Raw genomic sequence first — 142,514 nt, 5'->3', positions numbered from 1 at the left:
TAGGAAAGATGTTGAGATGCTGGAAGGTGTCCAGAGAAGGGCAACAAAGCTGGGGAGGGGTCTGGAGCACAGCCCTGTGAGGACAGATCAGGCAGCTGAGTAAAATTGATTTTAGTATTGAAATAGGCCTCAGAGATCATCCAGTCCAACCTATCACCCAACACCATCTCATCAACTAAACCATGGCACCAAGTGCCTCAGCCAGGCTATTCTTAAACACCTCCAGGGATGGTGACTCCACCACCTCCCTGGGCAGCACATTCCAATGGCCAATCTCCCTTTCTAGGAAGAATTTCTTCCTAACATCCAGCCCTAAACCTCCCTCTGCACAGCTTGAGACTGTGTCCTCATGTTCTGGGGCTGCTTGCCTGGGAGAAGAGACCAACCCCCACCTGGCTACAACCTCCCTTCAGGGAGTTGTAGAGAGCAAGAAGGTCTCCCCTGAGCCTCCTCTTCTCCAGGCTAAGCAACCCCAGCTCCCTCAGCCTCTCCTCACAGGGCTGTGCTCCAGACCCCTCCCCAGCTTTGTTGCCCTTCTCTGGACACCTTCCAGCATCTCAACATCTTTCCTAATCTGAGGGGCCCAGATCATTGACTCAAGCTGGCTGTCTTTTGGCACATACAGCTGCTGGCACACAGAATCAAGCAAGCCCCAGCTTGTCATCTGTTTTCCCCATCAGGGAGTACAATTTCTCTGTAAACAGAGTGAGATGATGGCTCTAAATGGAACTAATGATTTGATTTTATATGTTGTTAGTCCTTGCACTCTTGTTACACATTAAGGGATGGCATTCAACAAATCCAAGTGCCGGGTGCTGCACTTTGGCCACAGTAACCCCATGCAGAGCTAGAGGCTGGGGTCAGAATGGCTGAGAGCAGCCAAACAGAGAGGGACCTGGGGGTGCTGGTTGACAGCCGCCTAAACATGAGCCAGCAGTGTGCCCAGGTGGCCAAGAAGGCCAATGGCATCCTGGCCTGCATTAGGAACAGTGTGGCCAGCAGGAGCAGAGAAGTCATTGTGCCCCTGTACTCTGCATTGGTTAGGCCACACCTTGAGTCCTGTGTCCAGTTCTGGGCCCCTCAGTTTAGGAAGGACATTGAGACACTTGAACATGTCCAGAGGAGGGCTACAAGGCTGGGGAGGGGTCTGGAGCACAGCCCTGTGAGGAGAGGCTGAGGGAGCTGGGGTTGCTTAGCCTGGAGAAGAGGAGGCTCAGGGGTGACCTCATTGCCCTCTACAACTACCTGAAAGGTGGTTGTAGCCAGGAGGGGATTGGTCTCTTCTGCCAGGCAACCAGCACCAGAACAAGGAGACACAGTCTCAAGCTGTGCCAGGGGAAGTAAAGCTGGAAGTTCAGGCTGGAGGTGAGGAGAAAGTTCTTCCCAGAGAGAGTCATTCGTCATTGGAACGTGTTGCCCAGGGAGGTGGTGGAGTCACCATCCCTGGAGGTGTTCAAGCGGGGATTGGATGTGGCACTTGGTGCCATGGTCTAGTCATGGGTCTGTGGTGACAGGTTGGACTTGATGATCTTTGAGGTCTCTTCCAACCTTAGTGATACTGTGAGACTGTGAAGAGTTGCTTCCAACTGAAACCCACCCAGCTTGCTGTCTGTCTCCTGTCTGTTTTCTTTGCCAAGAGTTTTCCTGAAAATCCATCTCAAGGAGCTTTAAAGCCTCCCCTTAAAAGCCTTCATAATTTATGCTCAACATAAATACCTGAAGAGCAAGGCTGTACTTCTAGGAATGGGAGCAAAATCTGACTTCCCCAACACAAATGCATTCTCTGGTTGGATCCTCAAAGGGTGTCAGATTTTCCAGGGCATTTCTAATGATCAGGGAATGCAAACGAAGGGTGAAATGAATTAATGGTGCCCTAAGTGCTGAATGATACCAAGAACTGAGGGAGCAATCAGCCCTTCTTGTTCCACAGAGACATCTTTTAAACTAGAAGGAGAAAAATACAGCAATCATAGCATACAATACAGTGATGGAAGGTGCCGTGTGGGGAATACACCATTAAAGTTCATTTTTTGGGGGGGCTGCAGATCGACAAGCTCAACAACAGCCCTGAAATCAGCTCTTTACAAACAGTTACTGTTTCAGCTGTCATTACCTTTGCATTGCTTGCCATCAAGGAATCTTATCAGGCAGCAGATCTGGTCCTTAATTTAGCTGTGCTCCACTGATGCAGCAAGGTATTCTTAGAAAGGAAGTGCTGCAAGATGATTTAATAAGCGCTGAGGTAAACGTGGGGAGGAGGTAAAGGAAATAAGAACAGCCCCGTGCACTGACTTGCAAACAGGGAAGGGTTGCTCTTGGCCAGCAGAGCTACCTGAAAAGAGAGACTCAGAGCAATGGGTGTGCTTCATGGCCAGTGGGTGGCACACAATTAAGATTCCAAATCACAGAAGCACAGGATGTTAGGGACTGGAAGGGACCTCGAAAGATCATCCAGTCCAACCCCCCTGCCAGAGCAGGGGCACCTAGAGCAGATCACACAGGAACACATCCAGGTGGGGTTTGAGTATCTCCAGAGAGGGAGACTCCATAACCCCCCTGGGCAGCCTGCTCCAGGGCTCTGTCACCCTCACAGGGAAAATATTTTTCCTCCTGTTTCCATGGAACTTCCTCTGCCTCAGCTTCCACCGCTGCCCCTTGTGCTGGCATTGGGCATCCCCCAGCAGAGCCTGGCTCCAGCCTCTGGGCACTCAACCTCTATATCTTGATCAACGTGAATGAGGTCACCTCTCAGGCTCCTCCTCTCCAAGCTACAGAGCCCTCAGCTCCCTCAGGCTCTGCTCATGAGGAAGATGTTCCACTCCCTTAAAAATGTTTGTGGCTCTGTGCTGTACTCTTTCAAGCAATTCCCTGAGGTCCTTCCTGAGCTGAGGGGACCAGAACTGGACAAAATATTCCAGATGTGGCCTCACCAGGGCAGAGTAGGGAGGGAGGAGAACCTTTCTTGACCTATTAACCACAGCCCTTCTGATCCACCCCAGAATGGCCTTGGCCTTCTTGGCCACAAGAGCACATTGCTGGCTCATGGTCATCCTTCCATCCACTGCGACCTCCAGGTCCTTTTGCCCTTCACTGCTCTCCAGCAGCTCAGTCCTCAGCCTGCACTGCTGCCTGTGAGGCTGAGGCACGTGGTGTGCCAGTTCTGGCAGTTTTGCCCATAAAAAAAAATTATCCTGTGGTTCCAATAATAAAACCAATTTTACTCAGCTGCCTGATCTTAGTTCTTATCCCTTCAAACCAAACCCAAGGAGCTGATGGCACAGAAGATAGGGGAGTTAGATATCACATCAGTGCAGAATGATCTAATTTGCTTTGATGCCCAAGTCCTGGAGAAAGATGCTACTGAGGCAATGCAATCAGCCAGGGTTTATTCTTTTGCTGTTGTAGTTTGGGGAGAAAAAAAAACCAACTCAAAAAAGATGTGAAAACTCAAGCTGTGCCTTCCAGAGAGTTACCTTATCACAACATCAGTCACTAATGGAATGCAGAAATCTTCTCAGGGGAAACAACTCTTGAATCCATCCTGGTGCTGTTATCTTCGGTTTGGAGATTCATTGGAGTCATAGAGTCAGCCAGGTTGGAAAACATCTCAGAGATCATCAAGCCCAACCTGTTACCTAACACCTAACACCTCCTGACAACTAAACCATGGCTCCAAGTGCCACATCCAAGCCTTTTTTGAACACCTCCAGGGATGGGGACTCCATGAGGCTGGTGAGAGGCCTTGAGCACAGCCCTATGAGGAGAGGCTGAGGGAGCTGGGGTTGTTTAGCCTGGAGAAGAGGAGGCTCAGGGGAGACCTCATTGCTCTCTACAACTACCTGAAAGGTGATTGTAGCCAGGAAGGAATTGGTCTCTTCTCTCTAGCAACCAGCACCAGAACAAGGGGACACAGTCCCAAGCTGTGCCAGGGGAAGTTTAGGCTCAAAATGAGGAGAAAGTTCTTCACTGAGAGAGTCGTTCACCATTGGAATGTGCTGCCCAGGGAGGTGGTGGAGTCACCATCCCTGGAGGTGTTCAAGAGGGGATTGGATGTGGCACTTGGTGCCATGGACTAGTCATGAGGTCTGTGGTGACAGGTTGGACTTGATGATCTTTGAGGTCTCTTCCAATCTTAGTGATACTCAAAAAAAAAGAAAGGAAGAAGTCTGTAATTTTCACTTTGATTTCATCCATGACTTACAGCAATAGCTCCCAAGCTGAGCCTGTCCTCTCTAATGGTGGTGAGCAGACCTATGCCTAAAGAACTATGTCAAAGCAATCTTGCTAACATAAATAAAGTGTACCAGAATGTTGTTTGAGTTCATTTGGCCAAAGGCAAAGGTACTGAAGTGTGATGTCTCTTTCTGCTACTAATAATACAGCCAAGTATGAAGAGCTAGAAGGCTGAGTGTGCTCACTGCTGGCCATGGCCTCCAAGGGAGCAATTTGAATCCAAAGTCAGTCACTGAATTCTCTTGCCACATTTGCTCTAAGTGAATTGGTCTCAGAGTTCCTGGTAAACAGGTGCTGCATAACATGCAAAATCACAGAATGTTAGGGGTTGGAATGGACTTCAAAAGCTCATCCAGTCCAACCCACCTGCCAGAGCAGGATCAACTAGTGCAGATCACACAGGAACACATCCAGATGGGTTCTGAATATCTCCAGAGAGGGAGACTCCACAACCCCCCTGGGCAGCCTCTTCCAGGGCTCTGTCACCCTCACAGGGAAAACATTTCCCTCCTGTTTCCATGGAACTTCCTCTGCCTCAGCTTCCACCATTGCCCCCTGTGCTGGCTTTGGGCACCAGGGAGAAGAGCCTGACCCCATCCTCATGGCCCTCACCCTGCACATATTGTTAAACATTAATGATGTCTCACCCTCTAAATCCTGAGAGAAAGAAATAATATAGACTGGAGCAGACAGAACTCTCTCTCACTCTGTGGGTTGTTCCCTCTTGGGCAACAGATTTTTGTGGAGGAAGCTGGCCAGGCAGAGGAAAAGAAGAAAGCTTGTAACACTTCCTACCTACAGCTTTTATTCTCATCCTTATGCTTAACCAAACTTAGTTTTGTTTCAGTATTCTTCATGAACATTGGAAAGGCCTTTTCAGATCTCCACAGGAGCAGTAAATCACAGCACACACAAAAAAGAAAGAAAATAAAATGGCAACAGCTAAGGAAATTAAAGCAGAATCAGAGAATTGTCAGGGTTGGAAGGGACCTCAAGGAGCATCCAGTTCCAAGCCCCCTGACATGGGCAGGGACTCCTTACACTAGATCAGGTTACTCACAGCCACATCCAGCCTGGCCTTAAAAACCTCCAGGGATGAGGCTTCCACCACCTCCCTGGGCAACCTGTGCCAGTCTCTCACCACCCTCATGGGGAACAACTTCTTCCAAACATCCAATCTGAATCTATCCTTTTCATAAAAAGGCTGGGGAGGGACTGCTCAGGATCTCAGGTAGTGATAGGACTAGGGGGAATGGAATGAACCTGGAGGTGGGGAGATTCAGGCTGGATGTGAGGAGGAAGTTCTTCTCCTTGAGAGTGGTGAAGCCCTGGAATGGGTTGTCCAGGGAGGTGGTTGGGGCCCCAGCCCTGAAGGTGTTTAAGGCCAGGCTGGCTGAGGCTCTGTCCAGCCTTATCTAGTGTGGGGTGTCCCTGCCCATGGCAGGGGGGTTGGAACTAGATGATCCTTTTGGTCCCTTCCAACCCTGAATGATTCTATGATTCTATGATTTCTAGCTTGGATCCATTCCCCCCAGTCCTATCACTGCCTGACACCCTCAAAAGTCCCTCCCCAGCTTTCTTGTAGCCCCCTTCAGATACTGGAAGGCCACAATGAGGTCACCTCAGAGCCTTCTCTTCTCCAGACTGAACAGCCCCAACTCCTTCAGTCTGTCCTCACAGCAGAGCAGCTCCAGCCCTCTGCCCATCCTCGTGGCCCTTCTCTGGACACCTTCCAGCAACTCCAGATCCTTCCTGTAACATTGGCTCCAAAACTGAATGCAGTACTCCAGGTGGGGTCTTACCAGAGTGGAGTAGAGGAGGAGAATCACGTCCCTTGCCCTGCAAGATTGGATGTGGCACCTGGTGGCACGGCCTGGTCGGTGTGGCGGTGTTAGGTCATAGGCTGGGCTTGATGATCTCAAAGGTCTATTCCAGCCTCCAGGATTCTGTGAAAAACCCATCCCTCTTCCAAAGGTATTTACTAAAGGAAACCTCAGCCAATAGAGTGTTCCAGGATTAATTAAAGAGTTTGTCTGCCAGACATTCCTTAAGTCTACTCCCTCTCATTTTATTTTTCCTTCCTGGCATGCAGTGGCATTTCCACACTTATTAAATCCTCACTGGTAATCACAGGCAAAAGAGCAATTAGCAGCAGACAATTCAGTGGCAAAGGATTTAGAATTTGAACTGCTTACCATTCAGAGATGACTGAAAGTGATGGCAACTTCTTTCCAGCCCATTGTGCTGCTCAGCTGTGAGAGTTATGGCACCCTATGAACTGATGCAAAGCTGCATCAAACTGAACCTCTTGTCAGTGATATTGTTCCAGTGGAGCTTCCTGCTGAGGTGGTCACTTTTTCTCCAGCCTCTCTGTGTATTGATCATGAAGCCATACATCTAGAGCTGCGCCAGGGGAGGTTCAGGCTGGAGGTCAGGAAGAAGTTCTATACAGAGAGAGTGATTGCCCATTGGAATGGGCTGCCTGGGGAGGTGGTGGAGTCACCAGCACTGGAGGTGTTCAGGAGGAGACTTGGTGGGGTGCTTGGTGCCATGGGTTAGTTGGTTGGGTGGTGTTTCATGATAGGTTGGACACGATGATCTTGAAGGTCTCTTCCAACCTGGTCTATTCTATTCTATTCTATTCTATTCTATTCTATTCTATTCTATTCTATTCTATTCTATTCCATTCCATTCCATTCCATTCCATTCCATTCCATTCCATTCCATTCCATAGTAGACAGATACCTAAATGGCATGTGTTTCATACAATCATAGAATCAATAAGGTTGGAAAAGACCTCAGAGATCATCAAGTCCAGCCTGTCACCCAACACCTCCTTACAACTAAACCATGGCTTCAAGTGCCACATCTTGAGCACCACCTCCACCACCTCCCTGGGCAGCACATTCCAATGACAAATGACTCTCTCTATGAAGAACTTTCTCCTCACCTCCAGCCTAAACTTCCCCTGGCACAGCTTGAGACTGTGTCCTCTTGTTCTGGTGCTGGTTGCCTGGGAGAAGAGACGAACCCCTACCTGGCTACAGCCTCCCTTCAGGGAGTTGCAGACAGCAAGAAGGTCTCCCCTGAGCCTCCTCTTCTCCAGGCCAAACATGGCTAAGCTCCCTCAGCCTCTCCTCCCAGGGCTGTGCTCCAGACCCCTCCCCAGATTTGTTGCCCTTCTCTGGGCACCTTCCAGCATCTCAACATTTTTTCCTAAACTGAGGGGCCCAGAATGGTACTCAAGATGTGGCCTGACCAGTGCTGAGCCCAGGGCAGAATGAGCTCCCTGCTCCTGCTGGCCACACTATTTCTGATGCAGGCCAGGATGCCTCAAATCCAATCCAAATTTCCCTGCTCACCACTGTATTTTCAGTGACCTGTCCACATGCTGCCTCCTGTTCTTGCCAGAGGATTAATCCAAGTGTCATGAGTTAGCCCAGGTTATATTTCTTAGTGAGAGAAAGCCCCTGGTGACAGATCTGTGGAGGTTTTCTGGGCTTGTTGTCTGTACTCATTTTAGTACCAACTTTAATTACCTGTCTGCAGTGATAGAGTTTCTGTGGTCCAAAAATAACATTGCCACAATCCCTAGGCCAGCCAAGGCTGTGCTGTGCTTTAGGTCTATTTGCATGCGTAAGTGCCTTCCCCATCTTGACTGACATAACAGGAAACTCTTGTTTGCTTTACAGTTTAAGTGTAATGAAAAGCATCCTCCAGCATCTATGATGAATACACTCAACTGTGGCTCCATAAGGAGCTCTCAAGTCAAAATCAGGGCACCTGGGAAAGCTTTTGTATGGCTGCAATTGTGGCATCAAAGTCCTATAGATCATGGCCTACCTTGTGCTTACCAGCAGTTGGAGCCCCCTCCCACCCCAGCTGTGGCCACTTGGCCCTCCCCACCCACTCCCCTTTTTAATCCCTGCCAGGAGAGGCAGCAGCCCCAAGCTAAGCCCTTCTGGGCTGAGGATCCTCCTCTGAGCTCTGGTGAGTGCCCCTGGTGCACACTGGGTGATGGTGGTGGTGACAACAAAGGCCAGGGGGCCTGGTGGCCCCCTGGTTAGGTAGGGATGTTGTTGATGACCTCTCCACGGGTGCTGGCTGGGGCTGAGCTCCTCTGTGTGGTATCTTGGCTGCTTGAATATCTTATTTCTGGCTCTGGGGTGGGTGCAGGAGCTGTTTAGGCAGGGTGGAGAATGGTGTAGAGGGGGCAGGAGCTGTTGAGGCAGGGCGCAGGATGGTGCAGAGGGAGCAGGAGCTGTTGACGAGTTTGTTTTAAAGAGAGAGTGTCTTGCTCATCAAATAGTAAGAGACAATGGGGCAATAATGCAGTTAAAACTAAACAGAGCTGGACAAGCCAGAGAGGTGTGCCCAGGTGAACTTCCTGAGGCTCAGCAAGAGCAAGTGCAGGGTTCTGCTTCTGGGAAAGAACAATCCTCACTATCAATACAGGCTGGGGGAGGAGGTGATAGAAAGCAGCCCTCTGGGAAAGGACCTGGGGGTGCTGATGGACAAGAAGCTGGACCAATAGCATCCTGGCCTGCATCAAAAGATGTGTGGTCAGCAGATCCAGAGAGGTGATTCTGACACTTTGCTTTGGTGAGACCTCAGCTGGAGTACTGTGTGCAGCTCTGAAGTCCTCAATATAGGAAGGACATGGACCTGATGGAGAGGGTCCAGAGGAGGGCCATGAGTATGATCAGGGGGTTGGGGCACCTCTGCTGTGAGGGCAGGCTGAGGGAGCTGGGGGTGCTCAGCATAGAGACCAGAAGGCTCCAGGGAGACCTAATAGCAGCCTGGCAGTACCTGAAGGGGGCTACAAGAAGGGTGGAGAGAGACTGTCTGCAAAGGCCTGCAGGGACAGGACCAGGGGCAATGGCTTCAAACTAGAGAAGGGCAGATTTAGATTAGATGTTAGGAAGAAGTTCTTTACCATGAGGGTAGTGGAGCACTGGAACAGGTTGCCCAGGGAGGTGGTTGAGTCTCCTTCCCTGGAGGCTTGATGAGGCCCTGGGCAGCCTGATCTAGCTGGGCATGTCCTTGTCCAGACCATTCTGGTTTACACCTACACGAAGGCTCAAAAGCATAGTTATCCAGGCAATATTACTCATGTTGTAACAGAGCCTGCTGCCCTCCTCAATGGAGGATCCTAGCTGGAGGAGACCCCTAACTCAAAAAAACAAGCTCCAAATTCAATCTGTGTGTACAAAACAAAGGCACAAAACTTCTCAAAGTGAAAAGGAATCATTCAGGCTTTGAGATGCCAAAACTAGGCACAGAAACAATTCAGTGATTGATACCAGCTTATGCTAAGCAGCTTCTCTCCTTCTTGCCGATAAACATGGCTGTTCCCATAGATTATAGTGTCTCAGAGCACTCGCTCCCCCCACCCCAGCCTGCCTTAGATGTCCTTTAGCTGCTTCTTTGTGATGGTAATGAAACAAAACAGTCTTTCAAAGCAGGCTTTGATTAGCATCATAATTCCCTGCTGGTCATCAAGCCACTACACCGTTATTTAGCCTTCCAGCACCACCTGCTCGGAGGAGGAGGAGTTATACAACCTGTTAAAATAGATCCATGCATGTGTGTGTATTTTCATTCACATAATATCCACAGGCTCACAGGATGTTAGGGGTTGGAAGGGACCCCTGAAGCTCTTCCAGTCCAACCCCCCTGCCAGAGCAGGAGCATAGAATCCAGCACAGGTCACACAGGAACACATCATAGAATCAATAAGGTTGTACAAGACCTCAAAGATCGAGTCCAACCTGTCACACAAGACCTCATGACTACTAAACCATGGCACCAAGTGCCACATCCCATCCCCTCTTGAACACCTCCAGGGATGGTGACTCCACCACCTCCCTGGGCAGCACATGCCAATGGCTAACAACTGTCTCTGGGAAGAACTTTCTCCTCACCTCCAGACTAAACCTCCCCTGGCACAGCTTGAGACTGTGTCCTCTTGTTCTGGTGCTGGTTGCCTGGGAGCAGAGACCAACCCCCACCTGGCTACAACCTCCCTTCAGGGAGTTGCAGACAGCAAGAAGGTTTCCCCTGAGCCTCCTGTTCTCCACGCTAAACATGGCTAAGCTCCCTCAGCCTCTCCTCCCAGGGCTGTGCTCCAGACCCCTCCCCAGCTTTGTTGCCCTTCTCCAGACACATTCAAGTGTCTCCATGTCCTTCTTAAATTGAGGAGCCCAGAACTGCCCAGGGAGGTGGTGGAGTCCCCATCCCTGGAGGTGTTCAAGAGGGGATTGGATGTGGCACTTGGTGCCATGGTCTAGTCATGAGGTCTGTGGTGACAGGTTGGACTCGATGATCATTGAGGTACCTTCCAACCTTGGTGATACTGTGACTCAAGGTGTGGCATAACCAGTGCTGAGTACAGGGGCCATCCAGACAGGGCTGGAAAGGCTCCAGAGAAGGAGACTCCACAACCTCTCTGGGCAGCCTGTTCCAGTGCTCTGGGACCCTCACAGTGAAGAAATTCCTCTTCCTGTTGAGGTGGAACCTCCTGTGCTGCGGTTTCCATCCATTGCTCCTTGTCCTATCCCGGGGCACAAGTGAGCAGAGGCTGTGCCTTCCCTCTTGACCCCCAGCCCTCAGATATTGATAGACATTGATCAGATCCCCTCTCAGTCTTCTCTCCAGAGCAAACAGCCCCAGGGCTCTCATCCTTTCTTTGTAAGGCATTGCTCCAATCCCTTCATCATTAATTACCCTTGTAGCTGGACAGGTGTAATTCAGGTATCAGTTAAACCCTAACCAGCTCAATTCTTCCATCTTCTTGGTTGGAAGAGTGATTTCTCGAGGCATAAGCTAATGGCACCACTTTGCCTGGGCAGTGCATATGCATTTCAATAGGGAACAGGAGGTGGGACTGCAGCAGGGCTCAGTGATTGCTCCTTTTGTAGGGCATCATCACGTGCTGCTAGGCAAGCCCCTGGGCGTTGCTGGAGAGGGGACATCTGGAAGTGACAACATCAATAGCTGAGGGGAGAGCAGCTGATGTCGTTTACCTGGGCCTGAGCAAAGCCTTCCACACTGTCCTGCACCACATCCTGGTCTCCAGGCTGGTGACACCTTGGTGTGATGGGTGACCACTAGATGGATAAGGAACTGGCTTGATGGCTGCACCCAAAGAGTGGCTGTCAATGGCTTCATGGCCCAGTGGAGGCCAGTGACAAGCAGAGTCCCTCAGGGATCAGTCCTGGGACCAGGCTTGTTCAACATATTTGTGGGTGCCATGGACAGTGGCACTGAGTGCACCCTCAGCAAGTTTGCTGATGACACCAAGCTGTGTGGTGCAGCAGACAGCTGGAGGGAAGGGAGGCCATCCAGAGGGACCTGGACAGGCTGGAGAGGTGGGCACAAGCCAACCTCATGAGGATCAACAAGACCAAGTGCAGGGTCCTGCATCTGGGTGGAGGCAATCCCAGGCACAAATCCAGGCTGGGCAGTAACTGGCTGGAAAGCAGCCCTGAGGAGAGAGCCTTGGGGGTGCTGGGGGAGGAGAAGCTCACCAGGAGCTCTCAGTGTGCACTTGCAGCCCAGAAAGCCAATCAGATCCTGGGCTGCATCAGGAGAAGTGTGGCCAGCAGGGCAAGGGAGGTGATTCTCCCCCTCTGCTCAGCTCTGCTGAGACCCCACCTGGAGTACTGCCTCCAGCTCTGGAGCCCCTAGTACAAGAGGGATCTGGAGGTGCTGGAAGGTATCCAGAGAAGGGCCATGAGGATGATCAGAGGGCTGGAGCTCCTCTCCTATGAGGACAGACTGAGGGAGTTGGGGTTGTTCAGTCTGGAGAAGAGAAGGCTCTGAGGTGACCTCATTGTGGCCTTCCAGGATCTGAAGGAGGCTACAGGAAGGCTGGGGAGGGACTGCTCAGGATCTCAGGTAGTGATAGGACTAGGGGGAATGGAATGAAGCTGGAGGTGGGGAGATTCAGGCTGGAGGGGAGGAGGAAGTTCTTCCCCATGAGAGTGGTGAAGCCCTGGAATGGGTTGTCCAGGGAGGTGGTTGGGACACCATCCCTGGAGGTGTTTAAGCCCAGGCTGGCTGAGGCTGTGGCCAGGCTGATGTAGTGTGGGGTGTCCCTGCCCATGGCAGGGGGGTTGGAACTAGCTGATCCTTGTGGTCCCTTCCAACCCTGAATGATACTGTGATACTAAGTGGCATACAGCAGGAGGGCTGCAGAGAACTCAGTGTCTCCAGGGCTGTGTTAACACTGTCAGCATGCACACCGAGGGCTGAGGCTGAAATGCCTTGGCACCACAAACAGAGTTTTCCTTCTCAGATCATTTAGGGCAATACCATTAGCTGCAAGAAAAAAAAAAAGTTGCAGAGTTGCATCTCTCTGAAAATCATGGGAGATGCCTGAGTGGATGCTGAAAGCATGCTCCTTTCTCCCTCATGATATTGTCTCCTTTCATCTGAAAAGAAAAAATAAATGCCAGACAAAAGCTTATTTCTGGCCCCCTGTTACCTGGCTTGGGGTATGGGTTTAAGAGGTTTTAACCACACAGTGTGATGGGTTGAGCAGTAGCCCACTGGCTCTTTTCACAGTGCTTAGACTGCATGGTACTTGACTGACTCCTACTTTCACCTCACTTTTAGTTTCAATTTTAATCATCCCTTCTTTAATTGTTTGGAACATGAACATCAAAATGTTCCTTAAATAACACTTCTTCTGGACTTCTCTGTCCTGGTGGACAGCAAGTTCTGCATGGGACAGCAATGTGCCCTTGGGGCTAAGAGGGACAGTGAGATCCTGGGGTGCAGCAAGAAAAGTGTGGCCAGCAGGGCTAGGGAGGTTCTTCTCCTCTGCTCTGCCCTGCTGAGACCACAGCTGCAATCCTGTGTCCAGTTTGGGGCTCCCCAGGTCAAGAGAGACAGAGACCTGCTGCAAAGAGTCCAAGGGAGAGCCAGGAGGATGCTTAGGGGACTTGAGCATCTCCCCTGTGAAGAGAGACTGAGAGGCCTGGGGCTGTTGAGTCTGGAGAAGAGAAGGGCAAGAGGGGATCTGATCAATGCCTATCAATAGCTGAGGGCTGGGGGTCAAGTGGAGGGGGCCAAGCTCTTTTGGGTGGTGCAGAGGAATAAGCCAAGGAGCAATGGAGACAAACTTGAACAGAGAAGGTTTCAGCTCAAGATGAGGAGAAACTTCTTTGCAGTGAGGGTGCCAGAGCCCTGGAGCAGGCTGCCCAGAGAGGTTGTGGAGTCTCCTTCTCTGGAGCCTTTCCACCCCCACTGGATGCATTCCTGTGCAGACTACCCTGGGTGATGTTGCTCTGGCAGGGGGCTTGGACTGGATGATCTCTGGAGGTCCCTTCCAACCTCTAAGGTTCTGTGATTCTTTCTATAATGTTGGTACATATTTTAGCAGCCCTTCAAGATGCTGCATGTTAAGCACAGGTCTGATAAATGACACCTCAGTAATGTGCAAATGCTGAAATGCCAGAGCTTCATGCCCTCTCTGTTAGCAGCCTGTGTATCTGCAGCCCAAGGAGAAAGCAGGAGATGAGCATTCACAGAGGCAGCACCAGGTTAATTCAGCAGCCTCATGGAGCTGATCACTATGATAAAAAGCAGAGTGTCATCTCTGTAAATGTGCTCAGAACTGGGAGCTGTGGTTACCACAGCATACCAAACAGCCTTACCAAGAGGTTTATTGGGAGGTTGGACTGGATGATCTTTTGAGGTCCCTTCCAGCCCTTCACATTCTCTGATTCTGTGATCAGCTTTCTCTCTAGAAATATCAAGAGCACAAATCTAATACCCATTTTGCATGGGTTTTTTTATTGGTTACTATTTATTTCCTGGGCAACCTGCTGTAGTGTGAGGTGTCCCTGCCCCATGGCAGGGGGGTTGGAACTAGATGATCCTTGAGGTCCCTTCCAGCCCTGACAGTTCTGTGATTCTGAGAATGAGGTTGCACATCAGGAGGAAGTTCTGCACAATGAGGGGAGTAAAATACTGGAGCAGGTTGTCCAAAGAGGTGGTTGAGACCCCATCCATTGGAGGCTCAGCCTTGGTGTGGCCCTGGGCAGCCTGATCTAGTTGGAGTTGTCCCTGCTGAATGCAGGGGGGGTTGGACAAGATGGCCTTTGAGGGGTCTCTTCCAACCCAGTGCAATCTGACTCAGTGACTGTTTGTACTACATTCAGTAACCAGAAGGCTGGGGAGGGACTGCTCAGGATCTCAGGTAGTGATAGGACTAGGGGGAATGGAATGAAGCTGGAGGTGGGGAGATTCAGGCTGGAGGTGAGGAGTAAGTTCTTCCCCATGAGAGTGGTGAAGCCCTGGAATGGGTTGTCCAGGGAGGTGGTTGAGGCCCCGTCCCTGGAGGTGTTTAAGCCCAGGCTGGCTGAGGCTCTGGCCAGGCTGATCTAGTGTGGGGTGTCCCTGCCCATGGCAGGGGGGTTGGAACTAGATGATCCTTGTGGTCCCTTCCAACCCTGACTGATACTGTGGTAACAAATAGAAGGGCAGGTGTGTGGGGAAACCCAGTCTTGTTTTCACAAGTGGAGCAGTGGGAGTGTCTAACTCAGTGGTAAGGTCTAGGGGCTCTAACATATGTGATTTTAGGTATTTATTAGCTAAATACTCAAAACAAGCCAACATGTAGAAGGGTGTATTTGGAATAGAGCAGAAAATGGAGCAGCTTGATGCCACTGTGTGAAGTGTGGATGTGGAGAGCCCTGGGTGAGCAACTGGATGGGGATGGAGGTGAGGAGACTGAGTGTCTGGGGAGCAGCTCTGTGGGAAGGGGCTGGAGCTTCCATCTGGCAAGAGGCTAAAACATGAGCTAACCACACTCCAAGAGCATGTACAGCTGTGTCAATAGGAGCACCACAGCCAAGAGATTCCCCCCCTTCACTCAGAGCACAGCTGGAATGCTCCATCCAGGTTTTGGCCTTACAGCTCAAGAAAGGCATTGACAAACTGCAGTGAGTTCAGCAGAGGGCCACCATAATGGTCAGAGCTGGGGACCTTGCCCAGCTCTGCCTGGGGTCCAGGGCATTTTCAGCCTGGGAAAGGGATGGCTCTGGGGGAACCTAACAGCAGTACCTACTAAGTAGTACCTCCAACCAGTACCAGTGCCTACTTGTTGGAGGTTACTGAGAAGCCAGAGCCAGGCTCTTCCTGGCAGTGCGTGCCAGGAGAACAAAGGACAATGGCTGTGAGGTGATGCAGAGTTCAAGCAGCAGATGTGACTGGGTCTAAAGCAGAACACTTTCCTGATGAGGTTAATGAAATGTTGGAAGGAGATTGTGCAGTTTCTGCCCATGGGGGTTTTCAATCCCCATCTGGATAAAGCCCTAAGGAACCCAACTTTATAACTGACCCTGCTTTGAGCAAGAGGTTCGGTTACAGACCTCCGGAGGTCCATCCCAGCATGAGTTATCCCCTGAACTTGTTTCACAATGCATACCTGAGCTGCACAACTCCACTGCAGGATGCTGTAGGTCAATGTAGGTTTGAGAAGCTGGATTGGATCACAAAAGGGAAATGCCCTGATGTGTTGAGTCTGAACCACAAACACTTGGAGGCTGGGAAATGTTAACAGCAAATATGGCTACAGGTTGGCTATAATCACAGCATTGCCAGGGTTGGAAGGGACCTCAAGGATCAGCCAGTTCCAGCCCCCCTGCCATGGGCAGGGACACCTCACACTACAGCAGGTTGCTCACAGCCACATCCAGCCTGGCCTTCAAAACCTCCAGGGATGAGGCTTCCACCACCTCCCTGGGCAACCTGTGCCAGTCTCTCACCACCCTCATGGGGAAGAACTTTTTCCTAACATCCAATCTGGATCTCTCCACTTCTAGTTTTGCTCCATTCCCCCCAGTCCTGACACCCTCAAAGGTCCCTCCCCAGCTGTCTTGTAGCCCCCTTCAGATACTGGAAGGCCACAATTAGGTCTCCTCAGAGCCTTCTCTTCTCCAGACTGAACAGCCCCAACTCCCTCAGTCTGTCCTCACAGCAGAGCAGCTCCAGCCCTCTTCTCATCCTCATGGCCCTTCTCTGGACACCTTCCAGCACCTCCAGATCCTTCCTGTAATAGAGGCTTCAGAACTGGACACAGTGCTCCAGGTGGGGTCTCAGCAGAGCAGAGGAGGACAATCACCTCCCTTGCCCTGCTGGCTCTGCTTTTCTTGCTGCAGCCCAGGCTCTGGTTGGCTCTCTGGGCTGCAAGTGCTCACTGCTGGCTCATGTTGAGCTTCTCATCCCCCAGCACCTCCCGAGTCCTTTTCTTCAGGGCTGCTCTCAAGCCAGTCCCTGCTCAGCCTCTGTCAGTGCTGGTATTTCCCCAACACAGATGCAGGCCCCATGGCCATCAGAGGATGGCCACTGTCAGAAGCAGCTTGCTGACACAGATGTACTGGCTGCCCATCTCCCAGATCATTACAGCTCTCTTTTATGTTCTGATTGCTGTCTACCACTCCATCAGCCTGAGCTACTCTTTCAAACCTCAAATTGTGGGCAGCTTTTAATTATGGGGGGAGTGCAGTGTGGAGGACATCATCCCTGCCCTTGAAAGGAATGGTTAAACCATGAGGCCTTTCAGATGAGTTTTTTTCATTCAATTTGGCTAATGACAATATTTGGGGGAGTGGGGGTGAGGGGTGGAATTGAAGATTCTAGCTTGTTCCCAGAAAGTAGCAGAACTGTTGCAGAGAGCTTTATGCTCCTTGGGTTTGGGTGGGTTTTTTCCCCACTGTTTGAAAAGTTCAGGAAGTTCATTGCAGTCTGCCTTTCAAGGTCATCCCTCTGCATCAATGATCTTCTTAGCCCCACCAGTTCTGATTTTATTTTTTTGATCAAAGTTGTAATTACCAGCCTTTGCAGCACCAGCTGTTCTATTGAAACATGATGCTGGTGGTGTGCTCGGTCCTGCTGGAAAAATATCGCTGAGCTGCTCTTCACTGAAGCCTCTGAGCTGATTGCAAGATGGATCTGTGGTCACAGAATTAAAGGGGCCACAACCAGCTCCTTGATGGAAGCAGCTGCCTCTCTCCTTCCCAAGCTGCCCCTGTTCAAACATGCCAATGTTAACAGGAGGAGCTTCAACAAGGCCAAATGCCAGGTCCTGCCCCTGGATCACAACAACCCCAAGCAAGGCTACAGGCTTGGGGCAGTGTGGCTGGAGAGCTGTCTGGCAGAAAGGGACCTGGGGGTGCTATTGGACAAGCAGCTGAATAGGAGCCAGCAGTGTGCCCAGGTGGCCAAGAAAGCCAAAGGTATCCTGGCTGGGATCAGCAATGCTGTGTCCAGCAGGAGCAGGGAGGGAATTGTCCCCTGGGACTCAGCTCTGGGGAGGCCACACCTCGAGTGCTGTGTCCAGGTTTGGGCAGCTCAAGACAAGAGCTGGAGCCAGGGCAGAGGAGGGCAAGGAAGCTGGGAAGGGCCTGGAGAAGAAATTTGATGAAGAGCAACTGAAGGAGCTGGGGATGGTTAGTGTGAAAGAGAGGAGGCTGAGGGGAGACCTCCTGGCTCTCTACAGCTACCTGCAAGGAGGTTGTGGAGAGGTTGGTCCTGGTCTCTTCTCCCAGGTCATTAGTGACAGAACAAGAGGGAATGGCCTCAAACTACCACTGGGGAGGTTCAGACTGGACATTAGGAAAGCTTTTTTCAGGGCAAGAGTGGTCAAGGATTGGAATGTGCTGCCCAGGGAGGTGGTGGAGTCCCCAAGCCTGGCTGTGTTTGCAGGTGGTTTGGCTGTGGTGCTTGGGGCTGTGGTTTAGGGGTGAGCCTTGCAGAGTAGGGTTCTGGGTTGGCCTTGGTGATCCTGAGGCTCTTTTCCAACCTGAACGTTCCTGTGATATCAATGCACAGAAGCAGAAATCCTTAGAAGTGTTTCTCACTATTTAGCAGCACCCAGTATTAGAATAGAATTATCTAGCAGTGTGCACCCTCTTTACCAGCAGGAGACCAAGTTCAACCTTTAGCATTGCAATCTAAGTACAGTAGGATGCAGTGCTAGAGAAGAAATCGGTGTGGAAAAGAGAAGCTGAGGAAATGCACTTCTAGAAGGATTTGCAGGGCAACTGGGTGGCTGATTGGCACAGGAAGCAGCTTGGGAAAATAAAAGCAAGAGGTAGAATTTGTCTTGGCAGGAAAGTGATGTTCTACTATTAGAAATGCCTGCAGGCCAAAAAAGGAGGAGGAAAAAAATCCTGTGCTGGGATTTAACATAGATTTTCCCAGCTGCTTTGAAGCTCAGACCTTACCCTGAGTATCTTCCTGAAGCACACACAGCTTTAGCTGGACAGAAGTTTTCTGTCATGTTCAGAGTAACCACAGACCAGTGCTGCTTTGTTCTCTCAGCCTGGGGTTGTGGCAGTGTCTGGTTGCAGATGGGCAAGAGGAGAAGGGCAGTGGGGCACTGGGGGGCATCTGCCAAATGCTGCAGCCCTGCCTCCCCTCCTTTCCCTTGGAAGAGTCTTTTCCCTTTACTTATTGTCCCGATCTGGTTGGTGACATCCCTGCTTCCTGCAGGGGGGGGTTGGTCCAGGTGACCTCTAGGGGTCCCTTCCATCCCACTGCATTTGATTCGATGGTTCTATATTATGGTGGGTTGTTTTTTCCACCCCCTCCATGTTTCCTCCTTGTCTGTAAGAAATGAGGACAGTGGTAGTTTAGCAACACATCTGAGCAGCAGCTCCTGCCAGGTCAATGTGCTACCAGAGGGCACTCAAGCCTGAGGATGCAGGGGAGGGAACTTGCAGTGTCAGCCCCGAAATGTGAAGCACTGCAGTAGTGTTGGCTGATTAGGCACTGCTGTATTTCCCCCTGTTAATTACGTGGCCTTTCCTCTCCCCAAAGCCAGGGAAATGTCCACACTGTCAGAAGCCTTTATGTGCAAGGACACTCATCCCTCTGCAGTGTGCTATCAGGAATCAGTGTCTGGCAAGTCCTTGCTCTCTATAAATCTTTCCCTTACACAACAGACCTTAAGCACTGTTCCTGTACTCAGTGCTCTTGCCAGTCAGGGAATTAACTCCTCAGGTTCCAGTTCAAGAGGACCTTATGCACAGAATGATATCTCCTGTTCTCATGATTACAAGCTATAAAAGCAATCATTTATCACTAAGCCTGGCCTGAAGTATTTCTTCCTGAGTCAGAGATGAGTGAATACCTGGAGTGCAAAGACAATACAGAACAGTGAAAGAATGAAAGATTATCAATTTTCTTCCTTCTTATTGCACAGAAATCAGTACAGACAAAGAGAGAAGTGTCTTGCAGGTGCCAATAGTAGTGCAATTAAATGGAGGCAGGGAGATGATTCCTTTTGTGCCACCTCTGGGAGACTGCAGACAGGCTGATTGCAGATATTTGTAGATATTTGATTGCAGATACTTTGATTGCAGGGATGCTGCTTCTGTATGCAGCACCCTTGGGCACACTGGCTCTTGATCTGAGGCAGGGTCTCTAGGCACTCCTGTAGGACAGGCAATGGTAAAGAGGAACAAGTGGGGAGGGTTGCTGTTGGCTATCATGAAGGTATTTCTGAAAAGCAATGAGGGAAAAATTCAGACTAACTACACAAACTGGTATCCTGGGGTGCAGCAAGAAAAGTGTGGCCAGCAGGGCTGGGGAGGCTGTGACAGAAAGAAACCTTTCATTCCATTAAATCCCTGGGGAAACAGAGCTCTTGGCTCCAGGAGGAAAACCCTGCTGAAAAGGGAGGTGTGAGAGCATATCTTCCTAGACTCACTAACCACTTCCAGAACACGCAGAATTAACCAGGTTGGAAAAGACCTTTGAGATCATCAAGTCCAACCCAACACCATCTAATCAATTAAACCATGGCACCAAGTGCCTCATCCTTTACTCCATTCTTCCTCTCAGTTTCTCCCCCTTCCAGAATCATTTTCATTTTTACCCCTCCTCCTATGCAAAGAGCTGGCAGAACATTGAGAGTGGATCCACCTTTGGTTATGGACATATGACTGCAGGAATGATCTTTGCTGCTGCCAAAGGGATGGCATTCCAGGCCAGAGCATCCCTCTCTGCCCTTCGCTTTTCAGTGCCAATCAGATTCAGCACAACACAACATGGGCTGGTGGAGCTTGGAAAACAGCTGAGGTTTTCTTTGTGATCACAATGGGAGGAGGCTTCAGAGCATCTTCTGGGAATGCTACATACAATTATATTACATTTTTCAGAGCTGTCTAGCTAATGTGCCTTCTAAATCACATGAAAAGTTGTTCTCCTCCTCTACTCTGCCCTCCTGAGACCACACCTGCAATCCTGTGTACAGTTTTGGGCTCCCCAGTTCAAGAGAGACAGAGACCTGCTGGAGAGAGGCCAAGGGAGAGCCATGAGGATGCTTAGGGGACTTGAGCATCCCCCCTGAAGAGAGACTGAGAGCCCTGGGGCTGTTGAGTCTGGAGAAGAGAAGGCTGAGAGGGGATCTGATCAATGTCTATCAATAGCTGAGGGGTGGGGGTCAAGTGGAGGGGGCCAAGCTCTTTTGGATGGTGCACAGGAATAATCCAAGGAACAATGGAGACAGACTGGAACAGAGAGTGTTTCAGCTCAAGATGAGGAGAAACTTCTTCACAGTGAGGGTGACAGCCCTGGAGCAGGCTGCCCAGAGAGGTTGTGGAGTCTCCTTCTCTGGAGCCTTTCCAACCCCACCTGGCTGCATTCCTGTGTGGCCTACCCAGGGTGATGCTGCTCTGGCAGGGGGCTTGGACTGGATGATCTCTGGAGACCCCTTCCAACATCTAATGTTTTGTGAATGTGAATGAATAAAAGACATACAGGGAGTGAGAGCTGAAATTATTTCATTTAAGACAGTATGGAAGACTGACACTGCATCTTTCTTTTCAGAGATGCTCATTATGTCTCTTTGATGTTTGCCTTGGTTTAAACAGTATTTTCAGTGATGGTATCATGATAACTGAGGATAAGTCTTTTATTTGGAGATGCAGTTACAAAACCACAGAAGTGCCAGGGTTGGAAGGGACCTCAAGGCTCAGCCAGTTCCAACCCTTCTGCCATGGGCAGGGACACCTCACACTACAGCAGGTTGCTCACAGCCACATCCAGCCTGGCCCTCAACACCTCCAGAGATGAGGCTTCCACCACCTCCCTGGGCAACCTGTGCCAGTCTTTCACCACCCTCATGGGAATGAACTTCTTCCTAGCATGTAATCTAAATCTTCCCTTCCTCTAGCTTGGATCCATTCCCCTTAGTTCTATCACTCCCTGACACCCTCAAAAGTCCCTCCCCATCTTTCCTGTAGCCCCCTTCAGATCCTGGAAGGCCTCAGTAAGGCCTCCTTGGAGCCTTCTCTTCTCCAAACTCAACAACCCCAACTCTCTCAGCAAAGCTTCATGTCTTGGTGTCTCACAACTCTAAAAGGAGCCACTGCAAATAGTCTGAGAACTTCCATTTTCAGCACTGTGCCTGCCTTCTGCTAGCCAAGAGATGATTTCGTTTCAATATTTCATTGAGTTGGTGTGCTAGTAATGCCTCAAAGGTGATGTCTTAATGAAATGCAGCAGGGAGGGCAAGTGATGGCATTTGAAGGCTATGCCGGGGGGGAAAAAAAGTGGCTGTTTCCTCTGCATGGAAAAACTAATCTGGTATTTGCTCTTCTGAAAGCTGGGGGCTCTGAAGTAGGCAAGGTACACAGTATGCATTTGGTGTGATGTGAGTTTTAGAGTGTGATAGACATGCAGTCTCAGTCACTTGGCAGGGACTCAGAGAGCAGGCAGAGGCTGCTGCAAACAAGGAAGCTTCCATATGCTGCCTTGTCTCAAAACTCATCTGAAAAGGGAAGAAAAGACTTTGTTCTACCATGGCAAATTCCTGGCTTTATAGAGCTAAAAATGCTTCTGGGGGTTGTGACTAGCAGCAAACACATGCTGCTGCTGGGGGTTTGCATGGATGGTGGGCTGAGAACACTCAGCACATCCCCTGTGCCAGATCTTGGTGATAGAGGAGGGGACATTTAGATATGACATTAGGAAGAAATTCTTCCCCATGAGGGTGGTGAGAGCCTGGCACAGGTTGCCCAGGGAGGTGATGGAAGCCTCATCCCTGAAGGTTTCAAAGGCCAGGCAGGATGTGGCTGTGAGCAACCTGATCCAGTGTGAGTTGTTATTACCCATGGCAGGGGGGTTGGAGCTGGATGACCCTTGAGGTCCCTTCCAACCCTTACTCCAGGTGGGGTCTCAGCAGAGTGGAGCAGAGGGGGAGAACCTCCTCCCTAGCCCTGCTGGCTCTGCTTCTCTTGCTGCAGCCCAGGCTGTGGTTGGCTCTCTGGGCTGCAAGTGCTCACTGCTGGTTCCTGTTGAGCTTCTCATCCCCCAGCACCCCCAAGTCCTTTTCTTCAGGGCTGCTCTCAGCCAGTCCCTGCCCAGTCTGTATCTGTGCCTGGGATTGCCCTGACCCAGATGCAGGACCTTGCACTTGGTCTTGTTGAACTGTTCCTGATGGTCATTTGATATCTGAATGTGTTTATTTCTGAAGGAAGCTCTGCTGGAGACTTTGAAGTACATTTTTTTTCTCCAGGGCCTTAGTTTATATATTTTACTTACAGATGCAACACACAAAGCCTATTCTCAGATGAAATCTCTTAAGATTGCAGAATGGCTGATCAAGCTGTTGGCTCAGTGTGCTGCCTGATCACTTGGCTGATAAGGTGAATCTCCACTCACTCAGGCTTCCCATTGGTGGATCCATCAGGAAATGGAAGCTGAATACTGTATTTTCTCACCCTAAGATAACCAGGGAAAGGATCAGACAGCCCTTTTGCCAGAGAGTTTAACCTCTGAAACTTGATTTTCATCAGCTATTCATATCCTGATCTGGCAGGGTGGTTGGACTAGATGATATTTTGAGGTCCCTTCCAACCCCTAATATTCTGTGATTGGAGAAAAAAACCTGCTGATCAGAATGACAGCTTTTATTATCCTCCCTCTGCTGTGGTCTAAATAGATATGACATGCACAGGAGCCAGAAGTTGACCCTAGTGTGTTGCATACCAGCAGGAAGTGCTGGCTTCTGCACTTTGGCCACAGCAACCCCATGCAGTGCTACAGGCTGGGGTCAGAGTGGCTGAGAGCATCCAGGCAGAGAGGGACCTGGGGGTGCTGATTGACAGCTGCCTAAACATGAGCCTGCAGTGTGCCCAGGTGGCCAAGAAGGCCAATGGCATCCTGGTCTGCATCAGGAACAGTGTGGCCAGCAGGAGCAGGGAAGTCATTGTGCCCTGTGCTCAGCACTGGTTAGGCCACACCTTGAGTCCTGGGTCCAGTTCTGGCCTCCTCAGTTTAAGAAAGATGTTGAGTTTCTGGAAGGTGTCCAGAGAAGGGCAACAAAGCTGGGGAGGGATCTGGAGCACAGCCCTGTGAGGAGAGGCTGAGGGAGCTGGGGTTGCTTAGCCTGGAGGAGGCTCAGCGGAGACCTTCTTGCTCTCTGCAACTCCCTGAAGGGAGGTTGTAGCCAGGTGGGGGTTGGTCTCTTCTCCCAGGCACCCAGCACCAGAACAAGAGGACACAGTCTCAGGCTGTGCCAGGGGAGGTTTAGGCTGGAGGTGAGGAGAAAGTTCTTCCCAGCAAGAGAGATTGGCCATTGGGATGTGCTGCCCAGGGAGGTGGTGGAGTCACCATCACTGGAGGTGTTCACGAGGGGATTGGATGTGGCACTTGGTGCCATGGACTAGTCATGAGGTCTGTGGTGACAGGTTGGACTCCATGATCCTTGAGGTCTCTTCCAACCTTAGTGATACTGTGAGACTGTAAATGAGCAAGTTCTTTCATTTTTATCGCAGAAACATTCAGGTTGGAAAAGAGCCTCAGGACCACCAAGGCCAACCCAGAACCCTACTCTACAAGGCTCACCCCTAAACCATATCCCTAAGTACCACAGCCAAACCACCTGCAAACACAGCCAGGCTTGGGGACTCCACCACCTCCCTGGGCAGCACATTCCAATAGATACAAAGAGAATTTTCAGTGGTAAAAGGCATAAGAACTTAAAACGTCTTCACTGATGATGAAAGAAGCTGAACATACACAGCATTCAAATCTGTGTTAATGTGCATCCTAATAAAGTTTAATTAGGTGTAATCACCTGTCATTTTCACTTCTCCTGCCTCCTGACAGTGTTGCATGATGAAATGTCAGCTTGCCTTTTCACACAGGAATCAAGTGCAGGAAATCAAAGCTGTGTTTATACAAGCTGCATCTCTGGATAAACAAAAGTTATTGAACTACTGATCACATTTAAAGCCTCCAAGCTGCTGCTTTTTCAGTAGGCATTTTCACAGAATCCCACAAAAATCAGAGAATCATGGAATGTTAGAGGCTGCAAGAGACCTCCAGAGATCATCCAGTCCAACCCCCCGCCTTGCCAGAGCAGCATCACCCAGGGGAGTCCACACAGTGGTTGGAAAGTCTCCAGAGAAGGAGACTCCACAACCTCTATGGGCAGCCTGCTCCAGGGCTCTGGCACCCTCACTGTGAAGAAGTTTCTCCTCATCTTGAGCTGAAACCTTCTCTGTGCAAGTTTGTCTCCATTGCTCCTTGGCTTATTGCTGTGCACCACCGAAAAGAGCTTGGCCCCCTCCACTTGCCACCCACCCCTCAGCTATTGATAGGCATTGATCAGATCCCCTCTCAGCCTTCTCTTCTCCAGACTCAACAGCCCCAGGGCTCTCAGTCTTTCTGTGATGGATTGAGATGAGTTGTGGAATAATCTGTGGAATTACAATTGTCAGGAGGTGTTAGGTAATAGGTTGGGCTTGATCCTCTCTGAGGTCTTTTTCAATCTGCTTGATTCTATGCTGGAACACTGAAGCTCTGATTTCCCCCAGGTTTTTTTTCTTTCAATATTTTCTTGTATCATCTCCATTTTGTCAGGATGGAGGAGCAGCCAGGTCAGGAGCTGCAGCTGGTAGCATTCAGCAGCAGAGAGCAGCTCAATCTGATGCATATTCATCACAGAATTTGAATAGAATAAAGTAGGTTGGAAGAGACCTTCAAGATCATTGTGTCCAACCCATCAACCAATCCAACCCACCCAAACAACTAACCCATGGCACCAAGCACCCCATCAAGTCTCCTCCTGAACACCTCCAGGGATGGTGACTCCACCACCTCCCCAGGCAGCCCATTCCAATGGGCAATCACTCTCTCTGTGTAAAACTTCCTCCTGACCTCCAGCCTAAACCTACCCTGGTGCAGCCTGAGACTGTGTCCTCTTGTTCTGGTGCTGACTGCCTGGGAGAAGAGATCAACCCCTTCCTGGCTACAACCTCCCTTCAGGGAGTTGTAGAGAGCAAGAAGGTCTCCCCTGAGCCTCCTCTTCTCCAGGCTAAGCAACCCCAGCTCCCTCAGTCTCTCCTCACAGGGCTGTGTTCCAAGCCCCTCACCAACTTTGTTGCCCTTCTCTGGACTCATTCCAGCAAGTCAACCTCCTTCCTAAACTGAGGGGCCCAGAACTGGACACAGGACTCGAGGTGTGGCCTAACCAGTGCAGTGTACAGGGGCAGAATGACCTCCCTGCTCCTGCTGGCCACACTGTTCCTGATGCAGGCCAGGATGCCATTGGCCTTCTTGGCTACCTGGGCACACTGCAGGCTCATGTTCAGCCTACCATCGGCCACCACCCCCAGGTCCCTCTCTGCCTGGCTGCTCTCCAGCCACTCTGTCCCCAGCCTGTAGCACTGCATGGGGTTAATCTCTGAATCAACCAGGTTGGAAGAGACCTGCAAGTTCATCAAGTCCAACCGATCACCCAACCCTATCTAATCAACCAGGCCATGGCCCTAAGTGCCTCATCCAGGTTTTTCTTATTGACACCATTGAAATCAAGGGCAAAAGCAGAGTTTCTTTCAGTGGCAGCCATTAGCACCAAAGTCCTTCACACCTGAAGTGTCTGACTTGTGTTACTCCTCTCATAACTGTTGTGGCATACTTTAAATGCTCTGTTTGGGGCTATCATGCCAGGGACATAAGTGTTAATACTTCCATAGGATTTGCTTTGCTTATTCTGCTTAGGTTTTTTAATGATTTCTTTTTAATTGGGTGAATGGCTGCCCTTGATTAATAAGACAAGAAGTTTTGTGTTTTGTAGTCTCCCCTGTAACTGCTAACCTGAGTGACTGTCACATGCTGTGAAATCTATGGAACGTGGAATTGCTGCCTAGAGCTTTTCTGCATTGCATCTCAAAGTTACCTGCATTGATCATAGAATGGGCTGGGCTGGAATGGACCTCCAAAGATCATCTAGTCCAACCCTCTCTGCAGCAAGCAGGGACATCCTCAGCTACATCAGGCTGCCCAGAGCCCTGTTGAGCCTCACCCTGAATAGCGTGTCCAGAGAAGGGCAACAAAGTTGGTGATGGGCTTGGAACACAGCCCTGTGAGGAGAGGCTGAGGGAGCTGGGGTTGCTTAGCCTGGAGAAGAGGAGGCTCAGGGGAGACCTTACTGCTCTCTACAGCTACCTGAAGGGGGGGTTGCAGACAGGCAGAGGTTGGTCTCTTCTCCCAGGCAACCAGCACCAGAACAAGAGGACACAGTCTCAGGCTGTGCCAGGGGAGGTTCAGGCTGGAGTTAGGAAGAAGTTCTACACAGAGAGAGTGATTGCCCATTAGAATGGGCTGCCTGGGGAGGTGGTGGAGTCACCATCACTGGAGGTGTTCAGGAGGAGACTTGATAGGGTGCTGGGTTGCATGGTTTAGTTGATTAAGTGGTGTTGGATGATAGGTTGGACATGATGATCTTGAAGGTCTCTTCCAGCCTGGTCTATTCTATTCTATCTCCAGGGAAGGAGCCACAGCCACCTCCCTGGGCAACTTGTTCCAGTGTTCCACCGTCCTCACAATAAGGAGTCTGTTCCTAATATCCAAGTGCCATACTTGTACTACTTCAAACCACTATTGTCATGGTAGAGAACCTGTTCCTAACATCCAATCTAAATCTGCTCTGTTCTAGTTTGAAGCCATTGCCCCTGCTCCTGTCCCTGCAGGCCTTTGCAAACAGTCTCTCTCCAGCGTTCCTGTAGCCCCCTTCAGGTACTGGAAGGCTGCTATTAGATCTCTCCTCTTTCTGCACATCACAGCATGCTCCTCTTTGATTTACATTGTATCTGGAACGTTTGATACACAATAGGGACAAGTTAAAATCTCTTATTTCTCTGTATTCAGGTGACCAGGCGAGCCTCAGCCATGTAAATTCTAGCAGGTATTATATATTGATATCCAGCATAAATAAAACTCCTACTGCAGTCTGTGTACCTTCAGGGACTGGAAGGATGCTATTAGGTCTCCCCTGAGCCTCCTCTTCTCCAGGCTAAGCAACCCCAGCTCCCTCAGCCTCTCCTCACAGGGCTGTGCTCCAGACCCCTCCCCAGCTTTGTTGCCCTTCTCTGGACACATTCAAGTCTCTCAATGTCCTTCTTAAATTGAGTGGCCCAGAACTGGACACAGGACTCAAGCTGTGGCCTAACCAGTGCTGAGTACAGGGGCAGAATGACCTCCTTGCTCCTGCTGGCCACACTCTTCCTGAGGCAGAAATATTTTTAGACCTTTGTGGATTCTCTGTGCCAAATGGAAAGAAACTCTTCTTGTCTGCTCAGGGGCTGATGTGAGAAGCAGCAATATTGCCTGTGAATATCACAGTCTCACAGTATCACTAAGGTTGGAAGAGACCTCATCAAGTCCAACCTGTCACCACAGACCTCATGACTAGACCATGGCACCAAGTGCCACATCCAATCCCCTCTTGAACACCTCCAGGGATGGGGACTCCACCACCTCCCTGGGCAGCACATTCCAATGACAAATGACTCTCTCATTGAAGAACTTTCTCCTCACCTCCAGCCTAAACTTCCCCTGGCACAGCTTGAGACTGTGTCCTCTTGTTCTGGTGCTGCTTGCCTGGGAGAAGAGACCAGCCCCTTCCTGGGTTGTAGAGGGCAATGAAGTCACCCCTGAGCCTCCTCTTCTCCTGGCTAAGCAACCCAGCTCCCTCAGCCTCTCCTCACAGGGCTGTGCTCAAGGCCTCTCCCCAGCCTTGTTGCCCTTCTCTGGACACATTCAAGTGTCTCGATGTCCTTCTTACACTGAGGAGCCCAGAATTGGACACAGGACTCAAGGTGTGGCCTAACCAGTGCTGAGTACAGGGCAGACTGACTTCCCTGCTCCTGCTGGCCACACTACTTTTGATGCAGGCCAGGATGCCATTGGCCCTCTTGGCCACCTGGGCACACTGCTGGCTCATGTTTAGGCAGCTGTCAATCAGCACCCCCAGGTCCCTCTCTGTTTGGCAGCTCTCAGCCACTCTGACCCCAGCCTGTAGCTCTGCTTTCCAACAACGTGAAAAAGGGCTGCTGGTGGCCGTGATACCCATGTGCCTGGAGAGCTCTGCCTTTTGCTGATGTCTTTATTTACACACCAAGCAGAAAGATGAATCTTCCAGTCACTGAAAAGGAAAATACAAACCAAAGAAGGAGATTCTGTGAAGTGGTTGAGAGCTGAGCTTGGCACATTTGGGTGGTTTTTTTTTTCCCCCCATTGCTCTCTTAAATTACTCCTGAAGTCCTTATGCTTGCTTATTAGGCTTATAAATACAGACTGCTGCTTTTTCTGCTCTGGCTGCTTTCCACAATGTTGTGTGGGCAAAAGGCAGAGGCATGCTGACAATGCCTGTACCTATCTGTGGTTCTCTTTCATTTGTCATACCCTTTCTGAATTTCAGCTCTGAGGCATATGCTTGTACAGCCTTCACATCACTGACAGGTTTTGCAGCTGCCCAAAATCTTTTCCATCTCCAGCTCTATTTTAAGGTCCTGACTGCACCACATCCCCTGGATCAAGAGATTGGGCAGAGAGGGAAGAAACTCAGAATTGTCAGGGTTGGAAGGGACCCCAAGGATCAGCCAGTTCCAACCCCCCTGCCACAGGCAGGGACACCTCACACTACAGCAGGTTGCTCACAGCCACATCCAGCCTGGCCTTCAAAACCTCCAGGGATGAGGCTTCCACCACCTCCCTGGGCAACCTGTGCCAGGCTCTCACCACCCTCATGGGGAAGAACTTCCTGACATCCAATCTGAATCTCCCCTCCTCTAGTTTTGCTCCATTCCCCCCAGTCCTATCACTCCCTGACACCCTCAAAAGTCCCTCCCTAGCTTTCTTGTAGGCCCACTTCAGACATTGGAAGGTCACAATTAGGTCTCCTCTAAACTGCCCTCCGCCTTGAACTGCTGCCTCTGTGTTGTGCTGGGCTGCCTGGCTCAGGCTGGCTCTAACTCAAGTGCAGATGTTTGGCCTTCATGTCTAAGTATAAACAGGTACAGGGATTTCAGATGTGAGCTATGTCTTCTGGATGTAAAACAGAATACAGAATTACCCAGGTTGGAAAAGACCTTTGAGATCATCGAGTCCAACCTATCACCCAACACCATCTCATCAAAACATCTTAGCTAACCCCTGCAGTTATCTCTTTAGACTTCTTCCCCGTGAGGGTGGTGTGAGACTGGTGCAGGTTGCCCAGGGAGGTGGTGGAAGCCTCATGCCTGGAGGTTTTGAAGGCCTGGCTGGATGTGGCTGTGAGCAACCTGCTGTAGTGTGAGGTGTCCCTGGCCATGGTAGAGGGGTTGGAACTAGATGATCCTTGAGCTCCCTTCCAACCCTGACAGTTCTGTGATTCCTTGATTCTAGCCAGCTCCCTCAGCCTGTCCTTGTAGCAGAGCTGCTCCAAGCCCCTGATCATTTTTGTGACCCTTCTCTGGACCTGCTCCATCAGGTCCATGTCCTTCCTCTACTGAGGGCCCCAGAGTTGTACACAGTGATTGAGGTGAGGTTTCATCAGAGCAGAGTAAAGTGGCAGAATCACCTCTCTAGATCTGCTGGCAGTGCTGCTTTTAGAATAGAATTAACCAGGTTGGAAAAGACCTCAGAGATCATCAAGTCCAACCTATCACCCAACACCATCTCATCAACTAAACCATGGCACCAAGGGCCTCATCCAGGCTCTTCCTAAACATCTCCAGTGATGGAGATTCCACCACCTCCCTGGGCAGCACATTCCCATGGCCAATATCTCATTCTGGAAAGAATTTCTTCCTCACCTCCAGCCTAAACCTCCCCTGGCACAGCTTGAGACTGTGTCCTCTTGTTCTGGTGCTGGCTGCCTGGGAGAAGAGACCAACCCCCACCTGGCTGCAACCTCAGCAGTCCAGACTGCCGTTGGCCTGTTGGGCTGCATCAAGCTCACACTGCCTGCTCATGTCCAGCTTCTCATCCATCAGTACCTCTAAATCCTTTTCTCCAAGGCTGCTTTCTCTCTCCTCATCCCCTAGCCTGTAGTGATAGGATTGTTTTTTGCTCCAGCCCAGGTGCAGAACCCAGCCCTTGCTCTTGTCGAACCTCATGAGGTTCCCCTGGGCCCTGAGTAATATTTGCTTACCCTGAATAATCTCTGACAATATATTTACATTTCTCTTTCACACACCTGGCTGCCAGAGAGCTTGGCAAGGAATAGCAGCAAGGCTCATCTTGTGACAAGGTTAAGGTTTGTGGCCATATTAACACTGTCACTCACAGATGTCCAGACTGGCTTTGCTGGAGTTAAGCTGAGGAGGAAATACATCTGTGGAAACAAACAAGCCATTTGAATCTCAAAATGTGTGGCTGCATTGGTGTGACACTCCTGAGCTAGTATGTTCTGCAATAACAAGGAATCATAACATTGTCAGGGTTGGAAGGGACCCCAAGGATCAGCCAGTTCCAACCCCCCCTGCCACAGGCAGGGACACCTCACACTACAGCAGGTTGCTCACAGCCACATCCAGCCTGGCCTTCAAAACCTCCAGGGATGAGGCTTCCACCACCTCCCTGGGCAACCTGTGCCAGGCTCTCACCACCCTCATGGGGAAGAACTTCCTGACATCCAATCTGAATCTCCCCTCCTCTAGTTTTGCTCCATTCCCCCCAGTCCTATCACTCCCTGACACCCTCAAAAGTCCCTCCCTAGCTTTCTTGTAGGCCCACTTCAGACATTGGAAGGTCACAATTAGGTCTCCTCTAAACTGCCCTCCGCCTTGAACTGCTGCCTCTGTGTTGTGCTGGGCTGCCTGGCTCAGGCTGGCTCTAACTCAAGTGCAGATGTTTGGCCTTCATGTCTAAGTATAAACAGGTACAGGGATTTCAGATGTGAGCTATCTCTCTTTCCTTAAGCTCCTGGGAGTCAGACTCTGTTTAAAAATAGATCTGTTCAAGACAGACTTCATTGCTGGAGTGCCAAACTGTACAAACTTTAACACACTCTCTAGCTGCCTAAGTCGTTTTAGACGCAGATCTTTGCCACCCCTCTAATGTCTGGATACACAAAAGCCTGATGAAATCACGTTCCCTCTTAAGGATCCAATAGATTTCACTAGTGTTTTAAATAACCTTTCTATGCTGCATATAGGCCTCTTCCAGTATTCACTGTTGTAGCACTGTTTAAAGGAGGGCTTGATCTCTTGGCAAAGATATGTGGTTCAAAAACTTCCTTACACTGTATAGGAGAGAGTTAACCAGGCTGGAAAAGAGCTTTAAGATCATTGAGTCCAACGTGCCATCCAACACCATCTCATCAACTAAACCATGGCACCAAGTGCCTCAGCCAGGCTATTCTTAGACATTTCCAGTGATGGTGACTCCACCACCTTCCTGGGCAGCACATTCCAATGGCCAATCTCTCTTGCTGGGAAGAATGTCTTCCTCACCTCCAGCCTAAACCTCCCCTGGCACAGCTTGAGACTGTGTCCTCTTGTTCTGGTGCTGGGTGCCTGGGAGAAGAGACCAACCCCCCACCTGGCTACAACCTCCCTTCAGGTAGTTGTAGAGAGCAAGAAGGTCTCCCCTGAGCCTCCTCTTCTCCAGGCTAAGCAACCCCAGCTCCCTCAGCCTCTCCTCACAGGGCTGTGCTCCAGACCCCTCCCCAGCTCTGTTGCCCTTTTCTGGACACCTTCAAGTGTCTCAATGTCCTTCTAAAACTGAGGGGCCCAGAACTGGACACAGGACTCAAGGTGTGGCCTGACCAGTGCTGAGTATAGGGCACAATGACTTCCCTGCTCCTGCTGATGTGGTCCATTTATTCCCTCTCGCCAGTGTGTGAAATGAATTACTGCCTCTTCTGCAGTGCAACAACACATCATGGTCTACAGAAGACCCAAGCAAGATTTGTAGTCTGTGTTCTCTCAAAATATTATTCCATGATGTCTATTTGTCTCTAATTAGACTTATTTCATTAATTGGTCATTTATATTGTTCTAATAGTTCACTATTATGACAATATGAACATGGCCCTGGTGAGATCACATCTGGAATCTTGTGTCCCGCTCGGGGCCCCTCAGTTCAAGAAGGACCTCAGGGAACTGCTTGAGAGAGTCCAGCACAGAGCCACAAAAATGATGAAGGCACTGGAATATCTTCTTCATGAGGAGAGCCTGAGGGAGCTGAGGGCTCTGTAGCTTGGAGAGGGGGAGACTGAGAGGTGACCTCATTCATGTTGATCAAGATGTGCAGGGTGAGTGCCCAGAGGCTGGAGCCAGGCTCTGCTGGGTGCTGCCCAATGGCAGCACAAGGGGCAGTGGTGGAAGTTGAGGCAGAGGAAGTTCCATGGGAAACAGGAGGAATAATGTTTTCCCTATGAGGGTGACAGAGCCCTGGAAGAGGCTGCCCAGGGGGGCTGTGGAGTCTCCCTCTCTGGAGATATTCAAGCCCTGCCTGGATGTGTTCCTGTGTGGTCTGCTCCAGGTGCTCCTGCTCTGGCAGGGGGCTGGGCTGGATGAGCTTTCGAGGTCCCTTCCAACCCCTAACATTCTGTGATTCTGTGATTAACATAAAACCTTTATTGAACAGGTCCCTGAAAGCTGTTACAATCTAAAGATGAAACTCATTCCAATGCAGTTCATTTGCCACCTAAGTGAATACTGATTTTACATGTGATTTATTAATGCATGGCCCAGCTGTTCAGTGTCTGCTGAGGAGATTTGCATCATGATTTCATGAACTGTGGGTAAAACCTTGCTGCTCTCTCACAGAAGTCTCTTCAGTTTTAAAAGAGTACAACTACCTGAAGGGAGGTTGTAGCCAGGTGGGGGTTGGTCTCTGTCAGTTAGAGAATAGAACAGAATAATAAACCAGGCTGGAAGAGACCTTCAAGATCATCGTGTCCAACCCATCAACCAATCCAACACCACCTAAACAACTAACCCATGGCACCAAGCACCCCATCAAGTCTCCTCCTGAACACCTCCAGTGATGGTGACTCCACCACCTCCCCAGGCAGCCCATTCCAATGGGCAATCACTCTCTCTGTGTAAAACTTCTTCCTCACCTCCAGCCTAAACCTCCCCTGGTGCAGCCTGAGACTGTGTCCTCTTGTTCTGGTGCTGGCTGCCTGGGAGAAGAGACCAACCTCTGCCTGTCTACAACCTCCCTTCAGGTAGGCAAGCAGCACCAGAACAAGAGGACACAGTCTCAAGCTGTGCCAGGGGAGGTTTAGGCTGGAAGTGAGGAGAAAGCTCTTCCCAGCAAGAGAGATTGGCCATTGGAATGTGCTGCCCAGGGAGGTGGTGGAGTCCCCATCCCTGGAGGTGTTCAAAAAAGGCTTGGATTTGGCACTTGGAGCCATGGTTTAGTTGTCAGGAGGTGTTAGGTATTAGGTGATAGGTTGGACTTGATGATCTCTGAGGTCTTTTCCAACCTGGTTGATTCTATTCTATGATTCTGCAGCCTTGCTGTGATCTGGCACCCTGAGTCAGAAGGGAGACTTGCACCTACTGAATAAATCCTCTGTTTTTCCAGCAGCATATGGGATTTCCCCCTTAAGTACCAGTGCAGCCCAATCCTGCTTAGGTTCTGATGGCTGATTTGATCACAGCTTGAGGCTTACACAGTAATTGCTATCATCTTCATTCTTTTACCTTACAGTAAGCACATTGCAGCATTTCCACTCTTCACTCTCCCACTGCCTTTCCAGTTAGCTGACCAAATAACCCAAAAGCTAAGCAGCATTGAAAGGCAGGCCATGGCTCTCCCACTTCTGCTTAATCTTTCAGGTTTCTGCCTTTGGAGGAGGCAGGGGGATGTTGATTAACATATGGCTGCTCTTTAGGTAAATGCTTTGGTTTTGAGATGTTGTTAAAGTGGCTTAGAAGAACTTTTCCCAGAGTTTCCACTCAGTGTAGCTATTGCCCTGCCTGCTGCAAAGGTTTATTTGTACATGAATGTATAGATTGTATATTAATCACATTGCAGATGACCAGTCAGAAGACTGATAGATTTGTTTTGAAGAAGTCACTAAGAGCTACAGGGATTTACTCAAGGCAGTCCAACTAGAGGGCTCCCTGGATGGTTGAGGGACTGGAGCACTCCCTATGAGGAGAGGCTGAGAGCCCTGGGGCTGTTTAGTCTGGAGACCAATCCCCACCTGGCTACAACCTCCCTTCAGGGAGTTGTAGAGAGCAAGAAGGTCTCCTCTGAGCCTCCTCTTCTCCAAGCTAAGCAACCCCAGCTCCCTCAGCCTCTCTTCATAGGGCTTGCATGCCAAACCCCTCATCAACTTTGTTGCCCTTCTCTGGATGCATTCCAGCAACTCAACATCTTGAGCAGGCAGTGTGAGCTTGCACTACAGAGGGTCAATGGCATCCTGGGCTGCATCAAAAGATGAGTGACCTCAGATCCAGAGAGGTGATTCTGCCATTTTACTCAGCTCTGGTGAGACCTCACCTGGAGTACTGTGTACAGCTCTGGAGCCCTCAATACAGGAAGGGCAAAGTCCTGATGGAGCAGGTCCAGAGGAGGGCCATGAAAATGATCAGGGGGTTGGAGCAGCTCTGCTATGAGGACAGGCTGAGGGAGCTGGGGGTGTTCAGCCTGGAGAAGAGAAGGCTCTGGGGAGACCTAATAGCAGCCTGCCAGTACTCGAAGGGGGCTACAGGAAGGATGGAGAGAGACTGTTTGCAAAGGCCTGCAGGGGCAGGATGAGGATGAGCAGAGGGCTGGAGCACCTCTCCTGTGAGGATAGACTGAAGAAAAGAAGGCTCCCAGGTGACCTAATTGTGGCCTTCTAGTATCTGAAGGGGGCTACAAGAAGGCTGGGGAGGGACTGCTCAGGATCTCAGGTAGTGATAGGACTGGGGGGAATGGAATGAAGCTGGAGGTGGGGAGATTCAGGCTGGATGTGAGGAGGAAGTTCTTCCCCATGAGAGTGGTGAAGCCCTGGAATGGGTTGTCCAGGGAGGTGGTTGAGGCCCCATCCCTGGAGGTGTTTAAGCCCAGGCTGGCTGAGGCTCTGGCCAGGCTGATCTAGTGTGGGGGTGTCCCTGCCCATGGCAGGGGGGTTGGAACTAGCTGATCCTTGTGCTCCCTTCCAACCCTGACTGGTACTATGATGGCTTCAAACTAGAGAAGAGCAGATTGAGATTGGATGCTCTTCACCATGAGGGTAGTGGAACACTGGAACAGGCTGCCTGGGGAGGTGGTCTTTTAAAAGCAGGGGATGATGGTGAGGGGCTCATTCAGTGTGCTTGGGATTTACCTTGAGACTGTTACAGCACTCACCATTCAGCACACCCTGGAAGTCTGTCTTGTTCCTCTGAATGGTTACTTATGAAAACATCCAAGTGCTCTTGAATGCCTTCACCAGCACAATTACTCAAGCTAAAAGTCACTTCCTCTTTTAAGTGGTATGCACATATATATATATGTGATCAGGAGGAAAACAGTGAGAGCCAAACTGTCTGCATCCAGTCGTTAATTTCTTTTGTGTCTCCTTATGAAATCCATTTTGCTAACCATGATCTATGCTTCCAAATCCAGGCAGGCTCTCATGGGTCACTCTGTGCTTGGCAACATGTCCTTGTGTGTTGCTGACCAGTGATACCAAATCTCCCCTCTCTATCAATAGAAATTATACATTCTGTTCTTTTTTCCTTCCCCCCCTTCCTTGATTGCATTTCTGAGAAGGATTTTATTGACCTATTTTGGGCTCTTCTTTTTACTCCTCTTTTAGACAACTATTTTGAGCAATCTTGCCTATGTGATGCTCATTCAGTGGAGTGGTATAAATATTTTATCTTTAATGTGTTCCAGCAGCAGCAGTGAACATCAGCTGCCTGTAAGGGTTAACCCATTAGTGAAAAGGATGCCTGATAAATTGAAATCATGGCTCTTAGCCAAGAGAGATCCATATATTATGAGCATTCATTTTCTGCCTCAGGAGGGGCAAACCCAGTTGCCTGCATCAGATGTGATGCAGCTTCTGAGAGAAGCAGCCTGGGAGGCAAATTCCTGCTTTGCTGTACTGGCCACTGACTATGTGCATGAATTTAGGGCAGGCCTTACTTCCAAAGATATCATTGGATCTGAAATCATAGTGTTTTACAGGGAAACAAAGAAAGAGAGAGTTGGGGCTGTTCAGTCTGGAGAAGAGAAGGCTCCCAGGAGACCTTCTTGTGGCCTTGCAGTATCTGAAGAGGGCTACAAGAAAGCTGGGGAGGGACTTTTTAGGGTGTCAGGGAGTGATAGGACTAGGAGGAATGGAACAGCCAGGTAAAGAGGGACCTGGGGGTACTGGTTGGTGGTAGGCTGAACATGAGCCTGCAGTGTGCCCAGGCAGCCAAGAAGGCCAATGGCATCCTGGCCTGCATCAGGAAGAGTGTGGCCAGCAGGAGCAGGGAGGTCATTCTGCCCCTGTACACTGCACTGGTTAGGCCACACCTCGAGTCCTGTGTCCAGTTCTCAGTTTAGGAAGGAGGTTGACTTGCTGGAACGAGTCCAGAGAAGGGCAACAAAGTTGGTGAGGGGCTTGGAGCACAGCCCTGTGAGGAGAGGCTGAGGGAGCTGGGGTTGCTTAGCCTGGAGAAGAGGAGGCTCAGGGGTGACCTTATTGCTCTCTACAACTCCCTGAAAGGAAGTTGTAGCTAGGCAGAGGTTGGTCTCTTCTCCCAGGCAGCCAGCACCAGAACAAGAGGACACAGTCTCAGGCTGCGCCAGGGGAGGTTTAGGCTGGAGGTTAGGAAGAAGTTCTACACAGAGAGAGTGATTGCCCATTGGAATGGGCTGCCTGGGGAGGTGGTGGAGTCACCATCCCTGGAGGTGTTCAGGAGGAGACTTGATGGGGTGCTTGGTGCCATGGGTTAGTTGTTTAGGTGGGTTGGATTGGTTGATGGGTTGGACACGATGATCTTGAAGGTCTCTTCCAACATGGTCTGGTCTATTCTATTCTATTCTATTCTATTCTAAAACTAGAAGTGGGTAGATTCAGATTGTATGTTGGGATGAAGTTCTTCCCCATGAGGATGGTGAGAGACTGGCACAAGTTGCCCAGGGAGGTGGTGGAAGCCTCAGCCACAGGAGAGGAAGGGGTTTTGGAGGGTACTAGCACAGTTGCCATTTGACAAAACACAGAGTAGTTTCCCAGTGAATGTTCTTGGTTTGCTTCTGCTTGCCTTGAATTTCATGGCATGGAGAGGTAAGCATCTCAACAGTTTCTGTGGAGCATGCAAGAAAGATCTATGTCCCCCAGTGTGATTATGTACTGCTGGTGTATCAGCAGTCTGTGGAGCAGCATCCTGTGTATTCCTGCACTCACTTGGAGAATTATCATTCTCACTGGCTTCCAGCTGTTCAATCACATTATCTATCCATCCACAAACAAATTGTAACAACTCTGGGCTTGTAATTCATCATTCATTAGAACTTTAGGACAGCCTTCATGGTTTGCTTTCTGGGAGAGCAGACAAGACACAGTCTCAAGCTGTGCCAGGGGAGGTTTAGGCTGGAGGTGAGGAAGAAATTCTTCCCAGCAAGAGAGATTGGCCATTGGAATGTGCTGCCCAGGGAGGTGGTGGAGTCACCATCACTGGAAGTGTTTAAACTTGATGATCTTTGAGGTCTCTTCCAACCTTGGTGATTCTGTGTGAAAAGAGACTGGATGAGGCCCTTGGTGCCATGGTTTAGTTGATGAGATGGTGTTGGGTGATAGGTTGGACTGGATGATCTCTGAGGTCTTTTCCAACCTGGTTTATTCTGTGAGATCTGCCACTTTGACAAATAGGAACAAAGTAGTCTGAAAGAAAGTGCCCTGCAGTGTGGACATCAAACCTCCGGAAGTAAAATTCCAGCAACAACAGACTTCCAAGGTGCTTTACAGCTAGATCTTAATTTCTAACTTACTTTGTTGTGTTGTGTATTTCAACAGTTAGACCACCTTCTGCAGAATTGCTGGGCATCTCTCTTGACTTTGTTATTTATAATGGGACTCCAAAGCTGCTGGATATCCGAGGGGAAAAGAACTTGGGGGTCCTGGTGGATGGAAGGTTGACCACGAGCCAGCAATGTGCTCTTTGGCCAAGAAGTCCAAGGCCATTCTGTGGTGGATTGGAAGGGCTGTAGTTAGTAGGTTGAGAGAGGTTCTCCTCCCTCTCTACTCTGCCCTGCTGAGATCACATCTGGAATCTTGTGTCCAGTTCTGGGCCACTCAGTTCAAGGACCTCAGGGAACTGCTTGGAAGAGTCCAGCACAGAGCCACAAAAATGATGAAGGCAGTGGAAGATCTTCTTCATGAGGAGAGCCTGAGGGAGCTGAGGGCTCTGTAGCTTGGAGAGGAGGAGCCTGAGAGGTGACCTCATTGATGTTGATAAAGATGTGCAGGGTGAGTGCCCAGAGGCTGGAGCCAGGCTCTGCTGGGGGATGCCCAATGCCAGCACAAGGGGCAGTGGTGGAAGCTGAGGCAGAGGAAGTTCCATGGAAACAGGAGGAAAATGTTTTCCCTGTGAGGGTGACAGAGCCCTGGAAGAGGCTGCCTAGGGGGGTTGTGGAGTCTCCCTCTCTGGATATACTCAAACCCCACCTGGATGTGTTCCTGTGTGACCTGCTCTAGGTGCTCCTGCTCTGGCAGGGGGCTTGGACTGGATGAGCTTTTGAGGTCCTTTCCAACCCCTCACATTCTGTGACTCTGTGAAGCAGTCTGAGAGAACATGCAAATGCACCAAAATAGCTTTCAGCTTTTTATTGCAGCATTGTGTTAAAACAGAAACTGCAGCTGTAAACTGTTTTGGTTTTGGTTTCTTGTTTTGGGCTGGGTTTTTTTTTCAGATACCAAGATATTGAAGAAGGCAAAAATGTTGGTGGATTTGGGATGTTGGTGGATTGTAGGGATTTGTAAACCACTTCCCTGCTTTGCCTGCCAAGTGTATTTGTGCAGTGTGAGACTTTTCCTTCAGACCTGCTCTCAGTCCAGCAGAGACCTCCTGGGCTGTAACAAATCCCATAAAAGCTCCTCTGGTCCCCAGAAAAAAGATTTCTTTTAGTCACCTCTGGCCTGGATGCCCCAGGGACTGCAAGATCAGCCCTTTCTGGCTCCCTCTATGTCCTCCATACCCATGCACCACAGAATCATAGAATTGTCAGGGTTGGAAGGGACCTCAAGGATCAGAGGATCCTAGAATCAACCAGGATGGAAAAGACCTCCGAGATCACCAAGTCCAACCTGTTACCTAATACCTAACACCTCCTGACAACTAAACCCTGGCATCAAGTGCCTCATCTAGGCTCTTCCTGAACACCTCCAATGATGGTGACTCCACCACCTCCCTGGGCAGCACATTCCAATGGACAAGCTCTCTTGATGGGAAGAACTTTCTCCTCACCTCCAGCCTAAACCTCCCTTGGTGCAGCTTGAGACTGTGTCCTCTTGTTCTGGTGCTGGGTGCCTGGGAGAAGAGACCAACCCCCACCTGGCTACAGCCTCCCTTCAGGGAGTTGTAGAGAGCAAGAAGGTCTGCCCTGAGCCTCCTCTTCTCCAGGCTAAGCAACCTCAGCTCCCTCAGCCTCTCCTCACAGGGCTGTGCTCCAGACCCCTCCCCAGCCTCATTGCCCTTCTCTGGACACCTTCAAGTGTCTCAATGTCCTTCTTGAATTGAGGGGCCCAGAACTGGGTACAGGACTCAAGGTGTGGCCTAACCAGTGCAGTGTCCAGGGGCAGAATGACCTCCCTGCTCCTGCTGGCCACACTGTTCCTGATGCAGGCCAGGATGCCATTGGCCTTCTTGGCCACCTGGGCACACTGCAGGCTCATGTTCAGCCTACCATCAACCAGCAGCCCCAGGTCCCTCTCTGCCTGGCTGCTCTCCAGCCACCCTGACCCCAGCCTGTAGCACTGCATGGGGTTGTTGTGGCCAAAAAGTGCAACACCCAGCCCTTGGATTTGTTGAATTCCATCCTGTTGGACTCTGCCCATCTGCCCAGCCTGTCGAGGTCCCTCTGCAGAGCCTCTCTACCCTCCAGCAGATCAACTCCTGCCCCCAGCTTGGTGTCATCTGCAAATTTAGTGATGATGGACTCAATCCTCTCATCCAGATCATCAACAAAGACTTTGAACAGGCTGGGGCCCAGCACTGATCCCTGGGGCACACCACTAGTGCCTGGCTGCCAGCTGGCTGTGGCACCATTCACCACCACTCTCTGGGAGAGCCATTTCTTTGTGCAGGTTCAGTGTCTTTATTGTCAGGGGGGCTGCCATCACACTGCATTGGTGTCTGTTCTGTGGGTCAGGAATGGGCATCAAAGGCTTGGTTTGGAGGGTTGTTTGGAGTCAGACTCTGTGTGGTTACAAGGCCTTGGAGAGAGTTTCTGGGATTTCTGTACAGGAGCCTTGCAGGAGAGAAAGCAATGAATAGGCTGGAAAATCAAAAGCTCTTCCCCAAGTAGCATAATTTTATGCTCCCCTCGAGTTGTATCACAGTGAAAATTACTGGCTGGGGAGTTGTATTAAAATATTGATATCAGCATGCTTATTACTGTGTTACAGGAGAGAAGGTTCAAAGAGAAGCCTTTGCACTGCCTGCCGTGGAGCTGCCATCTTCTGTTACTGGATTAGCATTATCCTGCACATCTTCATGTCCTCAACCAAGTCTTAATAAGGTTTCATTCTGTGATTCACAGTGTCACATTGTATTAGAGGGTGGAAAGGACTTCCAGAGACCATCCAGTCCAACCCCCCTGCCAGAGCAGCAGCATCCAGGGTAGGCCACACAGGAATGCATCCAGGTGGGGTTGAAAGTCTCCAGAGAAGGAGACTCCACAACCTCTCTGGGCAGCCTGCTCCAGGGCTCTGGCACCCTCACTGCGAAGAAGTTTCTCCTCATCTTGAGCTGAAATCTTCCCTGTTCAAGTTTGTCTCCATTGCTCCTTGGCTTATTACACCACCCAAAAGAGCTTGGCCCCCTCCACTTGACCCCCACCCCTCAGCTATTGATAGACATTGATCAGATCCCCTCTCAGCCTTCTCTTCTCCAGACTCAGCAGCCCCAGGGCTCTCAGTCTCTCTTCACAGGGGAGATGCTCAAATCCTCTAATCATCCTCCTGGCTCTCCCTTGGACTCTCTCCAGCAGGTCTCTGTCTCTTGAACTGGGAAGCCCAAAACTAGACACAGGATTGCAGCTGTGGTCTCAGCAGGGCAGAGCAGAAGGGGAGAAGAACCTCCCCAGCCCTGCTGGCCACACTTTTCTTGCTGCACCCCAGGATGCCATTGGCTCTCTTGGCCACCAGGGCACATTGCTGTCCCCTGCAGAACTTGCTGACCACCAGCACTCCAAGGTCTTCCTCTGTGGAGCTGCTCTCCATGAGGGCAGCTCCTAACCTGTCCTGGTGCCTGCTGTGATTCCTCCCCAGATGCACAAAGGCCTCTATTGAGCAGCAGGATGGTTTAGGCTCCTTTTGCTCTTTTCCTCCAAGACAGCTTGGACTCGATGATCTTTGAGGTCTCTTCCAACCTTAGTGATACTGAATACTGAATTGAGACCACTTGGCTTGTTCCAGATCTCACTTGGTCTCCCTTGAGAAACAACCAAGGAGTTCCCCAACAGTTCAGGTTTCTCAAAAGCACACTGCTGTGTTTAATATTGGTAGTATTTTTTCCCCCTAAACATTTAGACTGTGTCATGGCAACAGCTACTTTTAGCTCTGAATTTGTTTTCCCATCCTTCAGTTGTTGGTTGTTTTTTTTTAAGATGACAGTTTCAGTTTATCCCCTTGAAAAGTAAAATTCACTATTTTTAACTCTGAGTAACTAGAAACACTCAGACCAGGAGTTGTGAACTGCTTTAGGCTTCCTATGCAAATGGGAATTGCTATGGTGAGTGCTAAAAAGAGATGTTGTGACAAAAATGGAGCAGATTAATTATGGAGAGGCACCTAAATGCTCAAGACAAAAGCAAATGTACAGTGAAGTACAACATACCACAGAATCCCAGAATCACTGAGGCTGGAACAGACCTCTGAGATCACCAAGCCCAGCCTAGGACCTAACACCACCACACTGACCATGGCACTGAGTGCCACATCCAGTCTGGCCTTAAACACCTCCAGGGGTGGTGACTCCACCACCTCCCTGGGCAGCCCATCCCAGTCTCTCATTCCCCTTTCCATCAGGAAGTGCTTCCTGACATCCAACCTAACCCTCCCCTGGCACAGCTTCAGGCCATGCCCTCTCCTCTTGTCACAAGCTGCCTGGCACAAGAGCCTGACCCCCACCTGACTACAGCTTCCCTTCAGGTACTTGTAGAGTGTGATAAGGTCCCCCCTGAGTCTCCTCTTCTCCAGGCTGAACACCCCCAGCTCCCTCAGCCTCTCCTCAGCACTTTCCCTCCAGTCCCTTCCCCAGGCTGGTTGCTCTCCTCTGGACCTGCTCCAGCACCTCAAGATCTCTCTTGCAGGGAGGGCCCAGAGCTGCACATAGTGCTCCAGGTGAGGCCTCCCCAGTGCCCAGCACAGGGCAGAATTCCATCCCTAGCCCTGCTGGCCACACTATTCCTGATCCAAGGCAAGATGCCATTGGCCTTCTGTGCCCCCTGGGCACACTGCTGGCTCCTGTTCAGCTGTTGTCCCCCAGCACTGCCAGGTCCCTCTCTGCCAGGCTGCTCTCCAGCCACTCATTCCCCAGTCTGCAGCACTGCATGGGGTCATTGTGGCCAAGGCCCTTGGCCTTGTTAAACCTCATTCCATTGGCCTCAGCCCTTCAACCCAGCCAGGTGTCTGTGCAATGTCTTCCTACCTTCCAGCAAATCCACATTCTCCTCAACTTGATGTCATCTGCCAATTTACTAAGGGTAGACTCCATCCTCCCATCCAAGTCATCAATAAAGATGTTGAATACAACTGGGCCCAGTACTGATCCTTGGGAGACCCCACTGATCAGCAGACACCAGCTGGATGCCTCTCCATTCACAGCCACTCTCTGTGCCCAGGATGTTGCAAGCTTTTTAGGCAGGGAGATGACAGCATGAAGGGAAGCAGTGAAATTAGCATTCCCAGTGCATAGTTAAGAATTAAGCTAAAAATAATTTGACCATAAATGAGTAACAGGGATAATTAAAGGGCTTTTAGTTTTTCCCCCTGTCCATATAACATAAATAGTTTGGCATGGCTGAAAACCCAACTGAATGTAGAAATGCTGAACATAGTATTGGCCAAGCCTCTGCTGAAGGAAGGGACATTTAAGATCATAGAGTCATAGAGTTGCCAAGGTTGGAAGGGACCTCGAGGATAGGATAGAATAGAATAGAATTAACCAGGTTGGAAAAGACCTTTGAGATCACCCAGTCCAACCTATCACCCAACACCATCTCATCAACTAAACCATGGCACCAAGTGCCTCATCCAGGCTCTTTTTAAACACCTCCAGTGATGGTGACTCCACCACCTCCCTGGGCAGCACATTCCAATGGCCAATCTCTCTCATTATGGGAAGAACTTCTTCCTAACATCCAGCCTGAACCTTCCCTGGCACAGCTTGAGACTGTGTCCTCTTGTTCGCGTGCTGGTTGCCTGGGACAATCATCTAGTTCTAACCCCCCTGCCATGGGCAGGGACACCTCACACTAGGGTCAGGTTGTTCACAGCCACATCCAGCCTGGCTGCAAAAACCTCCAGGGATGAGGCTTCCACCACCTCCCTGGGCAACCTGTGCCAGTCTCTCACCACCCTCATGGGGAACAACTTCTTCCTAATGTCTCATCTAAATCTCCCCTCCTCTAGCTTGGATCCATTCCCCCCAGTCCTATCACTCCCTGACACCCTCAAAAGTCCCTCCCCAGCTTTCTTGTAGCCCCCTTCAGATACTGGAAGGCCACAATTAGGTCTCCTCAGAGCCTTTTCTTCTCCAGACTGAACCACTCCAACTCTTTCAGTCTGTCTTCAGATCCTGAAATGCAATTCTTAAGAACAGTACCACGATTCATTGTTGGTACTATTGCCATAAAATCATAGAATGTTTTGGCTCTGAAGGCTCTTGTAAAGGTCATTTACACAGTCTCACAGTATTGCCAAAGCTGGAAGAGACCTCAAAGATTATCAAGTCCAACCTGTCACCACAGACCTCATGACTAGACCATGGCTCCAAGTGCCACATCCAATCCCCTCTTGAACACCTCCAGGGATGGGGACTCCACCACCTCCCTGGGCAGCACATTCCAATGACGAATGACTCTCTCAGTGAAGAACTTTCTTCTCACCTCCAGCCTAAACTTCCCCTGGCACAGCTTGAGACTGTGTCCTCTTGTTCTGGTGCAGGTTGCCTGGGAGAAGAGACCAACCCCCACCTGGCTACAACCACCTTTCAGGTAGTTGTAGAGGGCAATGAGGTCACCCCTGAGCCTCCTCTTCTCCAGGCTAAGCAACCCCAGCTCCCTCAGCCTCTCCTCACAGGGCTGTGCTCCAGACCCCTCCCCAGCCTTGTTGCCCTTCTCTGGACACGTTCAAGTGTCTCAATGTCCTTCTTAAACTGAGGGGCCCAGAACTGGACACAGTCCTACTCCCCAGTAGTGAGCAGGTACATCTTCAACTAGATGAGGTTGCTCAGGATCCCATCCAGCCTGGCCTTGAAAGCTTCCAGGGATGGGGCTTCTGCCACCTCTCCGGGCAACCTGTTCTGGTGTTTCACAACCCTCATTATCTGCTTTAGTTGAAAACCATTACCCCTTGTCCTGTTGCACCAGGCCCTGCTACAAAGATTGTCTTCATCATCTTTATTGGTCCCTTTGAAGTATTGTAAATCAGTCTCCCCAGAGCCTTCTCTTCTCCAGGCTGAACAATGCCACCTCTCTCAGCCCCTCTTCACAGGAGAGGTGCTCCAGCCTTCCACTACTCTATTTGAAGAGTGCTGGAAGTCAGATGCAGTGGGTTCAAAAATAAGCACTGCCTAAGCACCTACTGGATGTTTACTTACTTACTAAGTACAACTGAATGTTACTGACTTTGGTCAAACTATGAAGAGACTGAATTCTGCCACTAGAACTCCAGCATTCCCTTTTGGAGTGGCCAGATCAGCAAGGAAATTGCACTCAACCAAATCTGAGGGCAATTGCACTGACTATGTACACAAAGCATGCTGAGGTGGAACCTCCTGTGCTGCAGTTTCCATCCATTGCCCCTTGTCCTGTCCCAGGGCACAGTGAGCAGAGGCTGTCCCTGTCCCTTCCTTCCTGACCCCCAGCCCTCAGATATTTATAGAAATTGATTACTTTCCCTCTCAGTCTTCTCCTCTCCAGATTAAAAAGCCCCTGTGAAATGTATCTGTCTCCTGGGATGGAAGATCTGGAGCCACTACTTGTCACCTCAGGTCTCCACGTGGGTATGATCCTACACCTCCTGAATACACTTACACCTGAGGAGTAGGATCCAGTGTCCTGCAGAACATCTGTCTGTTGGACAAACACAGAGTCACAGAATTAGTGAGGCTGGAGAAGACCTCTGAGATCATCAGGTCCAGCCTGTGACCTAACACCACCCCATCAGCTAAACCCTGCCACCAAGTGCCACATCCAATCTGCCCTTAAAGATCTCCAGTGATGGCAACCCCACCTCCTCCCTGGGCAGCCCATCCCAGTGCCCAGCAAACAGTGCAGCTGGAATGAACAGCAGTGAGATGAAGGGAAGGAACAAAGGCTGAGAGCCATGGGCCTGTTTAGTCTGGAGAAGACAAGACTGAGAGGGGATTTAATCCATGTCTATCAATATCTGAGGGCTGGAGGTCAAGAGGGAGGGGACAGCCTCTGCTCACTTGTGCCCTGGGATAGGACAAGGAGCAATGGATGGAAACTCCAGCACAGGAGGTTCCACCTCAACAGGAGGAGGAACTTCTTGACTGTAAGTATGACAGAGCCCTGGAGCAGGCTGCCCAGAGAGGTTGTGGAGTCTCCTTCTCTGGAGCCTTTCCAGCCCTGTCTGGATGTGTTCCTGTGTGACCTGTGCTGGATTCTATTGTCCTGCTCTGGCAGGGGGGTTGGACTTGAAGATCTCCAGAGGTCCTTCCAACCCCTAACATCCTGTGATAAGCTTGGTGTAAGCCTCCAGGAATGGGACACTTAAGCCCTGCAGCAGAAACATGTGCCCCACAAAGCTGGTTAGCCCTGACTGATGTGAGGTCATGACTAGTTCAGTACTGGCCCAGTCATTATTTCTGGGCCAGCAAGGATGAGTCTGATGATCAATGGCTTGTGTGTGGATAATGGCTATAACTAATGTGCCTGCAATAGCAGCTGGCTTTCTGATAATGGGCTTCACAGAGTGTTCTGGGTGTCACTAACAGTATTCATGGCTGCAAGTCTCTTGCCAGAAAAAGTAAGTAAATACATTTATCAGAATTCAGGGCAGACAAGCATCCAAATGGAAGATGCAGAAAAGGCACAGGAAGGAAACTTACCCATCTGGGGGCTTTCAGGGGCTGAATTGAGCCTGGTTTGCACCAACTGTGCTCTGGTGCTGAGTCTGCTGGAGACAACAGAGTGAACCCTGACAGACTACAGCAGGCACCAGCACAGGTTGGGAGCTGCCCTGATGGAAAACAGCTCCAGGGAGAAAGACCTTGGAGTGCTGCTAGACAGCAAGGTCTGCAAGGGACAGCAATGTGCCCTGGTGGCCAAGAGAGCCAATGGGATCCTGGGGTGAGGTGTGGCCAGCAGGGCTAGGGAGGTTCTTCTCCCCCTCTGCTCTGCCATGCTGAGACCACAGCTGCAACCCTGTGCCCAGGTTCTGGGCTCCCCAGTTCCAGAGAGACAGAGACCTGCTGGAGAGAGGCCAAGGGAGAGCCAGGAGGATGCTTAGGGGACTTGAGCATCTCCCCTGTGAAGAGAGACTGAGAGCCCTGGGGCTGTTGAGTCTGGAGAAGAGAAGGCTGAGAGGGGATCTGATCAATGCCTATCAATAGCTGAGGGGTGGATGTCAAGTGGAGGGGGCCAAGCTCTTTTGGGTGGTGTAATAAGCCAAGGAACAATGGAGACAAACTTGAACAGAGAAGGTTTCAGCTCAACATGAGGAGACACTTCTTCACAGTGAGGGTGCCAGAGCCCTGGAGCAGGCTGCCCAGAGAGGTTGTGGAGTCTCCTTCTCTGGAGGATTTCAACCCCACCTGGATGCATTCCTGTGTGGCCTACCCTGGATGCTGCTGCTCTGGCAGGGGGGTTGGACTGGATGATCTCTGGAGGTCTCTTGCAGCCTCTAACGTTCTGTGGTACTGTGTGATGCTGTGACTACTGAAGAAGGAGCGCAGGAGAGATGAAAGCACAGCTGGCACCCTCTAAACTCCTGTGCCAGCAGCTGGGCAGCATGCCAAGAGCAGGCATAACCAGCAGCTCAGGGGAAAACAGCTCTGTGAAGTTTACCACTGGGGGTACCTGCAATCCTTATCTCTGCAAGGAAAGATTGTCAGTTATGGGTCTGGTCTCTCTTTCCTGTCCATCCATGGAACCTGCCTTGTATCACAGGAAAAATAAACCAAAAGAAAGAGGAGGCAATATGTAGCCTAGAAGCAAACTCCCATTTCACTCCATGCAGTATTTTTGGCAAGAACAATTTCTTTGGTGACAATGGAATCAGAAATCGTTCCCTGTAATGCCTGCATCAGTAAAGACAATGAAGGCTCTGGATTTGATTCAGATTGGGTTGGGTAGACTCAGATTGGATGTTAGGAAGAAGTTGTTCCCCATGAGGGTGGTGAGAGCCTGGCACAGGTTGCCCAGGGAGGTGGTGGAAGCCTCATCCCTGGAGGTTTTGAAGTCCAGGCTGGATGTGGCTGTGAGCAACCTGCTGTAGTGTGAGGTGTCCCTGCCCATGGCAGGGGGGCTGGAACTGGATGATCCTTGAGGTCCCTTCCAATCCTAACAATTCTGATTCCTTCAGGTCCAGGCCTTCAGCCTTTTCCCTAAGCCATCCTCATCCTGGGTTGTGTCACAGCTCATTCTTTTCTGCAGGCCGACCCTGAGCTTTTACCTCTTCCTAAGACTTTTACCTTCTTCCTAAGACTTGCATTCCTTTTCTGCTACAGGCTTTACCTCCTCACTGTAAGTCTCATCTTGACTGTACTGAGAACCATGCCTTCAAAGAAAAGCCTTTCCTGTGCTGACCAGAGCAGCCAAGTAGAATTCTGGTGCCTTCCTCCAGGCAGGGAGCAGAGCAATACCGATGGGTGTCCCATGGTCTGGTGTACCTGGGTGGGATTGTGCAGAGGCTTTTGGTCAGCAGCACTAAATCCAGCTGGAGGCCAGTCAGTAGTGGTGTAGCCCAGGGGTTGATACTGGGACCAGCACTGCTTGACATCTTTAACAGCATGGATGATGAGAGAGTCTGCACCCTCAGCATGTTTGCTGGTGACAAGGAACTGGGAGAAGTGGCAATACACTGGATGGTTGAGCTCCATTCAGAGGGACCTTGGCAGGCTGGAGAAATCATAGAATCATTAGGCTTGGAAGGGACCCCAAGGATCAGCTAATTCCAACCCCCCTGCCATGGGCCAGGGACACCTCACACTACAGCAGGTTGCTCACAGCCACATCCAGCCTGGCCTTTGAAACCTTCAGGGATGAGGCTTCCACCACCTCCCTGGGCAACCTGTGCCAGGCTCTCACCACCCTCATGGGGAAGAATTTCTTCCTAATGTCATATCTAAATGTCCCCTCCTCTATCACCAAGATCTGGCACAGGGGATGTGCTGAGTGTTCTCAGCCCACCATCCATGCAAACCCCCAGCAGCAGCATGTGTTTGCTGCTAGTCACAACCCCCAGAAGCATTTTTAGCTCTATAAAGCCAGGAATTTGCCATGGTAGAACAAAGTCTTTTCTTCCCTTTTCAGATGAGTTTTGAGACAAGGCAGCATATGGAAGCTTCCTTGTTTGCAGCAGCCTCTGCCTGCTCTCTGAGTTGCTCAGAGCCACATCCAGCCTGGCCTTGAAGTTCAACAAGCAGAACTACCAAGCCCTGCATGTGAAGAGGAGTAACCCCACACACCATGATATTCTGTGGGCTGACCAGCTAGAAAGCAGCTTGGTAGGAAAGTACTGGGGCTTTGGAAGAGCTGAATCTACTGAAGTGCTCATCTAGAATTACTCAGGTAACTAACTTTCTGGTCCTGAGCATACACAGAATAGTTCCCAACTTGCCTAAACTGAGTGCCCTATGAGGAGAGGCTGAGAGCCCTGGGGCTGTTTAGTCTGGAGAGGAGAAGCCTGAGAGGGGATCTGATCAATGTCTATCAATAGCTGAGGGCTGGGGGTCAGGAAGGAAGGGACAGGCTCTGCTCACTTGTGCCCTGGGATAGGACAAGGGGCAATGGATGGAAACTCCAGCACAGGAAGTTTCACCCCTTAATGACAAAGAGAATAGCAGAATTATGCCTACAGAGGATAAAATTAGGTGTTGGATGAAATTCTGAAGCTCTTTCTAAACTGGAATTTGGAGAATCAGTTTTATGATCTTGTAATGCCACAACAGGAAAGGCTGAGAGCCCTGGGGCTGGTTACTCCAGAGAGGAGAAGACTGAGAGGGGATCTGATCAATGTCTATCAATAGCTGAGGGCTGGGCGTCGGGAAGGAAGGGGCAGGCTCTGCTCACTTGTGCCCTGGGATAGGACAAGGGGCAATGGATGGAAACTCCAGCACAGGAGGTTCCACCTCAACATGAGGAAGAACTTCTTTAATGTAAGGTTCCCAAAGCCCTGGAGCAGGCTGCCCAGAGAGGTTGTGGAGTCTCCTTCTCTGGAGCCTTTCCAGCCCTGTCTGGATGTGTTCCTGTGTGACCTGTGCTGGATTCTATGATCCTGCTCTGGCAGGTGGGGGCTTGGATTTGATGATCTTCAGAGGTCCTTTCCAGCTCCTAACATCCTGTGAGCCTGTGATTGTGCTCATGTTTTATCTGATTCCTCAATCTGTTCAGGAGTGACAGACCAGGGAACCCAAGTGTTAACTTCTCAAAGGGCCTGTTTCGACCAACAGGCTCAGAGATCCTCCCCTCCTCCTGAAGTCCACTGCTGTGCATATGTGAGAGGCTTACAGGGCCACAAACATCTCTTCTGCACTGTCCAAACCTGGAGACTCCCCCAGAAGGCTGAGTTCAGATGGCCACTGCTCTGTGGCAGGATGTCCTACTATATTAGATTAACATTGGTTAATAAAAGTGATAAAAGGCAGCTAGGAAAGGAAAATCAATTGTTGGTATACTCCTCCTCATGTCTCATCTGTGAACTTTCTCATCTGAAGTTCAGCAGTGTGACAAATGACTTCAAGGTAAGGAACCTCTCTAATAAAGGGGGAAATAAAGAAGAGAAAATAAAAGAGCAGTGTGCAAGGAAGACAATGCTGGAGAGAGTGCATCTCTGGTCTGCCCAGGGCTCAGTTCTGGTGAGACTGGTATCACTTTTTAATGCAATCACATCATATTTACAGAACTGTCAGGGTTGGAAGGGGCCCCAAGGATCAGCCAGTTCCAACCCCCCTGCCATGGGCAAGGGACACCTCACACTACAGCAGGTTGCTCACAGCCACATCCAGCCTGGCCTTCAAAACCTTCAGGGATGAGGCTTCCACCACCTCCCTGGGCAACCTGTGCCAGTCTCTCACCACCCTCATGGGGAGGAACTTCTTCCTGACATCCAATCTGAATCTCCCCATTTCTTGTTTTGTTTTAATGTGACTTGTACTAATTTTTGTAACTGTTATTAGAAATAACTCAGTCTCAGGCATGCATTGGTGGCCAGTCCATCTGAAAGGATCAGAACCTTCTTTCTTCCCAAACAGCAAAGAATCACAGAACCAACCAGGTTGGAAAAGACCTCAGAGATCATCACCCAGCACCTCCTGACAACTAAACCATGGCTCCAAGTGCCACCTCCAAGCCTTTTTTCAACACCTCCAGTGATGGTGACTCCACCACCTCCCTGGGCAGCACATTCCAATGGCCAACTACTCTCTCTATGAAGAACTTTCTCCTCACCTCCAGCCTAAACTTCCCCTGGCACAGCTTGAGACTGTGTCCTCTTGTTCTATTGCTGGTTGCCTGGGGGAAGAGACCAACCCCCACCTGGTTACAACCTCCCTTCAGGGAGTTGTAGAGAGCAAGAAGGTCCCCCCTGAGCCTCCTCTTCTCCAGGCTAAACACCCCCAGCTCCCTCAACCACTCCTCACAGGGCTGTGCTCCAAACCCCTTCTGATGCAGCCCAGGATTTGCCTTCTGGGCTGCACGTTGTTGGCTCATGTCCAGTTTCTCATTCACCAACACCCTCAGGCCCTTTTCTGCAGGGCTGCTCTCAGTCTTATCACCCCTCCAGCTGTATTGGTATGGAGGAGTGCCCCACCCCAGATGCAGGATCTGGCAGTTGGTCTTGTTGAACCTCATGAGGTTCACCTGGGCCTATTTCTCCGGCCAGTCGAGGTCCCATCCCACCCCTCAGTGACATCAGCTGCATCAGAAGGACCAGAAACCTCTGGAAGGTGCAGTATCTTGCTAGTCTCAATGTTATTCTGGATAATCTTTGATTTTCCTTTGCAGGAGGTGTATTCCTTGCCCCCTTCTGAAGCTCTCCTTAATCCCAGATGTGTGTGCAAATGTGGACACTGAGTGGCTCATCACTGAGCAAAAAAGGCAAAGCTGAAACATGTAGAAGCTGAAGCAGCTCTTGCACCTTAGAGGTGGAAGCACAAATTTGCAGGCACTGAGAAACATTCCAGTCTTCCACAACTGAACCATCCTCCAGTTCTTCCCCATGAGGGTGGTGAGAGACTGGCACAGGTTGCCCAGGGAGGTGGTGGAAGCCTCATCCCTGGAGGTTTTTGCAGCCAGGCTGGATGTGGCTGTGAGCAACCTGCTGTAGTGTGAGGTGTCCCTGCCCATGGCAGGGGGGTTGGATCTGGCTGATCCTTGAGGTCCCTTCCAACCCTGACAATTCTATGAACTCTCAGCCTCACCATCAAATTTCTCCTACCTTACTTCTAGGGAATAAATAAGAACAGGAAATAGCAAATCAAATCTCTTCTTTGGAGCACTCAAAGAAGAAAACCTTTCCTTGGGAATATTATGCTTCTTTTAGCCTTTGATTAATTCTAAGGTCTTATTAGATGACCTCCATGCTGCAGCATCAAGTAGAAAGTGTGCTCCCTTGAAAAGCAAGATTCAATTGATTTAAAATTCTACAGGGGAAAAAGAGCTGTAGAGAGAAAAGCACTGGCAGGAAGGTTATATGCTGCAAGTGTAATAGAGTTACCAGGAAATGCACATCTAAATCACAGCATTGCCAGGGTTGGAAGGGACCTCAAGGATCAGCCAGTTCCAACCCCCTGCCATGGGCAGGGACACCTCACACTACAGCAGGTTGCTCACAGTCACAGCCAGCCTGGCCTTCAAAACCTCCAGGGATGAGGCTTCCACCACCTCCCTGGGCAACCTGTGCCAGGCTCTCACCTACTGCACGGGGAAGAACTTTCTAATGTCTGATCTAAATCTTCCCCTCTAGCTTGGATCCATTCCCCCCAGTCCTGTCACTCCCTGACACCCTCAAAGGTCCCTCCCCAGCTTTGCTGTAGCCCCCTTCACATACTGGAAGGCCACAATGAGGTCTCCTCAGAGCCTTCTCTTCTCCAGACTGAACAGCCCCAACTCCCTCAGTCTGTCCTCATAGCAGAGGAGCTCCAGCCCCCTGCTCATCCTTGTGGCCCTTCTCTGGACACCTTCCAGCACCTCCAGATCCTTCCTGTAATAGAGGCTCCAGAACTGGACACAGTGCTCCAGGTGGGGTCTCACCAGAGTGGAGCAGAGTGGGGAGAATCACCTCCCTGGCCCTGCTGGCCACACTTCTCTTGCTGCAGCCCAGGCTCTGGTTGGCTTTCTGGGCTGCAAGTGCTCACTGCTGGCTCCTGTTGAGCTTCTCATCCCCCAGCACCCCAAGGCCTTTTCTTCAAGGCTGCTCTCAAGCCAGTCCCTGCCCAGCCTGTATCAGTGCTTGGCATTGCCCCAACCCAGATCAGGTGACTGCTTTCATCCCTTCCTAGCAGTGGGAGATGCAGAAGCAGTTGTTTAGTGCAAAGCAGCTCATGTGAGTAGGAGAATGCAATTAAATTAACTTGAGCCAGGCACCCATACAAGCTTTTCCTGTAGCAGAGACATGGGGAATTACAGCACCATTGCTTAGAAGAGCTGTATTTGTCATGTCTTGCATAAGGGAAAGAGAGAAGCAGACATAATCCTCCCAATGCTGTGAATATTGTCAGCTGTGTAATATGTGGTCTGCTCATTCCCAAGGAGCCAGTGGCACTTAGAAAAAGTAGGACTTGGGATGCACACCTCCAAACCAGCAGCTGAGATTCTGTGACTCCTGCACAGCCCTGAAAAAAAACATCCCCCTTTCAGTCCTAAGGAATTTTCACTCACATTCAGAGTGATGGCACTGGAAGGAAAATAAATAGGCAGAAAATGGCTTATTGTGGGCTGAAGAGTAGAACAACCTACTGCTCTCTTCCCCTGACCTGCAATTTGGTAGAGCTCCAGTGCTGGCAAAAAAAACCCCAGCCAAATCTGTTGGAGAATCAGTGCTCCCATCTTAAAGCTTCCATGTTTGTAGTTTTTTTTCATTCCTGGGGGCAAGGCAGGAGATAAAAGCTTGGCACCAGAGGGAGTAGGTAAGATTTAGGACGCTGGATGACACACAACCATCTGAAGCTTCATTTCCTTCCACAGCACTTGAAAGCCCAGGTTCCTTTTCAGAAATCTTGAGTCCTGTGTCCAGTTCTGGGCTCCTCAATTTAAGAAGGAGGTTGAGATGCTGGAAGGTGTCCAGAGAAGGGCAACGAGGCTGGGGAGGGGTCTAGAGCACAGCCCTGTGAGGAGAGGCTGAGGGAGCTGGGGTTGCTTAGCCTGGAGAAGAGGAGGCTCAGGGGAGACCTTACTACTCTCTTTAGCTCCCTAAAAGGAGGTTGTAGCCAGGTGGGGGTTGACCTCTTCCTCCAGGCAACCTGCACCAGAACAAGAGGACACAGTCTTAAGCTGTGCCAGGGGAGGTTTAGGCTGGAGGTGAGGAGAAAGCTCTTCCCAGCAAGAGAGATTGGCCATTGGAATGTGCTGCCCAGGGAGGTGGTGGAGTCACCATCCCTGGAGGTGTTCAAGAGGAGATTGGATGTGGCACTTGGAGCCATGGTTTAGTTGTCAGGTGTTAGGTATTAGGTAATGGGTTGGACTTGCTGATCTCTGAGGTCTTTTCCAACCTGGTTGATTCTATGATTCTATGAAATGGTAGAGGGCAGGAGCTGCTGCATGGCTTCTAAACCACTTCATTGCCTTGAAATGTGTTTCCTGGCCGTGTATTCTCCAGCAGCTGCTGGGACAGCTTTCAGCACCTGCTCCTTGTGTGGGTGCCTCCCGGGCTGAGCAGCCTCAGTCTTTTCTCTCCCTTTCCTCTGAGCCTCCCTCAGGCAGTGCAGTTGCTGTGCCTGCACTCCCCAAAGGCATCTTCTGCAAGCTTTGCCCTGTGAGCGAAGAATCTGGTGTGAAAGCTTTGTTTTTGTAATGCTTAGAGATTCACATGCACACTCACAGTTGTCTTTAGAGCTACCAGTTAAAGACCTCCCAATGTGACTGAAGAAAAGGAACTATGAAAGTCAGGAGAATATTAGCATGAAAGGCAGGTGAACATTGCCTCTTCTTAGAGGACACAAGACTGTGGCTCAAAGGTGCAGGAAACCCAAATGTAGTACCCTGCATAATGAAACAAACCCATCAGTGGGCACACAGTTTAAGCCCAGTCTGACAGGTCTAACTTGGTAGAGTGTTTTTTGGTCTATTATCCTCCTGTTAGAGCATCACAGCACATTAGAGGTTGGAATGGACCTCAAGAGATCATCCAGTCCAACCCCCCTGCCAGAGCAGGAACGTATTGAATTACCACATGTGTCATTCGTCAGATAAAGACTGGAGGTCGTCTACTTTAGGTTTGAATTTTACACACAGTATCTGCTTTAAGCTAAGGGGATGTATTTTTCTGTCTTTTTTTTTGTCCCTAAAATCAGGTAGAAACACAAAACAGAAACAAGTAACTGCAATTTATTGGGATGTGAGTTGTACCACAGCATGTCTTTTAGGAACCACTCTCTCATCACTATCTAGCTATAGAGATTTTTAAGACAGGATACCTTCTAGACCAAGGCAACCTATATTCTGCCTTCAGGTACCTAAAGGGATCCTCCCAGAAGGGCTGGAGAAGGACTTTTCATAAGGGTGTCTAGCAATAGGACGAGGAGAGGCTTGAAACTGAGGGAGAGTAGGCTTAGACTGGAGCTTAGGAAGAAGTTCTTCAGTATGAGATTGTTTGGACTCTGGAATAGGCTTCCCAAGGGAGGTTGTGGATGCCTCTTGCCTGGGAGTGTGTAAGGACAGGTTGGATCACAGTTATCACCAAGGTTGGAAGAGACCTCAAAGATCATCAAGCCCATCCAACCTGTCACCACAGACCTCATGACTAGACCATGGCACCAAGTGCCACATCCAATCCCCTCTTGAACACCTCCAGGGACGGGGACTCCACCACCTCCCTGGGCAGCCCATTCCAATGATGAACAAATGAGGCCTTGAGCAGCGGAATCTTGGATGGTTGTGGAGTCTCCTTCTCTGGAGGCTTTCCAGCCCTGTCTGGATGTGTTCCTGTGTGACCTGAGCTAGATTGTACGGTCCTGCTCTGACAGGGGGCTTAGACTCGATGATCTCTTTGGGTCCTCTCTAGCCCCTGATATCCTGTGAATCTAGTTGTTGGATTTTGTTCTACGACAGCTATCTCCTGTCCTGTCATGGGCAGCAAGAGAGCTGCCAGCAAAACCAACTCTTTATTACATACTCTTAATTCAGCAGAAATCCTGCTGAAATCCTGCGTGCCTGCTCCTCATTTGAACCACACTGGTGCTGCTTGGTGATGCTGCCACGTGGGACTGCAGCATCACGGGTGGTGAGACCAGGGTCCAAGCGCAATCAAGGAAAGCCAGCAGCTGCAGCTCTCATCAATGGGCTTTTAATCAAGGAGTTTGCATGAGTACCCAGGCACACATTCTGCTTGACATGCTGGCACAGAGCCAAGGCAGCAAAACGCTCTGTCAGGAAATTCTCATTCCATTTACAGCGAAAAATGGAATCCAGGAAACCCTTCAAACCTTCATTGCGACAGAAGACTCACGTGGGGAGGTTTGACCACCTGAAACTGCCTGATGTCCGTCAAGATGAAGAAATGGCAGACAAGACACAAGTAATGACAACATAATTGCTAGGCAGGATGAAGCTCATACAGCAGCCCACCCCCTGAAGTGCTTTGGGGTGGTGGAGGGAGAAGCTTCACTTCTATATTACTTTAACATTCACAGAATTGTCAGGGTTGGAAGGGACCTCAAGGATCAACCAGTTCCGTCCCCCCTGCCATGGGCAGGGACACCTCACACTACAGCAGGGTGCTCAGAGCCACATCCAGCCTGGCCTTCAAAACCTCAAATCTGCCACTTGGAGTTTGTATTTGGTTTATTATTATTACTATTTTCCTTGTAAAAACCAAAAGGAATATTTAATCGCCTCAGCATCAGCTTTTTATCAGGACATGGCTGTGTCAGAAACGATTTCAGCGGCGAGATTCGAGGTCTTTTGGTCAAAAGGTCATAAGGAGCTGGCTGCAATGACAGCAATCCAACCTGTCACCGCGGGTAGGGGATTCTTTATGGCGCAAGTAGCGATCTATTCGATGAAGGGGCTTGTCAGCGACGTTCCCCGGCAGCCAACCTGTGATTTAACTCTTTCCTTATCGTTGGCACGCACGGGGGGGGGGGGGGGGGGGGGGGCAGCCAAACTCACCAGGCGGGGAAAAGGGACGAGCCCATTTTAACGCCGCGTCCGCGCAGCCGGCGCTGGCGGCGGAGGGGAAGGGTCGGGCGGGATGGTCGCGCATGGCAACAAGCCCCGAAGGCCGCATTTCGGGTGGCCGGAGGCTCCAAAACTCACAGGTCCTTCTACAAGTGAGGAGGCGGCGGCCGCGGGGCGCACGCTTCACGCCTCCCCGCCAGCCCCGGGACCGCTGACGCGCGTGTCGCGGCTGCACCTGTAGCCCCCTCCCCGCCCGCGAGGCGGGCACGGCGGAGCGCCCGGCGGCTCCCCGCGGCCTGCGCTCGCGGCGCCGACCCCGCGCCCCGGCCCGCACCTGGTGGCCGAGCGGCGGCGGCAGCCCCCGCCCCGCCCCGTCCCGCCCCACCTAGCCCCAGGGAGGCCGGGAGGGGGCCACGCGCGGGAGCTCCATTGTGCGGCCGGCGGCTCGCGCTCGTCCCACCTGCCGGCGGCGGGCAGGGCCGGGGCCCCTCTGCACCTCCCTCTCGCGCAGCTCCCCCTCCGCCCACCCCCTACTGTCCCCGGCTGAACCGGGCGAGCCCGCCCCGCGCCCTCCTTCCCGTCCCTCAAGCTGGCGGAGCTCCGCCGCCTCCCCTCCCCCCGTCCTCCCTCCCACCGTGCGGCCGCCGCCCCTTCGCCGCTGCCCGCCGGAGCCGCAGACTTCCACCCCGAGCACAGGTCGCCGCCGCCGCCTCGTCCTGCCATGAGCCCCCTCCCGCCGCAGCAGCAGCGCTGAGCGGGAAGCGCGGAGCCATGCCGGGCTGGAAGAAGAACATCCCCATCTGCCTGCAAGCCGAGCCGGAGCGAGGTGAGTGCGGAGCACCGGGGCCGGCAGCCGCCGCAAAGGAACGAGGGGATGGGGGGGGGGAGAGAGAGGGCTGCCCAGCCCCTGGGTGCCTCTCCAGCAACCCCTGCTCGTCAGCGGGGCACGGCCGGGCGGCCCCGCGCCTTCCATCTTGCTCCGCAGCCGCGGCAGGAGCGGGGGGCGAGCGGGGCGGCCGGGGGGAGGCCGGTGTCGTGGGCCGGGCTGGTGGGAACACACCAAACCCAGGCCTCCCCCCCGCCGCCGCACCGGTAGCGAGTAACTTTTGTCCGCGGTGCCGCCGCCCGCGCTGCCCCGGGCCGGGCTGTTAAAGGCAGGGGGGAGTGAACCGCAGCGTGCGTCCAGGGGGGGGGACTCCGAAGCGACTTCGCGAAACTTCCCTGCGCGGGACCGTGCCTCCCCCCCGGGCCGCCCCTCGTAGCAGCGGGGGGCAAAGCTGCCCCCGTTCGGTTATTCCCCCCCTTCCCCCATCGCCCGGGGTGGAGCCGGCACGGCGGAGCCGCGAACGCCCGATGCGAAGCGGTGGCGATCGCGACCTCGGCGCCGAGCAGTGCCCGCGGGAGCTGCCCGGGCAGTCCCGCCGGCGGCGGCCCGGGAGCGGCCCTGAACCGCGGCGGAGGGCTCGGTACTGGTGGAAGGCGGATGGTTTCTGGTCGCTTTCCAAAATAAGCAGCCGATTACAATGAAAAGGTAACTTCTGGCATGCACTGAATGAAGGCGGCTGTCATGCGAGGTCGTTGTGTCACCGCTCTGGTCTGCGGTGTGTGTCGAAGGGGAAATGGCTCAGTAGACCGTTTGCACTTGGGAACTTTCAGGTGTGCCCCATCCCCTTATGCCTTTGATTCACGGCTCGTTAATTCCTTGGTAGTTTATGGAGTCCTGGAGCAGGACGTTTGCGTTTGGTTGCCGCCGTGCTGGACGGATGGGCTGTGCTGCCGGGGTCAAGAATTCAGCGAGCCTTAAAAAGGAGGAGGCTTTGTTTGCTCGGTGGAATAAGCGCTGTACCCTGGGGTTGGAGGTAGAGGTCTGTCGCAGAACTGCTGCCTTACTTCCGACTGGCGAATTTGATCCCTGATGGGGAGATCATTGCAAACATATGACATCATAAAACCGGCGGCTGAGCCGGGGACAGGTATTTCAGCTGCGAAAAGCGAGATGGTTTTTAATCTTTCCTCTTGGTAAATACCGCCGTGACTGAAATCTGTGGTCATATTTCTTCATGTCAGGAGTCTGCGCGGCTGAGGGATTGCAGAAATGGGATGGACGACACTTGTCAGAACGTATCAGATGCTTTTACAGATGGGGAAACTTTAGAAAGGGTCTAATCTGACTCTGCCAGAAACTGGAAAGGTCTTCTCGTTTCGTTCTGCGGAAGGGCTGTGTCATGAGCTCCAGCATGTGGGCTTGCCTCTATTCAAAGTAAACCATGGTGCAGGTTCAGCTCTGAGGAGTTTAATGCCGGGTGGTTAACAGTTCTTGTTTATTCCGGTTTTCTGTTTGGTCTCTTTCCCTTTCATTGCGGAGCTGGGTAGATGGGTATGTTAATAGTCTTGTCCCTGAAGCTTCACTTTGGTGTATTTCCACCTTGTAAACAAATAAAAAAAGCTCTCCTGTGCCTAAAGTAAGAAGAGGAGGCTCAGGGGAGACCTTATTGCTCTCTACAACTACCTGAAGGGAGGTTGTAGCCAGGTGGGGGTTGGTCTCTTCTGCCAGGCAACCAGCACCAGAACAAGAGGACACAGTCTCAAACTGCACCAGGGGAGGTTTAGGCTGGAGGTGAGGAGAAAGTTCTTCACAGAGAGTTGTTAGCCATTGGAATGTGCTGCCCAGGAAGGTGGTGGAGTCACTGTCTCTGGAGGTGTTCAAGAGGGGATTGGACGTGGCACTCTGTGCCATGGTTTAGTTATCATGAGGTGTTGGGTGACAGGTTGGACTCAATCTCTGAGGGCTTTTCCAACCTGGTTGATTCTATGATTACCTTCTAAAGTATCACAGAATTGTTTGTGTTGGAAGGGACCTCAAGGATCAGCCAGTTCCAGCCCCGCTGCTATAGGCAGGGGCACCTCACACTAGATCAGATTGCTCAGAGCCACATCCACCCTGGCCTTTAAATTCTCCAGGGATGAGGCTTCCACCACCTCCCTGGGCAACCTGTGCCAGTGTCTCACCACCCTCATACTGAAGAGCTATTTCCTAACATCAGTATGTTAGGAAGTATGAAAGTGTGTTGTATATTCCTTATGTTTAGCTAGGAATTCTAGCAGGATTCCAGCTCCTGGAACTTTAGACTTGGAAAAAAGTATGAAATGGCTAAAGCAGTTAATCAGCACTGAATGTAATAGTCCTTGAGTATGAAGAGCAGAGGAAATAAAGCTTTCAGAGTGGACAGGAAAACAGCCAGGGCAGTAATGAAATGAAGGTGCAGCTTTAGCTAATGATGGAGTTCAGTGTGGCATGGAGTTAAAAGGCAATTACAGCTAGAGTTAAATCCTGGTTCCAGGCCAGTTGTGCTAACATCCCCCTCTGCTGTCTCTGGAAAAAAATTCCATTCAGTTCCTCCACCAAACAATTCTCTGTACGTTGTGCATTCTGAAGGCTCTGGATCTAAATGATATGTTTTAAACTCTCAGTGATAAAATTCAGCGTGAGTTCCACTTAGAGGAAGTGTGAGAACCTGTGGTGTTTTGTGCTGGTCCCTTCCGACCCTGACAATTCCATGATTCTGTGAAGAGCGACTGAAGGAGCTGGGGATGGAGTTTGGAAAAGGAGGAGGCTGAGGGGAGACCTCCTGGCTCTCCACAGCTACCTGCAAGGAGGTTGTGGAGAGGTTGGTGCTGGTCTCTGCTCCCAGGTCATTAGTGACAGAACAAGAGGGAATGGCCTCAAGCTGCCACTGGGGAGGTTCAGACTGGACATTAGGTAAGCTTTTTTTCAGGGAAGAGTGGTCAGGCATTGGAATGTGCTGCCCAGGGAGGTGGTGGAGTCCCCAAGGCTGGCTGTGTTTGCAGGTGGTTTGGCTGTGGTGCTTGGGGCTGTGGTTTAGGGGTGAGCCTTGCAGAGTAGGGTTCTGGGTTGGCCTTGGTGACCCTGAGGCTCTTTTCCAACCTGAAAGTTTCTGTGATTCTGTGATTGCCATTGATGATTTCCTATGGTTCAGATGTGGAGTGATGCCAGATGGGTCATCTTTAGTAACACAAATTGTGTTTGTCACATACACTAGCACGCTCATATACAGAATATATAATAGCTGTTTTTCCATCCATCCACCCCAAATGGAAGAAACTCTTCCCAGCAAGAGAGATTGGCCATTGGAATGTGCTGCCCAGGGAGGTGGTGGAGTCAGCATCCTTGGAAGTGTTTAAAAAGAGACTGGCTGAGGCACGTGGTGCCATGGTTTAGTTGATGAGATGGTGTTGGGTGATAGGTTGGACTGGATGATCTCAAAGGTCTCTTCCAACCTGGTTAATTCTAACTGGATCTCCCACACAGAAGCAGGGCTGGCTAAGCAGTTATTTTGCTATGTAACAAGACAGAATGCTCAGTTAATTTGGTGCTGAAGTTTCTCAGTGGTGGATACTCCCAAAGTGCACTGTGAAAGTGAAAAAAGCAAAGTACCAACAAAACCGACCACATACCTCAGAAAACAAGTGAGGAGCTAAACAATCCCGGTTTGCCCCTGGCTTCCTGCTGGCTTTTCCTTCAGAATAGAATAGAATAGAATTAACCAGGTTGGAAAAGACCTTTGAGATCATCCAGTCCAACCTATCACCCAACACCATCTCATCAACTAAACCATGGCACAGTGTCAGTTTGTTGTCTCCACACACCCCCCTTCTGTCATAACAGCTATCCTGCATCTGTAATTTCAAGTCTAGTTGTGGCAACAGGTTTGAGCTGGAAAAGAAGAGGTTGCTGGAGGTCCTGGGAAAACTAGGAAGGCAAAGATTTCTTTCTGGTGAGCCACAAGTGGTTTCTACAGTGCATCTTTGCCCTGGCTTTTCCCCCTCAAACCTCACAGGCCTCACAGAATCTTGGAATCAGCCAGGTTGGAAGAGACCTCCGATATCATGAAATCAAACCGATCGCCCAACTCTATCTAATCAACCAGACCCTGGCACTAAGTGCCTCACCCAGGCTTTTCTTAAACACCTCCAGAGATGGTGACCCCATCACCTCCCTGGGCAGCACATTCCAATGGGCAAATCTCTCTTTGTGTGAAGAACTTCTTCCTAACATCCAGCCTAAACTTCTCCTGGCGCAGCTTGAGACTGTGTCCTCTTGTTCTGGTGCTGGTTGCCTGGGAGAAGAGCCCAGCTTTCCTCAGGAGCTGTGTTCTACTCATTCACCTGTTGGAGCTGATCAGGCCCCTGTGTCTTCAGCTGTGCAGGGAAGTGATGGGGGCTAAGACAGGAGGCTTGAGAGTTGGGTGGATCTGTTAGGATGTGGGAGCTGTGTGGAAATCTCACTGTAGCCCTGAGGCACTGCAGCCTAAAAGGTCCTTTGGGTGCTGATACTCTTGTGTTTGTCCAAACCAATGCAGCATTGCTTTGGGGAACACCTTAAATGCCCTTCTCTCTCCCCTTGGTGCTCAGTTCATCTACTGTCTTGGGAACTGGATGGTAGTGCTGCAGCAGCAGCATGTTTCTGGGGTGAGGACCCAAAAAACTCTCTGTAGAGCTTTGCTGCTTTGATGTGAGTAGCTGTTGGATATTGCAGTCTTATTCCTGGGCAGGCACGCTGACTTTGCTCCAAGCAGGATTACTGTAGTGTATCAGCATCCTTGTTTGCTCCATCATTGCTTCAGAGCCTCCCCCACCATGTTGAAAGTCTACATCAAAAAGTTCTTAGCTCAACCTGTCTGTGTTGTTCCTACAAGTCATGTGTTGAAATGGAGGTTATCCAAAACCTTGACAAAGTCAGGATTTTGCTAATGGAAATTGGCTGTTCTTACTGAAATGAAGCAGCTGAGATGTGGTCACCACTGTTGGCTCACCTTGATGGTAAGTGATGCCCTGAGTGAAGGAGAGTAACCTGGGTTAAGGTTTCACAGGACCACAGAAACATTCAGGTTGGAATCACCAAGTCCAACCCAGAACCCTACTCTGCAAGGCTCACCCCTAAACCACAGCCCCAAGCACCACAACCCAACCAACCTGAAACACAGCCAGGCTTGGGGACTCCACCACCTCCCTGGGCAGCACATTCCAACTCCTGACCACTCTTGCCCTCAAAAAAGCTTTCCTAATGTCCAGTCTGAACCTCCCCAGTGGCAGCTTGAGGCCTTTCCCTCTTGTTCTGTCACTAATAACCTGTGAGAAGAGACCAGCACCAACCTCTCCACAACCTCCTTTCAGATGGTTGTAGAGAGCCAGGAGGTCTCTCCTCACCCTCCTCTTTTTCTAGCTAAACAGCCCCAGATCCTTCAGTTGCTGATCATAATATCACAGAATTGTCAGGGTTGGAAGGGACCTCAAAGCTCATCCAGTTCCAACTCCCTGCCATGGGCAGGGACACCTCACACTACAGCAGGTTCCTCAGAGCCACATACAGTCTGGCTTCAAAACCTCCAGGGATGAGGCTTCCACCACCTCCCTGGGCAACCTGTGTCAGTGTCTCACCACCCTCATGGGGAACAACTTCTTCCTAACATCCAATCTCAATCTCTTCATTTCTAGTTTTGCTCCATTCCCCCTACTCCTGTCACTACGCAACATCTTAAGAAGTCCCTCCCCAGCTTTCTCGTAGCCCCTTCAGATACTGGCATGCCACAGGAAGCTCTCCTCTTCATCAGATTTATTCTCCCAAATAGCTTGCTCCCATTTCTTCTCTGCTACTTCATTTCAAGCACCAGGGCTCGTGTGCAGACGCAGAGTTGAACAGTTGTGAGAGAGCCTTGTTGTGGAGAACCTTCCCTTCCCAAGGGGAGGCAATCAGTGACATTTCAACAAGTATTTTTAGATGTCTTCACTGTGGAAATTGTGAAATACGTCAAGCCACAAATCATGTTGTGCCTTTTTTTGTTTAGAGACTCAAAGCACATTTCACATACAGAGTGGGGACCTGCTTCTTATGTGTGCAAGCTGCAGCACAGCTCCTGCAGTCTCCCTCTCTGGAGATATCCAAGACCCACCTGGATGTGTTCCTGTGTGACCTGCTCTGGGTGCTCCTGCTCTGGCAGGGGGTTGGACTGGATGATCCCTCAAAGTCCCTCCCAACCCCTAACGTTCTGTGATCCTGTGAAGAGCTGGGTAGTTATCTTCTTGCTGTGATTCATTTAGAGCTGTTGCTGGAATCTTTCTACTGCCCATGACTACTGCTGGTTGTATTTGTTGGAGTATTGCAGGAATAGTCAGAGTTGTTTGGTCAGTTCTCATTCACAGTATCACTGAGGTTGGAAGAGACCTCGAGGATCATCGAGTCCACCCTGTCACCACAGACATCATGACTAGACCATGGCACCAAGTGCCACATCCCATCCTCTCTTGAACTCCCCCAGGGATGGTGACTCCACCACCTCCCTGGGCAGCACATTCCAATGGGCAATGACTCTCTCGGTGAAGAACTTTCTCCTCACCTCCAGCCTAAACTTCCCCTGGCACAGCGTGAGACTCTGTCCTCTTGTTCTGGTGCTGGTTGCCTGGGAGAAGAGACCAACCCCTAAATTAAGGGTTGTTCAGAATTATTTGGTCATTAAGTTCAGGGAGAAAGATTTGTTCACTGTCTTTGGCAGAAGTTGTCTTACCTGGAAGCTGTAGAGCACTGTGATAGCCAAGCTTCAGCTCCCTTCTCAATGTTTTTTTCAGTTCCATTGCTCTAGATCTCTCTGGAGATATCCATGACCTGCCTGGATGTGTTCCTGTGTGATCTGCTCTAGGTGCTCCTGCTCCGGCAGGGGGGTTGGACTGGATGAGCTTTCGAGGTCCCTTCCAGCCCCTAACAATCCGTGATTCTGCTGCCTGCTCTGTAATTGAGCAGCACTCTGCAGTGGCAGCGCTGCTTCTGGCTTCTAGTGCCACCATTGTCAGGGAGTCTTCTCCTTTAGAGAACAGGAATTGTGCTCTGTGTTGAGTAAAAAAACTCCAAAGAACCCTTGCACTACATGCCTGGTGCTGTAAAACCTGTCATTTTAAGAAGGACTTGAAGACTGCAAGGAGACTTTATTGTGGCCTTCCAGTATCTGAAGGGGGCTACAAGAAAGCTGGGGAGAGACTTTTTAGGGTGTCAGGAAGTGATAGGACTGGGGGGAATGGATCCAAGCTAGAAGTGGGTAGATTCAGATTGGATGTTAGGAAGAAGTTCTTCCCCATGAGGGTGGTGAGAGCCTGGCACAGGTTGCTCAGGGAGGTGGTGGAAGCCTCATGCCTGGAGGTGTTTGCAGCCAGGCTGGATGTGGCTGTGAGCAACCTGCTGTAGTGTGAGGTGTCCCTGCCCATGGCAGGGGGGTTGGATCTGGATACTCTTTGATGTCCCTTCCAGCCCTGGCAATTCTGTGGTTCTATGACTTACCAGTACAAACCAGCATTGTGTAAAGTTAGATCACACTTTTCCCCTCCCCCCACCTGCCAATTTTCTTCCAAGACACTGAATCAAGTATATGACCTAATGACCTAAAATGCTTTTTGAGGTGATATCTGGGCAAATGTGTTGAGAAGACAAATGTTCCTGGTGTGAATTTAGTTGAATATATCCTCCAATCAAATTAAAGAGGGCATTTATTCAATGTCTATAAATATCTGAGGGCTGGGGGTCAGGAAGGAAGGGACAGGCTCTGCTCACTTGTGCCCTGGCATAGGACAAGGGGCAATGGATGGAAACTCCAGCACAGGAGGTTCCACCTCAACATGAGGAAGAACTTCTTCACTGTGAGGGTCCCAGAGCCCTGGAACAGGCTGCTCAGGGAGGTTGTGGAGTCTCCTTCTCTGGAGCCTCTCCAGCCCTGTCTGGATGTGTTCCTGTGTGACCTGTGCTGGATTCTATGCTCCTGCTCTGGCAGGGGGGGTTGGACTGGATGATCTTTGGAGGTCCCTTCCAACCCCTAACAACCTGTGATCCTTTAAATTAAAGTGGTTTTTTATTAAACTCCTCCTGTCTCAACTTCCTAGCTGATCAAGTTTGACAGGAGTACAGCAAATAGTATTTGTGTATCTTACATGTTCACTCTGAGAGTTCTTGGGCTCCCTTAATGGTTATTAACTTAAAGAATCCATCTAAGTGTACTTCAGTCTTGATATTTTTATTGCTTTAAAACATAAAACCTATCATGCCCTCCACAGTTGTTCTGCCTCTGTGCTTAATGTGATAGCCTAATTATATTGAAGAAGAAGGGAAGACTGTGCTTTTATTTTCTTCTTCCCTGTCTTCCCAGCTCATGACAGAAATTCAGTGAATGTGGGAAGCACTTTAAAGGAAACATTAGGAAATGTTTTAAGGCCTAGGACTCACGGATGATGGGGGGAAAAAAAAACCCTCAAGCAAATATTTTGTGAATCCAGCCTCAAATACAAAAGTAGCTTCTTCTCAGGGAAGTTGTTCTGACAACAGAATGCCACAATTGTCAGGGTTGGAAGGATCAGCCAGTTCCAACCCCCCTGCCATGGGCAGGGACACCTCACACTACAGCAGGTTGCTCACAGCCACATCCAGCCTGGCCTTCAAAACCTCCAGGGATGAAGCTGCCACCACCTCCCTGGGCACTCTGCTCCTTAGGGACAGACACCTCAGGCTCCTGGGCCACAGGTACATTAAAAGCAAGCAGCTGTGGAATTCTGCCAGCATTTACTGAATGACTTCTGCAACTGAATTTAACTGATGGGACCACCCAAAACCCTGTTCCTATTCTGCACTCAGGCACTGCCCAGGAGCACTGAGGCTCCTGCTGCTGTGAAGCTGGGACTCAACCAAACCATCACTCTCCTGGCTTTTTCTCTCAGTGACTCTTCAACCTTTGAATCACCAGCTGCACTGTGTCCCAGGTTCAGCAAGTGGCATGAAGAACAGCTCTCTCCTGGCAGTCTGGAGCACTGCTGGCAGGAGGAATGGGGCTGCTTCTCGGTCCAACCCTTCAGCCAGAGCAGGACCATACAATCATTGCTCCACATCTCTCTTGTGTTGAGGTGTACTGAGATGTTTGACCAAGAAATGTGTGTTGAGAATCATAGAATCATAGACTTGTCAGGGCTGGAAGGGACCTCAAGGATCAGCCAGTTCCAACCCCCCTGCCATGGGCAGGGACACCTCACACTGCATCAGGTTGCCTCTCACTGAGGTGACTGCTGTGAGAGCTTGTCTGCTCATCTTAAGCTGGGAGAGAATCAGTTCCTCAGAAAAGGGAGAGGTATGGCCTGTTAGTGGACTTAACTGTGTTCTGCTGGGTTAGTTCAAATGGGGCACCTGGGGGGATTGGTCTCTTCTCCTAGGCAACCGCCAACAGATGGGGACACAGCCTCAAACTGGATGTGAGGGGAAAGTTCTTCCCAGGAAGAATGTGCTGCCCAGGGAGGTGGTGGAGTCACCATCCCTGGAGGTGTTCAGGAAAGGCTTGGATGTGGCACTTGGAGCCATGGTTTAGTTGTCAGGAGGTGTTAAGTATTAGGTAACAGGTTGGACTTGATGATCTCTGAGGTCTTTTCCAGCCTGGTTGATTCTGTGATTCTATATGCTTGATGCCCTTTCCAGGTGCATGTTATAGATTGTTTTTTGACACAGAAGCTAACTGTGTTGTAAGCCCTGGCTTAAAAAACCCCAAGAGGAGTATCTTTCTTTCCTGAGCTGAAGTGGGTCCTCAGAAACTGAAGAAAGCAGGAGGTGGAGACCTAGGATTGGAAACCTTGTGCAAAGGCTTTCTGCTTGTCTTTAGCTGTTTTCCCCCTCCTGAAAAGTTAGATGGCAGAAGAACCTTCAGTGGGGAGAGGATGTGCTTGCAGGGGCACTTCTAAGAGTCAGGCCTGTGTGTTGGAGGCTAACATTTGGTGAGGTGCTTGGAAGATCATCTCTGCTCCAGTGAAGGCCTTGCCTAGACTTAGTGTGGTGTAGCTGGGCGGTGGAGAGCTACCTGGGTTGTGGGACATTTGGTCAGTTATGCTGTGCAAAGCTCACTGTAGTTGCTGACATTTAAGGTGAAGAAGTCAGGAATAGCAGTGGTAAGGACAAAGCCAAAAGGACACACATCCACTTCTGAGCTGCTGACATAACAATAAGCTGTCTTAACTAGCTGCCTTCCGGTCCTCCACCAGCATCTGAAACTGAATGTCAAACTGGAAAACACTGAAGATCAATGATCCCTTGCTCATGAGCTGCTAAGGGTATGTCTTTTGTCCTTGTTAAGGCTTCTGCCTCTCTTCAACCCCATGCAGTGCTACAGGCTGGGGTCAGAGTGGCTGAGAGCAGCCAGGTAGAGAGGGACCTGGGGGTGCTGGTCGATGGTAGGCTGAACAAGAGCCTGCAGTGTGCCCAGGCAGCCAGGAGAGGCAATGGCATCCTGGCCTGCATCAGGAACAGTGTGGCCAGCAGGAGCAGGGAGGTCATTCTGCCCCTGGACACTGCACTGGTTAGGCCACACCTTGAGTCCTGTGTCCAGTTCTGGGCTCCTCAGTTTAGGAAGGAGGTTGACTTGCTGGAACGAGTCCAGAGAATGGCAACAATGTTGGTGAGGGGTTTGGAACACAGCCCTGTGAGGAGAGGCTGAGTGAGCTGGGGTTGCTTAGCCTGGAGAAGAGGAGGCTCAGGGGAGACCTTCTTGCTCTCTACAACTCCCTGAAGGGAGGTTGTAGACAGGCAGAGGTTGGTCTCTTCTCCCAGGCAGTCAGCACCAGAACAAGAGGACACAGTCTCAGGCTGCACCAAGGAGGTTTAGGCTGGATGTTAGGAAGAAGTTCTACACGGAGAGAGTGATTGCCCATTGGAATGGGCTGCCCAGGGAGGTGGTGGAGTCACCATCATTGGAGGTGTTCAGGAAGAGACTTGATGGGGTGCTTGGTGCCATGGGTTAGTTGTTTAGGTGGTGTTGGATTGGTTGATGGGTTGGACGTGATGATCCTGAAGGTCTTGTCCAACCTGGTCTGGTCTATTCCTATTCTATTCTATTCTTCACCTCAACCTGACTGAACTGCACCTTGGACAGTTGGGCTTTCTCCATTTGCTAAACTGGATGCCAGGTGGGACAAGAGGACACCCTAGAGCTGGTTTTCATCAGCATGCAAAGGATGCAGGTGCTGTGTCAGTTGTTTCATTCTCTGAAAACCATCTGGGACTGAGAGGCCTCTAATAGAGGGATGGAAAGGAGACAACAATTGCTCCCCAGTGCCCTTTTAGCATGAAAGGTACAGTGAATAAGCAAAAAACATCTGCATCTCTTTAGGGCCTGGAGAATAGATCTGGTGAAGAGTGACTGAGGAGCTGGGGATGGTTAGTGTGAAAGAGAGGAGGCTGAGGGGAGACCTCCTGGCTCTCTACAGCTACCTGAAAGGAGGTTGTGGAGAGGTTGGTGCTGGTCTCTGCTCCCAGGTAGTTGGTGATAGAGCGAGAGGGAATGGCCTCAAGCTGCCACTGGGGAGGTTCAGACTGGACATTAGGAAACCTTTTTTTCAGGCAAGAGTGGTCAGGGCTTGGAATGTGCTGCCCAGGGAGGTGGTGGAGTCCCCAAGGCTGGCTGTGTTTGCAGGTGGTTTGGCTGTGGTGCTTGGGGCTGTGGTTTAGGGGTGAGCCTTGCAGAGTAGGGTTCTGGGTTGGCCTTGGTGACCCTGAGGCTCTTTTCCAAGCTAAATAGTTCTGTGACCCTGTGACATTTGTTGTCACTTTATCCTCTTGTAGAGTGGGACAATATTTGTGAGAAGAATTTTTTTTCAGGCAAACAAATGAAGAAGAGTAACTTGTGCTCCTGTGGGAGGGAGTAGTGATGGCTGAGGTTGTGCCAGTTAATGGTGGTCCAAAATGTCTGTGGGATCAATGTGTCCTGCATAGGCAGGCAAGGAAGAAGGGGCTTTGGGTCCCTGGGACAGTGATTCACCACAATGGTGTTTGATGGGAGGCCTTATTGAAAATTGCTATTAAAGTAGGAGTGACACACCTGTGGACTATTTGGATTACATTACTCTCTTCTACTTGGATCATCATCTCTGTGGATCAGAACACTGTGTCCTTTGTATTGTGACTGCAAGCAGGAGCTTCCCCTGCTGCTGCTGTCTTTCCCCATCACTGCCAGCACCTGGTCACTAAAGATCAGCAGGGAGCTGGTGCTCATAGGCACTGCCTCTCACAGGAGAGTTTGTTGGCATCTGAGCAGAGTCAGAATAGTTCCAACTAGTAAGAGCTGCAGCAGGCTTTGTGCTATGTTCTGCATTCTTAGCATCTCTTTAAAGCATTGCTAACTGAATACAGAGAACACAGAATTAACCAGGTCTGAAAAGACCTTTGAGATCAAGTCCAACCTGTCACCCAACAGCATCTAATCAGCTAAACCATGGCACCAAGTGCCTCAGCCAGGCTCTTTTCAAACACCTCCAGAGATGGTGACTCCACCACCTCCCTGGGCAGCACATCCCAATGGCCAATCTCTCTTTCTGGGAAGAACTTCTTCCTAACATCCAACCTAAACCTCCCCTGGCACAGCCTGAGACTGTGTCCTCTTGTTCTGGTGCTGGTTGCCTGGGAGAAGAGACCAACCCCCACCTGGCTACAACCTCCCTTCAGGGAGTTGCAGAGAGTAAGAAGGTCTCCCCTGAGCCTCCTCTTCTCCAGGCTAAGCAACCCCAGCTCCCTCAGCCTCTCCTCACAGGGCTGTGCTCCAGACCCCTCCCCAGCTTTGTTGCCCTTCTCTGGACACCTTCCAGCATCTCAACATCTTTCCTAAACTGAGGGGCCCAGAACTGGGCACAGGACTCAAGGTGTGGCCTAACCAGTGCTGAGTCCAGGGCAGAATGACCTCCCTGCTCCTGCTGGCCACACTGTTCCTGATGCAGACCAGGATGCCACTAGGTTTCTTGGCTACCTGGGCACACTGCTGGCTCATATTCAGCCTACTATCAACCAGCACCCCCAGGTCCCTTTCTGCCTGGCTGCTCTCAGCCACTCTGACCCCAGCCTGTAGCACTGCCTGGGGTTGCTGTGGCCAATGTGCAGAACCTGGCACTTGGATGTGTTCAGTCTCCTGCCCTTGGACTCTGCCCATCTGCCCAGCCTGTCGAGGTCCCTCTGCAGAGCCTTTCTACCCTCCAGCAGATCAACTCCTGCCCCCAGCTTGGTGTCATCTGCAAACTTACTGATGATGGACTCAATCCCCTGGTCCAGAACATCAATAAAGATACTGGACAGGATTGGGCAGGATTATGTCCTCACTTGTACCTGTGCTCCTCATGACAGGGTTGGGACTTAAGTCTGAGGTGAGGCTATTGTAGAATAAACAAACCATCTTATTACTATTGACAAAGCTCTGACAGTGGTGATGTCTTTCAGTGAAGCATTTGGGTTGGGTTTGTGTTAGGATTGGGTTGTTTACCCAGCAGCTGAGCAGGAGTGTGGAGCTGTGGTGGCACAGAAAATACTCTGGGGAGTGAAATTCTCTGCCTGCTAAATGGATGGAATTCTGCTGCATTCAGGAGGTTAATTCACTTGGGCCAGCAAATTCACTCAGTCCTTGTATCTGTTAGTGGGGGCCCTGGGCTGCATCAAGAGAAGTGTGGCCAGCAGGGCAAGGGAGGTGATTCTTCCCCTCTGCTCTGATCTGGTGAGACCACACCTGGAGTACTGTGTCCACTTCTGGAGCCCCTATTGCAAGAAAGAGCTGGCGGTGCTGGAAGGTGTCCAGAGAAGGGCCACGAGGACGAGCAGAGGGCTGGAGCTGCTCTGCTGTGAGGACAGACTGAGGGAGTTGGGGCTGTTCAGTCTGGAGAAGAGAAGGCTCTGAGGTGACCTAATTGTGGCCTTCCAGTATCTGAAGGGGGCTACAGGAAGGCTGGGGAGGGACTGCTCAGGATGTCAGGTAGTGCTAGGACTAGGGGGAATGGAATGAAGCTGGAGGTGGGGAGATTCAGGCTGGAGGTGAGGAGGAAGTTCTTCCCCATGAGAGTGGTGAAGCCCTGGAATGGGTTGTCTAGGGAGGTGGTTGAGGCCCCAGCCCTGGAGGTGTTTACGGCCAGGCTGGCTGAGGCTCTGGCCAGGCTGATGTAGTGTGGGGTGTCCCTGCCCATGGCAGGGGGGTTGGAACTAGCTGATCCTTGTGGTCCCTTCCAACCCTGACTGATACTATGATTTCTTAGTCCAGGATCTCCTCTGAAAAGTGAGGAAAAACCCCTATTACCCCCCCAAAAAAAGACTGTATCTGCCATTTTAATTATTTTTCTGGTTTTACACTTTCTGGTGGCTTTGTAACTAGCAGAGTGGTTTTGAGTGTGATGGGAAGATTTGAGCCTGAGCCTTTACAAGATACCTGATTGATTTGATGAAACTTATCAGGAATGCCCCTGTAAATTACTTGAGCTTTTTTTTCTGGTAATACTGACCTTTGCCAAACCAAAACAGTGTTAGGTGTAGAATCATGAAACTGTTCTGGTTGGATGGGAGCTCAAGGATCATCTAGTTCCAGCCCCCCTGCCATGGGCAGGGACACATAGTTTCATAGTTTCATAGTTTCATTCAGGGTTGGAAGGGACCACAAGGATCATCTAGTTCCAACCCCCCTGCCATGGGCAGGGACACCCCACACTAGATCAGGCTGGACAGAGCCTCATCCAGCCTGCTCTTAAACACCCCCAGGGACGGGGCCTCGACCACCTCCCTGGACAACCCATTCCAGGGTTTCACCACTCTCATGGGGAAGAACTTCCTCCTCACATCCAGCCTGAATCTCCCCACCTCCAGCTTCATTCCATTCCCCCTAGTCCTATCACTACCTGAGATCCTGAGAAGTCCTTCCCCTGCCTTCCTGTAGGCCCCCTTCAGATACTGGAAGGCGACAATTAGGTCACCTCGGAGCCTTCTCTTCTGCAGACTGAACAGCCCCAACTCCTTCAGTCTGTCCTCATAGGAGAGGTGCTCCAGCCCTCTGATCATCCTCGTGGCCCTTCTCTGGACACGTTCCAGCACCTCCACATCCCTCTTGTAATAGGGGCTCCAGAACTGGACACAGTACTCCAGGTGGGGTCTCACCAGGGCTGAGTAGAGGGGGAGGATCACCTCCCTCGACCTGCTAGCCACACTTCACCTCACACTACAACAGGTTGCTCACAGCCACATCCAGCCTGGCCGCAAAAACCTCCGGGGATGAGGCTTCCACCACCTCCCTGGGCAACCTGTGCCAGTCTCTCACTTTAGGCTTTAAGTAAACCATGCTGTGAAAAGTTCTATGTACATACTGTGTAAACATAAAAGGAGGTTGTAGCCAGGTAGGGGTTGATCTCTTCTCCCAGTCAACCAGCACCAGAACAAGAGGACACAGTCTCAAGCTGTGCCAGGGGAGGTTTAGGCTGGAGGTGAGGAGAAAGTTCATCTCAGAAAGAGAGACTGGCCATTGGAATGTGCTGCCCAGGGAGGTGGTGGAGTCACCATCCCTGGAGGTGTTCAAAAAAGGCTTGGATGTGGCACTTGGAGCCATGGTTTAGTTGTCAGGAGGTGTTGGGTATTAGGCAATATGTTGCACTCGATGATCTCTGAGGTCTTTTCCAACCTGCTTGATTCTGTGATTTTATTAGGACCAAGGAGATGTTTTCTCCTCTCTTGCAGAAACCTATATGGGAGTTTTAATTTGCAGTGCTTTTAACTTCCCCCCTTTTCCCAGGCTGTGTGCAAAAGGTGCAGGAGCCAGATAAACTCCCAGGATTTGCATGTCAAAAGCGAAGCAGTTGATTAAATGCTTTCAGCTGGGGGTGTGGGTGGCTGTATGGAGAGGGGAGAGAGGCAGAATGAAATGGATGAGGCAGGAGGATAGCTCAGCAGCTTTATACTTGTAGCTCTTTGCAGTGTCACAGTACATTAGAGGTTAGAAGGGACCTCCAGAGATCATCCAATCCAACCCCCATGCCAAAGCAGGATCACCCAGGGTAGGCCACACAGGAATGCATCCAGATGGGGTTGGAAAGCCTCCAGAGAAGGAGACTCCACAACCTCTCTGGGCAGCCTGCTCCAGGGCTCTGCCACCCTCACTGTGAAGAAGATTCTTGTGAGTCAATAATTTAATTCAGTGACATTGTTAGTAGCAAAAAAACCCCAAACAATCCCAAGCAGACACCTAATTTGCACCTGCAGCACAAAGCACTAAACCATCACTGATGGTTTTTTTTTGTGTGTTTATATTTGCTTATTGAACAGAGAGATCTTTTAACTTCCATTTATCTTGATTTGAATATTGCATGGCTTTAGAACTCTCAAGCTTTCTCATTATTGCTCCTGACAAAAAGAGACACAGGGAGAGGGAGGTGGGTGGGAAGAAAGATACAGGAAAAAAAAGATACAGAATTAACCAGGTTGGAAAAGCCCTTTGAGATCATCCACTCCAACCTATCACCCAACACCATCTCATCAACTAAACCATGGCACCAAGTGCCTCAGCCAGGCTCTTCCTAAACACCTCCACTGATGGTGACTCCACCACCTCCCTGGGCAGCACATTCCCATGGCCAATCTCTCTTGCTGGGAAGAATTTCTTCCTCACCTCCAGCCTAGCTTGTCTCTTTACTATATCTGTCTTGAAGGTACTAGTGCTTTAGAGTTAACCCTAACCCTGTGACACCAAGTTGGGAGCAAGAGTTGAACTGTTAGAGGTTAGGAGAGCTCTGCAGAGGGACCTTGCCAGGCTGGGCAGATGGGCAGAGGCCAAGCACAGGAGATTGAACACATCCTTGTGCCAGGTTCTGCACATTGGCCACAACAACCCCATGCAGAGCTACAGGCTGGGGTCAGAGTGGCTGAGAGCAGCCAGGCAGAGAGGGACCTGGGGGTGCTGGTTGATAGTAGCTGAACATGAGCCTGCAGTGTGCCCAGGTGGCCAAGAAGGCCAATGGCATCCTGGCCTGCATCAGGAAGAGTGTGGCCAGCAGGAGCAGGGAGGTCATTGTGCTCTGTGCTCAGCACTGGTTAGGCCACACCTTGAGTACTGTATGATTTATTTCAGGTGGGACTAAAAGCTACAGCAAAGCCTGTGCTGCTCTTCAAGGGATTGCTCTGCTTCCACTGCCTCTCCCCTGTGAGCCTCTGCCAAGGAGATTTGGATATAAAGTCTCAAACACAAGCAGCTCTCTTCCAGTCCTTCCCATTAGCCTCTGTCGTACCTAGACATTTATGGAGGATTTTTGGTCAGGGAGGAAGCAATCACTGTCTGCAGCTAAATGCAGAAGGTTTCCACAGGGTATTGCTGTCCACTTCTAAAGCCAGAGCACAGGAGCTCGCTGTACAAGCCCTGGCAGCAGCTGATAATTGACACAGGAGCTGTAATTGCACCACAGGAAAGAATGTAAACAGTGGACTGTAAGAAGGGCAAGCTCTGTGTGCTGAAGGTTCAGAGTGTATCTTACTCTGTCTTTTTCTTCGCTACGTTCATCATGCTGTGGAGAGTATCCCTGCCCATGTCAGGGGGGATGGAACTAGAGGATCATGAGCCAGCAGAGTGCCCAGGTGGCCAAGAAGGCCAATGGCATCCTGGCCTGCATCAGGAACAGTGTGGCCAGCAGGAGCAGGGAGGTCATTCTGCCCTGTACTCAGCACTGGTTAGGCCACACCTTGAGTCCTGTGTCCAGATCTGGGCCCCTCAGTTTGGGAAAGATGTTGAGATGCTGGAAGGTGTCCAGAGAAGGGCAACAAAGCTGGGGAGGGGTCTGGAGCACAGCCCTGTGAGGAGAGGCTGAGGGAGCTGGGGTTGCTTAGCCTGGAGAAGAGGAGGCTCAGGGGAGACCTTATTGCTGTCTACAACTCCCTGAAGGGAGGTTGTAGCCAGGTGGGGGTTGGTCTCTTCTCCCAGACAACCAGCACCAGAACAAGAGGACACAGTCTGAAGCTGTGCCAGGGAAGGTTTAGGCTGGAGGTGAGGAGAAAGTTCTTCCCAGGAAGAGTAATTGGCCATTGGAATGTGCTGCCCAGGGAGGTGGTGGAGTCACCATCCCTGGAGGTGTTTAAGAAGAGCCTGGCTGAGGCACTTGGTGCCATGGTTTATGGTTGATGAGATGGTGTTGGGTGATAGGTTGGACTGGGTGATCTCTGAGGTCTTTTCCAACCTGGTTCATTCTGTATTCTGTAAAGATTTTGAAATGTCCTCTCTCTGCTAAGCAGGGGGAAATAATAGCTCATAGTCAGGCACGTATGGGGACCTGTGTTTGTTTCTAAATAAATAAACAGGGAATGCTGCATTTGCTATTCATTCATCAGTCTGCTTTAGGCACATTTGAGATCTGTTCACTGCTCTGTGTTTAAATATTTAGTGTGAACTGATTCTTGCTTTTCAGAGCACTTTAACATTGTCATAGAGGGAACCTTCATTTTCAGCTGACTTGGCCTCTGTTGTTAAATACACATGTTTCAAACCAAAGAAAGAGAAGGAAGGTTCAGCTGCTGGCTCTGTATTCTGTCCTCTGATTTGGGCAAAGATCAGGGTAGTAGGTAAGTAGTGCCTGAAGTGATATTCCTATATAGATATTTGTGTTTCTTTGTTGTCAAGTAATTGGAAGAATTTAGAAAAGCCTCCTCTGAGAGTTTTATGGTGAACTCCTTGGGGAGGTGACTCAAATATAAGAAATGGAATAGAATAAACCAGGTTGGAAAAGACCTTCAAGATCACCATGTCCAACCTATCATCCAACACCACCTAATCAACTAACCCATGGCACCAAGCACCCCATCAAGTCTCCTCCTGAGCACCTCCAGTGATGGTGACTCCACCACCTCCTTGGGCAGCACATCCCAATGGGCAATCACTCTCTCTGTATAGAACTTCTTCCTAACATCGAGTCTAAACCTCCCCTGGCGCAGCCTGAGACTGTGTCCTCTTGTTCTGGTGCTGACTGCCTGGGAGAAGAGACCAACCTCTGCCTGTCTACAACCTCCCTTCAGGAAGTTGTAGAGAGCAAGAAGATCTCCCCTGAGTCGTCTCCTCTCCAGGCTAAGCAACCCCAGCTCCCTCAGCCTCTCGTCACAGGGCTGTGTTCCAAACCCCTCACTAACTTTGTTGCCCATCTCTGGACATGCTCCAGCAAGTCAACCTCCTTGTAGTTGAATTATGGAGTTCCAGGTCATCTAAAAAACTTGTCTTGGTAATTTTCTATCCTAGCATATAATATACACCAGGCTAGTTTTGACATTTCCTTCCTCTTTCATCACTGATCTGCTGTGAGGTGTCCCTGCCCATGGCAGGGGGGTTGGAACTGGATGGTCCTTGAGGTCCCTTCCAACTCTGACAGTTCTGTGATTCTATGATTGATTGCCCTTTTTCTTTATAATCTCACTAGTGTTGGCAGTACATTTCTCTGACCCAGTGGATGATTGCTGCCCAGAAAGCAAACCAGAGCCTGGGCTGCAGCAAGAGAAGCAGAGCCAGCAGGGCCAGGGAGGTGATTCTCCCCCTCTGCTCTGCTCTGCTGAGACCCCACCTGGAGTACTGCATCCAGTTCTGGAGCCTCTATTACAGGAAGGATCTGGAGGTGCTGGAAGGTGTCCAGAGAAGGGCCACGAGGACGAGCAGAGGGCTGGAGCTGCTCTGCTGTGAGGACAGACTGAGGGAGTTGGGGTTGTTCAGGCTGGAGATGAGAAGGCTCTGAGGAGACCTCATTGTGGCCTTCCAGTATCTGAAGGGGGCTACAAGAATGATGGGGAGGGACTTTTGAGGGTGTCAGGGAGTGATAGGACTGGGGGCGATGGAACCAAACTAGAAGTGGGTAGATTGAAATTGGATATTAGGAAGAAGTTGTTCCCCATGAGGGTGGTGAGAGCCTGGCACAGGTTGCTCAGGGAGGTGGTGGAAGCCTCATCCCTGGAGGTTTTTGCAGCCAGGCTGGATGTGGCTGTGAGCAACCTGCTGTGGTGTGAGGTGTCCCTGCCCATGGCAGGGGGGTTGGAGCTGGATGCTCCTTGAGCTCCCTTCCAACCCTGACAATCCTGTGGTTCTGTGACCCATTGGTTTTGGTTTGGTTTGTTTTTTTCCTAGCTAGGCATGTTTAATTTCTTCCCTTGCAATGTAAGAAGCCAGCATAAAAAGGCAAAGAAAAAAAGCCTGATGGGCCAGTTTGCTGAAACCAAAAAACTTTGTGGTGTTTAGGCTGACACTGTGAAGGAAAGTACCTAAGAGCAGCCTTTCATTGACTTGTTGCAAGTGTTGCTTATTATATCCTTAGTGCTACCTGCCTGTAATAATTACATGGAGTGTCTTGGTGTCGTTTGTATGGTTTTGCTTTCAGCTACTGAAGTGAAAACTCAGTCCTTTCATGTGGCTCTTCTGAATGTCTTAGTTGGTGAGTTCTGGGTGTTATGCAGTTATGTTGAACACCTTGTAATTTTCTGGGGAGTTGATACTGAGTTGTAGATAGTTGAGTAGGTTGAGGTGGGTTCTACTCTAAATGCCACATCCAAGCCCCTCTTAAACACCTCCAGGCATGGTGACTCCACCACCTCCCTGGGCAGCCCATTCCAATGGCCAATCTCTCTTGCTGGGAAGAATTTCTTCCTGACCTCCAGCCTAAACCTCCCCTGGCACAGCTTGAGACTTTGTCCTCTTGTTCTGGGAGAGCACACCTGGAGTGTTTTGTTTGGTCCTGGGCTCCCCAGTTCCAGAGGGACAGGAAAATAGCCCAACAGAGGGCTGTGAAGATGAGGATGATGTCTGAGAGAGCTGGGGCTGTTTAATCTGCAGAAGAGGAGACTCAGAGGGGATCTTATTAATGTGTGCAAACCTCTGAAGGGTGGGTGTCAAGAAGTAGCCCTATAAGGAGAGGCTGAGGAGCTGGGGTTGCTTAGCCTGGAGAAAAGGAGCCTCAGGGGAGACCTCATTGCTGTCTACAACTACCTGAAGGGAGGTTGTAGCCAGGTGGGGGTTGGTCTCTTCTGTCAGGCAACCAGCAATAGAACAAGAGGACACAGTCTCAAGCTGTGCCAGGGGAGGTTTAGGCTGGAGGTGAGGAGAAAGTTCTTCCCAGAAAGAGAGACTGATCATTGGAATGTGCTGCCCAGCATGGAGTCCCCATCCCTGGAGGTGTTCAAGAGGGGATTGGATGTGGCACTTGGAGCCATGGTTTAGTTGTCAGGAGGTGTTAGGTATTAGGTAACAGGTTGGACTTGGTGATCTCTGAGGTCTTTTCCAACCTGGTTGATTCTGTGATTCTGAGAAGGGGCCAGGCTCTTTTCAGTGGTGCCCTTTGCAGTGGACACAAACTGCAACACAAGTTCCCCCTCAACATGAGGAGAAACCTCTTCACTGTAAGGGTCCCAGAGCACTGGAACAGGCTGCCCAGAGAGGTTGTGGAGTCTTCTTCTGTAGAGACTTGAAAGGGCTGTCTGGGCATGTCCCTGCATGACCTGCCGTCGGTTGCACTCCATGGTTTCTGGAGGTCCCTTCCAACCCCTAGCACTCTGTGATTCTCTGTTTCATTCCTAGTCTGTTAGGGTACTCGTGGTTGTAGCTGCAGATGGTTAAGGGTTTGCAGGGTTAAATGTAAGCACTTCTGTCACACTTGCTGTACCTTTTGTGGCCTGCTGTAATAGTGAAGTAAAATACAGGGTGAGCACAAGTGAAAGGACTGTTCCTGGAACTGCTCTGAGGTCGTGGTTTGTAACAGCCTTCTTGGAGGAGAAAATTGTGTAGCCTGTTGTGCTGAATCTGTGTGTTCAGACACAGAAACTGATCATTTTTGCATGCAGATTCTGGCTGATAATCAAATATTAATCATCTGACTTCAACTGGCAGCGCACTGAAGCTTAAAAAGAAAGCCAAAAGGAAAGATCTCCTGTCATGAGATCTGTTTCTCAGCAAAATGTGAATGTGAGAGGCTTGAGCCAGCAAACTCCTGGATGGAGTCTCTAATCCAGAAAAGTACTGTAAAAGAAATCCACATTTCTCTGAATCATGTCATGATAAGCTGTTTGGCTTGGAATGGGTGAATGGATAACACACAGGGGTCCCATTTCATTTGAGGCTGATCATAAGATCATCTCTGAGTCAAGGCCACTGAAACCTTTGCTGATGAAGCCCATGAATCCTTGAGAATTAATCTCTTTGGAGTCATTGTATTTCACTTTTAAGCTTCTGTGCTTAATTGGCTCAAAGGGTCCTTCTAAAAAGAAAAGGTAAGAAGCTGTTTGTTTCCTTTAATCAGAGATCATTCTTGTGTTCTGTGCTGCTGTCTGTTTTGTGGGGGAAGGAGAAAAGCAGTTAAAGGGATTTAAAATGCCCTACATTTTCTCCCTCTCTTTTAGTACAAAGAATTTTATTTGCTTTACATTTTTTCCCTCTCTTTCTATTACAAGACTTTCCCCCCCCCTCTTTTTTTCTTTTCTTTCCAGAGGATATCTTAATTTTTTTTTTTTACCCTTTTTGGTATTTCTTATGTTAAGCACTGGGTTAGGAGCTGGCTGAAGGGCTGAGCCCAGAGAATGGTGATGGATGTTGCCACTGCCAGCTGGCAGCCAGGCACTAGTGGTGTGCCCCGGGGATCAGTGCTGAGCTCCATTCTGTTCAGTATCTTTATTGATGATCTGGATGAGGGCATTGAGTCCATCATCAGTAAATTTGTAGATGACACCGAGCTGGGGGCAGGAGTTGATCTGCTGGAGGGTAGAGAGGCTCTGCAGAGGGACCTCGACAGGCTGGACAGATGGGCAGAGTCCAAGGGCAGGAGATTGAACACATCCAAGTGCCAGGTTCTGCACATTGGCCACAACAACCCCATGCAGTGCTACAGGCTGGGGTCAGAGTGGCTGAGAGCAGCCAGGCAGAGAGGGACCTGGGGGTGCTGGTTGATGGTAGGCTGAACATGAGCCAGCAGTGTGCCCAGGTAGCCAAGAAGACCAATGGCATCCTGGCCTGCATCAGGAACAGTGTGGCCAGCAGGAGCAGGGAGGTCATTCTGCCCCCATACACTGCACTGGTTAGGCCACACCTTGAGTCCTGTGTCCAGTTCTGGGCTCCTCAGTTTAAGAAAGATGTTGAGATGCTGGAAGGTGTCCAGAGAAGGGCAACAAATCTGGGGAGGGGTCTGGAACACAGCCCTGTGAGGAGAGGCTGAGGGAGCTGGGGTTGCTTAGCCTGGAGAAGAGGAGGCTCAGGGGAGACCTTCTTGCTGTCTACAACTCCCTGAAGGGAGGTTGTAGCCAGGTGGGGGTTGGTCTCTTCTGCCAGGCAAGCAGCACCAGAACAAGAGGACACAGTCTCAAGCTGTGCCAGGGGAGGTTTAGGTTGGATGTTAGGAAGAAGTTCTTCATAGAAAGAGGAATTGGCCATTGGAATGTGCTGCCCAGGGAGGTGGTGGAGTCACCATCCCTGGAGGTGTTTGAAAAGAGCCTGGCTGAGGCACTTGGTGCCATGGTTTATGGTTGATGAGATGGTGTTGGGTGATAAGTTGGACTTTATGATCTCTGAGGTCTTTTACAACCTGGTTCATTCTGTATTCTGCATTCTGTATATCCTATCTGAAGAGGAGGTGAATGTGTCTGACTGCAAGATAAGTTTGTTTGCCCTTGTTGGGAATATCATCTTTTCATTTTTGTTCATTGAAAAGCAATCACACTGTGAATGAAAGCAATGTGTCAAAAATGTATACGTGGAGCTGGGAGTTTCATCACCAAGAGTGACACACAGCAGTTACCTCAACAGGTCTGAGGTCCCAGAGTGCTGCTTGAGGTGATTGACTTCATTGTCACAAATGCTGTTGCCTATCTTAGCAGGAGGTTAAAAGCCTTTGTCAGAGTGAAGCTGCTGATCTTCTTTTTACCAGATTTCACTTCCATGTGGATCCCAACCAGCACATTTCTTTCATTCCCACTGCATAGTTCAGTGTAACAGCTCTGAAAGCACAAGTGGTCACTACTGAAATAGGGAAGCATCTTGGTTCAAATCAATGAGAACTTTCTGTTGAAAATAGGATTTTACAGAATGCTGGAGAATGGAAGGGTCATCCAGAGATCTTCCAGTCCAACCAGAGCAGCATCACCCATGGTAGGCCACACAGGAAGGCATCCAGGGGGTTTTGAAAGCCTCCAGAGAAGGAGACTCCACAACCTCTATGGGCAGCCTGCTCCAGGGCTCTGCCGCCCTCACTGGAAAGAAGTTTCTCCTCATGTTTTGCTGAAACCTTCTCTCTTCAAGTTTGTCTCCATTGCTCCTTGGCTTATTCCTCTGCACCACCCAAAAGACTTGGCCCCCTCCACTTGACACCCAGCCCTCAGCTATTGATAGGCATTGATCAGATCCCCTCTCAGCCTTCTCTTCTCCAGACTCAACAGCCCCAGGGCTCTCAGTCTCTCTTCCCAGGGGAGATGCTCAAGTCCCCTAATCATCCTCCTGGCTCTCCCTTGGCCTCTCTCCAGCAGGTTTCTGTCTCTCTTGAACTGGGGAGCCCAGAACTGGGCACAGGATTTCAGCTGTGGTCTCAGCAGGGCAGAGCAGAGAGGGAGAAGAACCTCCTTAGCCCTGCTGGCCACACTTTTCTTGCTGCAGCCCAGGATCCTGTTGGCTCTCTTGGCCACCAGGGCACATTGCCGTCCCATGCAGAACTTGCTGTTCTCCATGGAGCTGCTTTCCAGCAGCTATCTGTGCTGTTATTTGGGACAGCTGCAGTATTGGCTTTGTACTTCTGGGAACTGGAGTAATGTGTTGGATGAAATGAGAGGCTCACCTGTTGAGAGTGAGGGATTTAACCCCTCTGGGGCAGTTACTGTGAGCTGGCATTGAAAGGTGTTTGGAGGAAAGATGGCAGCAATACTGTTTTTCTGCCTTGCACCTTCAGCTCAGGCAGTTCTAAATGCACACACTTCTGGATCAGCCTTACTGCTTTGAAGTTTTTATTCCAGTCTCTCCCTGTCCTTGGGAAGTTCTGATGGATTGTCTGTGCACTGAAAATGGCTTTCCTGCTTGGCAAGTGTTTCTGGAAGTTAAGTAGTAGAAAAACTAGCATTTCCCCTAGTAAGTTGTAAACCACTCCCAGGCAAATCCTAAGGCTTTCTGCTTCATCCAGCAGAAGAGAAAACTTTGGGTTCATTAGCACTTTTCATCTTCTCTGGTGGTTTCTAAGCCTTGGCCTGTGCTCTTTCCAGTGGGGCAGGTATTATTTTGGTGGTGGGGGGTGTGTGTGTGGAAACTGGGACAGAGGTGTGGTTGCTGCAAGATCACAGCAGATGTCTGCTTTGCAGGTTGAACTCCTGTGTCTGCTTCTTCAGTCAATGGAAGGCTGTGGTCTGTCGTCTTTCCTGGGTGCAGAAATTGCTCAAGGTTTCTCTTTCATAGTCAGAAAGTGCCCCTAGAAGGAAAAGGAGGCACTTTCTCTCTGGGAGAAAACTTGCTGAACTTGTGTGGATAAACTGCTCATCCTTAAAATCAGGAAGCCAGTGTCACACAGAAACTCTGCTCTGGTGAGACCTCATCTGGAGCACTGAGTCCAGCTCTGGAGCCCTCAATACAGGAGGGACATGGACCTGCTGATGGACAGGGTCCAGAGGAGGGTTATGAAAATGCTCAGGGGGTTGGAGCAGCTCTGCTACAAGGACAGGCTGAGGGAGCTGGGGGTGTTCAGCCTGGAGAAGAGGAGGCTCTGGGCAGACCTAATAGCAGCCTGCCAGTACCTGAGGGGGGCTACAGGAAGGATGGAGAGAGACTGTTTGCAAAGGCCTGCAGGGACAGGACCAGGGGCAATGGCTTCAGACTAGAGCAGAGCAGATTTAGATTGGATGTTAGGAACTGGCTCTTTACCATGAGGGTGGTGGAACACTGGAACAGGTTGCCCAGGGAGGTGGCTGAGGCCCAATCCCTGGAGATATTCAAGGTGAGGCTTGACAGGGCTCTGAGCATCCTAATCTAGTTGGGGATGTCCCTGCTGACTGCAGAGGGGGTTGGAGTGGATGCCTTTTGGAGGTCCCTTCCCACCCAGCCCACTCTATGATTCTGTGTTATCATACATGAAGTAAGCTGAATGATAATAAATAAACTGCAATGATTCTGCTGTAGGACATTGCTGTAAATCTCTTTTAGTGCTCTCTAGCTTTCACAGGCTCGCAGGATGCCATGGGTTAGTTGTTTAGGTGGGTTGGATTGGTTGATGGGTTGGACATGATGATCTTGAAGGTCTCTTCCAACCTGGTTTATTCTATTCTGTTCTTTTTGAATGACTCAGTACTGGTTGGTGCAGCTCACAGAAATTGTGGAGGCTCCATGCTTGAGAGTTGGAAGGGACCCTAAGAGATCATTGAGTCCACCCCCCCTGCCAGAGCAGGACCATACAGTCTAGCTCAGGTCACAGAGAAACACATCCAGACAGGCCTTGAAAGTCTCCAGAGAAGGAGACTCCACAACCTCTCTTTCCAGGCAGTTAAAAAAAGCCCAAAACCAGGAAAAGTAAAAACATTTCTCTGTTAATGGACAATATTCCTGTGTTTGTCTCTGAACAGACTTCAGCATTGCAATGGTAGGGGCCATTAGTGTCTACATCATTTAATTAGATGGATGTTTATTTGTCTGTGCTGGTTTCTTAGTTTGCTGGAGCATCTCATAGTATCAGTCAGGGTTGGAAGGGACCACAAGGATCATCTAGTTCCAACCCCCCTGCCATGGGCAGGGACACCCCACACTACATCAGCCTGGCCACAGCCTCAGCCAGCCTGGGCTTAAACACCTCCAGGGCTGGGGCCTCAACCACCTCCCTGGACAACCCATTCCAGGGTCTCACCACTCTTATGGTGAAGAACCTCCTCCTCCCTTCCAGCCTGAATCTCCCCACCTCCAGCTTCATTCCATTCCCCCTAGTCCTATCACTACCTGAGATCCTGAGCAGTCCCTCCCCAGCCTTCTTGTAGGCCCCCTTCAGATACTGGAAGGCCACAATGAGGTCACCTGGGAGCCTTCTCTTCTCCAGATTGAACAGCCCCAACTCCTTCAGTCTGTCCTGGTAGGAGAGGTGCTCCAGCCAGGTTTCCCTGAGGAAATGTCCTCAAGGAGTTCCTCTGGAATGTAAAAGCCTAAACAGGGGAGAGAGGCAGTATTGTCATCATGAGAATGCCATCTCTGCCCTTGAACCGAGGTGCTGCATAAAAGGTAGACAGGAAGAAAAGTGCTTTTGCTTATTTGATCTTCTGGGGGAAGTTTATAGTCTGCCACTGAGGGTTTTTGGAGGTGATCATCTAAGCCTAGTTGAAAAGAGGAGAGGAGACTTTTTTTTTTCCCCTTTGAATGCAAACCCAAGAGTTTACAATTAATTCTGAAAACAAGAAAAATCCACCTGGTGACTATGAAGCTGTGAAGGCCATGGGGCTTAAGCATGCACAGAGAAGTAGTTCCAAGTTGGACTTGGCAGTGTTAGGATTATCACACAATCACCCAGGTTGGAAAAGACCTCAGAGATCCTCAAGTCCAACCTGTTACCTAATACCTAACACCTCCTGGCAGCTAAACCATGGCTCCAAGTGCCACATCCAAGCCTTTCTTGAACACCTCCAGGGACAGAGACTCTACCACCTCCCTGGGCAGCACATTCCAATGGAATTCCAATAGAATAGAATCAACCAGGTTGGAAGAGACCTTTGAGATCATAGAGTCCAACCTATCATCCAACACCATCTCATCAACTAAACCATGGCACTAAACACCCCATCAAGTCTCCTCCTAAACACCTACTAAACTCTTACTATTGGAATGAAGCTGGAGGTGGGGAGATTCAGGCTGGATGTGAGGAGGAAGTTCTTCCCCATGAGAGTGGTGAAGCCCTGCAATGGGTTGTCCAGGGAGGTGGTTGGGGCCCTGTCCCTGGAGGTGTTTAAGCCCAGGCTGGACAAGGCTCTGGCCAGGCTGATGTAGTGTGGGGTGTCCCTGCCCATGGCAGGGGGGTTGGAACTAGCTGATCCTTGTGGTCCCTTCCAACCCTGACTGATACTATGATGATACCTCCAGTAATGGTGACTCCACCATCTCCCTGGGCAGCACATTCCAATGGCCAATCTCTCTATGAAGAATTTCTTCCTAACATCCAGCCTAAACCTCCCCTGGCACAGCTTGAGATTGTGTCCTGTTGTTCTGGTGCTGGTTGCCTGGGAGAAGAGACCAACCCCCACCTGGCTACAGCCTCCCTTTATGTAGCTGTAGAGAGCAAGAAGGTCTCCCCTGAGCCTCCTCCTCTCCCTGCTAAGCAACCCCAGCTCCTCAGCCTCCCCTCATAGTACTGTGGACCAAACCCCTCCCCAGCCTCATTGGCCTTCAGCAGTGGGACTTGATGATTTTGAGGGCCTTTTCCATCATAAATGATAATGTGGTTCCAAGAGACCTGGGAATCTTCTCCTGCTGTCCCAGTAATTTGGACTGCACTGGAGATAGTTTCTGAGGCTGGCCTCACTTTTAGGTTTTACTGCTGAATTTCCCCCCAAGACTGATACTTTATTGAGCTTCAGGTCTTTGCAGTTGTGATGGATTTAAGTGCCTCAGCTGTTTCGTCAATGCTGTGTAGCACAGAGCATTTGCCACTGGGTTTCTGTCTGACCTAAGCAGGCACTGCTCTCTTTCCACATGACCACCCCTTCAGCTTCCTTTAAGCCATGGGCACCATCTGCTAAAGAGAAGCAAATACTTCTATTTTACATTAGCTTCTGCATTCTGCTATCAGCATCCTGCTCCACTTCAATCTAAAATGGAATCTGGAATTCAGTTTTGTATACTTGATCCTTTTTGTGGTGTTTCAAGGCTGCAATGAGTTAGGGAAGCTATGGGAAGAATTTGGATCTTCAAAGTAGAATTCAGACTCAGGGAAACAGGTAGAATATATTACACAGAATTGTCAGGGTTGGAAGGGACCTCAAGGATCAGCCAGTTCCAACCCCCCTGCCATGGGCAGGGACACCTCACACTACAGCAGGTTGCTCACAGCCACATCCGGCCTGGCTGCAAACACCTTCAGGGATGAGGCTTCCACCACCTCCCTGGGCAACCTGTGCCAGGCTCTCACCACCCTCATGGGGAAGAACCTGAGCACCACTCTGAACTCTTGTCCCAGATAAGGGACTTGAGCATCTCTCCTGTGAAGAGAAAACTTCTTCCTAACATCCAATCTAAATCTGCTCCTCTTTAGTCTGAAGCCATTGCCCCATATCCTGTCCCTGCAGGCCTTTGCAAACAGTCTCTCTCCATCCTTCCTGTAGCCCCCTTTCAGGTACTGGCAGGCTGCTATTAGGTCTCCCTGGAGCCTCCTCTTCTCCAGGCTGAACACCCCCAGCTCCCTCAGCCTCTCCTTGTAGCAGAGGTGCTCCAACCCCCTGATAATTTCTGTGGCCCTCCTCTGGATCTGCTCCATCAGCTCCATGTCCTTCCTGTATTGAGGGCTCCAGAGCTGTCCACAGCACTCCAGCTGAGGTCTCACCAGAGCAGAGCACAGTGGCAGAATCACCTCTCTGGATCTGCTGGCAGTGCATCTTTTGATGCAGCCCAGGATGTGATTTGCCTCCTGTGCTGCAAGCTCACACTGCCTGCTCATGTCCAGCTTCTCATCCATCAGCACCCCCAAGTCCTTTTCCTCAGGGCTGCTTTCTCTCCCCTCCTCCCACTGGTCTGTATTGACAGTGAGGATTGGTCCAGCCCAGGTGCAGAGCCCTGCACTTGGCCTTGTTGAACCTCATGAGGTTCACCTGGGCACCACCTCTCCAGCTTGTCTAGGTCCTTCTGGCCATGAAGAATGCTTGCATGCAGTAGTGGACAGAAGTGAGCTGCTCTGGCAGTGTTCTTGCTTTGTGCCTTGCTTTGAAGGAGCAGAGTGTGGGCACTGTGGCAACCATGGTATTAAAAGTTTAAGGGTTGTTTTTTTTTGTGAGTAATTATTTATGAAAATAAATAATAAATCAATGTAGTAGCTTGTATGTAATTGATTTTACTCCACAACTGCCTTTTCTTTCTGGCCTGGTTTAGAGCCTCAAGGAGCATGCCTGGCAATGCTGGGCAGTGAGCTGTTGCAGTAACTTCATGGGCACCCAGCATTGTAGAATCATAGTAAGGTTGGACCTCAGAGACCAAGTCCAACCAGTCACCCAATACCTCCTGACAACTAAACCATGGCTCCAAGTGCCACATCCAATCCCTTTCTGAACATCTCCAGGGATGGTGACTCCACCACCTCCCTGGGCAGCACATTCCAATAGCCAATGACTCTTTCTAGGAAGAACTTTCTCCTCACCTCCAGCCTAAACCTCCCCTGGCACAGCTTGAGACTGTGTCCTCTTGTTCTGGTGCTGCTTGCCTGGGAGAAGAGACCAACCCCCACCTGGCTACAACCTCCCTTCAGGCAGTTGTAGAGAGCAAGAAGGTCTCCCCTGAGCCTCCTCTTCTCCAGGCTAAGCAACTCCAGCTCCCTCAGCCTCTCCCCACAGGGCTGTGCACCACAGGGAGCTGAGAAGAGGGATACCAAATACTTGGGTGAAAGGACAGAATTCTGAGGAGTTCAGAACTGGACAGCAATAAACATTTTAATGAGGCTTGGACAGAAGCTGGGAGCCCACTGCTGCCTACTCCTGCCCACCCACACTGCCAGAGGCCTGCTGAGCATGTAGGCATGTTTGGTGCCAAGGGCGTTTTGTCTGTCTTTCAAAGCCCATTGCACAGCATTTATGGCCCAGCAGTGATTCATGAACTAGAGAGTGACTAAGACTAGCCAAAATGACCTTTCCAGGCCCTTTCAGCATTTTTCTTCCTGACTCTGCATAGATGCAGCACTTTGCCCATGCACTCAATTACTGTTACACTGCTGGGGAAAAAATAGTCTAAATTATGCCCACAAAAAACCAGCAACATACATCACAGCACCACAGTGCATTAGAGGTTGGAAGGGACCTCCAGAGATCATCCAGTCCAAGCCCCCTGCCAGAGCAGCATCACCCAGGGTAGTCCGCACAGGAATGCATCCAGATGAGTTTGGAAAGGCTCCAGAGAAGGAGACTGTGAAAGTTTTGTTAATGCTGGTGGCCTCAACTACCACAGAGACTCCACAACCTCTCTGGGCAGCCTGCTCCAGGGCTCTGTCACCTTCACTGCGAAGGAGTTTCTCCTCATGGTGAGCTGAAACCTTCTCTCTTCAAGTTTGTCTTCACTGTTCCTTGGCTTATTCCTCTGCACCACCCAAAAGAGCTTGGCCCTCTCCACTTGACCCCCACCCCTCAGCTATTGATAGACATTGATCAGATCCCCTCTCAGCCTTCTCTTCTCCAGACTCAACAGCCCCAGGGCTCTCAGTCTCTCTTCCCAGGGGAGATGCTCAAGTCCCCTAAGCATCCTCCTGGCTCTCCCTTGGCCTCTCTCCAGCAGGTCTCTGTCTCTCCTGAACTGGGGAGCCCAGAACTGGACACAGGATTGCAGCTGTGGTCCCAGCAGGGCAGAGTATAGAGGGAGCAGAACCTGCCCAGCCCTGCTGGACATACCTTACTTAGTTTGCCTTCACCATCATTACCATACAAAGTGATGTTCAGTATCTTCATCAACCATACAGGCAGTGAGATTGAGTGCCTCCTCAGCAAGTTTGCAGGGGTGCAGTTGATAAGACTGAAGGATAAGTTGCCATCCAGAGGGATCTAAGATGGGCTGGAGAAATGACCTCAGGTGAACCTTGGGAAATTCAACAAGGCTGAGGGCAAGATCCTGCACCTGGGTCAGGAAAAACCTCAATGTCAGTACAGGCTGAGAGATGATGAGACTGAGAACTGTCATGCAGAAAAGGGCTTGGTGGTAGTGGTGGATGAGAAGCTGGACATCAGCCAGCAATGTGCACTTGCAGCCCAGAAGGCTGATGGCATCCTGGATTTCATCAGGAGAAGCACGGCCGTCAGGTCAAGGGGATTTGGTGCACAGCCCTGTGAGGAGAGGCTGAGGGAGCTGGGGTTGCTTAGCCTGGAGAAGAGGAGGGTCAGGGGAGACCCTCTTGCTCTCTGTGACTTCCTGAAGGGAAGTTGTAGCCAGGTGGGGGCTGCTCTCTTCTCCCAGGCAACCAGCAACTGAACAAGAGGACGCAGTCTCAAGCTGTGCCAGGGGAAGTTTAGGCTGGAGGTGAGGAGAAAGTTCTTCCCAGCAAGAGAGCTTGGCCATTGGGATGTGCTGCCCAGGGAGGTGGTGGAGTCACCATCACTGGAGGTGTTTAGGAAGAGACTGGATGAGGCACTTGGTGCCATGGTTTAGTTGATGAGATGGTGTTGGGTGATAGGTTGGCCTCGATGATCTCAAAGATCTTTTCCAACCTGGTTAATTCTGTTACTCTGTAAAGCTTTTGGCAGTAAATCCTTACAGGAGAATTCTGGTTTTGTCCTTGTAGCCTTGGAATGCTTAATAAGATCAGGCCTAATAGTTTCCTGTGAGCATGCCTTGGAAATCTAAGAAAGGAACATCCTGAATTCTTTCTGGCCAACTCTTCCCAGTGCCTTGTTCTGTGATTGGCTTTTACACTGTAGCTAAATTTGGGTAACTTTCCATGGCACAGCTGTGATGTAGATTTGAAGTCCTTACCCTAAACTGTGGTGAAATGTTCTGAAGAGAGGGGATTGGCTGTTTTGGAAAGTAAGCCCAGGGATAGTCACATTTTTGGGATGATAAAAGCCTTCCAACTCTCTGACGCGTTTGGTCGGAACAGGAGCAGGAAGGGAGCAACAAGCGCCCAGAGGCAACCAATTAACACAGGTTTCAAGGTCGCTGAGATCTGGGCAAAGAAACAAATGCTCACAGAAGCCCTGTGTTACAAGGTGTTGCCCTAATTGGCCACCTGGAGGTGTTCAAAAAAGGCTTGGATGTGGCACTTGGAGCCATGGTTTAGCTGTCAGGAGGTGTTAGGTATCAGGTTGGACTTGATGATCTCTGAGGTCTTTTCCAACCTGATTGATTCTATGAATCAGGAACTTAATAATGGGGATCTCCCACAACTCTTCCATCATTAGTGCTGGCAGTTCCTGCAGTATGGCTAGAAGCTGATTTTCACTGTACTGAAGGGATATCAAGAGTGAGTTTACCTGGTACAAATTTGTACTTGTCTAAGGTTTATTTGTGTGTGATGTGGTAAGGCCTAGAAGTCAACCTTGCTCCTCTAGGAGGAGGAGGAGGAACTCAACCACATTAAGGAAGCAAACTGCCATGGACAAAATTGCAGAGAAATGCAACAAAGCTGGGGAGGGGTTTGGAGCACAGCCCTGTGAGGAGAGGCTGAGGGAGCTGGGGTTGCTTAGCCTGGAGAAGAGGAGGCTCAGGGGAGACCTTCTTGCTCTCTCCAACTCCCTGAAGGGAGGTTGTAGCCAGGTGGGGGTTGGTCTCTTCTCCCAGGCAACCAGCACCAGAACAAGAGGATACAGTCTCAAGCTGTGCCAGGGAAGGCTGGAGGTTAGGAAGAAATTCTTCACAGAAAGAGTGATTGGCCATTGGAATGTGCTGCCCAGGGAGGTGGTAGAGTCACCCTCAGTGGAGGTGTAGGAAGAGACTGGATGAGGCACTTGGTGCCATGGGTTGTTGGTTCGGCTGGAGGTGAGGAGGAAGTTCTTCCCCATGAGAGTGGTGAAGCCCTGGAATGGGTTGTCCAGGGAGGTGGTTGGGGCCCTGTCCCTGGAGGTGTTTAAGAGCAGGTTGGATGAGGCTCTGGCCAGGCTGATGTAGTGTGGGGTGTCCCTACCCATGGCAGGGGGGTTGGAACTAGATGATCTTTGTGGTTCCTTCCAACCCTGATTGATTCTATGATTAGATGGTGTTGGTTGATAGTTTGGACTCGCTGGTCTTGAAGGTCTTTTCCCACCTGGTTAATTCTATTCCATTCTAAAGACAGATATTCTTGTTTTTATCCTTTCAAGGAGAAGGAAACATCTGCTGCAAAAAAAAAATGGAAAGAAAAACCTCCCAAAACCCCCAAACCAAACAACTAAACCCACCACAACCAGCAAAACCAAAACAAGCATGAACCCAGAGCAAAGCAAAACCACCACCACCAAAAACCCAAACCAGAAGAAACAAAAAAGCCCAACCTCAAACCAACCAACCAAAACCAACCCCAAGCTAACCCCAAACCAAGGGAGCCAAAGAAAAGAGCCCCAACCCTTTCTGACAGAGGCCAACAATGTAATTAAAATTCTTGCCCTCCAAACTGAGCAGGAGCTGATAAAGAGCCCTTTCAGTAAATATTTCCCCTTAGGACCCACAAAGGAACTTGGCATGACTCTCCACTCTGTTTCAGGAGGCTGCAATTAAAATAAAGGGGACCTTCTGCATAAAGCAGGCAGTGTGTGAAACCTTACAGGTTAGGGGAAGAAAAAAAATCCTTTTCATGCTCATTTCCCCAAAGCATATGGAGCAGAGGCTGTGCTCACAAATGAAGCCTACACCAACTGCATGAACAGGGAAATTTGTTCTAGGAAATGGATAGATGAATCTGTAGAAGTTCTCAGGTAAAGTTATCACAGAATCACAGAAACATCCAGGTTGAAAATGACTCTCAAGGGTCACCAAGGCCAACCCAGAACCCTACTCTGCAAGGTTCACCCCTAACCCACAGCCCCAAGCACCACAGCCAAACCACCTGCAAACACAGCCAGGCTTGGGGACTCCACCACCTCCCTGGGCAGCACATTCCAAGCCCTGACCACTCTTGCCCTGAAAAAAGCTTTCCTAATGTCCAGTCTGAACCTCCCCAGTGGCAGCTTGAGGCCATTCCCTTTTGTTCTGTCACTAATGACCTGGGAGAAGAGACCAGCACCAACCTCTCCACAACCTCCTTGCAGGTAGCTGTAGAGAGCCAGGAGGTCTCCCCTCAGCCTCCTCTCTTTCACACTAACCATCCCCAGCTCCTTCAGTTGCTCTTCATCAGATTTCTTCTCCAGGCCCTTCCCAGCTTCCTTGCCCTCCTCTGCCCTGGCTCCAGCACCTCCACATCTCTCTTGGATTGAGGTGCCCCAAACTGGACACACTACTCCAGGTGTGGCCTCCCCAGAGCCTCACAATGGGACAGTGGTATCAGCTACACTCCAGGCATCATTGGATTCTGTGTGTTTTTCAGGACTCAAATTGAATGGACTCTGCAAAGCTACTGGGTCATAAACTCCATTCAAGCTTTAATGGATGTGTGCAAATTAAGATCTTTGAGGTCTGTCATTGCAGTGCAGGATTTCTGATCTCTCTGGAAAAAGACAACCCAATCTCTAGTAGAGAGTCCTCTCTTCTGGGACTGAATGATGGAGTCACCATCTCTGGAGGTGTTCAAGAGGAGACTGGATGAGGCACTTGGTGCCATGGTTTAGTTTAGAGATGGTGTTGGGTGATAGGTTGGACTTGATGATCTCAGAGGTCTTTTCCAACCTGGTTAATTCTCTATTCTGTATTCTGCTTCAAGGCCCTGAGTTGAAAAGGGAAGACCTACAATGTTCCAGGTTGCCCCAAAATAAGTTTAATGTCACGTAAAGCATCCAGTTTCCCTCAGAATATCCATTCAAAATAGAAGGTATTTGTCATTCAAGCCTGAACATGATACCATGAGATACTGTGCCTCAAAAGCTAAACTCCAATAAAGCAGGAGGCACATAAAGCCAATGTCAGTCTTCATCATGGGGGCTGATATCAGCTAGAGGAAATACACTGAAAAGTATTATAACTGGAAAGGTTTTAGTCTTTAGCTGAGAGTGGATTAGCTTCCCCTGTTACCTGAGGAGATGGCACTCATGGCATCAGTCCTGGCTCCCAGAGGGACAGCTGAGATTTAGTTGGTGTCTCATTTCTCAGAATATAAATGAGCAAAGAGGGATTTCTTTCTACAGCAGCAGTAATGCAACTTGCAGAGTTGCACAGGGCCTGGTAGTGTGCCTGATAATGCTAAGTATGAGTTAGGTTCAAAGTAGTACACCTTGACCTCATGAATTTGTTTCAAATAGGCCTTTGGGGAAAATGATCTTTCAGGTACTTCAGGAGCTTACAGACTTCACGGAATCACAGCATCGTCAGGGTTGGAAGGGACCTCAAGGATCAGCCAGTTCCAACCCCCCTGCCATGGGCAGGGACACCTCACACTACAGCAGGTTGCTCACAGCCACATCCAGCCTGGCTGCAAACACCTCCAGGGATGAGGCTTCCACCACCTCCCTGGGCAACCTGTGCCAGTCTCTCACCACCCTCATGGGGAACAACTTTTTCCTCGCATCCAATCTGAATCTCCCCTCCTCCATTCCCCTTAGTCCTGTCACTACCCAACACCCTCAAAAGTCCCTCCCCAGCTTTCTTGCAGCCCCCTTCAGATACTGCAAGGCCACAATGAGGTCTCCTCGGAGCCTTCTCTTCTCCAGACTGAACAGCCCCAACTCCCTCAGTCTGTCCTCACAGCAGAGCAGCTCCAGCCCTCTGATCATCCTCGTGGCCCTTCTATGGACACCTTCCAGCACCTCCAGATCCTTCCTGTAATGGGGGTTCCAGAACTGGACACAGAGCTCCAGGTGTGGTCTCACCAGAGCAGAGTAAGTAAGTAGTCTTCCTCACAATTGTACTTTTCACCTTGTACCTCTGAGCTGGTTTGGCTGCTTGTCCTTCCATCATCATCTTGCCAGGTGTCATAGCCCCCTATGCTTGAACAGCTACCTTCCTTGATATGGTATCCTTGATAAGGTAGTTGATAATGAGCTATTTTATCAAGCCTACATCCTGATAATGACCTAACCCTACTAGTTCTCATTGTGAAGTAGTTAAGAGAGTTCACCAAACATCTGCAAGGTCAGATTCAAACAGCTACAGAGTCAGATCCTGAAATGATTTTGCTATTATATTCTGCTATCCATATTTATCTACTAATACTTAGTCTGACACATATCCCTGGTGCCTATCCTCATACTAGTACCTAGTCTAATACATATATTCATCTACCTCAAATGCCTGTTTCAGCAGTTTTGCCTGAGTATTTTAACTCCCTGAAGGGAGGTTGTAGCCAGGTGGGGCTTGGTCTCTTCTCCCAGGCAGCCAGCACTAGAACAAGAGGACACAGTCTCAAGCTGCACCAGGGGAGGTTTAGGCTGGAGGTGAGGAGTTGTTGTTCACAGAGATTGGCCATTGGAATGTGCTGCCCAGGGAGGTGGTGGGGACACCATCCCTGGAGGTGTTTTAAGAGACTGGATGAGGCGCTTGGTGCCATGGTTTAGTTGATGAGATGGTGTTGGGTGATAGGTTGGACTCGATGATCTCAAAGGTCTTTTCCAACCTGGTTAATTCTCTTCTGTTCTATTTTCTTCTGTTCTGTTCTACTTTGTTCCTTCCACCTGCTGATTTTGAACACTGTTGCAATCCTGGGTGAGGGCACTGCTCAGGAATAGGGCTAATTTAGGCCATGCATGGGTATTTTTATGTGAGGGCTGGCTGCTGGCTTTACCTCTGACTGTCATGCTTGCTTACTGCTGGTGCTTTGGAGCCTAGACAAGCTGTGGACTCAGCTGGACTTGGGTTTGCATTTATAGACTGCAACTGGATTGCTGTGTTCCTGAGAGTGGCAGCCAAATGTTCAGCTTGTGCAGATTGGACAGAGCAAGTTTCTTGGCTGTGTTAGGTTTTGTTTTTGTAGTGGCTAAATGACAGATTCTGTTCCTAGCATTTAGGTCTCTCCTTTGGGCAGGCTGCCCTCGATTGTTCCCTTCCAAATCCTCTTACCTGTGCTGCTGCTGGCTTTGCATTCACCTGCCAGTGTCAGCTGCTGCTGGGATCTGCTTCAGAAACTCTCATTTTGATTCTTCCCTTTGTCACAGAATCACAGAATGGTCAGGGTTGGAAGGGACCTCAAGGATCAGCCAGTTCCAACCCCTCTGCTGTGGGCAGGGACACCTCACACTACAGCAGGTTGCTCACAGCCACATCCATTAAAATCCTTCAGTGAAATATAGCATTAACACAATTTGTGTGTTTTAGCCAACTTTAATAGTTGTAATTTCCATTGTAGGGGGGAATGGAATGAAGCTGGAGGTGGGGAGATTCAGGCTGAAGGTGAGGAGGAAGTTCTTCCCCATGAGAGTGGTGAAGCCCTGGAATGGGTTGTCCAGGGAGGTGGTTGGGGCCCTGTCCCTGGAGGTGTTTAAGCCCAGGCTGGCTGAGGCTCTGGGCAGGCTGATGTAGTGTGGGGTGTCCCTGCCCATGGCAGGGGGGTTGGAACTAGCTGATCCTTGTGGTCCCTTCCAACCCTGACTGATACTCTGATACTCTACTGACTGATTCTTGCCTACCTTTTGTAGTCTTTCCTCTAGCAGTAAGGGAAAGACTAAGAAAGTTGCTGTGCTACCTTGATAGAGTAAAATTGCACTTCTGGTAGCTTCAGCTGTAAGTAATTAAGATAATGTGTGTGTCACTTAAAGATAGAGATCTCAAGCTTTTAGACACAATTGTTCTAGGGTGGGTTTGTTTCCAGTCATGCTGCTTCTTTACCGGCTTCAAGTGCTAGCATGTGGCAAAGGTTCATGCAGAATATTGTTTGCAAATGAGGCAGAAACTTGTGGAATTAATAGATATGGGCTTGGTCTTTTAATCTGTGTACTGAACTGCTTTTAATTGTGGCCATATCCTAGAATGGCTTAGGTTGGAGGGAACCTCAGAGATTATCTGCTCCAACAGAATACAGAATTAACCAGGTTGGAAAAGATCTCAGAGATCATCCAGTCCAACCTATCACCCAACACCATCTCAGCAACTAAACCATGGCACCAAGTGCCTCAGCCAGGCTCTTCCTAAACACCTCCAGGGATGGTGACTCCACCACCTCCCTGGGCAGCACATTCCAATGGACAATCTCTCTTGCTGGGAAGAATTTCTTCCTCACCTCCAGCCTAAACCTCCCCTGGCACAGCTTGAGACTGTGTCCTCTTGTTCTGGTGCTGCTTGCCTGGGAGAAGAGACCAACCCCCACCTGGCTACAACCTCCCTTCAGGTAGTTGTAGAGAGCAAGAAGGTCTCCCCTGAGCCTCCTCTTCTCCAGGCTAAGCAACCCCAGCTCCCTCAGCCTCTCCTCACAGGGCTGTGCTCCAGACCCCTCCCCAGCTTTGTTGCCCTTCTCTGGACACCTTCCAGCATCTCAGCATCTTTCTTGAATTGAAGGGCCCAGAACTGGACACAGTGCACAAGGTGTGGCCTAGCCACGATGGGCAGGGACACCTCTCAACTAGACTCAGCTGCTCAAGGCCTCATCCAACCTGGTCTTGATAAGTCAGTCACATTGTTGTTGTTGCATTCTTCTTTCTATGATTTGAGATGGCAATATGCATCTTCCTTGCAAAGAGGATGTTTGGGTAGTATGGCAAGAAGTGATGCTGCTCTGCTTGGCATAGAGCATGAGCCATCATCTGAGAGTAAGATGTTATTAAAACAGTAGCTGCTGCTACTCCATTGATAAGATTTATTCTTATATACTCTGAAATCACCTATTTGTGAGGACTGACTGAATCTCAAGGATAAAATGGTTCATTAGTTCCTAGCTTAATCACACTTAATACTGGAGACTGCAGATGAAATGTTTTAACACTTTAAAACTATGGGTAAAGGTCACAATTCAGGATGCCTCCTCCCTGGAGGTGTCCAAGGGCAGGTTGGATGAGGCCTTGAGCAACCAAGAGTAGTTGAGAGGTGTGGCAGGGAGGTTGGAGATGACTTGGGGCTTATTGGGCTGGAGAGGAGGAGAGTGAGAGAGGATCTAATCAGTGTCTATCGATATCTGTGAGCAGGGTGTCAGGAAGGAAGGGACAGGCTCTGCTCATTTGTGCCCTGGAATAGGACAAGGGGATGGATGGAAACTACAGCACAGGAAGTTCCACCTCAACATAAGAACTTCTTGACTGTAAGGGTCCCAGAGCACTGGAACAGCCTCCCCAGAGAGGTTGTGGAGTCTCCTATTCTGGAGCCTTTCCAGCCGTGTCTGGATGTGTTCCTGTGTGACCTGGATTCCATGCTCCTGCTCTGGCAGGGGGGTTGGACTTGATGATCTTTGGAGGTCCCTACCAACCCCTAACATCCTGTGATCTCTAAGGCCCATTCTAACCTAAGCCATTCTGTGATTTTGTGTATGTTTTACATTATTTATTTATCTATCTGTGTCTTTATACCATTTAACCCCATGATTCTGTTAGTAAATTGACCTGACTACAGCTGGCTGAAGTGTTTATGGCAGCAGTGGGATTTTTGATCTATGACCTTGCATTGAAGAGATCTGTCTGTGCTCCTCTGTTGTACTGAAAGTCCTGTCTGTCATTGCAGGAGAGCTACATATTACCTCATCTCAGATTTCTGTCTCCCTGCTAATGGTGCAGAGTAAACTGTTTCCCTGTGTTTGCATGTGAGAACTTTGACAGATGGTTTGTCCCATTGGTGGACTCAAGGTTTGTAAATCAGAGAATCATAGAATCACTAAGGTTGGAAGAGACCTCAAAGATCATCGAGTCCAACCTGTCACCACAGACCTCATAACTAGACCATGGCACCAAGTGCCATGTCCAATCCCCTCTTGAACACCTCCAGGGATGGTGACTCCACCACCTCCCTGGGCAGCACATTCCAATGACGAATGACTCGCTCGGTGAAGAGCTTTCTCCTCACCTCCAGCCTAAACTTTCCCCTGCACAGCTTGAGACTGTGTCCTCTTGGTCTGGTGCTGGTTGCCTGGGAGAAGAGACCAACCCCTTCCTGGCTACAACCACCTTTCAGACAGTTGGTAGAGAGCAAGAAGGTCTCCCCTGAGCCTCCTCTTCTCCAGGCTAAGCAACCCCAGCTCCCTCAGCCTCTCCTCACAGGGCTGTGCTCCGGACCCCTCCCCAGCTTTGTTGCCCTTCTCTGGACACATTCAAGTGTCTCAATGTCCTTCTGAAACTGAGGGACCCAGAACTGGGCACAGGACTCAAGGTGTGGCCTAACCAGTGCTGAGTACAGACCTCAGAGATCATCAAGTCCAACCTATTACCTAATACCTAACACCTCCTGACAATTAAACCATGGCTCCAAGTGCCACATCCAAGCCTTTTTTGAACACCTCCAGGGATGGTGACTCCACCACCTCCCTGGGCAGCACATTCCAATGGCCAGTCTCTTTTTCAAGGAAGAACTTCTTCCTAACATCCAGCCTAAATCTCCCCTGGCACAGGTTGAGACTGTGTGCTCTTATTCTGGTGCTGCTTGCCTGGGAGAAGAGACCAACCCTCACCTGGCTACAACCTCCACTCAGGTAGCTGTAGAGAGCAATAAGGTCTCCCCAAGGTCTCTTCACTTGCAGACATTTGCATTTTCTGACTTCACTGATGTTGAGTTTGGAGTTGCTGATGTTGTGTCTTTGGTCTAGACTGTGTCCTTTTAAATAGCAGTCATAAAGTGCGGTCGTGAGGACCGGCTGTTGGAGAATCGGCTCTGCCGCTTCTGCAAGCTTTCCCTCAGGAGGCTCGCTGGAAATTGTCACATTTGAGGTCATTGGTTGAAGTTTGTGCTGTGCCTTTTTGTTACCCTGACTGTTGAAAAAAAAAATAATCAGTTCAATGAGTTTTTCTCTCTCCCTTCCCTGGTTTGCTAGAGACTGGACGAGGCATCCTGGCCCGGATCAGGAGCAGTGTGGCCAGCAGGAGCAGGGAAGTCATTCTGCCCTGGACTCAGCACTGGTTAGGCCACACCTTGAGTCCTGTGTCCAGTTCTGGGCTTCTCAGTTTAGGAAAGATGTTGAGATGCTGGAAGGTGTCCAGAGAAGGGCAACAAAGCTGGGGAGGGGTCTGGAGCACAGCCCTGTGAGGAGAGGCTGAGGGAGCTGGGGTTGCTTAGCCTGGAGAGGAGGAGGCTCAGGGGAGACCTTCTTGCTGTCTACAACTCCCTGAAGGGAGGTTGTAGCCAGGTGGGGGTTGGTCTCTTCTCCCAGGCAACCAGCACCAGTACAGGAGGACAGTCTCAAGCTGTGCCAGGGGAGGTTTAGGCTGGAGGTGAGGAGAAAGCTTATCCCAGCAAGAGAGATTGGCCATTGGAATGTGCTGCCCTGGGAGGTGGTGGAGTCACCATCCCTGGAGGTGTTTAAGAAGAGACTGGCTGGGGTGCTTGGTGCCATGGTTTAGCTGATTAGATGGTGTTGGGTGATAGGTTCGACTGGGTGATCTCTGAGGTCTTTTCCAACCTGGTTAATTCTGTTCTATTCTATTCTGTTCTATTCAATTCTGTTCTATTCTAGAATGAGGTGTTTAAGCCCAGGCTGGCTGAGGGTCTGGCCAGGCTGATCTAGTGTGGGGTGTCCCTGCCCACGGCAGGGGGTTTGGAACTAGGTGATCCTTGTGGTCCCTTCTAACCCTGACTGATACTCTGATACTATGATTTTGAGTTCTACATGAATTTTTTTCTTTATGAGCATCCTCAATCCTGATCTTTTTCCCTGGTGATTTTCATGAGACTGTTGTTTTTGACTGAAGGTATAAGAAAATACACTTCTCTTGATCCTTCCATGTCAGATCCATCTCTCCATTCCTTCCACTTCACCTACCCCAGGTTTTGAGAATATTCTCCTGTCAGTCTTAGTGCATTTCTGTAGTGTGTCCGCGGCTTCTGGGCAGTCTTTTCAGGTGTCCTGCAAACTCCACTGCGGTAAGAGCAGCAGGGATGTGAATCACCCTATGGGTTCATGCACTGCTGCAGTGGTTGGCACTAAAGGCTTCACTGCATTAAAGTCTTTTGGCCAACTGAACATCAGAGATATTTCTTTTTTCCTAACCCCAGGCTACTTGTGGTCAGTTCCTGTCTGGAGTTTTTGCTGTTGGAGACGGAGTGGGAAATGTTTGCTGTATTCCAGAATCGAGCTGGGCAGTGAACATGTTCTGCTATAGGAATCCTATACAATTCTGCTCTGGGCTCTGGAAATAATTGCTGATTCAACTTGGTGCAATCCTTGTGATAAGGTGACTGGATGTCTGTCACCTTGTTTTGCCTGCATGCATTTATAACCCTCCTGGTGCGCGTTGGAACATGCATCAAGCTGAAGAGGAACGGCATGCCCTGGTGCTGTGCTATTCACAGAATCCTAGCATGTTTGGGGATGGAAGAGACCTTTAAAGATCCTCTAGTCCAAGTCCTCTGCAGTCAGCAGGGACATATTCAACTGGAGCAGGGTGCTTATAGAATGGGCTGGGCCAGAGGGGCCTCCAAAGTTCATCCCCAACTAGATCAGGTTGCCCAGAGCCCTGTCCAGCCTCACTGTGAATGTCTCCAGGGAAGGGGCTTCAACCACCTCCCTGGGCAACCTGTTCCAGTGTTCCACCACACTCATAGTAAAGGACCTCTTTCTTAACATCCCATCTAAATCTGCTGTGCTGTAGCCTGAAGCCATTGCCCCTCATCCAGAATTAGCTACAGCAGTAGTAAGCCTCTTCACCAAATGCCTGTTCCAGGCCAGCTTAGAGCTCGAGGTGTTGTTTCACATCTCTGGGCTTGGTAGGGAAGCTGTGCTTTATTCTCAGGGCAATAAGACTGCAGCCAATGCAGGATACAGGATGATCTGTCTCTGGAGAAATTAGCCTGCTCATCTCATCAAGAATTGATTCTGGCAAGCGACTGGTAAATGTTACCACACATTATTGTCTTCCTAATGTGTTCACTCTGTCTCTTGGTATGTGTGCATGTATAAAATGCAGATCCTGATTGATGTTTCTAAACACACTGAAAGCTGTGGCTGTAATTCACAAACGACAAATGAGCATCAGTTATAAGATGGAACTGGTCCTTGCAGCAGGAAGGATTTAAAGAAGCAGGAACAATGTGAGTCATTCAGCTGGAAAAGAACAAATAGCTTTGATGCAAAGTGCTCTCCTGGCCAAGAAGGCCAATGGCATCCTGGGGTGGATTCAAAGGGCTGTGGTCAGTAGGTTGAGAGAGGTTCTGTTTGCCATCTACTCTGCCCTGGTGAGGCCACATCTGGAATATTGTGTCCAGTTCAAGAAGGATCTCAGGGAACTGCTTAAAAGAGTCCAGCACAGAGCCAAAAAAATAATGGAGTGGAATATTTTCCTTATGATGAGACTGAGGGAGCTGAGGGCTCTGTAGCCTGGAGAGGAGCAGACTGAGAGGTGACCTCATTGCTGTTGATAAAGACGTGCAGGGTGAGTGCCCAGAGGCTGGAGCCAGGCTCTGCTGGGGGATGCCCAATGCCAGCACAAGGGGCAGTGGTGGAAGCTGAGGCAGAGGAAGTTCCATGGAAACAAGAGGAAGAATTATTGCCCCGTGAGGGTGACAGAGCCCTGGAGCAGGCTGCCCAGGGGGGCTGTGGAGTCTCCCTCTCTGGAGATATTCAAGCCCTGCCTGGATGTGTTGCTGTGTGATCTGCTCTAGGTGCTCCTGCTCTGGCAGGGGGGTTGGACTGGATGAGCTTTCCAGGTCCCTTTCAACCCCTAACACTCTGTGATTCTGTGCAAGTGGTGTTTGGCAAAGGAGTGTAAGTCCAGCAGTGTAAGGAGGCAAAGGAGGAGTGTGAGGAGGCGAAGGCAACGGAGTGTAAGCCCCAAACCCTAGCCCTTTGCATTGGTTTTCAAGCATCCTGAATGGCTCAGCTGCCATTTCTCTTCTCAGGTTTTGGAACCTCACAAACACTTACATTTGCATGTGCTGGTTTAGGATGTTGCCAAAAGCATTAAAAGAATCACTGCCCTAAATTAATTAGCTTTTGTTTGTTGAGTCTGTAGCGTGGAACCCAACTGTCAGTTTTATTCAGACAGCAGAGGAGATTCATCTCCAGGCCATAAATGATTTTACCCTGCCTTAATGACTCATCTATTTCCACTTGACCTAAAAGAGACTTTTTTTTCCACCCCCCTCTTTTTCTTTTTTTTGGTAATGGTTGCTTCAGGGCAGATATAACCTCATCATTTGCAGCAGTGCAATTTAATGGATTTAATGTAAAATACTCGAAGCTGTTTGATGAGATGTTTGACTTAACCACAGGGAAAAAAAAAACACCACCAAAATATACTTGTGCCTGGCCTTTAGTTGCAGTAAAATGTGAAATAGAAGTCAGTAGATAGAGAATAATTGAATTGTTAGGGTTAGACCTCCCAGTTCCAATCCCCCTGCCACAGGCAGGGACACCTCACACTACAGCAGGTTGCTCACAGCCACATCCAGCCTGGCTGCAAAAACCTCCAGGGATGAGGCTTCCACCACCTCCCTGGGCAACCTGTGCCAGGCTCTCACCACCCTCATGGGGAACAACTTCTTCCTGACATCCAATCTGAATGTACTCTTTTCTAGGTTAGATCCATTTCCCCCAGCCCTATCGCTCTGACACCCTCAAAAGTCCCTCCCCAGCTTTCTTGTAGCCCCCTTCAGATACTGGAAGAACAGCATAGTGCAGCATAGAATAGAATAGACCAGACCAGGTTGGAAAAGACCTTTGAGATCATCATAGAATCATAAAGGTTGGAAAAGACCTCAGAGATCATCAAGTCCAACCTATCACCCAACACCATCTCATCAACTAAACCATGGCACCAAGTGCCTCATCCAGGCTCTTCCTAAACACCTCCAGGGATGGTGACTCCACCCCTTCCCTGGGCAGCACATTCCAATGGCCAATCTCTCTTTCTGGGAAGAACTTATTCCTCACCTCCAGCCTAAACCTCCCCCTGCACAGCCTGAGACTGTGTCCTCTTGTTCTGGTGCTGGTTGCCTGGGAGAAGAGACCAACCCCCACCTGGCTACAGCCTCCCTTCAGGTTGTTTTAGGTCTCCTGAGAGCCTTCTCTAAACTGACCAACCCCAGCTTTCCCATCCTGTCCTCATAGGAGAGGTGCTCCAGCCCTCTAATCATATGAAATAGTTCTAAATGGCAAAGTCATCCTGCTGTGCTCCATGGCTGCCCCTTCTCTTGCTTTGAGTGCCCCCCTGCCCACCCTCTGTGTCTGGTGGCGTCCCTCCCGAGGCAGCAGCACGGCAGGCATGGGACTGTGTCCTGTTGCTGGCAGCCCTGTGGGGCTCAGCACATGTGAGCTGTCCTCCCCAGGAACTTGTCATTGGGAGTGTGAGTGAGTGCAGTGGTGCAGAACAGCTTGCTTTGATTTGCTTTGGGGTTTTGAAACATTGTGTAATCTGTAGCCTTGGGGACAAAGCATGTCCATGTGAGAAGGCTGCAGCTTGCCACTCTGCTTCTCATGTCTATATTTCCCCCTAACAGTCTCTCTCTCAACTCTGCTGTCCTTTTTTTTCCCCAGTTCCTATACACCAGGTGGGGCTGGTTTGTAGGAGCTGGTGGAAAGCAGCACTGCTCTAGCCTGCCTTCCTAATGGTGTTTTCCAGCACAGTTGTTCTTAAGAGAAGTCAATGTGCACAAAGGATAATTGGCTCTCATAGGAGATTTGTAGGTCATCAGAATCACAGAATAACAGAATAGAATCATAGAATCAATAAGGTTGGAAAAGACCTCAGAGATCATCGAGTCCAATCTGTCACCCAACTCCTCATGACTCCAAGTGCCACGTCCAGTCCCCTCTTGAGCACCTCCAGGGATGGTGACTCCACCACCTCCCTGGGCAGCACATTCCAATGGCCAGTCTCTCTTGCTGGGAAGAACTTTCTCCTCGCCTCCAGCCTAAACTTCCCCCGGCACAGCTTGAGACTGTGTCCTCTTGTTCTGGTGCTGGTTGCCTGGGGGAAGAGACCAACGCCCACCTAGCTACAACCTCCCTTCAGGTAGTTAGAATAGAATAGAATAGGAATAAGAATAGAATAGAATAGACCAGAATAGAATAGAATAGACCAGAATAGAATAGAATAGACCAGAATAGAACAGAACAGAACAGAATTAGAGTAGAACAGAACAGAATTAGAGTAGAATGGAATGGAATGGAATGGAATGGAATGGAATGGAATGGAATGGAATGGAATGGAATAGACCAGACCAGACCAGGCTGGAAGAGACCTTCAAGATCATCATGTCCAACCTATCAACCAATCCAACCCACCTAAACAACTAACCCATGGTATGAGTTGTAGAGAGCAAGAAGGTCTCCCCTGAGCCTCCTCTTCTCCAGGCTAAGCAACCCCAGCTCCCTCAGCCTCTCCTCATAAGGCTGTGCTCCAGACCCCTCCCCAGCTTTGTTGCCCTTAGTAGGGGTTGGAAGGGACCTCTGAAGATCATCTTGTTCAAGCCCCCTGCTACCACAGGCCTTTGACCAGGGAGGTTCTTGAGCTGTTTATTAATTCTCAATCCCTGTAAACATTGTAAATCCTGTAGATTTTGTACCTATTCATTGCATCCCATTGTAGAGTGTAGTTTTGGCTGTAAATACAGCTTCCATTTGCTTCCAGCTGGGCTGGCAAAGTGAATGTTGGGGAGGGGGGGTGGAAATTTCAACCCACCACAGCTCTCTAAACCAATGCTGAAGTAGTTTTGCAGTGTGTGGCATCTGTAGAACTTGTGGCCTACAGGACTCCAAAGATGTATTTATTTCCCTGTAATCAAGACTTGAGTGAGATGAGCTCCATATCTCTTGTGAACATTAAGGTCATACCAGCTTGGGAAAAAATAATCCAGGCTCAGTACCTCAGGACAGACTGAAGGAGTTGGGGCTGCTCAGTCTGGAGAAGAGAAGGCTCTGAGGTGACCTAGTTGTGGCCTTCCAGTATCTGCAGGGGGCTACAGGAAGGCTGGGGAGGGACTGTTCAAGCTCTCAGATAGTGATAGGACTAGGGGGAATGGAATGAAGCTGGAGGGGGGGAGATTCAGGCTGGAGGGGAGGAGGAAGTTCTTCCCCATGAGAGTGGTGAAGCCCTGGAATGGGTTGTCCAGGGAGGTGGTTGGGGCACCATTCCTGGAGGTGTTTAAGGCCAGGCTGGCTGAGGCTCTGGCCAGGCTGATCTAGTGTGGGGTGTCCCTGCCCATGGCAGGAGGGTTGGAACTAGCTGATCCTTGTGGTCCCTTCCAACCCTGAATGATACTATGATACCTCTGCACTCCAGCATTCATTTTATTCTCTTACAAAATTACAGATTCAGGGGAAAAAAGCTCTTCTCATTTTGTTCTGTAAGGATGATTCATTCTGCAGCACTGGCTGGGACCTATATATTATTCATGACACTGAAGTGTTTGTTTAAATATTTCATTTTGTTAATAGTGTAACATGCTGAACTTTGAATCCTCTGCTTGTCTGCTGCCCTTCATGGACTGAGCAGCAGTAGTGGAAGTTGTGCTCAGTGCCATTCCGGGGTGGATTGGAAGGGCTGGTGGGTATTAGGTTGAGAGAGGTTCTCCTCCCTCTCTGCTCTGCCCTGGGGAGGCCATATCTGGAATCTTGTGTCCAGTTCTAGGCCACTCTGTTCAAGAAGGACCTCAGGGAACTGCTTGGAAGAGTCCAGCACAGAGCCACAAAAATGATGAAGGCAGTGGAAGATCTTCCTGAGGAGAGGCTGAGGGAGCTGAGGGCTCTGTAGCTTGGAGAGGAGGAGCCTGAGAGGTGACCTCATTGCTGTTGATAAAGATGTGCAGGGTGAGTGCCCAGAGGCTGGAGCCAGGCTCTGCTGGGGGATGCCCAATGCCAGCACAAGGGGCAGTGGTGGAAGCTGAGGCAGAGGAAGTTCCATGGAAACATGGAACAAGAAGTTTTTTTCATGAGGTTGACAGAGCCCTGGAAGAGGCTGCCCAGGGGGGTTGTGGAGTCTCCCTCTCTGGAGATACTCAAAACCTGCCTGGATGTGTTCCTGTGTGATCTGCTCTAGGTGCTCCTGCTCTGGCAGGGGGGTTGGACTGGATGATTTTTCAAGGTCCATTCCAACCCCTGACCTTCTGTGATTCTCTGATGCTTACTGCTGAAGGTTGTTGTAGATAAACTTTAAAGACTTCTGTGCTTTGCTTGGTTCCTCGTTAGCTGGCAAGATCTCTTAACATTTTTAGCTACTTCAGGAAAATCACAGAATTTCAGGGGCTGGAAGGGACCTCTAAAGATCATCCAACCAGAGCAGGATCATCCATGCCAGAGCAGGATCAGCTACACCTAAGCCATCCCTTCTCCAGACTGAACAGCCCCAGCTCCCTCAGTCAGGATTGGATGTGGCTCCTGGAGCCATGCTTTAATTGTCAGGAGGTGTTAGGTCTTAGGCAGTGGGTTGGACTTGATGATCTCTGAGGACTTTCCCAACCTTGTTGATTCTATGATTGATTTGCCTGGCTGCTGCTGCTGCTGTTTCAAAATGCCACATTTCAAGCAGGCAGAGAAGTGGTGCTGCATAGAAACCCTTGAAATCACCAAGCTTCATCCTTCAGCACGACAGTTACTGTGCTATAATAATTGTGGAAGTGCTGAATTTGCTTCAATTGATTTGATTTTTTTTCCTTCCTTGGTGGCATATTGCTCATTTCATACACAACACTTCCAGCACTGGAGTTTCCCTGTCCCTCTTTGTGGCTTTCAATGTGGTGCAGATTTTCCTGGCCAAGCTGTCAGCCCATGGCTTGGACGGGAGCACACTGCATTGGGATAGGAACTGGCTGGAGGGCTGAGCCCAGAGAGTGGTGGTGAATGGTGCCACAGCCAGCTGGCAGCCAGGCACCAGTGGTGTGCCCCAGGGATCAGTGCTGGGCCCCATCCTGTTCAATGTCTTTATTGATGATCTGGATGAGGGCATTGAGTCCATCATCAGTAAGTATGCAGATGACACCAAGCTGGGGGCAGGAGTTGATCTGCTGGAGGGTAGAGAGGCTCTGCAGAGGGACCTCGACAGGCTGGGCAGATGGGCAGAGTCCAAGGGCAGGAGATTGAACACATCCAAGTGCCAGGTTCTGCACATTGGCCACAACAACCCCATGCAGTGCTACAGGCTGGGGCCAGAGTGGCTGAGAGCAGCCAGGCAGAGAGGGACCTGGGGGTGCTGGTTGATAGTAGGCTGAACATGAGCCAGCAGTGTGCCCAGGTGGCCAAGAGGGCTAATGGCATCCTGGCCTGCATCAGGAAGAGTGTGGCCAGCAGGAGCAGGGAGGTCATTCTGCCCCTGTTACACTGCACTGGTTAGGCCACACCTTGAGTCCTGTGTCCAGTTCTGGGCCCCTCAGTTTAGGAAAGATGTTGAGATGCTGGAAGGTGTCCAGAGAAGGGCAACAAAGCTGGGGAGGGGTCTGGAGCACAGCCCTGTGAGGAGAGGCTGAGGGAGCTGGGGCTACTTAGCCTGGAGAAGAAACAGCTCAGGGAAGACCTTCTTACTCTCTGCAACTCCCTGAAGGGAGGTTGTAGCCAGGTGGGAGGAGGAGAGCCTGAGGGAGCTGAGGGCTCTCTAGATTGGAGGAGACTGAGAGGTGACCTCATTGGTGTTGATAAAGATGTGCAGGGTGAGTGCCCAGAGGCTGCAGCCAGGCTCTTTGGTGCTGCCCAATGCCAGCACAAGGGGCAGTGGTGGAAGCTGAGGGAGGTTGTAGCCAGGTGGGGGTTGGTCTCTTCTCCCAGACACCCGGCACCAGAACAAGAGGACACAGTCTCAAGCTGTGCAGGGGAAAGTTTAGGTTTGATCTTAGAAAGATGTTTTTCACAGAAGGAGAGATTTGCCATTGGAATGTGCTGCCCAGGGAGGTGGTGGAGTCACCATCCCTTGAGGTGTTCAAGAGGGGATTGGATGTGGCACTTGGAGCCATGGTTTAGTTAGTCATGAGGTGTTGGGTGACATGTTGGACTCAGTGATCTCTGAGGTCTTTTCCAACCTTATTGATTCTATGATTCTATGAAAAGGTCCCTTCTTGGCTTCCTTGTAGTCCCCTCTCAGGTACTGGAAGGTCTCTGTAAATTCTCCCTGGAGCCTTCTCTTCTCCAGGCTGAACAACCCCAGCTCTGGCAGCCTGTGTTTGTATGGGAGATTCTCCAGCCCTCTGAGCATCTTCCTGGCCTCTTCTGGATCCACTCCAGCAGTCTGATAGTCCCTCTTATGCTGGGGGCACCAGAATTGAAAGCAGTACTCCTGATGGAGTCCCATGAAAGCAGAGTGAAGGGGAAAAATCACCCTAGTTCTGCCCTAGTAGTTCCCTCCCTGGTGTGGCAGTTGTGGCTATGGGAACAGCTGGAACATCCCAGCATCCCTGCGTTTGTTCCCCAGCTGCCTCCGTGGTCAGCACTGCTATGAAGTGGATATGGTGTGGGACAGAAGGAGGGATTTATGGCTGTGATGTGCTCTTGGACAGACAGAGGAGATTCCCTCCTTGGTCCCCATGAGGCTTTTCTCCTCTTGCAGTCATGGCAACACTGCAGGACCAGCAGGCAGCATGTTTCCAGCCCCAAGCTGTCTTCTGTGATGCTGCCAATGGGACTCTGCTGCACTCTTGATGCAGTGACTCAGGGCTTCAGTGAAGAGAGAATCTGCCTTCAAAAGAAAAGAGCAATAAAAACATGGCAATGTTATTAGCTTTTTGCTGCTTGTGTCATTTTCACAATAATCCTTTCACCTGAAGAGGGAAATCTCTTCCTCCTTTTCCTTCCAGTGTGATTTTACTCCTGAGCTGCTGTGGAGGTAGAGCCCTGTCCTGTGAGGCATGGCTGCAGCATAGTTGGTATTGGGGGGGGGGGGCATTGGACGATCCTTCCAGATCCCTTCCAAACCCTAACATGCTATGATTCTATTTGCAGAGGTGTGCTGTGTAAGCATGGCTGCCTTCCAGTACCTGAAGGGATCCTACAGGAAGGCTGGAGAAGGACTTTTCCTAAGGGTGTCTAGGAGTAGGGCAAGAGGGAATGGTTTGAAGCTGAGAGAAAGTAGGTTTAGACTAGGTGTTAGGAAAAAGTACTTCAAGGGGGTGGGGCTCTGGAATAGGTTGCCCAGGGTGCTTGGGGAGAGCTCCTCCCTGGGGGGTGTTCAAGGCAAGGTTGGATGAAGTCTTGAGCAGCTGAGTCTAGCTAAGAGTCATCCCTGCCCATGGTGGGGAGGTTGGTGAAGATCATAGAATTGTTAGGATTGGAAGGGACCTCAAGGATCACCTAACTCCAACCTCTCTGCCACGGGCAGGGACACCTCACACTACAGCAGGTTGCTCACAGCCACATCCAGCCTGGCCTTCAAAACCTCCAGGGCTGAGGCTTCCCCCACCTCCCTGGGCAACCTGTGCCAGGCTCTCACCACCCTCATGGGAAACAACTTCTTCCTAACATCCAATCTTCTCCTCTCCAGACTGAACAACCCCAACTCTCTCAGTCTGTCACAGTATCACAGTATCACTTAGGTTGGAAAGGACCTCGAGGATCATCAAGTCCAACCTATCAACACAGACCCCATGACTAGACCATGGCACCAAGTGCCACGTCCAATCTCCTCTTGAACGCCTCCAGGGTCGATGACTCAATCACCTCCCTGGGCAGCACATTCCAATGCCGAATGACTCGCTCGGTGAAGAACTTCCTCCTCACCTCGAGTCTAAACCTCCCCTGGCGCAGCTTGAGACTGTGTCCCCTTGTTCTGGTGCTGGTTGCCTGGGAGAAGAGGCCAACCCCTTCCTGGCTACAACCTCCCTTCAGGGAGTTGTAGAGGGCAATGAGGTCACCCCTGAGCCTCCTCTTCTCCAGGCTAAGCAACCCCAGCTCCCTCAGCCTCTCCTCACAGGGCTGTGCTCAAGGCCTCTCCCCAGCCTTGTTGCCCTTCTCTGGACACCTTCAAGTGTTTCGATGTCCTTCTTAAACTGAGGAGCCCAGAACTGGACACAGGACTCAAGGTGCGGCCTAACCAAAGCAGAGTACAGGGGCACATTGACCTCCCTGCTCCTGCTGGCCACACTGTTCCTAATGCAGGCCAGGATGCCATTGGCCCTCCTGGCCACCTGGGCACACTGCTGGCTCATATTCAGGTGGCTGTCGATCAGCACCCCCAGGTCCCTCTCTGTTTGGGAGCTCTCAGCCACTCCGACCCCAGCCTATAGCTCTGCATGGGATTGCTGTAGCCAAAGTGCAGCACTCGGCACTTGGACTTGTTGAATGCCATCCCATTGGACTCTGCCCATCTGTCCAGTCGGTCGAGGTCCCTCTGCAGAGCCTTTCTACCCTCTGACTGACTAACATCTGCCCCTAACTTTGTGTCATCTGCAAACTTGCTGATGACTGACTCTACCCCCTCATCCAGATCATCAATGAATATGTTGAAGAGGACAGGGCCCAGCACTGATCCCTGGGGGACACCACTGGTGACTGGCCTCCAGCTGGATGTGGCACCGTTCACCACCACTCTCTGGGCCCGGCCCTCCAGCCAGTTCCTAACCCAGCACAGAGTGTAATGGTCCGAGCCACGGGCTGACAGCTTAGTCAGCAGTTTGCTGTGGGGGACGGTGTCAAAGGCCTTGCTGAAGTCCAGGCAGACCACATCCACAGGCCTCCCCACATCCACCAGGCAGTCACCTGATCATAGAAAGAGATCAGGTTGGAGAGGCAGGATCTGCCCTTCCTGAATCCATGTTGGCTGGACCTGAGCCCTTGGCCATCCTTCAGGTGCGCAGTTATTGCTGCCAGGATAATCTGCTCCATCACTTTCCCTGGCACTGAGGTCAGGCTGCCAGGCCTGGAGTTTCCAGGTTCCTCCATCCGACCCTTCTTGTGGATGGGGACCACGTTGGCCAGCTTCCAGTCATCTGGGACCTCACCTGTGAGCCAGGACTGGAGGAAAATGATGGAGAGTGGCCTAGCTAGCACATCTGCCAGCTCTCTCAGCACCATAGCAGAGGAGCTCCAGCCCTCTGCTCATCCTCGTGGCCCTTCCCTGGACACAAATGATCTCTTAGATGATCTCTAGGGTCCCTTCCAACCTAAGGCATTCTGTGATTCAAAGGCTACCTTTGTCAGAAAGCTGCCAAGCCAAGGAGAGACGCTGTCTCCACATCCTGGGCTGCATCAAGAGAAGTGTGGCCAGCAGGTTGAGGGAGGGGATTCTTCCCCTCTGCTCTGATCTGTGGAGACCCCACCTGGAGCACTGTGTCCAGTTCTGGAGCCTCTATTACAGGGAGGATCTGGAGGTGCTGAAGGTGTCCAGAGAAGGGCCATGAGGATGAGCAGAGGGCTGGAGCTGCTCTGCTGAGGGAGTTGGGGCTGTTCAGGCTGGAGAAGAGAAAGGTCCCAGGAGACCTCATTGTGGCCTTCCAGTATCTGAAGTGGGCTACAAGAAATCTGGGGAGGGACATTTTAGGGAGTCAGGGAGTGATAGGACTGGGGGGAATGGAACAAAACTAGAAATGGGTAGATTCAGATTGGATGTCAGGAAGAAGTTCTTCCCCATGAGGGTGGTGAGAGGCTGGCACAGGTTGCCCAGGGAGGTGGTGGAAGCCTCATCCCTGGAGGTTTTTGCAGCCAGGCTGGCTGTGGCTGTGAGCAACCTGCTGTAGTGTGAGGTGTCCCTGCCCATGGCAGGGGGCCTGGAACTGGCTGATCCTTGAGGTCCCTTCCAACCCTGACAATTCTGTGATTCTGTAATTGTCAGCCAGGGATCCAATGGTATTTTTTGTTGTGCTAAAAGCTGCTCTGTGAAATGGTTCTTTGTTGTTCATAAGATGGACAAGTTTTAGAGGGACCTGCATCTGGCAGAGCTGCTTCCTCAGGTAAAAGACTTTGTGCCACTTAATGACAAAGGAGTTTTCTGCTTTAATATTACAAGCTGGACAGGATGTAGAGAATTCAAAGTGTTGACTCTGAGAGCCAGCCAGGATTCCACTGTTTGAGAGTTGTCTGCAGGGATTTGAAGATCAATTGAATTTTAGAAAGGAGCATCCTGAGGTCTGTGGAGTTTTGAAGAATCAGGCAGCTGTGCTGTGTACTTCAGAATGTGAAAGCTCCAGACTGAGCACTGCCATCTCTCATTGAGTCTTGTAGCAAAAGGCTGTGGCTTCCATTTTCCCCAGCTGTACTCTGAAGTGGTTGTGCTCTGGAGCATACCCTGCCAGCCCCTTGGACCTGTTGCAGCTCGGTGCTTCTCTTTCAGAGTAAAAGGGCTAAAAATGCCATGAGTGCTCTGAATTATGCTCTGCAGTGCAGGGAATCCTCTCAGGGGTGTGGAAGAATTTGCCTGTGCTGTCATATGAGTTTTCCTGAGCTCTGGCTCTAAGCACTGATCACAGCTGTGCAATCCTGTTGCTTCCTAATGAAGATTAAATTTCTACTGTTCTGTTAGAGAGGAATCTGAATGTCCTTGGGAGGAGGAAGCCTGGAGAAGAGGAGGCTCAGGGGAGACCTTCTTGCTTGCTACAACTACCTGAAAGAAGGTTGTAGCCAGGTGGGGGTTGGTCTCTTCCCCCAGGCAACCAGCAGCAGAACAAGAGGACACAGTCTCAACCTGTGCCAGGGGAGGTTTAGGCTGGAGGTGAGGAGAAAGTTCTTCCCAGCAAGAGAGATTGGCCACTGGAATGTGCTGCCCAGGGAGGTGGTGGAGTCACCATCCCTGGAGGTGTTCAAAAAGAGACTGGATGTGGCACTTGGAGCCATGGTTTAGTTGTCAGAAGGTGTTAGGTATTAGGTAACAGGTTGGACTTGCTGATCTCTGAGGTCTTTTCCAACCTGGTTGATTCTGTGGCATGCCAGGCAGCCCTTTGTAACCAGCACCATTTCTCCCTGTCTCCTTTTCCTGTCACTCCTGCCTCATTGTACTCGTTCTTAGCATCCTTTCCATGTCCTCTTGCTCTCTTTTTCATCTTGTACCCCAGGGGAAGAAGGAGCACTGCATCCACCCTGTTTCTCTTCCCCTACTATCACTGCATTTATAATCCCTGTCCTCTCCCATGCAGTTCCATGGCTTTCCTTCCTGCTTCTGCCGTGCTGCAAACCCACTTCCTGAGCTTGGTTTCTTCTGGCAGCCAAATTCTCTAGCACAGATGTGGCAATGACACAGGAATTAAAATCTTGGCTCTTTAGCATGGCACATTGGAGCAGATCACCTGCAGCCAGCCAGCATATTAGGTTGGGAGAATGAAAAGGCATCTATTAGCTGAGTATGGTGGCTGTCAGCAATTAGGTTTGTGCCCTTATGTAATGGATTGAAAATGTATTTTATCACAGGCTAATCCTGTAAATTGTTTCACATTTAAGGTAAGGTAAGGTTTGGTGAATGGTGCCACAGCCAGCTGGCAGCCAGGCACCAGTGATGTGCCCCAGGGATCAGTGCTGGGCCCCAGCCTCTTTAATATCTTCATTGATGATCTGGTTGAGGGGATTGAGTCAGTCATCAGCAAATTTGCAGATGACACCAAGCTGGGAGCAGATGTTGGTCAGTTAGAGGGTAGAAAGGTTCTGCAGAGGGACCTTGACAGACTGCACAGATGGGCAGTGTCCAACAGGATGGCATTCAACAAGTCCAAGTGCCAGGTGCTGCACTTTGGCCACAACAACCCCATGAAGAGGTACAGGCTGGGGTCAGAGTGGCTGGAGAGCAGCCAGGCAGAAAGGCACCTGGGGATGCTGATTGACAGCTGCCTAAACATGAGCCAGCAGTGTGCCCAGGTGGCCAAGAAGGCCAATGGCATCCTGGCCTGCATTAGGAATAGTGTGGCCAGCAGGAGCAGGGAAGTCATTGTGTCCTGTACTCTGCATTGGTTAGGCCACACCTTGAGTCCTGTGTCCAGTTCTGGGCTCCCCCATTTAAGAAGGACATTGAGGCACTTGAAGGTGTCCAGAGAAGGGCAACGAGGCTGGGGAGAGGCCTTGAGCACAGCCCTGTGAGAAGAGGCTGAGGGAGCTGGGGTTGCTTAGCCTGGAGAAGAGGAGGCTCAGGGGAGACCTTCTTGCTCTCTCCAACTCCCTGAAGGGAGGTTGTAGCCAGGTGGGGGTTGGTCTCTTCTGCCAGGCAGCCAGCACCAGAACAAGAGGACACAGTCTCAAGCTGTGCCAGGGGAGGTTTAGACTTGAGGTGAGGAGAAAGTTCTTCACCGAGCGAGTCATTGGCCATTGGAATGTGCTGCCCAGGGAGGTGGTGGAGTCCCCATCCCTGGAGGTGTTCAAGAGGGGATTGGATGTGGCACTTGGTGCCATGGACTAGTCATGAGGTCTGTGGTGACAGGTTGGACTTGATGATCTTTGAGGTCTCTTCCAGCCTTGGTGATACTGTGATACTGTAAGGTCAAGGTGTAAAGATGTGGCTGAGGCCCATACTTCCAAGAGGAAAAATATCAAGGCTTCAAATTTGAGGTTTAGTCATGGTCAGAGAATGATCTGACAGTGAAGGTTTGTTTTCCTTTGTTTAAGTTATGCTGTTTCACTGTCTTCCAGTTTCTGTTACACGTTTTGCTTTTGGTGTCAAACCTTTCATTATTGTCCATGAATTTGAGTTATCTGTTTACAGAATCACAGAAAGCATCTGGTTGGAAGAGACCTCAAAGCTCATCCTGTCCAACTTTCAACCCAGTTTAGGGTCAGTGCTAAACCATGTCCCTAAGCACCAGCTCCATAGGCTGCTTAAACACCTCCAGAGATGGTGATTCCACCACTGCCCTGGGCAGAGCATTCCAATGCTTGACCTATGTAGGATCACAGAATCACAGAAAACATCTGGTTGGAAGAGACCTCAAAGCTCATCCAGTCCAATCCTTCAAGCCAGTTTAGGGTCAACCATGTCCCTAAGCCTCAGCTCCACAGGCTGCTTAAACACCTCCAGAGATGGTGACTCCAGCACTGCCCTGGGCAGAGCATTCCAGTGTTGGAGAACCCTCCCTATGAGGAAATATTTCCTAGCATCCAGCCTGAACCTCCCCTGGTGCAGCTTGGAGCCATTTCCTCTGCTCCTGTTGCTTGACACCAAGGAACAGAGCCTGCCCCCTCCTTGCTCAACCTTCCTCCAGGGAGCTGTGGAGAGCAATGAGGCCTCCCCTCAGCCTCCTCTTCTCCAGATTTACCAATCCCAGCTCCCTCAGATGCTTCTCACAGGCCAGGTGCTCCAGGCCCTTCTCCAGCCTTGCTGCCCTTCCCTGGGCACACTCCAGCACCTCAATGTCCCTCATGCAGTGAGGGGCCCAGAACTGAACACAGGAGTTGAGGTGTGGCCTCAGCAGTGCTGAGCACAGGGGGATGATCATCGCCTCCCTTTCCCCACTGGCCACCCTGCTTCTCCTCCAAGCCAGGATGCTATTGTTGGCCACCTGGGCACACTGCTGGCTCCTGTTTCATAGCCTTTTACATAGCATTTTCAGTTCTGCTTTGTTTTGTTGGCAGGTGGCCCTGTGCCAGTTTGAGCTCAGGCAAGAGCTGAGATTTTATTGCCTGCATGTGCAAATGAATGCTGTCATGCTCCATGGACTGTGAAGTTTGGGCTGTGTCTCCTCAATGAGCATGTGGCTTTTATATCAATAATTAGTCTCCCTCTTAACTACAGCACTAGGGTTTTCCAGCACATTTGTCATGTGATCTGTGTGTATGGGGACACATTTTAATGGAAAGTGGGGGAAATAACCAGCTTTCTTAAGAATCTCTTGGAGTTAATGGTGCCTCATCAAACTGTGGTTAATGGAGTTAATTTGCTCTTTACTGAGGTGCTGATTAAAGAACAGAATTCCTTCAGAAGAGAGGTAGTCACTTGGAAACTTACCCTGCTGCTCCTCTTGAGTGCAGGGGTGAAAACAGCTTTCTGAGTGTTGCTGTTGCTTCATTGTTCACTTACAAATAATAAGCTCAGTCATTGTAATGTGAGGTTTCACTGTCTTTAATAGACACTTTCTCTTTTTGACTTGATATTTGGACCACTTGATATTTCCACCACCTCCCTGGGCAACCTGTGCCAGTCTCTCACCGCCCTCATGGGGAACAACTTCTTCCTAACAGTCAATCTCAATCTACGCATTTCTAGTTTTGCTTCATCCCCCCCAGTCCTATCACTCCCTGACACCCTCAAAAGTCCCTCCCCAGCTTTCTTGTAGCACCCTCCAGATACTGGAAGGCCACAATGAGGTCTCCTTGGAGCCTCCACACTGAACAACCCCAACTCTCTCAGTCTGTCCTCATTGCAGAGGAGGTCCACCCCTCTGATCATCCTCGTGACCCTTCCAGGGTTGGACACCATCCAGCATGTCCATATCCTTCATGATACAGAATACAGAATTAACCAGGTTGGAAAAGACCTTGGAGATCATCAAGTCCAACCTATCACCCAACACCATCTCATCAACTAAACCATGGCACCAAGTGCCTCATCCTGGCTCTTTTTAAATACCTCCAGGGATGGTGACTCCACCACCTCCCTGGGCAGCACATCCCAATGGCCAATCTCTCTTCCTGGGAAGAACTTTCTCCTCACCTCCAGCCTAAACCTCCCCTGGCACAGCTTGAGACTGTGTCCTCTTGTTCTGGTGCTGGTTGCCTGGGAGAAGAGACCAACCCCCACCTGGCTACAACCTCCCTTCAGGTAGTTGTAGACAGCAAGAAGGTCTCCCCTGAGCCTCCTCTTCTCCAGGCTAAGCAACCCCAGCTCCCTCAGCCTCTCCTCACAGGGCTGTGCTCCAGACCCCTCCCCAGCTTTGTTACCCTTCTCTGGACACCTTCCACATCTCAACATCTTTCCTAAACTGAGGGGCCCAGATCTGGACACAGGACTCAAGGTGTGGCCTAACCAATGTTGAGCACAGGGCAGAATGACTTCCCTGCTCCTGCTGGCCACATTGTTACTGATGCAGGCCAGGATGCCATTGGCCTTCTTGGCCCCCTGGGCATGGCTGATGGCATTGCTGTTTTAACTGCAAATATGGTTTCAGAAACTCAGTTTGAAAGGGGTCACATGGTTTGGAAGCAGTGTCTTGGCAGAAGGAGCCAGGTATTGGGCTGGTGCTGATGGCAAAGGTGGGAGGTGGCACTTGGGGAACCTCTGGGCAGAGCCATGGTGGAACCCTGGTGGTGCCATCTGCTGTTGCTGCTGTCATCCGAGTGTTCCTTGACCACTGCAAGTGGCTCCTGGGAGTTTCAGAGTGATGAAATCTGCTAAAACAGATGGGAAAGGCTCTTGGCAAGATGATGAGAATTAGGCTGCAGCACAGCAACCCTGGCTGGGAAAGTTTTTTCTGGTTCAGACTGAAATGAGGGATTTTTTTCTTGGTGCCATCCTGAGCACAGAGCTTCTCTGCTAATTCCTCAGCACCATAGGAGAAATAGTCCAAGTGCCATAGACCTTTCTTCCAGGACCAGTCATGGAGTTTCATGTGATTTTCAAAAGCTTTAAGATCATGAGGAGTCCTTGGACTTCAGTTTTACCTGCTGGGTGAAAAGAGACAGAGGGAAGCTGTTTGTGAAATGAAGATTCTTTCCTTTGTGCAGTCCCACTGTTTCCAGCAAAGGGAATATACTCAGTTGCTGGCCAAGTGCATTTACAGCTTGTATTTCACTTTTTTGTATGCCTCAGGTGCCTTAGAGATCACTAGATCAAATTTCTGTAGGCAGACAGATATTTGCCCTGCAAATTCCATCTGGCTTTTGGATGTTAGGAAGAAGTTGTTCCCCATGAGGGTGGTGAGAGACTGGCACAGGTTGCCCAGGGAGGTGGTGGAAGCCTCATGCCTGGAGGTGTTTGCAGCCAGGCTGGATGTGGCTGTGAGCAACCTGCTGTAGTGTGAGGTGTCCCTGCCCATGGCAGGGGGTTGGCACTGGCTGATCCTTGAGGTCCATTCCAACCCTGACAATTCTGTGATTCTATCAAGTGTGCTTCCCTCTTCTCCACTGCTCAAGGTTCATCCCTTCTTCAGATCGTTCATGCACATGCATCTTGCCATCAAACAAATCTTGGCTTTGCTTCTGGGTGATTTCACAGAGTCATAGAATCACAGAGTGTCAGGGGCTGGAAGGGACCTCAAGAGATCATCCAGTCCAAGCCCCCTGCCAGAGCAGGAGCACCTAGAGCAGATCGCACAGGAACACATCCAGGGAGCTCTGTTCTGCCAGCTGCTGGAAACACTGGGGAAACACCCGAGCTTGTCTCAATCTCACCACCTCATTGTTCAGCACCAGATGGCATTTTAAGATGATCACAATCTCTATGATAGGAATTATGGACTTCCTCTTTTGGTGATGCAGTCTACTCTTGGCTAATGCACTGTTCCAGTGTTCTGTCACCCTCACAGGGAAATAATTCTTCCTCCTGTTTCCATGGAACTTCCTCTGCCTCAGCTTCCACCACTGCCCCTTGTGCTGCCATTGGGCATCCCCCAGCAGAGCCTGGCTCCAGCCTCTGGGCACTCACCCTGCACATCTTTATCAACATGAATGAGGTCACTTCTCGGGCTCCTCCTCTCCAAGCTACAGAGCCCTCAGCTCCCTCAGCCTCTTCTCACAGGGCTGTGCTCCAGGCCTCTCCCCAGCCTCATTGCCCTTTTCTGGACACATTCAAGTGTCTCAGTGTTCTACTCCATCATTTTTGTGGCTCTGTGCTGGACTCTTCCAAGCAGTTCCCTGAGGTCCTTCTTGAACTGAGTGGCCCAGAACTGGACACAATATTCCAGATATGGCCTCACCAGGGCAGAGTAGAGGAGGGAGGAGAACCTCTCTTGACCTACTACCCACAGCCCTTCTAATCCACCCCAGGATGCCATTGGCCTTCCTGACCACAAGAGCACATTGCTGCCTCATTCATGGTCAACCTTTTATCCACCAGTACCCCCAGGTCCTTTTCCCCTTCAGTGCTCTCCAACAGGTCAGTCCCCAACCTGTACTGCTCCATGGGGTTGTTCTTTCCCAGGTGCAAGACTCTCCCCTTGCCTTGTTGAATTTCATTCAGTTTCTCCCTGCCCAGCTCTCAGCCTGTCCAGCTCTGGCTGAATGGCAGCACAACCCTCCTGTGTCAGCCACTCCACCCAGCCTGGTGCCATCAGCAAACCTGCTGACAGTGTTCTCTGTGCCCTCATCCAGGTGGTAGATGGATATATTGAACAGCTCTGGTCCCAGTACTGACCCCTGAGGGACTCCACTTGACAGAGGGCTTGTTCTTGCCAGCATCCTCTCCAGAGCGGAGCTAAAGCTTCCCCCAGCCCCATCCTAAACCTGTCCCTTGTTGCAGAAGTGGCGGGCACAGCGCCTGATGACACTGCCTGGCAGTTTGACACTGCAGAGCACTGCTGAATGAGCTGCAGCTCCTCCTCTGCTCTGTGGAGGCATTTCTGACATTTCCCAGCATCTGAGTTTTGTTACGTTGGTGGAAGCCTAATTATTTGGAAGGGTTTTATCCCCCTTCAATTGGCCAGAGAGACTTCAAGGGTGAGTGGGCAGGTAATGTGAGAACAGAAGCTGCAGTTCCTTAGCAAACCATATGGATAATGAAAAAAAAATACAGTTTCTTTTTGATATGGAATTCTGAAATGGAATAGAATCACAGAATTGTCAGGGTTGGAAGGGACCTCAAGGATCAGCCAGTTCCAACCCCCCTGCCATGGGCAGGGGGAGCAACATCTAATCTAAATCTCCCCTCCTCTAGCTTGTATCCATTCTCCCTAATCCTATCACTGCCGGACAGCCTGAAAAGTCCCTCCCCAGCTTCATTGTAGCCCCCTGCAGGTACTGGAAAGCCACAATGAGGTCTCCAGGGAGCCTTCTCTTCTTCACCCCAACTATTTCAGCCTGTCATCTTTATCAATGATATTGATGAGACAGAGTGTGCTCAACAAGTCTGATGATGATACCAAACTGGGAGGCTTGGCTGAGACACCTGAAGGCTGTGCTGCCATTCAGCAAGGCTTGGACAGACTGAGATCTGGGCAGAGAGGAACCTGATGAGGTTGAACAAGGATAAGTGCAGAGTCCTGCACCTAGGAAGGAAGAATAAACTGCAGCAGCACAGGTCAGGAGGTGATCTGCTGGAGAGCAGCCCCAAGGAGAAGGACCTGGGAGTGCTGGGGGACAACAAGTTCTGCATGGGACAGCAATGTGCCCTGGTGGCCAAGAAGGCCAATGGGATCCTGGGCTGCATTGAGAGGAGTGTGTCCAGCAGAGCCAGGGAGGTTCTCCTCCCCCTCTACTCTGCCCTGGTGAGACCTCACCTGGAATATTGCAACCAGTTCTGGGCTCCCCAGTTCAAGAGGGGCAGGGATCTGCTGGAGAGAGTCCAAGGGAGGGCTGCAAGGGTGCTGAAGGGACTGGAGCACTGCCTGGGGAGGAGAGGCTGAGAGCCCTGGGGCTGTTTAGTCTGGAGAGGAGAAGACTGAGAGGGGATCTGATCAATGTCTATCAATAGCTGAGGGCTGGGGGTCAGGAAGGAAGGGACAGGCACTGCTCACTTGTGCCCTGGGATAGGACAAGGGGCAATGGATGGAAACTCCAGCACAGGAGGTTCCACCTCAACATGAGGAAGAACTTCTTTGCTGTAAAGAATTGCAGAGCCCTGGAGCAGGCTGCCCAGAGAGGTTGTGGAGTCTCCTTCTCTGGAGCCTTTCCAGCCCTGTCTGGATGCATTCCTGTGTGACCTGTGCTGGATTCTATGCTCCTGCTCTGGCAGGGGGTTGGACTGGAAGATCTCCAGGGGTCCCTTCCAACCCCTAACATCCTGTGATCCTCTGTGATCCTTTATATGCAGATACTTGCCAGAAGGGCTGGGTTTGTTGCTTGGTTTGGAAGGGCTGTGGGGCTGTATGGAGAAAAAACAATTCATATTTTTCAAGAAACTTGAGCCAAAGTAGCAAAGTAGAGAGATAATTCTTGTGATGGCTGAACTGAGCAAATCAGGACACAGAGGATATTGTAAAGGATAAATGTACATGAGAGCATCTTTTATTTTCTTCCAATGTGTTTCCACAAAACAGCTCCCACTGGGGAAATGTTTTCATTGTGGCTGACTTCTCTTAGCTGATGAAAGGAAGGTTATGTCATTTGCTATCAGACTCTCAGACAGACTACAGAAATGTTCCAGGAAGGCTTTCTCTCCCTCTGCAGCCCGTGTTGCAGGGAGCTTCAAGCTTTCCACTCAGCCTCTGTCTGAAGCTTTCCAAAATTCTGCTGATCAACTCTGATGCCTGCACCCAGGGTTCAGACTTCCATCTAATCATAGAATCTTAGAATCAAGAAGGTTGGAAAAGACCTCAGAGATCATCAAGTCCAACCTGTCACCCAACACCTCATGACTAACTAAACCATGGCACAAAGTGCCACGTCCAATCCCCTCTTGAACACTTCCAGGGATGGGGACTCCACCACCTCCCTGGGCAGCACATCCCAATGGCTAACAACTCCTTCTGTGAATAACTTTCTCCTCACCTCCAGCCTAAACATCCCCTGTTGCAGCTTGAGACTGTGTCCTCTTGTTCTGGTGCTGCTTGCCTGGGAGAAGAGACCAACCCCCACCTGGCTACAACCTCCCTTCAGGGAGTTGCAGAGAGCAAGAAGGTCTCCCCTGAGCTTCCTCTTCTCCAGGCTAAGCAACCCCAGCTCCCTCAGCCCCTCCTCACAGGGCTGTGCTCCAGATCCCTCCCCAGCTTTGTTGCCCTTCTCTGGACACCTTCAAGTGTCTCAATGTCCTTCTTAAATTGAGACACAGGCTGCCCAGGGAGGTGGTGGAAGCCTCATCCCTGGAGATTTTGAAGGCCAGGCTGGATGTGGCTGTGAGCAACCTGCTGTAGTGTGAGGTGTCCCTGCCCGTGGCAGGGGGATTGGAGCTGGATGATCCTTGAGGTCCCTTCCAACTCTCACAAGTCAATGATTCTCCATCACCTGAGAAGCAGCCCCATTCCTCCTGCCAGCAGTGCTCCAGACTGCCAGGAGAGAGCTGTTCTTCATGCCACTTGCTGAACCTGGGACACAGTGCAGCTGGTGATTCAAAGGTTGAAGAGTCACTGAGAGAAAAAGCCAGGAGAGTGATGGTTGGGTTGAGTCCCAGCTTCACAGTAGCAGGAGCCTCAGTGCTCCTGGGCAGTGCCTGAGTGCAGAATAGGAACAGGGTTTTGGGTGGTCCCATCAGTTAAATTCAGTTGCAGAAGTCATTCAGTAAATGCTGACTGAATTCCACGGCTGCTTGCTTTTAATGTACCTGTGGCCCAGGAGCCTGAGGTGTCTGTCCCTAAGGAGCAGAGTGCCCAGGGAGGTGGTGGAAGCCTCATGCCTGGAGGTTTTTGCAGCCAGGCTGGCTGTGGGCAACCTGCTGTAGTGTGAGGTGTCCCTGCCCATGGCAGGGGGGTTGGAACTGGCTGATCCTTGAGGGTCCCTTCCAACCCTGACAATTCAGTGATTGTGTGATGGGTGGGGGAGCCTGGGAGCAGCCTGCAGAACAGTCAATATCACCATTCACTTCTGCTTTCAAGCCTTTTTATTAGTATTTTTTTCCCCTGCATTCCATCTCTTAAATATATGGTAATTAGGTATTTGGAGATGAAATGTGTTTTAATATCCTGTCTGATGTTCTCTTTGGGGGATTAAAAAAAAACCAGAGGAGCAGAGAAGGTAATAATCAGCATTTTGCTGCCTTGGTTTCAGATCTGGGAGCTGGGGGTATTGCCACAGAATCAAAGGTAACAAATGGAATGACAATGAAACAAAAGTCAGCTGTTTCATATAATGGCTTTCTTCTGGATGTTCCCTTCATGCACTTTGTTGTGAATATGCCCTCAGGAAGGAGGGGCAGATAGATCAATGAAAATATACATTAAGTTCATTTATTTAAGTTGTTTATATAAGTTCTATATAAGTTCTATATAAGTGTATATATGTATAAGTTTATATAGATACAAACTCTGCCGGGGGTGTTGCCAGTCACCCTTCACAGGCATCGATGTTCAGTTAGTGGAACTACCTTTGCAGAATGTTGATGTATGAGCACTGACATCAAATGATTCACACAGCTTGGTCGTGAATGGTGCCACAGCCAGCTGGCAGCCAGACACCAGTGGTGTGCCCCAAGGATCAGTGCTGGGCCCTGTGCTCTTTAACATCTTTATTGATGATCTGGATGAGGGCATTGAGTCCATCATCAGTAAATTGGCTGATGACACTAAGCTGGGGGCAGGAGTTGATCTGCTGGAGGGTAGAGAGGCTCTGCAGAGGGACCTTGCCAGGCTGGACAGATGGGCAGAGTCCAAGGGCAGGAGATTGAATACATCCAAGTGCCAGGTTCTGCACATTGGCCACAACAACCCCATGCAGTGCTACAGGCTGGGGTCAGAGTGGCTGGAGAGCAGCCAGGCAGAGAGGGACCTGGGGGTGCTGGTTGACAGTAGGCTGAACATGAGCCTGCAGTGTGCCCAGGCAGCCAAGAAGGCCAATGGCATCCTGGCCTGTATTAGGAAGAGTGTGGCCAGCAGGAGCAGGGAGGTCATTCTGCCCTGTACTCAGCACTGGTTAGGCCACACCTCGAGTCCTGTGTCCAGTTCTGGGCCCCTCAGTTTAAGAAGGACATTGAGACACTTGAATGTGTCCAGAGAAGGGCAACAAGGCTGGGGAGGGGTCTGGAGCACAGCCCTGTGAGGAGAGGCTGAGGGAGCTGGGGTTGCTTAGCCTGGAGAGGAGGAGGCTCAGGGGAGACCTCATTGCTCTCTCCAACTCCCTGAAGGGAGGTTGTAGCCAGGTGGGGGTTGGTCTCTTCTCCCAGGCACCCAGCACTAGAACAAGGGGACACAGTTTCAAGCTGTGCCAGGGGAAATTTAGGCTGGAGTTGAGGAGAAAGTTCTTCCCAGCAAGAGAGATTGTCCATTGGGATGTGCTGCCCAGGGAGGTGGTGGAGTCCCTGTCCCTGGAGGTGTTCAAGAAGGGATTGGATGTTGCACTTGGTCTCATGGTTTAGTCATGAGGTCTTGGGTGAGAGGTTGGACTTGATGATCTTTGAGGTCTCTTCCAACCTTGGTGATTCTGTGATTCTGTGGTTGTGAGCAATGGCTCCATGTCCAGGTGGAGGCCAGCGACAAGTGGAGTTCCTCAGGGGTCTGTTCTGGGGCCGGTGCTGTTGAACATCCTTGTCAGTAACATGGACAATGGCATTGAGTGCAGTCTCAGCAAGTTTGCTGGTGGCACCAAGCTGTGTGGTGCAGTGGGCTCACTTGAGGGCAGGGATGGCATCCAGAGGGTCTCAACAGGCTTGAGAAGTGGAACAGTGCAAACTACACCTGAGAAAGAGCAACTCCATCTACCAATAGTGGTTAGGGACTGAGCTGCTGGAGAGCAGTGAAGGGGAAAAGGACCTGGGGGTCCTGGTGGGTGGAAGGTTGACCATGAGCCAGCAATGTGCTCTTGTGGCCAAGAAGGCCAAGGCCGTTCTGGGGTGGATTGGAAGGGCTGTGGTTAGTAGAGCAAGAGAGGCTCTTGTCCCCTTCTACTCTGCCCTGGTGAGGCTGCAGCAGGAATATTGTGTCTGGTTCTGGGCCCCTGAGTTCAAGAAGGACCTCAGGGAACTGCTTGAAAGAGTCCAGCACAGAGCCACAAAAGTGATGAAGGGAGTGGAACATCTTCCTTAGGAGGAGAGCCTGAGGGAGCTGAGGGCTCTGTAGCTTGGAGAGGAGGAGCCTGAGAGGTGACCTCATTCATGTTGATAAGGATGTGCAGGGTGAGTGCCCAGAGGCTGCAGCCAGGCTCTGCTGGGTGATGCTCAATGCCAGCACAAGGAGCTACCCTACCATGTCTATGATTGTATGATTCTGTGACCTTCCACAAGTAGAGTTACTGAAGCAAGCATAAAATCCCAGAGTAATCATTTTGGCAGAACTTGTGTGTATTGTAGTGTGCAACAAGGTGGGGGGGGAAGGTGGAGAAAACTGCAGCTGATGATAGTCCTGCAGGAGCTGCATCTCCAGATCTGGCCTGTGCCTGACCTCACTTCTCACTGTCCTGAACTGAGTCTCTGACTGATGCTTGCTGCTGCTGGGTCAATTCAGGGGCAGATTTCTCTGCTGCTGCGTTCTCTGCTTTTCCTTGAAGGGTTTTACTTTTAATAGTGGAGCTCCAAGGGTTCCTATGTTATTTTTTATTTGAGGAGACTTGGAAACTGCAATTGGTCCCTGGAGGTCCCTGCTTCATTCCAGCTCTACTGATCACAGGATCACAGGATGTCAGGGGACCCAAAGAGATCATCGAGTCCAACCCTCCAGCCAGAGCAGGGCCATGCAATCATTGGTCCACATCTCTCTTGTGTTGAGGTGTAGTGAGATGTTTGACCAAGAAATGTGTGTTGAGAATCATAGAATCACAGAACTGTCAGGGTTGGAAGGGAGCTCAAGGATCAGCCAGTTCCAACCCCCCTGCCATGGGCAGGGACACCTCACACTACAGCAGGTTGCTCACAGCCACATCCAACCTGGCTGCAAACACCTCCAGGGATGGGGCTAATAAAAATGGGGGGAAATTGAGGGACAAAATTTGGGGATCCTGAAGACAGAGAACATGACAATCCTGTGAGTCTCACCTAGCCCTGGGTTAACACCATTTTGGGTTTGGTGTACTGTTTTCTTTTGGGCAATTTCTTAGGAAGAGACTTTTGTTACATGTACAGAGAAGGGCAACAAAGCTGGGGAGGGGTCTGGAGCACAGCCCTGTGAGGAGAGGCTGAGGGAGCTGGGGTTGCTTAGCCTGGAGAAGAGGAGGCTCAGGGGAGACCTTCTTGCTCTCTACAACTCCCTGAAGGGAGGTTGTAGCCGGGTGGGGGTTGGTCTCTTCTCCCAGGCACCCAGCACCAGAACAAGAGGACACAGTCTCAAGCTGTGCCAGGGGAGGTTTAGGCTGGAGGTGAGGAGAAAGTTCTTCCCCACAAGAGAGATTGGCCATTGGGATGTGCTGCCCAGGGAGGTGGTGGAGTCACTGTCCCTGGAGGTCTTCAGAAAATGCTTGGATGTGGCACTTGGAGCCATGGTTTAGTTGTCAGGAGGTGTTAGGTATTAGGTAATAGGTTGGACTTGATGATCTCTGAGGTCTTTTCCAACCTGGTTGATTCTATGATTCTATGATTTTGTTTGTGCATGATTCTTAATATGGGCACTGCAAATGAAGCAAATGAAAGTTCCTCACAGAGAGAGTTGTTACCCTTTGGAATGTGCTGCCCAGGGAGGTGGTGGAGTCACCATCCCTGGAGGTGTTCAAGAGGGGATTGGACGTGGCACTTGGTGCCATGGTTTAGTAGTTACGAGGTCCTGGGTGACAGGTTGGACTTGATGATCTCTGAGGTCTTTTCCAACCTTCTTGATTCTGTGAATTGGTGGGAAACCAGATCTCTGACTTAGGCAAGTCTGTGTCATGGACTTACCAATACAGAAGGAAATTCAGGTGCTCAACTTCATACTAATACCTAAAATGGATGCCCATTACACAGCAATCTATGTAAGTGGAGAAAGGCATTCTGGGGGAGTAAACATATTTGCCTCTGAGAGTGAATTCCTTTGCATGGCTTCTTCTCTGAACTGCTCTGCAGTAGTTTGAATCATTTGCTACCAAATAATATGTTCTCCCTTGATGGAAATCAGATCATAAAGTCTCAAATTGGGATAATTTGATACAACTGTGCCAGACATGAATTAAACCTGACAAATCTGTCAGAAACTGTAAGTTTTAATAGAAGCTTAATCTAAGCTTCCATGACTTTGTCAAAACCAATAATGTATCAGCAGCTGGCTCTGGAACTGGCTGCAGGACTGGGGGAGGTTAAAGGGTTTGTAAGACCCAGCAGTGTGTGTTCTGAAACATCTTTAGCAGAAGGCACATTTTTCATTGATTAATGAGAAGATGCTGTTTGTTCATGATTGGAAATAATGGTCTTTTGCTGCTGGTTTAATACCTTTATTAAAACACACTACTGTGTGTGACAGTGATGACTGTATAGAAGTTGGGCATGAAGCAAGTAGCAGCCATCCTCTGTTTCTCTTCCTCCTGCCTGTTGCACTCATTTCACAGAATCACAGAATTGTTAGTGTTGGAAGGGACCTTAAGGACCATCCAGTTCCTTGGGCAGGGACACCTCACACTACAGCAGGTTGCTCACAGCCACATCCAGCCTGGCTGCAAACACCTCCAGGGATGAGGCTTCCACCACCTCCCTGGGCAACCTGTGCCAGACTCTTACCACCCTCATGGACAAGAACTTCTTCCTAATGTCTAATCTAAATCTCTCCTCCTCTAGCTTGGATCCATTGCCCCAAGTCCTGTCACTCCCTGACACCCTCAAAAGTCCCTCCCCAGCTTTCTTGCAGCCCCCTTCAGATACTGCAAGGCCACAATGAGGTCTCCTCGGAGCCTTCTCCTCTCCAGACTGAACAACCCCAATTCTCTCATCCTGTCCTCATTAGGGGAGTAGCTCCAGCTCCAGCCATGTTGTGTCATGTTTTCTGTCTCTTATTTGAGTGGTCTGGCTAAAAGGCAGTGATCATAGTAGAGGCTTGGGAGAGTTTGAATGAATTCCCATGATTTCCATCAATCATGCTTGATCTTTTCTACCTGCACATGCTGCTTTCAGCTCTCTCCCCAGCGGCAGCACTGTTGCTTTCTTCTCCCTGTGCACCTGTAAAAAGTGTTTCTGGTTTAAATTAAATGTGGAGTCAATGCACCCACATATGGCAGAACAAAAAGTTATTTTAGCTTTCAGAGACTTTTAATGCTGCACCAGAATTCTGGGTCTGGATCAGAAATAGCGTGGCCAGCAGGAGCAGGGAGGTCATTCTGCCCTGTACTCAGCACTGCTTAGGCCACACCTTGAGTCCTGTGTCCAGTTCTGGGCTTCTCAGTTCAGGAAAGATGTTGAGCTGCTGGAAGGTGTCCAGAGAAGGGCAACAAAGCTGGGGAGGGGTCTGGAGCACAGCCCTGTGAGGAGAGGCTGAGGGAGCTGGGGTTGCTTAGCCTGGAGAAGAGGAGGCTCAGGGGAGACCTTCTTGCTCTCTCCAACTCCCTGAAGGGAGGTTGTAGCCAGGTGGGGGTTGGTCTCTTCTCCCAGGCAACCAGCACCAGAACAAGAGGACACAGTCTCAAGCTGCACCAGGGGAGGTTTAGGCTGGAGGTGAGGAGAAAGTTCTTCCCAGAAAGAGAGATTGGCCACTGGAATGGTCTGCCCAGGGAGGTGGTGGAGTCACCATCCCTGGAGATGTTCAAGAGGGGATTGGATGTGGCACTTGGAGCCATGGTTGAGGTGTCAGGAGGTGTTAGCTAATAGGTTGGACTTGATGATCTCTGAGGTCTTTTCCACCTTTATTGATTCTATGATTCTATGAATTCTTGTTCTATAGCTGACACAGAGAATCCCAAGCATTTGTGACTGACAGTGTATGGAGGTGTCAGGGTTATCACAGCTTTGTAGCAACCAGATGAACAGAAATATTCCTATTGCAGGAATGCTGTAGAGTTCTGGAAGTGCTTCAGAAGAGCCTTTCTCCCTTAAAATCCAGTAGAATTTGTGTGACTTCCAGCAGTATTTGATTGTAGTTGAAAGACCAAACTGATCCACTAAATAATGTTCTGGGTTTTGTGTTTGGTTGGCTGTTTTTTGTTTAATTAATTGCTTTTTTTACACTTGGAGCTACCTCAAAGGACGTAACAAAAGCAGTTCTCAAAGAGTCCGAAGAAGGAAAAGTGAGGTCTCATTGTGACTCAAGCACAATTATTTATGGGGGATGTAGGGAAGGTAATTTTGTACCATGGAAGTGTTGTTGGAACTTAGAGCTAAGAGGAATTATGACTTTAAAAAATAGAATAGAGTAGAATAGAATAGAATAGACCACACCAGGTTGGAAGAGACTGTCAAGATCATCGTGTCCAACCCATCAACCAATCCAACCCACCTAAACAACTAACCCATGGCACCAAGCACCCCATCAAGTCTCCTCCTGAACACCTCTAATGATGGTGACTCCACCACCTCCCCAGGCAGCCCATTCCAATGGGCAATCACTCTCTCTGTGTAGAACTTCTTCCTAACCTCCAGCCTAAACCTCCCCTGGTGCAGCCTGAGACTGTGTCCTCTTGTTCTGGTGCTGGCTGCCTGGGAGAAGAGACCAACCTCTGCCTGGCTACAACCTCCCTTCAGGTAGTTGTAGACAGCAATAAGGTCACCCCTGAGCCTCCTCCTTTCCAGGCTAAGCAACCCCAGCTCCCTCAGCCTCTCCTCACAGGGATGTGCTCCAAACCCCTCACCAACTTTGTTGCTCTTCTCTGGACTCGTTCCAGCAAGTCAACCTCCTTCATAAACTGAGGGGCCCAGAACTGGACACAGGACTCGAGGTGTGGCCTAACCAGTGCAGTGTATGGGGGCAGAATGACCTCCCTGCTCCTGCTGGCCACACTCTTCCTGATGCAGGCCAGGATGCCATTGGCCCTCTTGGCCTCCTGGGCACGCTGCTGGCTCATGTTCAGCCTACCATCAACCAGTACCCCCAGGTCCCTCTCTGCCTGGCTGCTCTCAGCCACTCTGACCCCAGCCTGTAGCACTGCATGGGGTTGTTGTGGCCAATGTGCAGAACCTGGCACTTGGATGTGTTCAATCTCCTGCCCTTGGACTCTGCCCATCTGTCCAGCCTGTCGAGGTCCCTCTGCAGAGCCTCTCTACCCTCCAGCAGATCAACTCCTGCCCCCCAGCTTGGTGTCATCTGCAAACTTACTGATGATAGACTCAATGCCCTCCTCCAGATCATCAATAAAGATGTTAAAGAGCACAGGGCCCAGCACTGATCCTTGGGGCACACCACTGGTGCCTGGCTGCCAGCTGGATGTGGCACCATTCACCACCACTCTCTGGGCTCAGCCTCCAGCCAGTTCCTAACCCAGCTCAGAGTGCTGCTGTCCAAGCCATGGGCTGACAGCTTGGCCAGGAGTTTGCTATGGGGGACGGTGTCAAAGGCCTTGCTGAGGTCCAGGCAGACCACATCCACAGCCTGCCCCACATCCACCAGGCAGTCACCTGAACATAGAAGGAGATCAGGTTGGTCAGGCAGGACCTGCCCTTCGTAAATCCATGCTGGCTAGGCCTGATCCCTTGGCCATCCTGTAAGTGCTGTGTTATTGCACTCAGGATGACCTGTTCCATGATCTTGCCTGGCGCTGAGCTCAGGCTGACAGGCATGAATGATCTCTTAACTATTCTGCCCTAGTGAGGCCGCACCTGGAATATTTGCATCCAGTTCTGGGCTCTCCAGTTAATGAGGGGCAGAGATATAGTTCAAGGGAAGGCTACAAGGATGCTGAAGGGACTGCAGCACTGCCTGGGGAGGAGAGGCTGAGAGCCCTGGGGCTGTTTAGTCTGGAGAGGAGAAGGCTGAGAGGGGATCTGATCAATGTCTATCAATAGCTGAGGGCTGGGGGTCAGGAAGGAACAGGCTCTGCTCACTTGTGCCCTGGCATAGGACAAGGGGCAATGGATGGAAACTCCAGCACAGGAGGTTCCACCTCAACACGAGGAAGAACTTCTTTACTCTCTGGGTTCCAGAGCCCTGCAGCAGGCTGCCCAGAGAGGTTGTGGAGTCTCCTTCTCTGGAGCCTTTCCAGCCCTGTCTGGATGTGTTCCTGTGTGACCTGTGCTGGATTCTGTGGTCTTGCTCTGGCAAGGGGGTTGGACTTAATGACCTCTTTCGGTCCCTTCCAACCCCTAACATCCTGTGAGCCTGTGCCAACAGTTCTGCTTTGCTCTAGGGGGAACAGATCCCAGCTAAAGGAGGGGAGATCCAGACTGGATGTCAGGAAGAAGTTGTTCCCCATGAGGGTGGTGAGAGCCTGGCACAGGTTGCCCAGGGTGGTGGTGGAAGCCTCATCCCTGGAGGTGTTTGCAGCCAGGCTGGTTGTGGCTGTGAGCTGTAGTGTGAGGTGTCCCTGCCCATGGCAGGGGGGTTGGAACTGGCTGATCCTTGAGGTCCCTTCCAACCCTGACAATTCTATGATTCTATGACTTTTCCTTTTCCCTTCCCTTTTCCCTTTTCACTTTTTCTTCTCCTTTTCCCTTTTTCCCTTTTTTTCCCTTTTCCTCTCTCCTTCCCCATCCCATCCCCTTCCCCCCCCCCAGTCCTCTTTCAATCTAACAGATACTGGCCAAAAAACATTGTATAGTAGGAAGGATCACAAGTCTCCTGCTCTGCCCATTTTAGAGCATCCTCAAGTGAGGGCTTGCTAAGTGCAGAGGAATAAAGCAGCAGCTCAGCTAACACTGAGACAATTTCCCTGAAAGTGCTGTGTTGTCCCCCTGAGCTTTCTCTGTGCAATTTCTGTTCTGTAGAGGAACCTCTGTGCCTCCTGCTGAACAGCCTGAACAAAATTAAATTAGGTGGCCACGTAGTGCTGACCCCCTTAATTTCACTGGGGAGAAACCTCCACAGGGAGAAAGAGGAAATGCAGAGTACAGAATAAAAAGTGATTATCCTTCCTTTCTTGCTTGCTTTTTTTTACCCAAGGAAGTCTCACTCGAGCACCTAAGAAAATCATCATCGTTCAGCTGCTGTTGTGTTGTGCAAGCTGAAGAGCTTTAGTGGATGATTTGCAGTCATGCCTGACTGGAAGCAGCTATCACCTCAAGTGCCATCTGAAGCTGCTGGAGAGTTTTGCATTTATGATTAGTCTGTTCACTGGCTGAATGTCAGAGGTGTGGGGATTAGCCTGCTGTGCAGAGCAGCTGAGAGAGGAACTTAGAACCACAGAACTGTCAGGCTTGGAAGGGACCTCAAGGATTGTCTGGTTCCAACCCCCTGCCATGGGCAGGGACACCTCACACTACAGCAGGTTGCTCACCAGCCACATCCAGCCTGGCTGCAAAAACCTCCAGGGATGAGGCTTCCACCACCTCCCTTGGCAACCTGTGCCAGTCGCTCACTACCCTCATGGGGAGGAACTTCTTTCCTAACATCCAATCTGAATCTACCCATTTCTAGTTTTGTTCCATTCCCCCAGCCCCATCACTCCCTCATACCCTCAAAAGTCCCTCCCCAGCTTTCTTGTAGCACCCTTCAGATACTGGAGGGCCACAATTAGGTCTCCTTGGAGCTTTCTTCCTAAACATACTGCCAGAAGCATTCATCAGCAGACTGCTCAAGCAGGTTATTTGTTGACACTGATGGTTAATGGTTTTGTACAAGCCATAAAGGAGGACATTTCATGGATCTCATAGAATGGTTTAGGTTGGATGGCACCTCAGAGATCATCTACTCCAACCTCCCCGCCATGGTCAGCGATGCCTCTCAACTACACTCTGCTGCTCAAGGCCTCATTCATCCTGACTCTGAACACCCCCAGGGAGGAGGCATCCCCAGCTTCCACAGGCAGCCTATTCCAGGGTCTCACCACCCTCATACTTCAGAACTTCTTCCTAAGATCCAGTCTAAATCTACTCTCCCTCAGTTTAAAATTATTTCCCCTTGTCCTGTTCCTGGACACCCTTACCAAAAAGTCCCTCTCCAGCCTTCCTGCAGGATCCCTTCCAGGTGTTGAAAGGCAGCTATAAGGTCCCCCCTGAGACTTCTCTTCTCCAGGCTGAAAACCCCCAGCTCCCTCAGCCTGTCCTCATAGCAGAAGTGCCCCAGCCCTTGGATCATCTTTGTGGCCCTCCTCTGGACTCGCTCCAACAGCTTCAGAATGCTGAATGAGTGTGTTCCTTTTAGGCAGATGTGTATGAGAGGTTTTGTGGCTGTCACAGTAGGTGAGTGTGATTTTCTCAGTTTTAGACTAGAGAGCTTTTTGGCATGTCAGGCTATTGATTGAAATAAACTGCTTTTTCTCAAGAGCTGTGGAGCCAGGGTTGACACCAGATGATGGTATGTTAGGTCATAGGCCTGGACTTGATGATCTCAGGGGTCTATTCTAGCCTCAGTAATTCTGTGAATCACAGAATGTTAGGGGTTGGAAGGAACCTGGAAAGCTCATCCAGTCCAACCCCCTGCTAGAGCAGGAGCACCCAGAGCAGATCACACAGGAACACATCCAGGCAGGGTTTTGAATATCACCAGGGAAGAAGACTCCACAACCCTCCTGGGCAGCCTGTTCCAGTGCTCTGTCACCATCACAGGGACCTTATTGGTCTCTACAACTCCCTGAAGGGAAGTTGTAGCCAGGTGGGGGTTGGTCTCTTCTCCCAGGCAACCAGCACCAGAACAAGAGGACACAGTCTCAAGCTGTGCCAGGGGAGGTTTAGGCTGGAGGTGAGGAGAAAGTTCTTCCCCACAAGAGAGATTGGCCATTGGGATGTGCTGCCCAGGGAGGTGGTGGAGTCCCCCATCCCTGGAGGTGTTTAAGAAAGGCTTGGATGTGGCACTTGGAGTCATGGTTTAGTTAGTCAGGAGGTGTTAGGTATTAGGTAGGAGGTTGGACTTGATGATCTCTGAGGTCTTTTCCAACCTGGGTGATTCCATGAATGTACCTGCTCTCTAAACCAGAGTGAACTTTTTAGCCACTTGAAAGGGGTCTGTTAAGGGTCTCCAAGGAGAGAGAAAATGCTCATCAGGAAAGGAGTGGGGACCTTGAGAGTGATTGAGCCGAGAAGGGAAGGATGATGTGATGGTTCGGCCCTCACTGGGAGAATTAGCTCCAGCTTGGCCAAACCCAATGCAGATGAAGTAGAAATGCCTACAGGTGAGGCAAATGCATCGCATCTTCACTCATTTCAGTGCAGACTCTGATGAAGCAATTGTGCTGAGATGTATTATCCCAAAGAATTCCTGTGAATGTTTTGTTGTCTGTCTTCTAAGGACGCTTGTTTTTCCCCCTTTTACCTTTTTTTCTCCTATCTTTTTTTTCCCCTTTTACCTTTTTCCCCTTTCTTTTTTTCCCCTTTCTTTTTTTTCCCCTTTCTTTTTTTCCCCTTTCTTTTTTTCCCCTTTCTTTTTTCCCTTTTACCCTTTTTCCCTTTCATTTTTTTTCCTTTTACCCTTTCCCCTTTCGTTTTTCTCTTTCTTTTTCCCTTTTACCCTTTTTTTCCCCCATTCCATTTTTCCTTTTTACCATTTTTTCTCTTTTTCCCCCCTTTTTTATCTTCCTTTTTGCCCTTTGTCCTGCCATTTTCCTCTTCCTTCTTCCCCTTTCTTTTTCCCCTTTCTTTTTTCCCCTTTCTTTTTTCCCCTTTCTTTTTTCCCCTTTCTTTTTTCCCCTTTCTTTTTTTCCCCTTTCTTTTTTCCCCTTTCTTTTTTTCCCCTTTCTTTTTTTCCCCTTTCTTTTTTTTTCCCTTTCTTTTTTTCCCCCTTTCTTTTTTTCCCCTTTCTTTTTTTTCCCCTTTCTTTTTTCTCCCCTTTCTTTTTTCCCCTTTCTTTTTTCCCCCTTTCTTTTTTCCCCGTTCTTTTTTTCCCCTTTCTTTTTTTCCCCCCTTTCTTTTTTTCCCCTTTCTTTTTTTTCCCTTTCTTTTTATCCTTTTCTTTTTTTTCCTCTTTCTTCTCCCCCTTCTCCCCCTTCTTCTCCCCCTTCTTCTCCCCCTTCTTCTCCCCTTCTTCTCCCCTTCTTCTCCCCCTTCTTCTCCCCCTTCTTCTCCCCCTTCTTCCCCCCCTTCTTCCCCCCTCTTTCTTCCCCCCCTCTTTCTTCCCCCCTCTTTCTTCCCCCTCTTTCTTCCCCCCTCTTTCTTCCCCCTCTTTCTTCCCCCCTCTTTCTTCCCCCCTCTTTCTTCCCCCCTCTTTCTTCCCCCCTCTTTCTTCCCCCCTCTTTCTTCCCCCCTCTTTCTTCCCCCCTCTTTCTTCCCCCCTCTTTCTTCCCCCCTCTTTCTTCCCCCCTCTTTCTTCCCCCCTCTTTCTTCCCCCCTCTTTCTTCCCCCCTCTTTCTTCCCCCCTCTTTCTTCCCCCCTCTTTCTTCCCCCCTCTTTCTTCCCCCCTCTTTCTTCCCCCCTCTTTCTTCCCCCCTCTTTCTTCCCCCCTCTTTCTTCCCCCCTCTTTCTTCCCCCCTCTTTCTTCCCCCCTCTTTCTTCCCCCCTCTTTCTTCCCCCCTCTTTCTTCCCCCCTCTTTCTTCCCCCCTCTTTCTTCCCCCTCTTTCTTCCCCCCTCTTTCTTCCCCCCTCTTTCTTCCCCCCTCTTTCTTCCCCCCCTCTTTCTTCCCCCCTCTTTCTTCCCCCCTCTTTCTTCCCCCCTCTTTCTTCCCCCCTCTTTCTTCCCCCCTCTTTCTTCCCCCCTCTTTCTTCCCCCCCTCTTTCTTCCCCCCCTCTTTCTTCCCCCCTCTTTCTTCCCCCCTCTTTCTTCCCCCCTCTTTCTTCCCCCCTCTTTCTTCCCCCCTCTTTCTTCCCCCCCTCTTTCTTCCCCCCTCTTTCTTCCCCCCTCTTTCTTCCCCCCTCTTTCTTCCCCCCTCTTTCTTCCCCCCTCTTTCTTCCCCCCTCTTTCTTCCCCCCTCTTTCTTTTTTCTCCCTTTTACCTTTTTACCTTCCCCCATTTTCTTTTTTCCCCTTCCCCCCCTTTCTTTTTTCCCCTTTCCCCCCTTTCCCCCCTTTCTTTTTTCCCCTTCCCCCCTTTCTTTTTTCCCCCTTTCCCCCCTTTCCCCCCTTTCTTTTTCCCCTTTCCCCCCCTTTCTTTTTTCCCCCCTTCCCCCCTTTCTTTTTCCCCCTTCCCCCCTTTTTTTTCCCCCTTCCCCCCTTTCTTTTTTCCCCTTCCCCCCTTTCTTTTTTCCCCCTTCCCCCCCTTTCTTTTTTCCCCTTTCCCCCCCTTTCTTTTTTCCCCTTTTCCCCCTTTCTTTTTTCCCCTTTCCCCCCTTTCTTTTTTCCCCTTTCTTTTTTTCCTTTTTTACCTTTTTTACCCTTTTCCCCCCTTTCTTTTCTTTCTCCCCTCTTACCTCCTTTCATTCCCCCCCCCCCCCCCCCCTTTTACCCTGCTGTTAAAAATGTATTTATGTTTCACAACAGAGCAGGTGTTTATGAGGTGTTTTAAGCTGGAGGAAAGTGAACTGTGAAAGTTGGCAGCTTCCCGACAGTCTGTGGCATCATTAGTTGTTAATGAGGGAATGCAGTTAAAAAAATGCATCTTAACATTTAATTGAAGCAGGTTCATGTAAACCCCAGCTGTGACCATGGAAGTAGTTCTTCATTCCCAGAGGAGAAAAAAAAGCCAAAACAAAACAGTGGTTCCCTCTGGTTCCACTTGATTTCTTTATTCAGCAGCCACCCATATGTCAGCATAAATCTGTGCAGCCTTTTGTATACTCACAGAATAGAATATGCAGAGCTCAATCTTGAGGGCTTTTTTTTGTGTAGCACATGGGTGGGCAAAATTGCCTATTGCAGGAGACTGCTCGCCCTCGGAGGTTTTAAATAAACCATCGTGGTGCGTCCTGTGTGGTTGTGGTGGGTGGAAGAGCTGCACAGAAACAGATGTACAGCAGATGGCACTATGCTGTAACCATAGAGTGAGAGGGTTGGGGAGAGAAAAAACTGAATCCCAGAATCAACCAGGTTGGAAAAGACCTCTGAGGTCATCAAGTCCAGCCTAGTACCTGATACCTGCCACCCTCTTGACAACTAAACCATGGCTCCAAGGGCCACATCCAAGCCTTTTTTCAACACCTCCAGGAATGGGGACTCCACCACCTTCCTGGGCAGCACATTCCAATGGCCAATTCCTCTTCCTGGGAAGAACTTTCTCCTCACCCCTGCCTAAACCTCCCCTGGCACAGCTTCAGACTGTGTCCTCTTGTTCTGGTGCTGGTTGCCTGGGAGAAGAGACCAACCCCCCACCTGGCTACAACCTCCCTTCAGGGAGTTGTAGACAGCAAGAAGGTCTCCCCTGAGCCTCCTCTTCTCCAGGCTAAGCAACCCCAGCTCCCTCAGCCTCTCCTCCCAGGGCTGTGCTCCAGACCCCTCCCCAGCTTTGTTGCCCTTCTCTGGGCATGTTCCAGCATCACAAGGTCCTTAAATCACAGAATGTTAGGGCTTGGAAGGGACCTTGAAGGATCATCCAATCCAACCCGTGTACCCAGAGCAGGATTACCTAGAAGAGGTCACACAGGAGTACCAGCAGGCAAGACAGGGAGACTTGACAGCCTCACTGGGCAGAAATTACTCAAAAATGTGCCCAGTTAGAGTCTTTTACCTTTGTATGGAATTCAGATTTGCTTGTAAACCATGACACAAAGGTAGAAGGCTAAAGTGTGTTAAAGCAGAGTTATGCAAACTGATGTAGCCTCCATGTCAAGTAAAGCTTTGGTGGTTCTTCAGTCACAGGCTCACAGGATATCAGGGGTTGGAAGGGACCCATGGAGATCTTCCAGTTCAATCCCCCTGCCAGAGCAGGAGCATAGAATCCAGCACAGGTCACACAGGAACACATCCAGACAGGGCTGGAAAGGCTCCAGAGGAGACTCCACAACCTCTCTGGGCAGCCTCTTCCAGTGCTCTGTGACCCTTACAGTCAAGAAGTTCTTCCTCATGTTGAGGTGAAACTTCCAGTGCTGCAATTGCCATCCATTGCCCCTTGTCCTGTCCTAGGGCAAAAGTGAGCAGAGGCTGATGCCTTCCTTCCTGACACCCAGATGTCATCTATTTATAGTGATCAGATCCCCTCTCAGTCCTCTCCTTTCCAGACTAAACAGCCCCAGGTCTCTCAGCCTTTTCTCATCAGGCAGTGCCCTTCAATCCTTTACAGTGAGGAAGTTTCACCTGATTTTGAGGTGGCACCCTCCTGTGCTGTGCTTTTCATCCATTGCCCCTTGTCCTATCCCAGGGCACAAGTGAGCAGTGCCTGTCCCTTCCTTCCTGACCCCCAGCCCCTCAGCTATTGATAGACATTGATCAGATCCCCTCTCAGTCTTCTCCTCTCCAGACTAAACAGCCCCAGGGCTCTCAGCCTCTCCTCATGAGGCAGTGCTGCAGTCCCTTCAGCATCCTTGTAGCCCTCCCTTGGACTCTCTCCAGCAGATCTCTGTCCCTCCTGAACTGGGGAGCCCAGACCTGGATGCAGTACTCCAGGTGGGGCCTCCCTAGGGCAGAGTAGATAGAGATTCATAACTCAGATAGTTATAGACATTGATTAGATCCCCTCTTGGTCTTCTCCTCTCCCGACTACAAAGGCCCAGGTCTGTCAGTAATGCAGTTCAGTTGTGTTTTCAGCATTTAGTGAGACTCTGCTGCTATGAGCAGGTGACAACATCAATAGCTGAGGGGAGAGCAACTGCTTGTCGTTTGCCTGGCCCTGAGCAAAGCCTTCCACACTGTCCTGCACCACATCCTGGTCTCCAGGCTGGTGACACCTTGGTGTGATGGGTGACCACTGGATGGATAAGGAACTGGCTTGATGGCTGCACCCAGAGAGTGGCTGTCAATGGCTTCATGGCCCAGTGGAGGCCAGGGACAAGCAGAGTTCCTCAGAGATCAGTCCTGGGACCAGGCTTGTTCAACATCTCTGTGGGTGCCATGGACAGTGGCATTGAGTGCACCCTCAGCAAGTTTGCTGATGACACCAAGCTGTGTGGTGCAGCAGACAGCTGGAGGGAAGGGAGGCCATCCAGAGGGACCTGGACAGGCTGGAGAGGTGGGCACAAGCCAACCTCATGAGCTTCAACAAGAGCAAGTGCAGGGTCCTTCAGCTGGGTGGAGGCAATCCCAGGCACAAATCCAGGCTGGGCAGTGACTGGCTGGAAAGCAGCCCTGAGGAGAGAGACTTGGGGGTGCTGGTGGAGGAGAAGCTCAACAGGAGCTCTCAGTGTGCACTTGCAGCCCAGAAAGCAAATCAGATCCTGGGCTGCACCAGGAGAAGTGTGGCCAGCAGGGCAAGGGAGGTGATTCTCCCCCTCTGCTCAGCTCTGCTGAGACCCCACCTGGAGTACTGCCTCCAGTTCTGGAGCCCCTATTGCAAGAGGGATATGGAGGTGCTGGAGGGTATCCAGAGAAGGGCCATGAGGATGAGCAGAGGGCTGGAGCTGCTCTGCTATGAGGACAGACTGAGGGAGTTGGGGCTGTTCAGTCTGGAGAAGAGAAGGCTCCGAGGTGACCTCATTGTGGCCTTCCAGTATCTGAAGGGGGCTACAAGAAGGCTGGGGAGGGACTGCTCAGGATCTCAGGCAGTGATAGGACTAGGGGAATGGAATGAAGCTGGAGGTGGGGAGATTCAGGCTGGAGGTGAGGAGGAAGTTCTTCCCCATGAGAGTGGTGAAGCCCTGGAATGGGTTGTCCAGGGAGGTGGTTGGGGCCCTGTCCCTGGAGGTGTTCAAGCCCAGGCTGGCTGAGGCTCTGGCCAGGCTGATGTAGTGTGGGGTGTCCCTGCCCATGGCAGGGGGGTTGGAACTAGCTGATCCTTGTGGTCCCTTCCAACCCTGACTGATACTATGATACTATACTATGATAAGTGCTCAAGAGCTTGGATGCTCCTGAAGAAACTGAAATCAAAGTTGAGCAGCACAGGCAACTTGTCTGCCACAGCACTGCAACAGATCAAAGTGCATGGGGGTTTTAAATGAAAATTTCCTCAGGAGATTCTTCAGCTGAGTAAGAAATTCCAGGAGAGAGTGTGGAAAACTTACTGTAAACTGTTGAAAATTGAGTCAGAACTATCTTTAATGTGCAGTTCTGAAGTTCCCATTTTATTTCCTTTCAACTGGTAACACCCACCACAGAGATCACTTGGTAACACCCTCACGTCACCTGGTGGTGTATTGAGCTCACTGTTAGTATTGCTTGTTGAAATAGCTCACAGCAGCCTGTCAAGCTTCAGGGAACCCTGATGGAAACTCTGTCCTTGTGTTGGAGTGAGAGACTTGGTAGCTGGGGAGGGGTCTGGAGCACAGCCCTGTGAGGAGAGGCTGAGGGAGCTGGGGTTGCTTAGCCTGGAGAAGAGGAGGCTCAGGAGAGACCTTATTGCTGTCTACAACTACCTGAAGGGAGGATGTAGCCAGGTGGGGGTTGGTCTCTTCTCCCAGGCACCCAGCACCAGAACCAGAGGACACAGTCTCAAGCTGTGCCAGGGGAGGTTTAGGCTGGAGGTGAGGAAGAAATTTTTCCCATTAAGAGAGATTGGCCATTGGAATGTGCTGCCCAGGGAGGTGGTGGAGTCATCATCATTGGAGGTGTTCAGGAGACTTGATAGGGTGCTTGGTGCCATAGTTTAGTTGATTAGATGGTGTTGGGTGATAGGTTGGAGGTGATGATCTTGAAGGTCTCATCCAACCTGGTCTATTCTATTCTATTCTATTCTATTCTATTCTATTCTATTCTATTCTATTCTATTCTATTCTATTCTATTCTATTCTATTCTATTCTATTCTATTCTATTCTATTCTATTCTATTCTATTCTATTCTATTCTGCATTGCCATGCATGTTGGCAGTAGTTACCAGAAGCTGCTTGTGCTCTGCATATAAGCACTTCCATGACAAAAAACTTCCCATATGGGTGAACAACTTTTTCTACCATCTAATCTAAATCTCCCCTCCTCTAGCTTGGATCCATTCCCCTCAGTCCTGTCACTATTAGTATCTTCATCAACTGCATCCTCCTGAGGGAGTACACCAAAATCATAGTCGTAGAATTGTCAGGGTTGGAAGGGACCTCAAGGATCACCCAGTTCCAACCCCCCTGCCATGGGCAGGGACACCTCACACTGCAGCAGGTTGCTCACAGCCACATCCAGTCTGGCCTTAAAACCTCATTGTATTGATTATTGAGGGCTCTTCTGAATACATTTCTTCTGGTTTCTGCTGCTTGCTAATTTGTCCTGGCAAGAGTTAAATGACACTTTGCTAGCTCAGCATGCTTGCCCACCCTGGATTTATTGCAGTAAATGAAGGTGATTCCCTTGTACAGAGTGAACATAATTCTCTAGACAATGTGCTGCTAGCACTGATGGTCTTCAGCATTTTAATGGTGAATTTGTCTTGCCTTGCAATAACTTCTGGTTTAAAGTAATTACTTTCCTTTCCCTTTTCCCCCTTTCCCTTTTCCCCTTTCCCTTTTCCCCTTTCCCCCTTCCCTTTTCCCCCTTCCCTTTTCCCCCTTCCCTTTTCCCCCTTCCCTTTTCCCCCTTCCCTTTTCCCCCTTCCCTTTTCCCCCTTCCCTTTTCCCCCTTCCCTTTTCCCCCCTTCCCTTTTCCCCCTTCCCTTTTCATTTTCCTAAGAAAATATGTATTCATCCAAACCTTACATTTTATTCATGATTAAGCAAACAGTTTGCAAAGTGAAATTAGATGGGGTTTGTATTAATTGGTATGGTGAGGGGAATTTTTAGGGTGTCAGGTAGTGATAGGAGTAGTGCCACGTGGATGAGCAGAGGGCTGGGGCTTCTCTGCTATGAGGACAGGCTGAGAGAGTTGGGGCTGTTCAGTCTGGAGAGGAGGAGGCTCCAAGGAGACCTCATTGTGGCCTTCCAGTATCTGAAGGGGGCTAGAAGAAAGCTGGGGAGGGACTTTGTAGGGTGTCAGGGAAGGATAGGACTGGGGGGAATGGAGCAAAACATAGAAGTG

Source organism: Melanerpes formicivorus, unplaced genomic scaffold (assembly GCF_026170545.1).
Source record: "Melanerpes formicivorus ecotype bairdi unplaced genomic scaffold, bMelFor1.0.p_v2 SCAF_54, whole genome shotgun sequence".
In the NCBI taxonomy this organism is placed as follows: Eukaryota; Metazoa; Chordata; class Aves; order Piciformes; family Picidae; genus Melanerpes; species Melanerpes formicivorus.
This window is presented reverse-complemented; position numbering follows the sequence as displayed.